General features: G+C 38.1%; 3 protein-coding genes and 1 non-coding gene across 7 annotated transcripts; 1 reads left to right on the top strand and 3 right to left on the bottom strand.

Moving 5' to 3' along the window:
* Positions 1-6165: 6165 nt before the first annotated feature.
* CLINT1 (clathrin interactor 1) lies at positions 6166-65138 on the top strand. Of its 2 annotated transcripts, none has more exons than XM_030328427.2 (12): positions 6166-6377; positions 37116-37220; positions 37760-37856; positions 39291-39399; positions 40349-40513; positions 43311-43488; positions 46888-47134; positions 49064-49133; positions 56217-56291; positions 60323-60615; positions 62249-62399; positions 63394-64785. In XM_030328427.2, the coding sequence occupies exons 1-12, from the start codon at positions 6337-6339 to the stop codon at positions 63738-63740; spliced, it is 1878 nt and encodes a 625-aa protein (XP_030184287.1). In that variant the 5' UTR covers positions 6166-6336; the 3' UTR covers positions 63741-64785. The 2 variants fall into 2 exon arrangements, with proteins under 2 accessions (XP_030184287.1, XP_030184285.1); XM_030328425.2 differs by having other exon boundaries at positions 6169-6377; positions 62195-62399; positions 63394-65138.
* LOC115526637 lies at positions 43905-44008 on the bottom strand. The gene has a single exon (XR_003972690.1). It is a non-coding gene; the product is annotated as a U6 spliceosomal RNA (small nuclear RNA).
* A 27024-nt stretch (positions 65139-92162) lies between the features above and the next one.
* On the bottom strand, positions 92163-106505 carry LSM11 (LSM11, U7 small nuclear RNA associated). The gene is made up of 4 exons (XM_030328434.2): positions 106061-106505; positions 100409-100548; positions 97882-97965; positions 92163-97418 (listed from the first exon to the last, which is right to left on the bottom strand). The coding sequence occupies exons 1-4, from the start codon at positions 106503-106505 to the stop codon at positions 97008-97010; spliced, it is 1080 nt and encodes a 359-aa protein (XP_030184294.1). The 3' UTR covers positions 92163-97007.
* A 2040-nt stretch (positions 106506-108545) lies between these two features.
* THG1L (tRNA-histidine guanylyltransferase 1 like) lies at positions 108546-115655 on the bottom strand. 3 transcript variants are annotated; one of them, XM_030328440.1, is made up of 6 exons: positions 115431-115655; positions 114528-114704; positions 113387-113556; positions 112282-112370; positions 111041-111148; positions 108546-110026 (listed from the first exon to the last, which is right to left on the bottom strand). In XM_030328440.1, the coding sequence occupies exons 1-6, from the start codon at positions 115619-115621 to the stop codon at positions 109865-109867; spliced, it is 897 nt and encodes a 298-aa protein (XP_030184300.1). In that variant the 5' UTR covers positions 115622-115655; the 3' UTR covers positions 108546-109864. The 3 variants fall into 3 exon arrangements, with proteins under 3 accessions (XP_030184300.1, XP_030184301.1, XP_030184302.1); XM_030328441.1 differs by lacking the exon at positions 115431-115655 and having other exon boundaries at positions 113387-113552; positions 114528-114605; XM_030328442.1 differs by lacking the exon at positions 115431-115655 and having other exon boundaries at positions 113387-113461; positions 114528-114594.
* Positions 115656-141504: the final 25849 nt, after the last annotated feature.

Genomic DNA, 141504 nt, shown 5'->3' on the forward strand with positions numbered 1-141504 from the left:
TGACCTTATCCAGAAAAACCCTGCCTCAGAAACCCGCCAGCACATCCTTTCTGACATCTGCACCATTCACCCCTGAATGTGACTTGACAATGCAGGATCAGTTCCCACAGTCACAAGCTGCCTCATTGCTTCAATGACTGTACCTTGGCTTCTTGTGAATAGAGTTTTCAGAGACCTAGACACTAGGAGCAACACATCCACTCTGAGTTTGCCTATGGTCCAGAGACAGGAAACAGAGCATCCCAGGAGGCAGGGAGATGATTCCAAAGCACTTGTACCTACATCTCACCTCCTGCCAGTGCTTGCATGTTCTTGCAGAAGGACTGTGAATGTACTAGCCCTTTGGAGCACCTACCAGGCTTTCTGAGTAGGCCCACCTGAGCCCTGCTGACAGCCCTGAAAGGAGACGGAATTTCAGCCAAAAAGAGCCCAACTGTCAGCAGAACAGAGTTAGCAAGAGGGTGCCCTGCCACCAGCTTACCTGCTGCACAATGCAGCGATCCTCTTAACTCCTTCCTTCTTCATTGCTTCTTTTTCCTATTATCGCCCATGGTATTCTTTTCTTTTGCTGTTCCCAACTCAATTTTGTGTAATTTAGACCCTAAAAAAAGAGAGGGGAGAAAAGGTGTCAGAGTTACAAAGGACGTCATCTAACTCAGGGCATCCCAAACCCTGGAAAAATCATTTAAGAGTTTTTTTTTTTAAATACAGATTCATACACCCTACTTTAGATCTACAGTTGTAAACAACTCTTGCTTTCTCTGCCAAGGCATGGCTTTCTTCAGGGTGTCTTCAGAGCACTCTCTTTTTCCCCACTCCATGTGGTTCTCCTAGGGTCACTGATTCCGTAATAAACACCTCTCTAGAGATGATTGGTCCCACAATTGGTACATAATCCAAACTGGGCTAGTCAGAGTCCTTCCCTGTGTTCTTAGACTCACTGGATAAAAGACAAAAGTGTCTCTTCCTCTTTGGTTGCCTAACTGAAAAAAATAGAACCCATTCTCCACAAAGTAGTAGCCCGAGTTCCTGCCAACTAAGAGAAACCTATCTGCAATAGAGGAAAATGAGAATCAGAGAGAGTTCTGACAGTATATGCTAAGTTCCTGAGGCAAATTTTATCTCTGAATTCCCCAGTCTCCTGTGTTGAAAAACTCCCTTGTTCTGCTTAAGATAGCTTCGAGTTTCTGTCACAAGTGACAGAAAGTATAGAAAATAATATACTAGTGAATCAGGAACTCATGGGGCAGGATTAAAAAACCTGAAATTTTTAAAGATGTCCAGGAATTTCTGATGTATGGCTAGGTTTAGGATACTCTGATAGAACAGCCTATCAGTTTATAAGGAAAAAAGCTGAGATCCACATAAGATAAGTGGCTTGATAATAACAGTAAGGTAGAATCTAGTGAGCACTTTACTACATGTAGGACCCAGCGTGAAGTGAGTCACATATATGATTTCATTTGTTCTTCAGCAGTCTGCTTTAAGTTTACTATGTCTAGCACATCTATTTGCTGCATACTCTGTTGGTTTTATCTACAGTTATATATCCACCACCTAGCACAGTACCTAGAACATAGTAGGAACTTACTAAATACCTGTTGACTATTGAATACATTTTACAGATTAATACAATTACTACTAGTAGTAGTAGTAATAATAGTAGTAGCAGCAGCAGTGCTAACATTTACTGAGTGTGTTACATATGTTACAGATTCTTTTTAAACATTACCTTATTTGATTGTCTAAAAAAGCCTTTATAAGGTAGGTTTCTACTACTCCCCATTATGATGGGAAAACTGAGTCACAGAGGTGTGAAATAATTTCCCCAAGGTCACACAGCTAAATAAGTAGCAAAATTAAGATTCAAATCCAGGCAATCCGGCTCCAGAGTCCAGTTCATAATCACTGTCTTATACTGGTTTAATTAATGTATCCAAAATGACCAAGCCACTGAATAGCAAGCAGATGCAGTGTTTGAGCCTAGGTTTGTCTGAGTCCAGAATCTACTCTCTTTAACTGCTCTTTATATTTCTTCTCTGTGGTTAATTATCTGGCAGTTCATGGTGGTCCACGTAAATGGCAGCCCTTGTTTTGTGCAATATATAATATGCATGGCTCTGGTGGCAACTCTCACAATATGATTAGAAACCAACTATCTCAACTTCTAGAGAGGAATAGTCAGGTGTGATCAAAAACAGGACTCAGTGGGCCAAATACTGAAACCAAGGTACAACTGTTTGCCTGTTGTGTCAATTTGGTTACTACAGGAAGCAGAAGCCAAAATGGAATTAGAAGTGTAAGAGATTTACTGGGGGAAACATCTATGAAGAAGAAAGGGGAGAGGAAACAACAGTAGGTGGAGACAGCCTCAGACCACAAGGAAGTTCTGACACCTGTTAAGGGCGAAAGAGGAGGAAGGAAGATTGGGTAGGAAGACTGCCTGATTGCAACGAAACTGGAAACTTGGAGGTAATCTGGGCGAGGCTGATGGGAAGTCCAGGGCAATGCTTGCCCGGTAGAGAAGTCTTGCACTGGGGAGAAATGGCCTGGCTCCAACATACTCAATCCCCGCCTGAGAGTAGCCCAGTGAGAGCAGGGCTTTGGTGTCAGTGCTGTGGTTGATTCCTGAGGAGCGGCTGCTGCAAGCTGTCAGCCATCCACACTCCTTGCAACTGGTTCTCTTGGAGAGAGACTTAGGCTGTGCCTTCCCATGGCTGCCACACCTATGTACCATGAATTAAATCTTCAGAAGGAAACACCAGGGAGCCACCCACAGAAGATAAGCAGTCAGGGCCTACAACAGCACCTCACATATCTGAGTACATTTGCTTTCAAACCTTGTGTTGGTTTGGCCTTACTAAAAGTGTCAGCTCATTTAGTGAAAAATGTATGTTTTCCTGAAGAGGGGTGAGTAGGACGTTTTCTCATTTATTTTTCGACAATGGACACATTTAAATTGCCACAAAGAAGTTACTATGGAAACTGCTCACAAACTTGCAAGATAAAAGGTAAAAATGGAACACTTTGTTGACATGCAAATGATTAGTCTTTGGAGACCACTTTTGAACACAGTCTTCTTGTCTGGTTCTTCTGAGTCCATTAGAATCAAAGGTAGACAGGCAAGTTTTTTGGTGTTACATTCTAGATGCCCCTGGTGTGATAACTCTGGAGTAAGTCTAGACACTTCCAAACTTGGTGTTGAAACAAGCAAAGTAGACAATGACATTGTACTCTCTAGGTAATTCTGGGAAGGCTGACTACGAATTGCTATGAATGTGCAAACAGGCCCAGGGCAGGGAAGGTGGTTGTTTTTATGCCAGGCCCATTCTTCTGATGTACCCTGGACCTGCTTGTTTGAAACTTAACTTGCTGAGCTCTTATTTATGCAAGGTAGTTTCTCTTTCTTATCTTCTCTGGCCACATTCCATCCTTTGAATCTTGGACCAGACAGCCTTTTCAACAGAAAACAAACTTCTCATCTGAAAGCACCATTTGTCTACCTATCTCTGCTCCTCTTTCCCTGCCTCTTCCCACCCACCAATCCAATTCACTTTATGTCTGCCTAAGCATTCCTATCTTGACAAAGCTTTGAGACAGCTTTGTCCCGATTTCTGCTTTTTCTATCTGGCAATTCTTTCAACTTGCTTCTCTCAGACCTTAATCCCAAAAGCTGTATTGAAACCCTTTTCAGGGGCGCCTGGGTGGCGCAGTCGGTTAAGCGTCCGACTTCAGCCAGGTCACGATCTCGCGGTCCGTGAGTTCGAGCCCCGCGTCAGGCTCTGGGCTGATGGCTCGGAGCCTGGAGCCTGTTTCAGATTCTGTGTCTCCCTCTCTCTCTGCCCCTCCCCCGTTCATGCTCTGTCTCTCTCTGTCCCAAAAATAAATAAAAAACGTTGAAAAAATTTATAAAAAAAAAAAAAAAAAAAGAAACCCTTTTCAAAGCTGCTTCCAATAATTAAGTGGATGCAATGTGAAGAGGTGACTTGACCTGAGGAACTAGGGGTCAGAGGTTCAGGGTTCTTGATTTAGGACCATTGTTAACAAGCTTCGCAACTAGCAGCAATCAATTTCACTTCTCCCTTGTGAATCAGTCTTCATCTGTTCCCTCCACCAGGTATTTTTTCTGGCAGATCTTTCTTTCTTTCTTTCTTTTTTATTATTTTTTTTTTTAACGTTTATTTATTTTTGAGACAGAGAGAGACAGAGCATGAACGGGGGAGGGGCAGAGAGAGGGAGACACAGAGTCGGAAACAGGGTCCAGGCTCTGAGCCATCAGCCCAGAGCCCGACACGGGGCTCGAACTCACGGACCGCGAGATCGTGACCTGGCTGAAGTCGGACGCTCAACCGACTGAGCCACCCAGGCGCCCCTCTTTCTTTCTTTTTTTAATGTCCAGCTCCTTTTCATCATTCAAGTTTTAGCTTAATTATAGAGTCCCTCAAAGAGGCCCTAAATACTCTGTATTGTTACTTTCCTCTAACACCATTCTCTTCAACATTATCTTCTGTTTTCTTCAACAATTTTCTATCTGCAATTATCTTAAATGTTTCCTTGATTATTATATTTGCTCCAAAGACCTGTAAGATCCAAGAGAGCTGAGGCCTTGTTGGTCTTGTTCCCAGCTGTATTCCCTACTCCTGGCACACAGAAGATTTCTGCTCAATACATTCGTGTAGAATGAAAAGCACTGTAAAATTCAAGCAGTTGGGCCAAATGAATTTTAATGTTTCTTTTGCACTTCTAACATGACCATTGTTAAAAATGAATAAGCAAGAAAATGAAGTCACAGCAACCATTGCAATAAAACACTGAGTGCAGTGTGTATTTGTACTTATGCTTAAGAATATAAACCTGCCAAGTTCTTGCATGTGTTACAGTGTTGTCTTTCTAGTTTCCCATAGAGTGTGAACTAAGTTTCTGAGCTTGAAGATAAAGTATCTAAGGAGGATATTAGGTAGCTGTCTAAATATAAAACCACTGTGTCACAGAATTAGAGTGCAATAGGTTTTAATTTTTTTTCTTTCTAATTTTTAATTTAAATTCTACTTAGTGACCATACACTGCAATACTGGTTTCAGGAGCAGAATACAGTGATTCATCACTCATACAACACCAAGTGCTCATCACAACAAGTGCCCTCCTTAATGCCCATCACCCATCCAGTCCATCCCTCACTCACCTCTCACCATCAACTCTCAGTTTGTTCTCTATCTTTAAGAGTCTCTCGTGGTTTGATTTGTATTTCCCTGATGATGAGTGATGCTGAGCATTTTTTCATGTGTCTGTTAGCCATCCGGATGTCTTCTTTGGAGAAGTGTCTTTTCATGTCTTTGGCCTTTTATTTCTTTGTGTTGTCTGATTGCTGAGGCTAGGACTTCCAATACCATGTTGAATAACAGTGGCGAGAGTGGACATCCCTGTGGCGTTCCTGACCTTGGGGGAAAAGCTCTCAGTTTTCCCCCTTTGAGGATATTAGCGGGGGGTCTTTCCTATCTCAAGTAATTTTTTTTACTCTTTTATTTTTGAGAGAGAGAGACAGAGAGAGAGAGAGAGAGCGAGCAGGGGAGGGGCAGAAAGAGGGAGACACAGAATCCAAAGCAGGGTCCAGGCTCTGAGCTGTCAGCACAGAGCCTGATGTGGGGCTCGAACCCACCAACAGTGAGGCCCTGACCTGAGCCAAAGTCAGATGCTCAACTGACTGAGCCACCCAGGTGCCCCTCAGGTACTATTTTAACAAGACTTATTTCACAAGAAAATCCTTTCAATGAGGTATTCGAAGACTCAAAATCATAGCACGCTCTGGTATTTGTTACATATTCAGGACTGTTTCTAGGGAGAAACAATACTTACTATTTGGAAAATGTGTCTGAGGGCTGCTTGATCCTATACCAGTGCTTCTGACACTTAAGCACGGAGGACTCCGTAAAGCACAGATTCCTGGTCCCCACCCCAGAGTTTCTGGTTTTGAAGGTCAGAGGCATGGGGAAGGGTGCGTAGGACCGGAGAGTCTAACAGAAATACTACCAAGTTTATCACACTAACTCTCTCAGCTTAACCTGTCCGCTAGGCCGGGGGAGAACTACAGGTCCCGGCGTGCCCCGCGCGCAGAGGGCGGAAAGTCGGGCACTTCCGCTCCACGCAGCGCCTCTGCCCCCGCGTCTCGACGTGTCACCGGCGGCGCCGCGGCTGTGGCAAGAGAAGGACCTAACTGGGGGAGTTCGAGGCGGCGGGCGGCGGCGGTGACCCCGGCCAGGATCTGCCCCGGCGCGGAAGTGTTCCGGGGTCTGTGGGGAGCAGGGGAGGGAGCCGGTGGCTCGGCCCGCGCGGGGCACGATGTTGAACATGTGGAAGGTGCGGGAGCTGGTGGACAAAGCGTGAGTATCGGGGGTCAGTTGTGGCCAAGGCCCACGCAGAGGAGGGGAGGAAGGGGGAAGGGGAGCTGGCCCTGCGCCCGGGGCTGCCCGCGTCACGCCCCCCGGCTTGCCCAGTCCCATCATGGCGGCGACCGGCTCTCTCTCCGACCCGGAGCAGGTCCCGACCCGCGAGGGTGAGAAGGGACCCTTCCTCGTTTCAAAACATCCTGTTAGCCCCCTCCTCTCCTGTGCAGGCCTTCCTCACCTTGCCCCCACCCACATCCCTCTAGGCACAGACCCTTTGGTCAGGGGAGGGGGCGGGGTTGTCCAGAGCTGGGTCACTGCCCTGGTTGGAGGACTGTCTTGGCCCCAGGCTGTGGGTTTTGCCTCCGGGGCAGCGGGGAAGGCTTGGAGGTGGGGGACGCAATGCCCTGACCCTCTGTGTTCTCAGGGTGTGGTGCGGAGACTCAGGCCTGGTCGGGTTGCTTACTAGGTTTCTTTTAATTCCTAATGAACCTGAAGTGTTGGAGTGGGTGGTAGGTGTAACAAGTGGCCATTGTGGTCAGGCTGAAGTTACTCAAAAGGAGATTCATCCTTTGCTTTTCTAACACTAGTGAAAGTAGATCACCACATTACTTACTGTGATTCTTCTTTTCCTCTGTTTCCTTTTCCACTACATTTCATTTTTGGAGGGTCACTTGTTCCATTGGGCTTAGTTAACAAGTCATTAAGAAATTTACCCTGAAGAAGGAAACAACCCGGGTTTATATCCCGTTGATCTGCTTTTAGCTTCCCTGACAGGTAAAATGACTAATGCATAGATGATTTCCTATAAGAGTTAGGTTATAACTTTAGTGTCTCACTACACCAGAAAAACCTTCACACTTAACAGACGTAACATTAAGGACTTCTAGGCCAGCAGGAAATAAAGTTTAAGAATTTAACCAGTCCTCTTCCTTTGGCTTCTAGTGATTGTGCAATACGTGTGGTGACAGAAACATTGGTGATACCGACCCAACCTAAAATCAGGAAGTGTTGATGGCAAACTTTTGAGTTTTTCTTGACACCAAAAAAAAAAAAAAAAAAAAACCCACACCAAAAACCAAAAAACACAATTTATAGTGGCTTGGATAATCATCAGATGGAACTTAGAATTTGACCATATTTTCCAATTTGCTGTGCTACCAAGAAGGCAGTAGAGCACCAAAGGGACATGGGTTTTAGAGGCTTCAGAGCTGGGTTCAAGCTCTGTAACCTTGGCAAGTTAAGTAACTTTAGGTGCCCCAGTTTTCTTAGGTGCAGTATGAAAATAATGATAGATACCTACCTTACAACGTTGTAAAGCTTAAGGACTAACGACTTTACATATAAAGCTCTTGCCACAGTATATTTAGATCAGTATACTTTGGATGATTGTAGCAGATGTTCTGCATTGAGAGGGAGATAAACATTAAAAGAGAAACTCCACGTTTGAGAAATGGTTTGCTTTAATAATTTTCCTTTATCAGCTGTTCATTTGATCATTAAGTCCTCAGACATTTATTTTGGGTTTTGCTATTTATATGCCCTTTGCTTCCTAAAGATAAAATCATGGTTCTTTTCCAGATACAGGTTCATTAGTTTTTTATATTTTTAATTTTTTTCCAGTGGACACTGTGCATGCCTTATTGGATCACTGGTTGTTTATCCAAGTGTAAAGACTTGGATACTAGCTTAAATAGTTTTGAAAGTCCAAAAGTCTCTACAAAACTCTTTATTTCTAAGCCAGAGAGCAGCAAAAGAGATCTAAGAGAAACCTTGTTATCTTAGAGAACTAAGTTTGTGGTACTCACAAATTTGCAGAAGCTATATACGTTTTTCAGGAGACAGAAATCAAGGCAACGTTCCTGCTGATGTTGTACGTTTGCTATTGTTTGTCTTTATCACTCATGTTACCAATCTTCAAGTGTTCAGGTGAAATTTGGCACATAAGTAGTTATCAAGTCATCTAATGGAAGAACTGTTGTTGAAAAAGAACTTCTGTCTTCCTTTTTACTACCCATTTTAAAATGGAGACTTGAACCAAGTTCAGGTACGTGTAAGAATTCTGCCACCAAGGACTTATTAAAGTTTTTGTGGGTGTCTGGCACATGATATTAAGATTAGAATGTGAGGTTATTTTACTGAATACTTAGAATTTAATTTTCATCTTTCATTGGCAGGAGAGAAAAAAATTCTTCCCTCAAAATGTAAGCATCTTACAGAACCAGTACCTGTGGCACAGTGTCCAGTTAGATTCTTCACCTTAAAATGCCATAATGGAGGAGAAACCAATCTGTAGAATGGCTGCTTTGATTATTAGAGGAATAAGGTATTGAGGGAACTTGGAAATGAAGAAACGAAGTGATTAAGGACTGCTCGGAGAGTTTGGATTAATAGAATGAGGTCTTACGTATTAGGAAGGGCACAAGTTAGGGGTTTTAGAGACCTGGGTTCAGATTCTGATACTTCCTTTTAAGCTAGCCATATGTATAATTTTGCAGAGAATCACATAAATATCCAAATGATAGATTCCTTATCAGTAAAATGAGAGGATGAGGGTAGACAAAGTCTGTTTTCAACTTTACTGGCTATTTGGAGACATGAATTTCCATTGCGTGGGCAGGGGGGAGATATGGAACTGGTATTTCATAATGGCACATAGATTTTGGAAAGTCATTCTCCAGCGACAGTTTTGGCTGAAAAAGGATTTTTTTTTTAAAGTGGTAATCAATAATTGTTATATTTAAATGCTTTATGCAGTAAATAAATGCAACCAATGACTCAGGAAAACTAGGACTTTTATTTAGCATATATCCCTACCCAGCGAGGTTTACTTGAGAAAGAAAAATGTTTTCTTTCAAAATGTGTTCCCTAGAGCTGCAGTTAGATCAAGTATGGTGGCAGTTCTGAAGTATAACGATGTATTTCAGATACTGGCTTTTGAGAGCTTGAAGACATGGAGGGTGAGGAGATACTTTCCACAATTGTTGACCTCCTGGTAGTATTAAATGGCTTGGTGTGCAGAATACTGTGGAACTGAGGAAAAGCAGATAAAGTCATAGGCCAGCCAGAGCTTAGAGTACCAGTTTCCTCCCACTTGTACTCAAGTTGCATGAAAGGCAGCTGTGGCAGGAAGGGATAAGTGGCACCACTCCCACCAACTAGGACTAGCTTGACCATTATCATCGTGTGACCTGCCTTCTTGTAATAAAGTTGGATTCTTTGATATTTTGTTATCCCACACATGGTATAAATTAAAAGTTGCTACGGTTCTGTTCTGTTTTTTCTCCAAACTTTGGGAATGTAGTCAACGTGACAGATAGTGGTAGATCAAAATGGCTACTTATTATTCAAGCCCAGTTAATCCTTCTCTTCCATTGCACAGAGTAGTACTAGTGGTAAATCTATTTCATCGGTGGCCCTTACTCTTTCTATGATAGTGATTCAAATAGTGCTGGCCAGCTACTGTTGGTGGGCAACTGCTATTGGTAGTCCTTTCTTATTTTCTTAAGCATAGCTTGCGTTTTCCCTTATAAGTTGATTTTTGTTGGTGTTAACATGCGGTTTTATCCCCTAAATGTTTGTAGAGCTATAGAAACTACTGTTGCCTAGTCTAGACTCCAGAAGGAGAACCTTTTACTTTTTAAGAAAATATTTCATTCAGTTATTTCAACAGATAATACATTTTTTTTTTTTTGGAGTAGTACTGTATTTTCTGAACTTGAAAAGTACAATACAGGTACCCTGCCTTCAAGAAACTTGCCATTACAATTACACTATATTTTGAACTTACTGTCAGTTTTGCTTTTCAGTCACCAGATGGTTTCCCCCTTATTTTCCCTGTCTTCCCAGTAAATCTCTGTTCCGTTTGCTTCTTAGAATTTGAAAGCAGACATGATTGTCAGCTTTTTAGTCTTCCCCTATCAACTTTTTTGGGAACCAATAATAGATGATTGTTATTAGTGAAATAATTAATTATCCGCCCTCTCTTATGGTAAGTGGATATAAGAAGATATTAAGAATTTAATTCCAAAGACAGAAGAGTTTAATTTATCTTCTGCCAATATTTCTGTAGTTTAAATTAGCCAATTTAGTACTACTGTCAAAATGCTTTTAAAAATCACTTAGTTGTCTCTTATGTTTTTCTGTGCCCTGTAGTGTTAGTTTACAAGTAGTTTTTCGTTTGTTTACTGATATATCCACTGAAAGTACTTGTGTGTGTGTGTGGTTTTTTTTTTTTTTAATTTAATTTTAAGTACCACTTATTTAGTTAATACTTCTGGTTTTTACAGTATGGCTCCACAGTTGAACCTTTTTGTGTGCTCTTAAATTATTTTATTTCATTTTTTTTTAAACAAATTAGTTTTTAATGTTTATTTATTTAGAGAGAGAGAAAGTGCCATCAGGGGAGGGGCCGAGAGAGGGAGAGAGAGAATCCCAAGGAGGCTCCGTGTTGTCAGCACAGACCCCGACATGGGGCTTGATCCCAGGAACCATGAGATCATGACCTGAGCTGAAATCAAGAGTTAGATGCTCAGCTGAGCCACCCAGGCGCCCCTCTTACTTATTTCTAGTGTTTACTTAATAATTCTTTTAAGAAAAAGTAAAGAGTAAAGGCAGCTTTTTTTTTTCTTAATTTTTTTTTAACGTTTATTTATTTTTGAGAGAGAGAGAAAGAACGTGCGCAAACAGGGGAGGGTCAGAGAGAGACAAAGACATAGAATCTGAAGCAGGCTCCAGGCTCTAAGCTGTCAGCACAGAGCCTGACGCGGGGCTCGAACCCACAGACTGTGAGATCATGACCTGAGCTGAAGTCAGGTGTTTAACCGACTAAGCTACCCAAGTGACCCAAGAGTATAGGCAGTTTAAATAACATTTTAATCTTGAAGAAATTTTATTGTTTTATCTTTCATATTAAGATATATCTAGCTGTGAAAAAGTACTTTTTTAGTATTTGTAATAGCTCTTATGTACAAAAAGTTAACTCCTTTTAACCTCAACTGACATTACTTAACATTCTTGGACAATGTATTTAAACTGTTTATTCTTTTATGCCTTTTTTTATTGTTTGTTTTTTGAGAGAGAGAGATAGAGAGCGTGTGCAAGCAGGGGAGGGGCAGAGAGAGGGGGAGACACAGAATCCAAAGTAAACTCCGGGCTCTGAGCTGTCAGCACAGAGCCTGATGTGGGGCTCAAACCCTCGAGTTGTGAGATCATGACCTGAACCGAAGTCGGATGCTTAACTGACTGAGCCACCCAGGTGCCCCTCTTTTATGCTTTTTTAAGGTGTCACTTCATGAGCTTTCCTTGTTTGGTCTAATTACATATGTTTATCTATATGTTTTTATAGTAATTTGCTAGCAAAACACATTCTTCTACTATACCTCCAGGTGATATTTAATGGATCTAGGAAGCAGTTTGGTTCAGAGATCAGAACTGAATCTTTGGTTCAGAGATCAGAACTGAATCGAAATCTGAGGTCTACTGTGAAGAAACAGTGGTCTTGGGCATTGGAACAATATCTCTTAAATTTTTCTGTCTGGAAAATGGAGATGATACTTATTTTACAGGGTTCTTGTGAGGATTAAGTTCATGTGAAACACTTAGCATATTACCTGACATAAACTTTGAAATACCTATTGTTGTTATGTAATGCAGAAAATCATTTATAACATAGAAAAAAACAGGAATATAGTGTTTAAAAGAATAAAGAAAATATTGTTGTTAGATTAGATTATTTACAAGTATGTAAGGACTGTGTCTTAATCCATGCGTCATTATTTTCAGTGAGCACTCTTTCATAAAACTCTTCACCTGAATGGACATCTTAACCTACATATAGGAAAACTCATATAAATATCTCTAATGTGTATGCCATGTGTTGTTTTCACCAAGTCATAAATGCTTTTACTTTAATATTGAAAACATGTTACAGAAGTAGAAGTAATTCTTTAAAAAGATATGTTGAGGAAAAAAGTCTTTGGGGAGACATATTGCAATTTCTATCTGCTAATCTTTGTTCAGTTTGTTTTGTAGTTTCTAAAGATATTAAAGATAGTACTAATGTAAAACATTCTCCTAAAATGTAAAAAGATTTATCTTTTGAACTTGACAGTTAATTCTTTTTTTAAGTTTATTTTTTTGAGAGAGAGCATGCATGCAGGGGTCAGGGGTAGGGATTGAGGGGGAAGAGACCGAGAGAGAGGGAGAGAATCCCAAGCAGGCTTCATGCTGTGGGGTTGATCTCCTGAACCACGAGATCATAACCTGAGCCGAGACCAAGAGTTGGACACTTAACTGACTGAACCACCCAGACATCCCCTAATTCTTAAAGAAACTGAACAGTATCAAGAAAAAGAACCCTCTAAGTAATCAAATTTGCCATCTCTGACAATAGATGAATGCACATTGCAGAAAGGGCTTTCCGATTATTCAGCCCATTCTCCCAAGTTGGCAAGAAATTCTTTTGGCTTACCAGAGTTCTTTAGCCTGAAAATTAAACACAGGTAAAAGAACATAATGTATTCCCGTGTTGGAACTAATTTATAGCTAATTATGATTTGTGGATAAATTTAGCTAATGAATTATTAGTTGGAGTAATTTTGTTAATGCGTAACAATAGGCATGTTTTGTATTTAAGTGAGTTTGCCAATTGTTTTAGAATGTCTTTTGACATGCAAATTTGTTTAGTTTCAAAATTCTTAGGAAAGTATTTAAGTTCTACATAATTCAAATATCAATAATTTTTTTCAATTTCCACATAAATTCGCCATTCACCATTATGTGGTAAATGTGTATGCATGCTTTTGGAATGTTTCACTCAAAAATTCTCATTCAGATAGCCTTAAATTTTTAAAATAGCAAAAATATATGCATTGAAAATTCAGTTTCCTGGGTTTTTTTAACTTTTGTTTTCATGTATTTTTAGAAGATCGTTAAAGAACAATGCAAATAAATATACTGAGGATTTTTTTCTATTGATTTTTCTCGTATTTGTTCTTCAGCTTAGGGTTGTTGATTAAAACTGTTTTTATTTGCAGCTAAACCACAATGGTTAAGTAACATCCTTAGTTTGATGTGTTTGCCTTATATTTAGAAGTTTGGTACTGAATGGGCTTTTGAAGTGTGGCTCATTTCTCATGAAGCCAAATAAAAATTTTAACCCTGCAGTCTGCTCTCCACACAGCAATGATTGATTCTTGAAAAATGCTAAATCAGATCTGTCTCAGCTTTTCAAGTTACTTCTCATCTCCCTGCCTCTCAGCCTGTACTTGATCTGGCTCTCTGCTGCCCCCTCTGACCCCATCTTCCATTACTCTGTGATTCTCTGTTCACTTTCTGTTTAAAATAGCATGCATCCACCTAAGTCACTCATTTCCACCTCTGCTTCTTTTATTTACATATATTCTGCTGCTGCCTCTAGGATGTGAACTCCTTGAAGGCAGGGACTTCGTCTTGTTTACTGCTGTATTACTAACTCTTAGAACAGTGTATGTTATATAGTAGGTGCTCAATAAATATCTTTGACTATGTTAAGTTTGATAAGCTGATTTATATTACTGAAGAAATCTTCTAAGTCCATGTATTTCTAATAAAAGCTAATAGTTATTTAGTATCTCCCATGTGCCAATAAGAATTATGACAACATTGTTATCATCTTCAATTTATTGATGAGCAAATAGGCCACAGAGAAGTCCAGGAACTTGCTGAAAGTAACACATCTAGAAAATAGAGTCTAGATTTAAATATAGATGTTTACTTTCAGAACATATATTTAACAGTTTTTGCTAACTTTTACAAGACATAATTATCAAAAAAATATTTTACTATAATAAAGGTGAGTTGCCAGTGTATACTTTATACTAATTAAAAATTACTTGGAGAAATATTCATAATATTTAAAATTTCTGCACCAAATTCATTGAGTGTTTATTCTTTTTTTCCCCCCATATGTACCTGTCATAAAAGAAAAATTTTCTGGACTCTTGATGTACTTTGAATAATGTCTATATGTTAGATGCCCCTCAAGAGAAGGAAAGCAAACAGATGTTTATGTAGGTGCAAAAGAAAATCTTTAGCTATTGTAATGAAGGTATTCACTACTTAATCCTAAAATTTGTGACATTTATGGGGCGCCTGGGTGGCTCAGTTGGTTGAACATCCAACTTTGACATAGGTTGTGACCTCGCAGTTCGTGAGTTTCATCCCTGCATCGGCTCACGGACGAGCCTGTACGTTGGATCCGTCGTTCCCCCCATCTCTCTTCTGATCCTCCCCGGCTTGTGCTTTCTCTGGTCTCAAAAAAAAAAAAAGGTAGAGAGCGAGAGTAGAGAAGGGAGGTAGTAGGGCGCGAATTGTGATGAGAGGAGGGAGGAAGAGAGAGAGAGAGAATGGAGACGAGGGAGATATCTAATCTAATAATATATATATATGATAGTATATAAGAATAATATAATATATAAGATATACTATGAAGGTAGTATATAAGTAAATAACTATAAATATATATAAATATATATTTATAATTGATATATTTTTGTATATATATATATATAATATATATATTATAATTACCAGTATAGTGACTAATTTTTTTTTAATTGGTGACATTTTATAAACATTATGTGCTTCAGAATTAGTAGTCCTCTGTAACCAGCTTCCACAACTTATTAAAGTTTCAGATAGTTTTTTGATTGTGGTCTTTGCTGTGCCCTTAGTGCTGTGTCATATTAATCTGTAATTTATGCCCAACTTTTCTCAGTTTTTCTTCAGACTGAGCATTTAGAAATAATTTTTCTTAGTCCATTATATACTTATCCAAGTACTGTATTTTTGGCATAGATTGTTAAGTATTAAAATGTTATGCAGTAACTGAAAATATATTACTGATATCCTTACTAATCTTGGCCATACCTCATAAAGGTCCTTCAATGAGTGCTCATTTACCATCTACCATGAGCCCTGTAGGGTACTATGAGAGACAGACCTTAGGGTTCCAGTGGCATTTATGATTCTGTCAAGCAGATGCACTTGAAAAACACATGAAAAGCACATGAACAAGAAATAGAGAGTAATACAAGATGGATGGTATGATATCTGAATTTAGGGTACAGGATGTAAATATTTTTGAAATTCAGAGAATAAAAAGAACAGGACTGAGCAAAAATTCATGAAAGAGATACATCCTGAGACACTTTTTTTTAAGTGTTTATTTTTGAGAGAGAGAGAGAGAGTGTGTGAGCAGGGGAGGAGCAGAGAGAGGGAGACACAGAATCTGAAGTAGGCTCCAGGCTCTGAGTTGTCGGCACAGAACCCAAGGCAGGGCTCCAACCTACTAGGAAGATCATGACCTGAGCCGAAGTCAGACGCTTAACCAACTGAGCCACCCAGGCGCCCCCTGCCCCCGTTTTTTTTTTTTTTAAAACATATTTACCTGAAAGGAAGATGAGGCTGAATAAGGTATCAAACATGAAGTGCAAAATCTGAAACAGGTGAAATAATGATGTAGATTCACTGATAAGAACCTGCACCCAGATGGTTGTGAACATAGGGTGACATCAGTGAATACTCTGAGAAGATGTCCCATTGCAAAAGGAAGTCCCCTTTCTATTCCAATCAAATAGTCCAAATTAAATAATTTGAAGTATAGTTACTTGGGTTTTTTTTAGAGCTTGAGGGGGAATAAATTATAAAGGTCTCAAAATTTTGATAGGTTCTAGAAGTAATTTCCTTTATATCAGAAAAGTTGAATCTAGTTTTCAGGATTTGGAAGTACATTTGGATAAATCCATGTTTAATCAATCAAGGATGAAAATGAAAAACTATTAACTTAAATGAAATATCAAAGTATTTGACATCATATGGAGGTAGTTTTATTGTTGAGGTAGGTGCAGGATTTCTCATTTTAGCATTGTTGATAGGATTTTTTAGTTACATACTTTTGGTTAGTGTTTGATATTTGGCAGTGTTTCCGAACTTAGATAGAAAAAAAAATCTGTTAGTCATGTAATCACACTGTAAATATCAGGCATTTGTGTCTACAAAGATGTAATTTTCACATGTTGTCCCAGTGCAGAATATCTATCTCATCAATTTATCATTCTGTCAGAAGAGTTTTATGCTTTTTCTTTTTTTAAGGTTAACTAATTTCAGTACTTCCTTTTAGATTTTTTTCCTGAAGGAGTTAGGCAATATGTTTAATAAAATTATCTTAATAGGGTATTTTAAGCAGAAGTAGGGTGCCACATATTTGAAAAAAATAAATGGTCTTGAGTGTGTCCAAGTTGAGCAGATTGCTTTGGATTTCAACTTTATTTATTTATTTAAAAAATTCTTTTAATGTTTATTTATTTTTGAGAGAGAATGAGCAGGGGAGGAGCAGAGAGAGAGAGGGAGACCTAGAATCCGAAGCAGGCTCCAGGCTCCGAGTTGTCAGCACAGAGCCCGCCTCAGGGCCCAAACCCACGAACCGTGAGATCATGATGCGAAGTGAAGGTGGACACTTAACCGACTGAGTCACGCAGGTGCCCCTCAATTTTATTTTTAAATCAGTGGTGGAAGGGGTATTGAAGGGGAGACCTGATGAATTAAGAGATTTTGTCCACTTCTGCTGTATAAAACAGGATAAGGTCAACTTTCCAGGACTGTTAAGAGAATTAAATGAGTTAATGTATTGTGGAAATGTTACCAGTGAGTTCTCAATACATTCTTGTTTATTGCTTTCATTTTGTTTATTTAGTTTTGTCATTGTGAGACAGCTTTAAAAAGTGATAACCCAAAATTAAAAGATAGAGATGAACAAAGACTGTTCTATTAGAATTAAGTAGAGTAACAATTCCTTAGATTAGTTCCAGTTAATAGAAATTTAGAAGTTGGCAGAAATTTTTTAACAAACTTTTAAACCCCTTTAACAGTAAAATTTTACTATTAAAAGTATTTTAGTGGCTATTCTATCCATACCTGTAAAAAGTTAGAACACAAATAAAATTCTTAACACTATACTTATTTTTAAACACCTTAGATATTTGATCTGTTTGTGAAACCATATGATAGCTCCTGACAAGAAAAAGATCACGTTGTCCTTTCTTTATAAAAAAAATTTTTGATTTACTAACTAACTTGTGTAAGAGGCCTTAAACAACTGTCATCAATAGGGAAAGATTTGTTTCACCATTAACACACAAAACAATGCAAGTCTAAAGCTTCTTTAAATAGAGTAGGAGTGGTTTTGGTTGTTGAATAGGAATAATATTCCATACTTTAAAAAAAAAAAAAAAAAGAGGACCTTGAGAGATTAGGCTTTTAAATTTTATTACCTTGGAAGCTTAGATTTTTAAAATTCATTAGAAATTGCACTTGAGGAACTTGTACCTGAATTGATAATGTGTACCACAGGATATACAATTGAATTTGTAATCACTGGTATTTCCACAACTTTCCAATAAACATTTTATGCTAAATATTTGACTAAAAGTTTTTCTAGCAAGTGGGAATGGGCGTCCTAGTTATTTAGAGTCATGAATGTTCTATCACTATTGTATCTAAATATAACATTTTGCTAGCTTTTATTAACTTGCCATTAAATATGGTAATAGGTTACTGTGATACGTGGAAACTTTGGAATTAGAACAGTCCTGAGAGTTTCATTGAGGGTGTTTTTGTCCTATTTATTAGTTGAGTAAAATGTTTCACTGTGAGGATTTTTTACTCATATCAATACTTAAGACTGCTTGACATGCTAACATGGTTTGACACAGGAGATGTGGTGTTTGGTTTACCTAAAGGATAAAATTTGTGTAAGTTACATTACTAATTGTTCCTTCACTATAACTTAAATATAAAATGACATTAATTATAAAGATCTGGTAAGCCTCAATTTCATTATGTGTTTTAACTCTCATAAACTTTAACAATTAAACTTAATGCATTTTGTATCTAAAAGCATAATGGACACTGTATCTAAACTCTTTGATGCTTTAATGGAAGAGTGATTGGGCTTGAGAAAGCTAGTTCTTGCCTAGTTCAAGACTGAAATATATGATCTCCAAATTGTAGAATCAAGAAAATGATAGCTCAAAATGAAAAGGAAATAAGCCCAACCAATGATTTTCATGAAGTTTGACTTCGTTCCAAGTTGTGTATGTTACCTAGAGAGATAAATTAAAAAAAAAAAAAATGATTGAGGTAAGAGTCACACAACATTAACCATTTTAAAATGCTGAATTCTGTGACATTTAGTATATTCACAATATTGTGCAATTAGGCAGATTTTTAAATAAACTTTTATTCTGAAATTTAAATTTTAACAATAGTAAGGAAAACACCTGTATATCCTTTACCCACATTCACCAATTTTTAAGATTTTGCCATATTTGCTCGACATCCGCTCTTCCTCTTCCACTCTGCATGCGCATGCACACACACTCACTCACACACACACTTTCCTGATCCCTTTAAAAGTAGGTTACATGCCCCCTTTGCCTCCAGAGTTCAGTGTGCATTTCCTAAGAACAAAGATGATTCTCTCACATGGCCATAGTATGGATATTAGATTCAGAAAACTTAACATTGAAACAGTAATTTTATCTCTTTGTAGTCCATATTCTAATTGTGTCAGTTGTCTCATTCCAGTGCACAGTTCTGTCCAGAATCATGTATTTAATTGTCATGACTCTTTAAGTCTCCTTTAATGAAGAGTTCTTTAATCTTTCTTTGCCTTTCATGATGTTGGTATTTTTGAACATAATAGGCCGGTTATTTTATAGAATATTCCTCAATTTAAGGTTAGCTGGTGTTTCCTCAGGTATGTATTCTGAGCTGGGATATTACATTAAGTAATAACATGTCCTTTTCAGGAGGAAAACAAGGTGTGTATGCGCTTTTAATTTTGAGCACTCAGTTAAAGGCGTTGTCTGGTTTCTCCATTATGTAGTTGTTTTTCTCGTTGCAACTAATAAATAGTCTGTGGGGAGATACTTTAATATCTCTCCTCATCAGACTCCGTCCCCCCTCCCCTCCCCAATTTAGCATCTACTGATGCTTCTTCCTTGATGTGATAGTTAAAAATGATGACTCCTCCCTCTTCAACCACCTTCCCCCACGATCCATCCTTCAATATATAATTACCAGTTTACTGTAAGGAAGAGCTCTCATTTTCCCCCCTCTGTATATCCCTCCTTTGTGGATTTTCATTTTATTCAGTGCCTTGTAATCCCTACTGTCCTTATTTATTTCAGTACTCAAATTGTCACAGATTTGGTCAACAGGAGCCTTGTAAAGTTGGCTTATGTCCTTTTGGCACTTTTTTTAAGCATTTTCTCACTTTCTGGCACAAGATGTGTGAACCTTTTTCTGTACTTTTACTCCCTCATCCATGGAATGAGCCATTTCTCCAAGGACCCTTGGTTTTGATTACTTTTAGTGGTGAGGCAGATTTTTAGAATGAAGATTATATCGTAGATTATATATAGAGATTTTTGTTGTAATTAAGATGTTGCTAGAATTTCTTAGTATGTAGAAACACCTATAGTACAAAGAGTTGGCACATGGGACAAAGGTTTTTTGAAGTGTGGTGGTGATTTTCTTTTGGATAATTAAGGTTTTATTTTCAAATTGAAACTTTAACGGAATTGCTGTTCTCTCCATGCTTTTCCCACTTACAGCAATGTAATTTGCTTTCCATAAATCAATGAAGTATGAAAAGACAAAAATCACAGCATGTGCTTTACAAGTGTATATATTGTAGATAATCTGATTATGTCAATAAAATGCTCCCGTAGAATGTATTCTTCCAGTGGTATTCCCTGTTACAGCCATCTACCTGTAATTCATATACTTCTCTCCTGTGATAACTTGTTTGGATTTTGAATTGTTTATGCTAGATGCTGATTACTGAGTAATTTAAGTCTCAATTATGGCAGCACTATTCTAATTAGAATGCTAGATGTTGGCACTTAATTTAGCAAACAAGTGTAAAATGTCTGTGTGACATTTGTAGAAATAAGTATTGAGGATTAATTTTCTGTAGATAATCTTAGGATGTATATCTTAAGTATAGACTTATGCTTACTTTATCTGCAAACCAAATACATAACTCATTTGGAATATGAAATCCTTTTGACTTAAATTGGAAAAAAATGGCTATAGTTGAGAGTGGCATTTTTCCAACAATTACAAAAAACATTGTGTGTGTGAAGAAGCAGCAAAATTACACAAGTTTAAATAATTAAAACAAATACAAGTAATTGGCACATTGAGAGTAGAAGAGTTTGAGAAAATTAATGGAGATGCAACATTGGTGTTTGATTTCAACATAGGTAGTATCCCTTTGGCCATGTTGGAATTTATGAGGAGTAATTTGAAAATAACATACGCACACTCCTTTTAGACTGATAACATTTTTTCAGATAGAGGTGTTTTTTGTTTTGTTTTTTTTTTTTATAATATATGATGGTAATCCTCTTCTAGTGAATGAATTAAAATGTATTCTTAATGTTTATATAATCTCTGATAAAAAGACTGAAATTATAGGCATGCTTCTCATGTGAGATGGCCAAATGACAGAGGATGAGGTGTTGTACTAAGGATTGCAGGAAGCCACAGGATGACCTAGTTTATTTTTTTCACGAATATTTATTGATTATTTAGAACTCTTTAAGATACTCGAAGTGTAGTTATAAACAAGTTTTGGTGGGGAGAGACAAATAAAAACAAATAAATAAAATAATTACATTTTTTAAGTGTTATGAAGGAAAGGGACTGAAGTAGAATGATGAATGGGAGGGACTGTTTTAAGTAGGATTGGAGAAGGAGACCTTTCTGAGGACATGGCATTTATGTTAAGACTTAAAAGATTTTAAAGTATAGCACAGAGAGTAAAGGAAAGTATCCCAGAGAGAAGATGCTGTGGAGCAAGCAAAGTGGAGAAAGAGCTGGTGAGAAAGAGAACAGTGTGGCAAGAACATGGAAGAAGGTAGTCTCAGGGAATGTTTGGCCACTGCATGGAATTTGGACTTATTTTAAGTATAATAAAAAGCTGGTGAGGAATTTTGATAAGCAAGAACGTGAAATGATTCCACTTATGTAGCTACTCTTGGTGCCGAGTTGGATAATGAATCAGAGGGGAACAAGTAGAAAGAGGCAGTGGTTAAAATTGTGATTTTATCATAAGAGGTTAGGATCAGAATCTCTGAACTTCATTTGTGGATTCAGACTACCTAGGTTGAAATCCTAAGCATACCACTTAATAGTTGTATTAAAGCAAGATACTTAACCTCTTTGTGCCTCGGTTTCCTTATCTGTGAATGGGAATGGTGATGTTAACTGCCTCATAAAGTTGATAGATCAGATGAATTGTTTATAAAGGGCTTAGGACCTTGCCTGGGCCATAGAGTTAGGTAAGGCCTAACTCTTTTGCACAGCTCTTCTTTAGTAACAGATTGTGCAAAGCAAAGACATGGTTCCAGTATGTACCAGTTTCAGTTAACAGGGCACCATGCAAAATGAGGGCTGTTTATATGAGAAGTACAGTATCTGTAGTCACCCTTGATGACTCCTAAATCGATAGTTGACAGTGAGCATAAGTAAGAGATTTAAAGTTTTTGAAGTATTTTTTTAGCCTTTGATTTCAATGTTTTAGCTCTACACATGTTTCTGTGGACATAGAATTCTGCCAACATGTCTTAACATTTTAAGTCTTTGCTAGGGGTTACTAAGTTAACTTTAGGGGATATAGCAAATTAACAAGTCTTTATGGCCATGCCTTCAGAAGACCTGAGATTGAAACTTTATTCCAGGATAGCCTCATTTCTTTTCTTTTCTTTTTTTTTTTTTAAGTAGGCTCCACACCCAACATGTGGCTTGAACTCACGACTCTTGAGATCCAGTCGCAAGCTCTACTGACTGAGACAGCCAGGTGCCCCACCATGATGGCCTTTTTAAAAATTTTTTGAGAAAGTGATATTTCTCACGTCATTCTCTTTGTATATTTGTTGGTCAGAGATTGTTTATTTTAGCCCCCTCTATTCGTATCTTAATCTCCGTTTGTTTGTTTCTTTGTTTGTTTGTTTTTGTCTTTGTCTTCCATCACCCTCTCTCTTACCAAGAGATTATAGATTTCATTTGTGTATTCACTGGTCAGTTATTAAATACCCATTTTATATGAGACATTCATGGTTAGGTACTAAGAGGGGAATAAAAATGCATAGTATATGCTATAGTCAGTTCTTGTTATTTGACGTGCATAGGTTCTACCAGAGTCACCACAAAAACTGAATTAGCAAATGCCGAACCATTGTTCCCAGGTTAGATTCCTCTGGGCCTCTAGTCACATTTCATCATCCAGTCAGTGCATAACCATGTTTTGTGTCTGTTTCTGTATGAAGATGTCTCAATACACATACTGTTTTCAGTGACACTGAGCTCAGGGCCCAACAACACGTTACAAAGCTTATCTGACAGGTATTTTTTCTGTAAGGCACATTACAGCATACTTACACATAGAAACTCTAGACAGCACTTCAGCACCAGGCTTAGAGATCATTAAACAGCGAAATCACCAACAAAAAGCACAAAGATGTGAAAAATAATGGCATTGCATAAACCAGGGAACAGACACTTGTTTATGGCATGAGAACTAAAGGCAGAACATCGCCTTTTGGCCTCACCTGAGAATGTGCCCAACAGATGAGTCAAATCTTTCACTGCTCTGCACATATTCACAAATGACCATGAAAGTGCTGAATATTGATTTTAGTCTTACAAAATTTTAGTAATGCTAAAATTTTAGTAGTACTCATTTTAGTGAGCACATTCACAAATACAGAATCCTCAAATAAGGAATATCAACTATACTTGTTTTTTAAAAACTTACAGTGTTTTAAGGGGGAATTAAGATATGTTCATACATAGCTATTACATAGGGTACAATATAATTCATAAAAGTTATAAATGTAATGTTTATTTTACCATAGGAAGGGGAGGTTATGGGTTGGCAGGAATCAGGAGGACTTTACTTTTGCATCTTTGTTAAAAACTAGGTTTGAGTTTTACTGAAAGGAGATAATTCTGGGAGTGAACAGTTACTGAGGTAAGAAAGGGCATGTTTAAATTTCAGTTGTTATCCCATAAAGGAAATAAAACAGAAGCAGTGGGAAGAAAGGCTAGGCAGGTAGATTGAAGCCAGATCAGGTAGGTCCTGAACACCAGAACTTTTTGAGTCAAAGGGAAGAAGCTATTTAACCTATTTGCTCAATTACTTAATAAATATTATGGAACATCTGCTATCACCAAGTCTGTTACAGGCACTGGGGATCTTTAAAGTGAGAGACAGGGGTGCCTGGCTGGCTCAGTCAGTTAAGTGTCTGACTCTTGATTTCGGCTCAGATTATGATCTCACAGTTTGTGAGATCGAGCTCCGCGTCAGGCTCTGTGTTGACAACACAAGACTGCTTGGGATACTGTCTGTTTGTTTGTTTGTTTGTTTCTTTCTTTCTTTCTTTCTTTCTTTCTTTCTTTCTTTCTTTCTTTCCCTCCCTCCTTCCCTCCCTGCCTCCCTCTCTCCCTCCCTCTCTCTCTCTCTCTCTCTCCCCTTCTCTCTCTCCCTCTCTCTCTCTCTCTGCCCCTCTGCTGCTCATGCTGTCTCTCTCTCAAAATAAATAAACTAAAAATTAAAAATAAAGATAGAGACAACTTGTGTCCTCTGGATGTTTTCAGTCCAAAGGGGGAGACAAGAAAACAAATGTGCCTGTTATAGTACACTAGTTTTAGTTTTAGTTCAAGATAAAGAGCAGGGTGCTATGAAGAGCATATAGGCAGATCCCCAGAGTTAAAGGAAGGTTTCTTGGAGGAAGTGGCATTTAAACTAAACCCTGATGATAAGGTGAAGTGAGGCTGGTGACAGGGCTGGGTGGGTAGAGGACTTACAGACAGGAAACAATTCATGCAAAGGCCTTGAGGTGAGAATGATGGTGATGGGACTGAAAGAATAAATTGATATCCCACATGAAAGACTTTTTGTCATGTTAAGGAATTTGGACTTCATCTTGAAGGCTTCCAACGGAAGCCTTTGTTGGATTTAAAAAATGGGGGCTCAGTTACATAGGATTTGTATTTCAGCAAGAGTTCACTTTGGCTCTGGTCTGGTGGGAGATAGAGGAAAAGCAGAGACACTAGTTATAAGATTGTTGGCAATAATCTGGGTGGGAAATGGTCGTGACCCTGCGCTGAGGTAGTGGCAACGTGGGTAGGGAGAAGTAGATGGACATATTAGAGACACTTAGGAACCGCTGTAGGTAGAAAAGTCCAGGAAAATGGACTTTTAATGCTAAATAGGAGGGGAGGGAAGTAATGAATTATGATGTTGAAGCCGCAACTCTGGATGGTACTGTCCACTGATAACACAAAGAGGAAAATACTTGGGGAAGGTGGTGATGAATTTGTGGTGGACCACGTGGCCAACGGTAAATATATTAGGAAGCTGAATCTAGTCACGGTTTGAAGGATAAGTGGAGAACACACCCCAAATGGAGACATTGTTAAATGTTGGAGCCTAGACTAGAGATGTAGTCTCTGAGGGAAAAGGCTCCCAAAGATGACTCCAAACACCCAGCACCTGCATGCAGCCTGCCTGGCCTTACCATGTACCCTGCAGATCATGTTTCACCCTGAGAAATCGTGAAGCCGCCTGAATGTTGCTCCTTCTCAAATACATGAAAACTAATAATTTTATTGTTAAAAAGCATCTCTAATCTGGAAGAAGAAGAATTTTATCACCCCTTGGGACTTAATAAAGCTAATCTCATTTTGAGTATCTCATATACGTGTTTCATTGATCCTTGTGAAAAATGTTACCCCTGCATCGGGAGGGCCAGAAAAACAGCAGTAAGTGTGAGAGTTAGGGACTGTGAGAAGAGCCAATGCCTCTCTTTTCTTGAGCTCTTTGTGCTGTTTCTGTTCATTCAGTGATGTGTTATAAAATGTAAAATAAGTAAAACATGCAAGAAAAAAGGAAAGACGTTATTAAATGAGGATTGAGAACTTAAAGCTAAAAATAGAGAACTTTGAAGAGGTTGGAATAAAGTTTAAAAGTTTTTAAAAACTCAGTGGAAAAAAAGGGCCCAAAAGTAATACTGATGAGACTTAAAATAAACAAGATAGGAAACTGAAATCAACAGTAAAGATCAATCAAGGTTTTTTTTTTAATAGGTTAAAAATAAGTGAGATGTAAAGCAAGATAAAAGGCCTAAAACCAGCCATCAGATAAGAATTTAAAAACATAAAAGGTTAAAAGGAAAAGCTATCCATTAAAAAAGAATAAGAAATAACAGATACTAAAAACAAGAGTGGTAAGATGAAAGGTATAGACATTTTTGTGAGTCTAATATTAAGGGAAGTTTTAAAAAATAGTGTAAAAACCCCAAAGTGGGTTTTTTGGAACACTTAGAAAATGCTCCAGGGAGAAGGAATGTTATCACCAAAATTTTAGCTATGTTTAATATGATCCCCTCTTTGAGATTCTCAAAGCATGTTAGAATATAGTCTCTGAGAAGTGCTGTAGTAATAAAATTGCCTTAGTTTTACGTAACATCTCCAAAATCTTACCATGTTTCACAAAATACTAGAGTACTGTTTTAGAAGAAAGTAAAAATGGAAATCTTAAAAATTACAGAGATAGAGGATAAAGAAAAAATCAGCTGGAAGTAGAAAATAGAATTGGGTTGGGGCTAGCATTCCTACGGAATAGTCTCCAACACTGTTTTGCAGCTAGCCAAGAGAAGAAGGCAACTTGACACCCTTACCCCTGGTCCTTTATCCAAAGCGGGTCTTCAGAAAGCTTTTATCTGTGCAGATAGGGCACTGATATAACATAAAGAGGCTGCTGAGCCAAGAGAGTGGAAACTGATCCTCAGCAGAATTAAATCAGCTCAGCCATGGGCCACTGCCCTAACAAGTGAAGAGAAGTTTTATACACAAGTGCTGTTTTTCTTTTCTTTAAAAGTGATCGATTTTTTTTCATCGTATAAATAAAATTGTAAACTAATGTGTCCCCGTCCACATACATTTTTTCACGTTTTTTTTTTCCTTCTAGATTTTGTCCACATGTACATGTGTTTTTATATAGTTGATAGTAGTTACTGTTCATCAGATTTGTGTTGTGGGGGCTGTTTTTCTATGGCAGTGAAAGGAAAAGAATTTTCTAGTGTGTAGCGTCTGCCTGTTTGATTGCTATATTGTCCCATGTACCATTGCTGCCACGTTTTAGAAACAACTTATCTTACTTTCCTGAACCACATAACAAATACCTTCTTTTGCCAGCCATAGAACATCCCTTCCCCAAATCTTAATTGGCACCAGAAAATTTCTCTGGAAAAAAAAATAACTCTTTAGCATCATGGTACTAGCCAGTGGTTGGGACAGCTTTTTTTAAGCTTGTCATCTGCTACCCAGCTCATGGTAGCAGCAGCACCTATGGTAGAGGGAGAGTAGAAGGGTTTCTACATAAACGATCAAGATCCATGAACATCCAGACATTTCTTCGTTTAATGATTTGTGCTCTTGCAAAGGAAGCAGGATATAGAAACCAGGTATTGTGGCCCTTCTAAAATGCTTTCTTCAGACAGCCACCTCATGGAATGAATTATATGACCTTGTTTTGGACATTTTGAAAGCTCAGAATTCTGCAGTTTCTGATAATGCTAGATAATTTCCCTTCTTATAATAGCTTAAAAGTCTTTGTTTTTGCTTTAATTTTGCTTTGGGATGTGCAACTCCATCAGTAGATGTGAATGAGTTTAGTGAATCTAAAAAAAGGGACTTTTTATTTATTTGATCAGATGATGTCAGGTTACCACTAAAAAAGAAATTGCTACTTTATGTAAAATAAAACTGTAGCTCAAGATTAGTAAGAATAAACTTCAAAATAACTCTGTTAAGCATAAAATAGTTGTTCTCTGCCAGGGCTTGCATTAATAGTATTACTACTGTAATATTATATTATTAGTATTATTAGTGTTACTAATTTCTTAGTAATACTCATTTCCAGGTCTTTGGCCGCTTCTTAATAATAACTGTTTTTGCCTTGCCTATATACTTAACATTTTCAAGATCTTCATTTCAGTATCTATATGCTTTGGGTCAGATAGGCTGCTAGTTACCATGACTGTAAAGTTCTGCAACAATGAATGAGATGTAAGTAATAAGAATTAGTTTACTCTAAGGGACCATATAAAGAATATCTTCAAACTAAAAATAAATATTGGCAGAAAAATGACCATGTGTGCTAAATGGTACCCTTAACCATTTCATTTAATCTCTGTTATACATAGGAACTGTCTTTCAGATGAGGAAACTTGAGACACAGAGTGGTTGATTTGTCCAGGAGTCCGCGACAAAATTCAGGCCATATTAATCTCTAATTATTGGTCAATTAATGTACATATTACTTTGCTTTCCTACAAAATAGCCATAAAAGATGAAGCAGATTATGAAAATACATAAATTTGCAGTATTTTCCTTTAGGGTGGGCTTGTGTTTGGAACAGTTCCTAGAGCCCAGGCCCATTTTAAATGTTTGGAAATGGGTTGCTATCAAACAGGTTATTTTATTTCGTATTGCTAACCACTGAAGTTGTAAGGAAGGGGAAATAATTTTATAGTTTCTTCCTCCCACAGGTCATAATTTAGTTGTGGACATCAGGATGTTTTTCTTGGCTTATCTCATTCATGTAATTTTTTTTGCACATCTGTTACATAAATTGCTAAAACTCTTTCCTTGAAAAATTGCCAGTTTAAGTCACACTTAATAGTGATCAAGAGGTCGGTAACTTTTGGAAAAAAGAATTCAATGACAGACTTCGAGGGGCAGAAATCCAACTACCATCCTGGTTTAAGTATTTTTGTTTTGGATCAATTCTTAATTTTTTGAGTCGTTGGAATAATTATGTGTGGCTTCTAATCTTTCCCTGAAGACTTTATGTTGGACTATAAACATTTAACATATAAACTTTTATATAGAAAAGTATTTTAGTCATTGCTTCCATAAGTTTGTATCTTTTAGTGATCAATTTATGTATACATTCTAATCTGGCACATAGTTTGGCATGAGAAACTAAACTTGGAGTATTGACTTCTTTCAGGCTTACTGATTTTATGTAACCTTTCCTAACCCTGAATTCTACATAAACCGCAAAATAATGATATTCTGTGGGTTTTTTTTTGTTTTTTGGAACAAAGTTCATAAGACATTACTTCTGCTAGTTGCATTTTAGAACAGCTTTATTATACTTAAGTGATAAACATATCAGTTGTTAGAAATCTCAGATATTTTAGATGTAAGTTGTTAGCTTGGGCTCATGTAAACTGATATTGAGTCAGTACTGGAAATTTTCCTGGAATGTTAGGTAAACTCTTCCTTAAGCAAGGGACCAACTATTTATTTAACGCACAATTTGAAATTATATGGATTTGGAATGCTAGGTTTTAAGCTTGAAATCTTTAGATAATGATATCATTTGGAGTACTAATAATCTGTAATGGGTATATTTAGAGATTAGAAAATATGTGATAAATCAGTTAATGTCAGTTACTGATAAAAGTTCTTAAATATTTTTTTGTATTACATTTCCTACTGTGTAACCATCCTCCTTTCTAAAATGTAGTAGATTTTTGGGGCGCCTGGGTGGCTCAGTCGGTTAAGCATCCGACTTCGGCTCAGGTCACGATCTCACAGTTCGTGAGTTCGAGCCCTGCGTCGGGCTCTGTGCTGACAGCTCAGAGCCTGGAGCCTGTTTCAGATTCTGTGTCTCCCTCTCTCTGACCCTCCCCCCGTTCATGCTCTGTCTCTCTCTGTCTCAAAAATAAATAAATGTTAAAAAAAAAATTAAATAAATAAATAAATAAATAAAACGTAGTAGATTTTTGTTCAGTTTTGACTTTGTAAAACAGATCTAGATTTGTTAACAGGAAATAATGTACAATTTTATTATGATCCAAATCTGATTTGCAGCTGTGGGGACAAGTCACTTAGCCAAGCCTTTCATTGGCATCCACTGGGCAGCTCGGCCTTGTTATGTTACAGCTCTGGGGCTGTTGTAACTTAATTTCTTTGTGAGCAACAAATCAAGAAAGCCAACCTCCAGTACTGGTAGTGAATGTGGCAGAGCCTGAGAAAATTATTATTAACAGAAAATAGTAGCTTTACAAAGGGTATTTAGAGAAGAACACATTGGGTTTGGTGTAGTACCTTGGATTAATGACACAATCAAATCATACAGAATCACTAAAAAAAAAAAAAAAAAATTATGAAAAGTGTTCTGCCATGCATAAGTTTCCTACCTAAGAAAGAAAACTTGATGACTCTAACTATTTTTACCATGTGTTGGGGAAGTATAATAAGTACAGGATACTTTAAAGTCTTGATTGAATCTGGGAGATTGTCAGGAGTCTGTACAACCATTTTTGTCTTCGTAATTTTTAAGATAAAGGTTTTCTGTTAATTGTTCATGAATGTTAGAGGTTTATTCTTAGTCATTTCTACGTGCAGAATATGTTCAGTGTTTAATTTGTTCCCCATTGTCCTCTGCAAAAAAACTGAAAATATACTTTTTATATCTTTTTATCTTTCTACTATATCTGTAAATAGTACAAACACAGCCTAAAGTTTTGAGTTAAGATTACAAGAATATCGAGCCATATTAATCAACAGTGTTCAGTAATAGGAAAACATCAGGGGTGGTTAAATTTTGGACTCCCAATTCTCCATCCCTATGGACTAAACTATTACTGGAATTGAAGGCCAACATCAATCAGAATGGATCAAAGAATTTGTTAGTAGTATGGTGGAAGAATAGCTTTTGCCTTAGAAAAGACTAGATCCACTTTAATTTTCTTACATCTTAAAACAATTAGAATTTCAGTTAGAGTTACATCAGCTAGAGGTGCTTTTCTCTTGTCATATGTGGGGAATGAACAACTGAAGTGGTGTTTTTGAACGTTAATACATTTTCTGTGGTTTTCATGTCGTAAGCAGGCAGCTTGTGTTTGGACTTCAGCAGTTTTTCTGTCTGTACTGTTTTTAAAATGTTTTAGGTATCCGGTTATAGTATCTAACTTGATCTTTGAGTATCCAGAATATTCTAAAAGTAGAAGCTTTAAAAAGAACTATGGGAGTCCCCTCCTCCCTCAGTAAAACCTGGCAGTAAACTGTTCTTTAATATTTATTTGGTGTTAATTTTTTTTTACTGTGATAGCTAAAGCATGAAGTATAGTATTTCAGTGCAAATTCTTGATGGTTATTTTAAAAAGCAGAAAGTCTCATGTTTCAGCATTTAGTATTTTAATGTTCCCTCTTGAAAAGTAAAGAGGAAAACAGAAGGTACATAATCCAGCATAGTCCTCTGTGTAAATAGGTGAAGTCATAAATAATATGCACATGAGCATCCCACATATTTATGATATAAATAGATTGAAATAGGGTATATGTTTTTTAAATAACCAGGTTATTCTTCTGAAGTCTTGTTACTACAGAAGAATGGATAAGAGAGCCTGAGATTTTAGAGGTCTTCAATTTCAGTTTTTCCCTATTCAAAATGTTTTTTTTTTTTTACCTTGCTTTTAAGAGTATTTGTGTTTAAGAGGGGGAGGAATACATTGGTTTCCTCCTTTCCACTTGGATAGTTCATTATTTAATATTTAGTAAAACCAAAGAAAATATAATTTCCATAACTGGGAATATATTTCTTTAAAGATTAATTCAGCATTTCTTTTAGTAGCACAGTTTGTGATGTCATCTTAATTTATTAACTAAGAAGCTTTTTCTTTTAGGTCGGATGATATTACTAATTCTCTGATTTTAGGGCATTATGGTATAATATGGGCTTTAGAATTAGAAAACCCAGCAGTTTAAACATCAGCTGCTTACTAGTCTTGTGATGATACAAGTGAGCTTATTTAATTTCTCTACCAAGGAGTTGCTATTAAATATTATTATATTTCTATTAAATATTGCTATAATACTGCTATTATATTGCTATTAAATATATTATATTAAATATACTTTTCCTCTCTACTCACTCATTTTCTTCCTGTTTGGTAGAAGGGGCCACTGCTGCTAATGACAGCATGGCAGCACTAGAGAGAAAGTGGCCAGCAGTAGGTTTGTTGTATTTGTTTTTTTCTCTACTTTCCAATATTTATTATATTAGTTTTCTTCTGGTGTGGAGGGAACACTGTAATTTATTCCTTATATTAGCACTGTAGGTATTTTATAACTAAGATACTTTATAATCAAATATGATAATATTTGCTTTAGCAATATTAATTCTACTGAACCAGTCCTTTTGTTAAGACATTTTTCGGGACACCTGGGTGGCTCAGTCATTTAAGCGTCTGACTTCGGCTCAGGTCATGATCTCACAGTTCATCAATTCGAGCCCCATATTGGGCTCTGTGCTAACAGCTCAGAGCCTGGAGCCTACAGCCTGCTTCTGAGTCTGTGTCGCCCTCCCTGTCTCTCTGCCCTTCTCCTGCTCACGCTATGTCTCTCTCCCTCTCTCAAAAATAAATAAATCTTAAAAAAAATTTTAAGAAGACATTTTTCATTGCTTTGTATTTTACTTTCAGGTCAAGAAAATACTTTTTTTTTCCATGGGTAGCAAATATCCAGCCAAGTAGATGAATCAGTTTTTCCAACTCCCCACACCATTTCTGTACAGCCTCAGATTTTCTGCTGACAATGAAAGTTATGTATTTGTTGAATTTAGAAGTGGTAGACTTCTTGGTTGTTGATCATAAATATGATTCTGTTCACAGGATTGTAATTACCATGTACTTGGTTTTAAAATGAGTATTGAACCTATAAAATGTTTAGCTTGCAGATAAGGGTAATGTGGTAAAGGCGGTCCCCTGATGAAAACTGAATATCAGATGGTCTATATCACACTTTTAGAGCAAGTATTCTTAAAACTATTTTCCCAATGTTTTGGCCAGAAGCTTAAAAAAAAAAAAAAAAAGGAACAAGCATTAAAAGAAGGAATTTGTTACCTGAGAAAACTTTCTTTTTCAGTGTTTATTTTATGGGTGTTTTATTATTTTTAAAAAGTTATTTAAAGATTGATACTTTATTAATGGGAGCATAATAGTTTTACCTGTGTCATAAAAGTATCTTCTGAAATCTTTGTGGCATTGAGATTAAGAGGTGAGTTTTTAGTGTAAGTTTTAATGTTCAAGAATTATTCTTTCCTAAAAGAGTTTCTTAAAAACATGTTAATTTTTTTTTCTTTTTTTACGTTTTATTTATTTTTGAGACAGAGAGAGACAGGGCATGAACTGGGGAGGGTCAGAGAGAGAGAGGGAGACACAGAATCTGAAGCAGGCTCCAGACTCTGAGCTGTCAGCACAGAGCCCGATGCGGGGCTCGAACTCACGAACTGCAAGATCATGACCTGAGCCGAAGTCGGACGCTTAACCGACTGAGCCACCCAGGCACCCCAAAAACATGTTAATTTTAATATTAGGTACTTAAATTGATCCCTGTAGTTTTACACATATAGCACTTGGTATACATATTTTAGTATGTATACATATACATTAGTTACTAGTTTGCTGCACTTATTAGCCTGATAAAAACAAGATGTTGGAAGTACAAATAATACATATGTGGGCTACCATGATGCTTATTTGCTGATGAAAGTTAAAAGGTTGCTAATGATGATACTGTACTTGATTTCTATTTTTAATGGCATTTAAAAGTTTTTCCTTGGTTAAAGTTCATGGGAGGAAATTTGGAAAATACAGGAAAGTATAAAGAAAGAAATACTGTTATTTAAAACCATTACTTTGAATGTTGTGTCTCTGTCTCTTGCTGCCTGTTTTCCTGTTAGTGAGACTCTAAGTGTGGATGTATGTGTGCATGCATAGAATAAAATACAAATTTAAAGGTCTAAGAGAAAATACTGCTAAATATTTTCCTGATCTCAGAGTGAATGAAGGCTTTATATAGTAAGTTTAAAACAAAAAGAAGAAAACATGAAAAATATGACTTTTTTTTTTAAAGGAGGTAAAATTAAAAGGACAAGCTGGGAAAAAATACTTTCTACTGCATCAGTCTGTTTCAGTTTCCTTATTCCTTTGCTGGTAGTTAGAACTGAATTGTACCTAAGCTTTACCTTTTCTCTTGGTATATAGTTTTGTTTTAACAAAGCATATTCCTGAACTTTTGACAGGAAAATATATCAATAAGAACTATTCAAATGTTTTCTTGTCAGTTATTTTACTGATTATTCTTAATGCAGATTAGAAGAAGCATTGGCCATCTATAAGTAAAAGTCCCACGTTAGCTCACTTTCAACCAATCTTGCCTCTAAAACCTGTTCCCAAACTGTTACTAAGTAAAATAATTTGGTATTCTATCAGTAGTGAGCAGTGCAATAAACAGAAAATGAGGAATAAAGAACAGAGCCAAATGGACACTAATAATTTACAAATTGAATAGTCAGCCCTTGAATAATTGAACATTGGCCATGTGAATACAGTCACAGAAGTATGTGTACAGAAGTTGAGGGCAGTAACTTTTAGTCTTTGGCATTAAAGATCCAATGAGTGAGTGGTGCTGGGTTGTCGAGGGTTAAGTACTCTCACTGGATCTCCCTTAGTCCTGTCCTGCCTGTTAGGGTGTTGTGAGGGGCAAATGTGAAAGCATGAAAAGGACTGTAGATGCAGTGAAGTCTTACTGATAACAAACAATAATGAGTGTGGTTCAATACTGCTTTAAGGTAAAATCTTCAGAACATGAGCAGATTCTTAATATTCTTCACTTTTTGGTTATTTCATGGTAATTTCCTAGAATTTTACTTGCAGAACACATCCTAGACCTTTGTCTGAATTTGGTGCTTTAAAAAACTGTTGAGAGAGCCCCCTCTAGTGTCTGAATTATACATTCTTAAAACATTTTTGTCAATCATAGGAAGTTTTAAGAATTAAACTAGCTATTTTTTCCTTTCACATCTGGATGTAATTTCTTTTTAACTTTTTTTTTTTTGGTGGGGGTTGGGAAGAGGTTATTTTCCTTTTTAAAAAAGGTCACTGGAATTATGGGTAGGGTGTGGATTGAGGGCAACTGAAAACATGGGAAAGGAAGGATCAAAATGCCATTTCTACCTTTTTAGAAATAGTTATTTTTAAATGACCTGGAGTAAGGCCAAACTATACAGTAGTGTGTTGTTTTGTTTTAGTTTACATTTGTTTCTGAATTAGGTGCAGCTTAAAAATACTTTATTTTGGAATTCTTTATAGCCAGCGGATCTCATCTTCAGAGTTCTTTGCAGTTTCTGAAAGCAACAGTTTCACTGGAAAAATGGCTTTAAAATAGAGCCATTCTCTTCATGGAAGTGTTCTAACTTTATTATTTTTTGTTATTGTTGCCATATTTTGTGGATGTACTTTGTGTACTTTGTAACTATATTGTAAGTGTGTTTTAATGGTAAGTTGTCATTTTATATAGTTCCCATTGTTTTTCAACCAAGGAAATAAGGAGATTCTTAAATTATTGGCTGTCTGCCACCTCTTCCTGTAAACACACAGCACTCAAACACACAGGCCTTCAGCTAAGAATCTTGTGAAGGGTTAGAGAAACAGGACCTTTCTCATTTGACCCATGGGCTTTTGTAGCTTGAACAAGGAAAGTAGTGTTCTGAAAGCTACAGCATTTATGAAGGCTCTAGTAAAAATATTTCATGTGCATGGACTAGAGATTAACTCCTTTCATCTTGTTCTCTTGAAATTAAACAATGCAAACAGATTTTAAGTGCATTCTTGCTAATGAAATGCTTGGGTGAATTATAATCCTAATTGCTATTGTTCATTCCCACAGCTGCATGTTGACACTTACAACTGCCTAAGCCACGCATTCTTCAGCCAGTAGGATAAACAAAAGCATTTTGAAATCCATCATTTTGTGGCATCTTATATTGCAAATCTGTCATTGACTGCCTTGATTTTATTTTGTTTCCATTGTTGAAAAAAAAATTGGAAAAAATGTTACTACTTTGTATCTATACATAAAATTATTGTCAAGAGGATCATTACTGGGTTTTTAGGAAAATTCATTCATTAATCGTCTCAGTTGGTAAAGGAGGCATTGGAAACTATGTCCCAGGGAAACAATTTATACTTATGTTATCAAGCTAGTTGATACTTTAGGAGGCAGCTTTCGCCAAGATTTGAAAGAAAGTGATAGGATTTCACTGTCCTTTCTTAGTAGAACAGTATTCTGAATGTAAATCTAGAAGCCAAATTTATTCTGTGATTTGGCAAGTTATATATGTGTAATGGTCCCTTTCAAATTTTACCCCAAACCATTTATTAGTCTTTTTTTTTTTTAAGTAAAGAAAGAGAAAGGTTTGCAATGAATTTGAAATTTGTATTTCTTTGTATTTGAGAAACAGATTTGAATACAAATTATATCCATACCTTCCTTCCTTTAAAAAATAGAACTTTCTGATAACTGAAAAACCATACAGCAAGAGTGAGATGTATGGAAGTCATAGTTACCAAATTCTGATTTTTCTGTATTTCTAAGGCTTGATTTTAAGTGAAAGATTTGAATGATCGTATTCATAGGCATCTGTTACAATAATTGCTCAGTGATAATTGGAGTTTTAGATGTCAAATGGATACTACTATAGTTTGTCACTTTTTCACAGTATTTCTTTCTCAGAATGTCATTGAATTCTTAAATCCATATGAGTATGTAAATTCTATTTTAATAACCAAACATTTTGCTATCTTTTATCTTAAGGGACTCTTTTCAAAGTCCTTTCTTATAAAAATATTAAGTAATATTTTTATTACTCCTAATAGGTGTTTATTATCTTTCTTAATAATAATGACAGCTGGCCTGTATTGAGCAATTTCTGTGTGTCAGGCACTATGCTACTAATAGATTTCATTTGAGATGCCACCCTTTTAGGTAGTATTCTTTCTTACTCCCATTTTGCATTTGAGGAAACTAAAATTAAGATAATTAGAATAATTTTGCTAAAAGTCACAAAGTAACTGAAGTCAGATCTTTCTGATTCCTAGAACCCATGTTCTTCATCACTGTTGAAGTCTTAAGTGAAAGTTAAATGTTATACAGACTCCTGATGGAATATTATGTAGCCATCAAGAGTGAGGGTTATGGTGACTAGTGACACGGAAAACCTATATGATGTAATAAGTGAAAAGACACCAAGGGATTACAGTTTAAATGTTCATAGTGATTCTAAACATTTTTAATGTTACCTTTGGCTTGTCATTGCTTCTTGAAAATGCAATATAAATAATGTGTAGCTCTTCTGTAATTTTGCTGATTAATTTACAGAAATTCTGTAAGGAAACAAGAGTGCATGTAAACTAGATCTGGTTAGGAAACAGACAACTTAGTTTTATAATAGACTCTAGTGTGTTCAATTTCCTTTTTAATTTGACCCAAAGCCATTTTTTTGCTGGACTTAGGCCAGCTCTAATGTAATCAGTCTCTCATCTGTTTTCTGGAAGGCTAATGGAATAGTAAAATTTTCTTAAATATAACTTAAATGTGCTATATAGTACTCTCGAAGTAGCTTATGCACAAAAGATGTTTTCTTTCCCACCCTGTAGAGGTATCTCATTAGGACACCCAGTAGTGTCATTATTAAGTTTTCATGTGTTTCTCAGTTTTGATGCTAATCTTTGTGTGTGTGCGTGCGTTTTTTTTCCTCTGCAGCACCAATGTGGTTATGAATTATTCAGAGATCGAGTCTAAGGTTCGAGAAGCAACGAATGACGATCCTTGGGGACCTTCTGGGCAACTCATGGGAGAGATTGCCAAGTAAGTGATAATTTGACTCAGCAGTGCAGAAAGAATCCAACTATCTTTACATAGAAATATGAAATTTGCTTTCAGTTTTAAACAGTTTAGCTGCCAGACAGAAATTCTGCATAATCATTCAGATATTAGTGGAGGAAGTTCTACACACAGTCCATTTCCCCTTAAAAATTAGCTCAAAAAAGTAAAACTATTTTTCAGTGAAGTTTAGAGACTTACATAGCTTATCATAGAATTTTGACAAATGTGTATAAAATAACTTGAAATAAAGTTAGGAAAATTTTTTTTGATGAGCATCTCGACCAGTATGCTGGTAAATAAAGGGCTTGTAAAAGATGATATTAATTAGTGGGGCTTACACACGTGCTAGATATTACACAGACCATGAGAAAAATATTTTTATGGAAGCATATCTAAATGTTTTGAATTAAGCTTATATTTTTTAAGCTTTTTGGCAAAGCACAGTAACTTAGAACAAGCATGCCATCTACTGTCAAAATTAATGTATTACAGAGTCTTGAGGAAAATTATTCTTTTTTCAGGGCTACATTTATGTATGAACAATTTCCCGAACTTATGAACATGCTTTGGTCACGAATGTTAAAAGACAACAAAAAAAATTGGAGAAGAGTTTATAAGGTATGGGCATCAGTTTTTATTATTTGACATGTTGGAAACAAATGCTTGAAATTTTAACGTATACATACATAAGTGGTTATGAAGAACATTAAATCCCAGAATAGAACATTCTTACACAGATGGAAGAAGTAGATTTGCTACTTGCGTTCTGTTTTCTCGTCACCATAAACAGCTATTCTGAATCTAAAATGTTTAAAATTAGTATAAATAATACTTCTAAATATTTTAATATTATTAAAATTTTTCTTGCTTAAAATATATTTGTGCATATCAAAGTAATGAATCTGCAGTTGGATGCATATTTAGTGTATGAGCGATTAAAACGAAAACCAGTCTAATATGTTTTCTCATCTCTACATAAAAATTTGCTTAATTTATAATAGTATTAACACCGCCGCACCAAAAATGTTACTTTAAAACATAGTTAGAGATTCTAAAACATACTAAAATTCTAACATTTTAAATTCCCAAATATGTACTTTTTTACCAGATTCTTTTTATTTAGTTCTGATTTCATCATATAACGTAGAATTCTAAAACAAGGTAGTCCTGTTTTCCAAACCCACCGTATTTTTTTGCTATCGGAGTAAGTTTTTCTGTGCTTTCAAAATGGCATATAATATTTATATTTGGAACTTTGAAAGCATCATTTTAGCTTTCAGGATTGAAGAGCAGTCCTGTATTTATTTCTGTGGTTTTGATGTTGTTTCTGAAAACATTCACTGTCAGTCCCTCAGCTTGTATAATATTTGTGATGAAATAGTCAGTATTTCTTTATGTGAGGTTTGTTCCAAGCAAAGGTAAGTTCAAAATGCATTAATTCAGTGGTTTTTAGTATATTCACAAAGATGTACGTCAGTCACCACTACTTAATACCAGAATGTTTTCATCACCTCAAAAAGAAATCCCTTAAATGTTTTTTTTTTTCTCTCTTATTTGTTGGCTGCAAGGTTTTGAAACAAAAGTCACATCCTTCCAAATTTAATTTCATATGCAGAAAACACTATGGGATCATATAATTACCAAATAATTGCTCTGTTTAAACCGATGTTTCTAACAATTTGCAGTTCCATACTGCCCAAATGAAAAGTGAAAACCGAGCCAGCTTTCTAAAAGCTTAACGTTCTTTTGTATCATACATTCAGGTATTTTTTAACATCAGAACTATTTTTTTTTAATCTTTTGACACATGGTGTCCAATGGACAGTTTATAATTATTTACTATGCTTGGTTATAAGAGGAATTTCAAATTGATAATATAAGTTATACTATGTATTTAAAGTCCAGTATAAGGTAAAGAGACTCTCTCTGCCTCTCCCCTACCCCCACAAAGATTATTTATTTGCTAATGTTGGAATTATTTTTTTTAACCACTTACCAAAGCTCTACCAGAATTTATTTTGTTAAATCATTTGGTGCCTTGTATTTTTACAGTCATTGCTGCTTCTAGCTTACCTCATAAGGAATGGATCAGAGCGTGTGGTTACGAGTGCCAGAGAACACATTTATGATTTGCGATCCCTGGAAAATTACCACTTTGTAGGTGAGCAATAGAAAAACCTTATAAGCAAATTAAAACAGTAGTTGGAGTTGTCAGTCACCTGAACCAGCTTAGAAGCTTCTCCGCTCTAATTAGAATGTGACTATTGCTGGTTGTGTGACGAGTGCAGAATCCAAGACGTGGGGCCCTAGAGTATTAATTAGTGAAGACAAGAACTTGCAGAAAAGACTGGCTAATAACAACAGAACCAACACAACATGAGTGTTCGGGTTTATATTAAAATATGCACTGGAGACTGGTCCCCTGTGGTGTCCATAAAGGAATAGCTTTAATCATATGGGAAGAAAAGGTTAGAGCTCCAAAACACACACATCTGTTTGAAGCTGGGTTTTTTTTTTCCTCCCACCAAATAATATTTACTGTGCAAAGGCAGCAGGGCCAGAGTGTGTTTTGAATGTGAACGAGGATACAGAATAAACCACATTTCATTTTGTAGTGTACCCCAGTTGAAAGCACTTTAAAAATTCAGTTTTTCAGCTACACTAAATCCTGGTAATTAGTGTTTCCAAACTTGTATTGGGGACACCAAAGCATTTGGGTGCATTGTAGTCATTAAATTGGTAAAGTGGATTTTTTGTTGTTGTTGTTAAAATACTATAGGAAAAGAAAACATTTATGGATATAAGTCTTTTTCGTATAGTCATCATTAGTAATGCTTTTTAGTAGATTTTTCATTGATCTTGCATGGCACCAATATCTGTGGTCCTTGTTAATTCATCTTTATTTGCTCTTACAAGCCAGAATTGAATCTCAAGACTTAGAATTTGCTGATGAGAAAATGACAAAATTTAGTAGCATTATTTGTCTTTTTTTTTAATTTTAAATATTAAAGTTGGTTTTTTATATTGAAATTTTCATGTCTGTTTTTTGTGTTAAAGGGCTTGATTGACTGAATTCTTAAGGTTTTGTTTCTCCCTTACCATCCTCACAGATGAGCATGGCAAGGATCAAGGTATAAATATTCGCCAGAAGGTGAAAGAATTGGTTGAATTTGCCCAGGATGACGACAGGCTTCGTGAGGAGCGAAAGAAAGCAAAGAAGAACAAAGACAAATATGTTGGGGTTTCCTCAGACAGTGTTGGAGGATTCAGATACAGTGAGTATCAAAGACAGACTGACACCTAAGCATCAGTCTAGCTTCCTGGGTGTATTTTAAGAATCACTGAAATACGAAAGAACAAAGTACCATTTTTTTTTCTAGAAATAGAATGCTAAAGTATATGAAGTACTCATTTTGGCTCCTATTATATGGGTATTAGGAATCATCTTTTCTGTTTATATGATTTGAACCATTAATTGTTAATTAAGTGACTACGAACTTTGAGTTGACAGAGAATAAAACGTATATGCCCTTCCGTCTTGGAATTAATATTTAAAAGAAAAAAAAAAGATTTCTCTACCTCACCATTTAGAACATAAAAATATAAAGTTTGATAGAGAGCTTCATCTTCCCAATCCGAAACTAAATTAGCTCTATTTTGGGCCAAAAATCGGTAAGCTTCCTATAAGTTAGTCCTGCCTCAGTCTCTTCCCATAATTAATTTGACGTAGAAAAAAGGTGACCGGTAATAATGTCAGTTTTTCACCTAGGCCTATCACTTTTTTTTTCTAACACATTTAAGAACATTGTCGCTCATGTGTATTTTTAATGTAATAATATAGTTTCCCTAAAACAGATCATTAGGTACTTGAAACAGGAACAGAAAATAACTCTCTGTTACAGACATGTCCCTTTGGACTCATTCTGTCTTCTCTAAGCTCTGACCGTCCCCTGGTCATTTTGTGTATACACAGACAGGCTAGTGTTATGTATACTTAGCTACATATGGGGGCTCCCCAGTTCCCCCAACCCATATCTGAGGTTGTTTATATTTGGATTATACTGGGATCTCAGAACTCCTGCATTGGAACCGTGTAAAGATTTTCTATTTCTTACTTTGTGATTATTACAAAATAATATCTTCACCCTTTTGCTTCTTTGCTTCCTTGCTCTCAAAGAAAAAATACTGTATGTACTTAATTAACTATTAAAGGATGCTTTCAACAGGAAAATTTCTTTCTTTTATGTCTAAGCATCACATAAAAGTCAGTTCTTGAATTAAGCAAAAATGTTTCTCTTAATGTTAAATATGTTTTGGAGTTTTTATTTGTTTAGGGGAGTAAGAAGTTTTTGGATTATTTGCCTACGTAGTTATTTTATTCTTTAGCTTTTTTAAAGTAGCTAGAGCAATTTAATGTGTTTTTGAAAAGAAATTGCTATTTGCAGCTCATTTTCTCATTCCGATTGCTTGTAACCCTCTTTTTACCAGCACAATATGTAATTAGATAAATTTAGAAAATTGAATAAGTTCTCAGACTCAGTCACTGTGAACTAATTGCAGCATCTGCATTAGAGAGTTGAACATCCTGTGTATTTGCATCACATTCTTGTAAAATTAGTTTTAATGTTATATATATTATTCAAAGACTTAACTGACCAACGTTAACTATTTTATGTCTTTTCATTCTGACCTTAGATGGTGCCTTGCCAGTAAACCAGTATTTTTGGTATTCATTCAGCAGGATGTCCATCACACTAATCAGTTTAGTTTCGTCTACTGTACTTTTTACTATAAATTTGTCTTTTCAGAGTCTTATCATGCTTTTATTGAAATGTACATTCACATTATTGGAAAACCACTCATTTTTATAAAGCCATCTGGTTAAAATTTTGTCATGTTCTCTTTAAGTTGGTGGTCACTTTCAAGTCTAGTAGACATATTTTGAAATCTTCTTACAGAAAATTTTGGCTTTGTAGTTTTTGCAGGCATTTCTGCAAAATGGTTTTGTTCAATCTCCAAAGGGCTTTTTGCCACCAGAATTTGTTCACCAAAGGTCAACACAAAGGCTCAGGCACCTTTTGATTATTTTGTTACTTTTCATTGCACTTTCTCCTTTCTCTCCAGCCTGTCTTAATTTTCATTGTTTTCTTCTTTTTGACCTCATGTGATTTCTCTGTACCTTCTACTCTTGTCTTTTTAGTTGTGTTTGGGCACAGAAATGGAGAGGTTCTATTTGGTGCTTACAGTTTTTCTCCATGTGTTAGGTCCCTATGGTCAAGGACTAAAACAGATCTTGACATTTTGGGGTCTTTGTTTACTGCCATGATCTATTCTTTTTATTCTCAAATTCACACAGAGTCTTCCCAGGTTTTGCCAGTCCCAGCATATGTTTGGACTTGGTGTTTGAATAGATCATCGCTGTTCTGAACTGCGTGAGCATATTTCATGATTCTTGTCTGTGTACTTTCAGATAGTTAGAATATCCTTTTCTCTTTACAGTAATTAAAAGATGCTTTCATATGCTATGAAATCCATTGAGTTATTTTTCTAGTATGACATTAAAGATCGACAGTTATTTTCAGCATATTTACAGCATATGGGACATGTAGCATTCAGAGTGGTGTCTCTTAGAGTTGGTATTTTTCAAGAGACTATTGCTGTTCAATACTTTTTCTGATAATTGAAGAACCATTAAGAGACAGGAATGAAATATAATGTCTTATGTGACTTTTGTAAAAACAAAAAGATTTCCATTTCTCTTTGGCTTATATAGCCTGTGTTGGTTTTTGTGTTTTCCTCTACTCTTTTAGGAACTTCCTGATGTGCTGTGCTGTGCATTAAGGTTGTGTAAGTTTTCATAAACAAAAGCTTTTGAATCTGCATTCCTGCCACTTAATGACTGGCACTACATGCTGTGCCTTGCTGTAATTGTGTTGATTCAGCACTGTGGGAGCTTTCTGTTTTCCTTTGAAAACTATTTTATTATGAGGAAAAGCTTCAGAAAAAAGGACTATAGACACCTTTTGAATTTAATGCCCTTAGAGTTGCCTTTCCTTTTAATGCTTTATATAGGTGAAAGATATGATCCTGAACCCAAATCAAAATGGGATGAAGAGTGGGATAAAAACAAGAGTGCTTTTCCATTCAGTGATAAATTAGGTGAACTGAGTGATAAAATTGGAAGCACAATTGATGACACCATCAGCAAGTTCCGGAGGAAAGATAGAGAAGACTCTCCAGAAAGATGCAGGTAGTAACACTTTGTCTCCTGGGTCTCTTGGAAAGGGTGCTAAATTTATGTAGCTGGGTTTTTGTTTATCTGAAGTTTAGTTGTTGTTGTTGTTGTTGTTTTTTCTCTTAAAAGATTTTAGTTTTTAGAGCAGTTTTAGGTTCACAGAAAAATTGTACACAAAGTAACAGGGTTGCCATGTTAACCTCCCATGTTGCACACGCACATGCGCACACACAATTTCTCTTGTTATTAACATCTTGTATTAGTGTGGTACATTTATCATAACAGTTGAAAACCAATATTGATATACTGTTAATAACTAAAATCTATTGTTTGCATTAGGCTTCATTGTGGTGTGTAGTTCAGAAATGCATTATATCCGCCGTTATTGAACCGTACAGGCCTAGTTTCACTGCCCTAAAAATGCCCTGTGTAGAAACACGGAATGATTCGTGAATTTGCATGCCATTCCTGCATCGGGACCATGATAATCTTCTCTGCATTGTTTCAGTTTTACATTTGCTGCTGATGTGAGCACTGTGCAACTATTTTTCAGATGCTAGGTCAAACATTGTTTGTAATTAGTATCAATACATACACTGTATTGTTGTCTGTGTCCATTTATTTCTAAAGTTGATCACATTTTCTGTATGTTTTTCTTCAGGCTATTTATTGAAATTTTTTTTCCCCAGTGAGAGCTTTCACAGCTTATTTTGCATTTGGGCATTAGATGACCCAGCCATCTAAGTTATTGCTGAGGGATAGTGAAGCATATTAAGTTTAAACAAAAGTTCAAGTGTTTGACATATAACTCTGTGACATTTTATTAGGACTCCATGCCAGTGTATACAGGAAAAAAATCTAAATGATTTTTTAAGCTAAAATGTTTTCGAGTCAGATCTGTATTAGGGTATTTGTATTTAGTTTTATGTAGAACAATATTTGGAACTTTTCAACATTCACTTTTTGTTTTTTGTTTTTGAGGGAAATGAGGGCTCCATTTCACTATATAAAAGTGAAAAAGGTAATATATATAGCATTTCATTTGTAAAGCAATTTTTACTAGTTCTTTGTCATTTGTGCCTTACAGTATTTCTGTTAGATAGGCTAGATCAAGAACTTTACCTTTATTTTTTAGAAGTAAAACCTGAAGCCTAATCAGACTATGGAACTTGCCTTAAGTAAGTTTGTGATGGAACTGTTTGTTCAAGTGATTACCTGTAACTAAATACCATCTTTTTTTTTTTCCTTAAAAAAAAAAAAAAAAAAAAAGTCTTACCAGTTCAGATTTAGGGGTCATTAAAAAGAAGTAAGTATAAAAGCATAATTTTGAAACAGTTTTGAAATACGTAGTGTCTTTAGTATGTTTATATATTAAATCTCTGAAATGCCTGTCTTTTTCAAGACTGTTTCTGGAATATGATCTTTGAAGAGCCAGAATTTACTTTTAGTACTTTAAGTATATCCATTTTACAACTACATTTCTGGCTCTGTTATACTGAAGAGTATGCATATAATAATAAATACTAAACTTGGAAAGCTGTGTCTATTTAAGTATTCTGTGGATATTCTACTTTTTTTCTCTCATTAATGTTCTTGTGGCCTCTGTATTTACATTTTTAGCTTGGTTTAGAAAACATAGTGGCCATATATTCAGTTGCTATTTCCTAAAGAGATGTGGAGATCAGGTAGGTAGGCTGGTTAGAGATCTGACTGTGCATTCTTATGTTGTTACTTTCTCTCCTTTGCCCTTCTGTCCTCAGTTTTTCTTTCTTTGCTTTGTCTTTCTTTTTTTTTTTTTTTCTTTCTTCTCCCTTGATTTTCTTTTTTTTTTTTTTTTTTTTCTTTATGTTGCCTCTAAGACAAGATCTTCTAGAGTCCCTAAATCTTTCATATAGAGTATTTGGGTTTAAAAGAGTAAAAATAGAGTGTGTATTATTTATCATAGTAACTGAGGAGCACACCAGGGACTTTACATCTTTGAGTATTTGTGAGGGAAGAGTAGATTTTGAGACAAAGTTGCATGTGACCTCTCTGGCATGTTACCAGAATGTCAGACTTACTAGTTCATTATTAAATTCAGGAATTCATGAACATTGATCAGATATTAAGTTTCCATTTCATTGGGTACTAGTCAGTTTTATATTTTTAACATATACCTTCCACTGAAATCAAATTGGACATCAAAAAGGTAAGAAATTTTAATGGCAATCTGTAGGTCATTTGTTGCTGCGAGAAATTGGTAAGGGACAGGGGCTTTTGAACACTTAATCAGAACTTGTAGATTCCTGAAAATGCTTATAGATAAAAATACAGTTAACGTTTGTACTCTGTGGGAAGCTGTTCTTGATCCTTGATTTATACAGGTTCCAAATTGGTTTATATTTAAGTAGTAATTGCTTTAGATTTGTGTGGGTTAAATTAGTATAGTTTTAAGGAGAATTTTAAGTGTTTCATTTCAGAATATTCATAAATTAAACCATCTACTCCAAAATTAAGTAATGTAGATAATGGAACATATTTTAGGTAATTCCTCTGTCCTGCTTGCACTAGGAAAAAAAACCCAATTGCTTTATTACTGAAGAACAGATTAATGCTGATGTTTGTAATTCATGGCATATGAAAATACCCAGTTTTTTTTCTTACTGTGTATGTTTTTCTTTTGCCCTATTAAGATAAAAAAAATCATTTTGAATATGCCTAAAAAGGAATTATTTCAAAGCATTTTAAATATACTTTTTTCCTCTAAAGCAGTTTTCATAGTTATGTAAAAGTTTGTTTCCTCATGCTATAGTAAAATAGAGCACTGTTGTACTGTGCAATACCTCCTTTTTTTTTTTTTTTTTACATTTACAGATGAGAATTTAATCATTTGAATATAGTTAGGATAGTGGTTGAAAAGGTATCCATTGGAATTGTAATAATTTATTATGTATTTGTATTAGTATATAAGAGTCAGTGACAGAATTGTTATTTAAGTGGGACTGTAGTTTGCACACAATCCATTTCAAGAAAGTGGTTGTCAAATGCGGATGTTTAAGCTCGCAGTCTCATCAGTTGATTCTGATATGGTAATAATCCTGCCATTTTATTTTTTAATTAAGCTTTAAATCTATAATGCGTAAACATTTGAATAATTTCAGGCTTTTTTTATTTGTACACATTTATGTAAATATGTTTTTTTAGCAGTGTTTTAGACTTACCTAGGGAATTGAGTGGGTTCCCATTTCCCCTCCCCAACACATATATAACATTATTCAGATAGCTTAGATAATATTCTATTGATCTCTGTCAAATAGTCAAAGTATGGAATTTTGGAGTTACTGCATTTGAAATTCTTTAGCTCAAATCACTGAGGGCTCCATTTTAAAATAATCCCTCATCTTATTATTTTGCTTCATTTTTAATATCTTTTAGCGACAGTGATGAGGAAAAGAAAGCAAGAAGAGGCAGATCTCCCAAAGGTGAATTCAAAGATGAAGAGGAGACTGTGACGACAAAGCATATCCATATCACACAGGCCACAGAGACCACCACAACCAGACACAAGCGCACAGCAAATCCTTCTAAAACCATTGATCTTGGAGCAGCAGCACATTACACAGGGGACAAAGCAAGTCCAGATCAGAATACTTCAACTCATACACCTCAGTCTTCACTGAAGGTGGGAATGGCATGAGCTTACACATTGAACACAGTTTTATTCTTATGAATTACTTTTAGAATTACTGAGTTAGTAGGGTTAGGCGTTTGTAGGCAGTCATATTAATTATAGATCATTTGGCCTGTATTACTCAGAGTCATTAATAAAAAGAAATCTCTTTGGGGAAAAAAACCTGTCCAATTGCTGAATGATTGTGCACTTTCTGTGAAAGTAGAAATGACACTTTTGGTTCATTTGGGAAGGGTGGTGAATCAGAATGTAGCGCATTTGTTCCTTTCTAAGAACATCACTGGTTGCCAAACACAGTAAGATTCACTAACGAAAATGGGAGTATTATAGAAGATGTAAGGAATGACAAAAGAGGACCAAGTAGATATACAGAGGAGACAGTCCCATTTAATACAGAGTCATTGCCTATAAAGAGAGGCTTATTTGCCTGGTGGTCACTACTGATCAGTGGCAGCACTGCCTTCTTCTGCCTTCTTCATTTATTTTTTATTCACCCACAGAAAATGAAATCTACTCAGTAGATACCTGGCCACAAGCTAGTGTTTTGTCTGTCTCCCCCCCACTAGTGTTTACCTGGCTTTGCATCAGAAGCAGCTAAAAACTAGGGAAGACATTTTTCTAATGTATCCTGCAAATTGTAGTTAACTCAACTTTTGCCAAATACCTTCTTTGTCTAATTTCACCCATCTTTTTAGTTTTGATGAAAATCTCAGAATTAGAACTCAACTTTAGTTGTAGTTAAAAAGAGGAAATGGCTCTTTTAGTGTTTTGTGGTCCTTTCCCCTGCTGTGGAGACAGTTCGCTTACTCATGGCCGTATTCAGGATGTGGTAGATCGTTATAATTAAAACCTGATACATAATGGCTGTTATAAGGAAAATTCATGTAAGCCTACATGGGGAAAATCATCCAAACTGTATAACTCTTTAATGATAAATTAAGACTTTTGTATCTTAAAGGATTTTAAATATCAGTTTGTAGTATAGACTAAATACATGTCTCTCTGCCATAAATATTTTATATTTATAGTGTAAGCTTTATGATTTTTTTTAATACAAAAAAAACATCAAGGAGGCCAGAGTTTTTGGAAAGTTATTCAATTGCTTGGATCTCTTTTAATCTCAAAACCTTTTTGAACCAGCATATAGTACTTCAGGGCTCAAATTAACATACCTAGAAACTTACAGTGTTTCCCTATTGCCTGGCTTCTGTTCTAATTTGTCATATACGTATTGAACACACAGGACATACACATCAAGGTGCTTAGGACTATAGGGAAGAGGAAAAATAGTATTATAAACTCCAGCCCCACATTTTAGTTTGGGAACTAAATGTGAAGCAATTAGATGTGAAGGTATATTAAACAACATAGAATGACTTGTGTGGTATACAAACAGTAATCAAAGAATCATCGAATCTAAAATCATAGAATTTTAAAGCTGGATAGGATCTTGGTCTCTAATCTAGTGGATCTCAGACCTTCTTATGCCTTAGAATTCTCAAGCGAGCTTTGTCAGACTTGTATAGGCCAAGATCCCACCCTGGGCAGTTATGACTCAGTATGTTCTGATGGGCTGGGGCATAAGTATTTTCTAATGCTTCTTAAATGATTCTGATATATAGCATTAAGATTTCAGTGGGATCTGGAAGGTATATTTTCCATAGTGAAATGCAGTTAAGAAAAGAAGTGAGTTTGGGAAAACAGTGTAGAGGTTAGGGATTTTACGTTGCTGTGGATAGAATTACTTAAAAATAACTATCTCTCCATAAGGATTCAAGGTCACATCTCTTTCTTCAGAAATATAAATGTACCTTTATTAAGATATTACAGGTATTACAGAATTAGAGATGAATAGAGCAGATTTAGGATAAATAGTATAAATTATTTTCTGAACTTAGTAAGTTCTATGTGTGTTTTCAGACTTCAGTGCCTAGCAGTAAGTCATCTGGTGACCTTGTTGATCTGTTTGATGGCACCAGCCAGTCAACAGGTAAGCTTCCACATTGGCTTCTTTCTTCTTAGTAGTCTCGATTTCAGAATAATTTTTCAAAATGCCATATAAATGATAGAATGAAAAATAAAATTCTTTGCATTGGATTTATTTTTAATGTGAGATTAGTGAGCTTTGAGCATTGTTTGGGGAAAATTGTTTATTGCCTACAATAGAGAAGTGTGCTTAAATATTTGACCAATAATTCAGTAATATCTGTCTCCTTAATTTCTTAGTGCTGAGTATTTGGGGTCCTTTGCTTTCTCTATAAGCAAAATGTACTGTGCTCTGCCCATTTTACTCTTTCCTTAAATCTTAATTCTGGCTCTCAACATCAGCTATGGTAGTTCATTTCAACTTTCGTTCAGTTATGCAATAAGTATTTATTGAACCAGACACTGGTCTCAGCGCTTGAGGTATAATGTTTAGTGAAACAAAGTTCTTGCCCTCGTGGGAAGGTCAGGTGGAGGAAGTAATCATTAATCAAAGAGTCACACATAGGTATCTAGTGATAAACATGCTGAGAGCTTTGGAGGAAAGGGGCATTCTATGAAAGTAGGTAACTGACATATTTTAAGGGGGCTGTAGCAAAAGAATACTTTCTTTACCAAGATTTTCTTATAGTTGGGATTAGTGATTTCTTCAATTAGATTTTCAGTAAATGCCAGATTTTGAGTTATTACCTACATATTGTTTTCAAGAAAGTTGATATTTTAGGTTGCATTTAATGATTATGTAGTTCTAACAAAGTCCTATGCTGCAAGTCAAAACAGCTTAAGAAATACAACTTTTGTTCAAAGACCATCTTTCCCAATCTGTTTAAAGTTTATTTCACATTAAAACGTAAATGGCAAGATTGGTGTATAAGCAATGCAAAGTAAATCTATTGTTCCTTGATATGTGTAGTGATTTTTCAAAAATGAATTGTTTTGAAATTTACATTAGTGTTTGAGAGGAGGTCTGTGATGGAAATTACTTTTCATTGATAGTTAAAGACATGTAATTAATAGAAAATCTTCTGTTATTATCTTCTCCTTGTTCATTATTGTAAAATTCTTGGACTCAGAGTGAACTTCATGGGGCATCTGGTTCAACCAAGTTTCTGAGCTTCTTCAGTTCCTATTCCCTTTTTTCTATAACTCTAACTCTTTCTAAAATTATACTGTAAACTCTATTGAACTGTCATGCCAAAGGTTGCAAACAACTACATCAGTGGTTTAACAATTTATGTGCTATCTTTCTGTATGTTTAAAATTTTAACTGTAGTATTAACTGTTAGTTAGCATGTGGTCATATAATTCAGACATAGTGTCACAGAATATCAACTATTTTGGACTCCCTGGCATGAAATATTAAGGACCCCTTTTCATGCATTTGTGGAAAGTTTTAATGGAGCAATCAGAGAAAAATTAACTAGGAAGGTCAGATAAGTGATGTAACTTTTTTCCTCCGTGATACCAAGATTGCTTTGAACAGAGAGAATTATTAAATACCAACATGCTTCCTTTGCTTGGCAAGAAACTGTTGAGTGGTTTTTCTTCTCCAGTGCAAACAGTAGGTTGACTAATTAAATAGAAGTAGCGATTAGTATTAATACAATAATTGAGACAAAACTTGAATGAAATCTGGAAGGCTTCTTGCCTTAAATGTTTGTTTTATCATAGCATTCTCTAAAAACAAGCTGAATGTGGGTTGACGTCAGAATTATTTTTTTAAAGTTATTTGAAATAGTATGTTTAACCAGTTTGTGTAGACCCCCCCCCAAATCAGCACATAAATTTTGTTGCTCCAAATCTCTATTTAAATACTTTAGTAATATATTTTATTTTTGTTTTGTTTTTAAGTTTATTTATTTTGAGAGAGAGAGCTTGCATATGCGCGTGTGCAGGTGGGGGAGGGGCAGGTAGAGAGGGAGAAAGAGAATCCTAAGTAGCCTCTGCACCATCAGCACAGGGCCTGATGCAGGGCTCAATCTCATGAACCATGAGATCATGACCTGAGCCCTATATCAAAAATTGGACACGGAGCCACCTACTTAACCACCCAAGTGCCCCTTTAGTAATATATTTTAAATTGAATTCAGCAGTGGAAAAAATATTGGATATTAAATCTTTAGTACCTACACACGAAAAAGTCTAAGAATCAACCATATTAGCATTGCTATTCGGCATGCCATTTGGGTGTCGTTTACCAGATGTGCCTATACTTACGATATTACTATCATGCAAGTAATATGGGCATGAACTGTAAACCTAAGCAGATATGGTGGCATCTGTACCTCTCACCAGATAAATACCTCCTTTGAGAATATGCTCAGGTTTTCTTTTTTTTATGTGTTACTACATCCTTTTTGTTAACATCTTCAAAAGCATGTGTGGTAAAATGATTGTAGAATGTCTACCAAGTTTTAAAATACACATGTGAAACCCATTCGCCAAGATTTATTTGAGACTGTCTTGATACATATTGCACTATGGTGATGTTCTTATAAAATCTGCACTGAAAGGATATTTTGGTGACTTTTACATATAGTACATTTCTAAGTAAACATTTTTAAAAATGAATAATTCAAAGTATTTAGAAAATAAACCAACTAGAATGCCAAAAACATCTCATTTCATTTTTTAGTATATCTCATTTCTTTAAAAGTCTGCATCGTCTCCTTTGTTCCTTTCTAATTAAGGAATTTAAGTCTTGATTAACGTACTATTCTGTAAGTTAATAAATAAGGTTGAAGAGAAAATACACCATACTCAGTGCAAATAGAAAGACATTACCTGACTTGCAGTATGTTTTGAATTCTTTTTGTTTTAGTTTTAAAGTTTTTTAAAGATTGAAGTATGTCAAATTTAAAATTTTTATTACATTTGTATTTGAACCTGTTGCCTTGTACCTAGTAATCACAAAAATTAGTTGAGGATATTCACTTGAATATGAACCATGTTGTTACATATTCAGTACACCAATTTATGTATTAGAATTTCCATGGGAGTTATCTGTAGTTTAAGCCAAGCTTACTAAAAATAAAAAGGTTTAACATTCTCTTCACTAATTGAAAGTAATGCATGCTCATTTTAGAAATTTGATAGAAAACAAGTGATTCGCCATGACTTGGATACATAAACTGTTAATAATTTGGGTGAATACTCTTTTTTTAAATATACTTTCTATGTATTCAGTCAATATATTTGTTTAAACATTTATTATGTGGCAAAATGTTTTCAGGCTTTTGGATAAGGGTTTTTTTTGTTGTTGTTTTTCTTTTTCCCCTGTGAACTGCTTTTCACCTGAAATCTCATGACTGTTTCCCTATGATCATTGGTATTCCTTTACAGATTTTTAACTGCCTTATATCTTAATCCTGTATGGATATACTGTAATTTATTTAACCAATCAGTTTCTTATTTGGGGAGTGTTAGGTTTTGGGGGGTTTTTGTCCAAATTTTTCTCTATTATAGTAGTGGAATCATATCTTTCAGAACCATCCAGTTTGGTAAGGAGAAAATAACATTTCATTTAATTTTGCATTTGTTTGGTGAGTTTGAAAACTTCCCATGTTTTTATAGACCAGTTGTAACCTGTGTATTCATATTCCTTTGTCCATGTCTTTGAGTGGGAGTATTTATCCTTATTGTTTTATATTTAAACTTCTTACGTATATGTATTAATCTTTGTCATAGATTTATAATTTTTTGCATTTTGTCATTTTAATTTTGTACTTAACTAGAATTCTTCTTGCAGAAGTTTTTTTTTTTATATTGTAATCTGGATTAAGTTCTTTGTTGAAGAAAATTTCCATTTGTAGCTTAAGCACTGTCTAGTTCAGCTATATTTTTCCTGTTCACAGTATTGCTTTGGAAAATACATGTTCCCAGCTGGTGATTGTAAATAACCTCCTTGCTGTCCTGAAAAGGCAGATGGAAATGGTTCATTTATAATGACAGCTCTCATGTGGGAATCTTGAAGAATAGCTCTTGTTGTGAAATTTAGCAGTCTTCCACATGCAGCAGTTTTTGGTGCACTCTTTTATTTAAATTCCCTTAGATAGAAATTATCTGGGAAAATGGTTCAGTATAGAAAATTTGTGTTGAATTTAAGATATTGATATGAATAACATCATACATCTAGGTAGGGACAGTCCTCCCTAGAGAGAGAAACTTTTCCTAAAAGAAATAAAGAGATTTTGAATTGTTGAGATAGTTTTCAGAGTTGAAGGTCACATTGTGTAAAACCTATGTAGAACCATAATTTGTGGCACTTCAAAAGATTAGAGAAAATTTTAAGCCCTTTTCAAGAAAAGGTGACTTCCTTTTGTAAAATATTTATGTGTGTTTCCATTCTTTACTTGCAGTGTTTGTAAATTGGTTATGTTGAAATCAGACTCCCTATAGTATGAAGAGGTAGAATATTTGCTATAGATAAGTTATAAGTACAGTATAATTTCAGTTTAGATGTTAGAATGTAGGACAGTGGAATAACCAAAGTAGGTAATTATCTGAAATATCAAATTAGGATATGACAAAAATAAAACATCTTACCCAGTCTGAAGTTAGGATCCTGTAGTATTCAGATGCCTTTTTCTGCATCATGCATTTTCTTTGTAGCCCAGACTGGAAAAGATTTGAAAATCCCTAGCTGTTTTACCATAATAAATTACATATTGATGTTTATTCACTGTCAGATGAAGCAAATTAAAATAATCTCCAATTTTCAAATCCCTTAATGTTACCATAAATGATTAACTGTCATTCTGTTACCTAACAGTATACTTTGATCAATATTTTTAACATGAAGGAACAATACAGAAGACAAATTTATGAATATAAAGCAGCAGCCGTTTGCAACATTCATTTCCCTGCTAGCTTTTATTAATATATGTCCTTGTTTATATAGTTTAAAAATATAGCTCATGGATTTTTTATGCCCCTCCCCTCATTTTATCATGATGTATGTATCTTCGAAGAAGAGAAAAACAAATCACTGTATTATTATCCTTTGGATAAAGCAAAAGTAGCTAGATGAGCTGTAGTGTTGGTAAGAGCAGAGAAACTTGGCCTTGGTAGGAGTTAGTTCATGGTGAGTAAGGATATATGTGAATATGTGCATCTGTAATGAGGTAAAAAAATGAGAAATGTTTATGCCTGCTGATAGTTGCCTACAGTAAATGTGCATTAAAAAGAAATACCAGGTACACATGTATAAGAAACTGATTTGTTCCTTGTATTACTGCTGGCCATTTATTAAGAAGGGGAGATGGTTCTAGTTTAATTAACCCAGTTGAGTGTAGCAGATGGGGCAGAATGTCTTGCAGCGATAAGACAATTCAGAAATGGCACCAGATGTTGGAAGCTGTCCCCGGTGGTATTTGAGTGCAGCCCAGATGTTCCAGTCCCACCTGGCTAGTTTCTAAGCACTGCAGGCTAAGCAGCTGTGATGTAACCTATATAATGTTCGCATAACACTAAAAGCACCATAATTGAACTGCCGCTCTAAACTTCTAAGGTTGTGACTCTTAAGAGGTGAAATCTTTAAGGACAAAGAAAAATAAGGACAGGTATTTAAGGTTTTAGATCCTTTGGCTATTGCTATTCCATTGATAACTGAATTGACAGAAATGGAATATTAAAATTGAGTGTAATATTACTGTTCAATTTGTAGGTGAAAGTAAATATTTGTAACCACATAGTGTTTACAAATTAAAAAATTTTTTTTTAATTTTTTTAACATTTATTCATTTTTGAGAGACAGAGAGAGACAGAGTGTGAGTTGGGAAGGGGCAGAGAGAGAGAGGGAGACACAGAATCCGAAGCATGCTCCGGGCTCTGAGCCGTCAGCACAGAGCCAGACGCGAGGCTCGAACTCAGGGACTGCGAGATCATGACCTGAGCCGAAGTCAGACGCTCAACTGACTTGAGCCACCCAGGCACCCCGCAAATAAAAATTTTTATCAGAATGTGATGTTATGCACACAGAGATTGATTTGCAGCCTTTGGATCTCATTTCAAACCTACAGAAAATTTGCCACATTTTCTTTATCTCTCTCTAGATCTTTTGTTTTTAATTTGCTGTATACCATTTGTTTATTGTGTACCATTTGAGAGAAAATTGGAAATACCAGGACATTCTGCCCCCAGGATACTTCAGCATATAACTTCTTACAACAAGGACATTCTTCTTTATAATAATTACAATACAGTTACCATACTTGGGAAGTTTAACATTTAAACAGTATTGTCTAGTATACAGACCATATTCAAATTTTTCTGATGTCTCAATTATGTCACTTCAGGATAGCACTTTTTTAAAAATCCATAATCCAATCCGGGATCATGCATTTCATGTACTTGTCATGTTTCCTTAGGCTCCTTTAATCTCTAGTAGTCCCAGCCTTTTTTGTCTTTTATGATGTTGACATTTTCTGAAGAATCTGGAGAGTTGTTTTGCAAAATGTCACTCACTTTGTAACTTGTCTGATTCATTCCTTATGATTAGATTCAGGTTAAATATTTTTGGTGGGAATTCTTAACACAGGTGATGATCTCCTTTTGAGTTCCTTGCATTAGAGAGCCCATGAATACTATTTTATCTGATTACTAGTGACATTAAATTTAATCAGTTGTTTAGGATGACATCCATTCAGTTTGTCCAGTGTAAAAGTAGTTTCATTCCTTTGTATTTACCGAGTAGTCTGTGGGATGATGTTTAGCGATTATGTATCTTATTCCCTAGCAACATTTTACCCAGGTTTTAGCATCCACTAAAGATTCTTACAAAGAGCATAATTGACTGGATAAACCACAGGTCCACACTATGTTCAGGCAATGTAAGTGAGGGATAACTTTAATCACAAATGTGGTGTCAATTACTTACAAGATAAAGAACTGAGGAATGTAAAGAGTTTGTGGTAGTTTAAAAGGAACATGGTGACATGAAAACCTAGATCTACAAACTAGCTTTTCTAATGGCTCTGGAGCCTCTAATATTGGGTCGTTTTTAAGTGTGGTGCTAAAATGGCTTCCTGAAATTGCTGTCAGTGGTTCTGTGGTTTTATCAGTTTAACTTTTCTTCATGCTTAATTTCTAGGAGGATCAGCTGATTTATTTGGAGGATTTGCTGATTTTGGCTCAGCTGCTGCATCAGGCAGTTTCCCCTCCCAAGGTATGATACAGTTTGGTCAGAAATCTAGGGTTTATCAAAACCAAATAGGTTTGATAAACCAGAAAAGGTTATCAAAACCAAATAACTCCCTTCCCCACCAGATCAGCTTCATTTTGGTATTTTACTCCTTGTATTTATCATTCCTAAATCCTAAAGGATTTATTCACAAAAGTATTTTACTGGGTCAGTGTCTTAATGTGCCAAATGGATTAATGTGGTTGTAAACAACTCAGGCAGGCACACCTAAATAAAATTGCCCTTATTCATAAGTGACTCTTGTTTAGTTTTGGGGGGCGGGGCAGTTTGGGTGGGGAGTGTGAATAAGTGTAAATAATCTCAGTGGGATGAATATTATGGTTTATGTTTAGCTTATATGTTATGATCCCAAGGATGGGATTAGGCAGACTATCTTAGTAAAATTTATTTCTTTGTGATTTAAATATATTAAGAGGATTTCTGTAAAAAAATAAACTTCATTTTGACACATCCTTAAATAGTGAGCAATTGAACCTCAGGCAAAACTTCTCTTCATGTCAGATTAGAAATTTTTAAAATGCCCTAGACTTATCGTAGTGGTCATTTTGCAGTATATTCAGATATCAAATCTTTATGTTGTATACCTGTAACTAACAACGTAGGTTTGAACATCAGGGATTGAAATGAAGCGCTTGTCTTTTTTTTCCCTTTCTTCGTTACTATTTTTTACCTTACTGTCCCTGCCATATACTATGGTAGCTGTTTAACTTTGGAAAAGCTTCTGAGCCTCCCAACTTTAGAATCAGGAACATCACTTGACATGGTTCTTTATAAGGACAGAGTAATGTCTATAAAAGTGTATAGAAAGGGACTAAGTTCATTAAGTGTCCTTTCTTCTTTAAGTTATAAAGGAGTTGGCTGTAAGGTTTTTTTGTATAAAATCTTATCAGTCTGAAGTTTGAGAGAGAGTATGGATATTTAGTTATAACTTTTTTTTTTTTAATTTTTTTTTTCAACGTTTATTTATTTTTGGGACAGAGAGAGACAGAGCATGAACGGGGGAGGGGCAGAGAGAGAGGGAGACACAGAATCGGAAACAGGCTCCAGGCTCTGAGCCATCAGCCCAGAGCCTGACGCGGGGCTCGAACTCATGGACCGCGAGATCGTGACCTGGCTGATGTCGGACGCTTAACCGACTGCGCCACCCAGGCGCCCGTAGTTATAACTTTTAAACATGAAGTGAGGCAGGGAGAAAAATGTGTAATTTAGCTGAATGAGCCTTACTCATTTCAGGTACAGTAACCATTCGATTAATGGAATTAAAATTTATATTTACTAATGCCTGATTGAGGTTTGTGAGGATTTAGGAAGAAAGATGCATAGGTTTTAATCATCTGGGGTTTTGATAGCCTACTTGTGTAAATTCTGAGTATTTCCCAGAAACCAGAATTGTGGAGTAATTAACTTCATTTCAAAAGCGTGGTTATGCCCTCTAAGGGTTAATAACTTACTTTAGGCAAGTCAAGTGGAAGATAAACATTGCCCTAATTTTACAGACTGTGTAATTCTCAAAAGTTTTTATGTATATAAACTTGCCTACTATGCAAATCATTCGAATATGTTAATGTTGCTAAGTGATACATCTCTTCATCTGTATGCATGTGATTAATATAACCTGATCACCATTACGCAAGGGGCTGAAACTGTTGCAACAATGATTAATCATTTCTGAACAATATATGCCCTACTAGAAATCTCTTCTTCCTATGATTAATCATCTCAGATAAAGTTTTCGGATGGGGCAACACATTTTGCCCCAGTTTCCATTCTTACTCTGTTTTATAGATCAAGCAAATAGAAAATCAGCATAAAGTACCTTTATCCAGCAGTCTTTCTTAAATTAGTTTAAATTGTTTAATATATAGAACTAATTGTAAAACTCTTAATTCAGTCTCTTTTTTGTAAAGAAGATCAAAGACATGTTTTATAGTAAAACCCTGAGGTAATGAAGATTAGCCCAGTTCTTGTATTAAATTGTTGGTAGAGTGTGGATTTTCTAAGTGACTTATTTTCTTTTGAAGGGGCTTACATTTTAATATGGTAATAGAAGAAAATAATTTTAAAGATTTAATGTTATTGTTCTCTTTAGATATTTAGCATAGTGAGAGACAGTATTGCAATGGCTAGTTACCTTTAGGCTAGACAAAATGTATTTCCAAGTTGTAAGTGAACATGGAGTACAGAGTGACGGTGTTTTTCACTTGGCAGTATATACTGTTCTCTTTCAGATGACAGTTTATGTGTAGCTCTGTCTTCACCTTTGCTTTTTCAACTTCCATTAATTCTTATTTACTTGTCGCTTTCTTAAGGAAAGGTTTATTTACTTAGAATCATGCATAGTCTACTTAAAAAAGAACATTTTTAAGTATCAATTGCCTTTATATTTATTGTGTTCCAAATAGTAGATGTATTGCAGAATTTATGGAAGCGTGACTTACACTTTTTTCTGGCATACCTAAACGAAAGAGATTGTGGTACCTTTGGTCCTCCCCTGTGTTTTCACAATTAATCCATAGTAACAATAACAAATTATAAATGACACTTACTGTATATTATTTAATCTTTACAACTTGGATTTTTTTACAAAGTGAGACACAGAGAGGGTTTTGTAACTTGCCCAGGGTCACTTAGCTAGTAAGGTACAAAATCCATGCTGTTAAGCATTGTAGTCCATCCGTCAATTAACCCCTTAACAACTTTTACATTATTGAATGCATTAAATCTTAAACTTGTTGTAATTATCTTTGTCGTATTGAGGGTTTTTCCCTTTTTTTTTTTTTTAATTTTTTTAATGTTTATTTATTTTTGAGAGACAGAGACAGAACATGAGCAGGGGAGAGAGGGGGAGACACAGAATCCGAAACAGGCTCCAGGCTCCAAGGTGTCAGCACAGGGCTTGAACTTAGGAATCATGAGATCATGACCTGAGCCGAAGTCAGACTCCCAACCGACTAAGCCACCCAGACGCCCCTTCCCTTTGTTTTAAATATTAGCATTGAGTTCCCCTCTTAAGACTATACCCTGCTTTTTATTTAAATAAATAAATTGAGGGGTGCCTGGATGGCTTAGCTGGTTAAGCGTCTGACTTTTGGTTTCAGCTCAGGTCATGATCTCACAGTTGGTGAGTTTGAGCCCCGCATCAGGCTCCACTCTGATAGCATGGAACCTGCTTGGGATTCTTTCTCTCCCTCTCTCTCTGCCCCTCCCCTGCTTGCTCTATCTCAAAATAAATAAACTTAAAAAATTTTTAAATAAATGGATAGACTAGATTAGATAGGTAGGTAGATGAAAGAGAGAGAGAGAGAGAGAGAGAATGGTCCCACTGGAAGCAAGCACTGTGCTAGGGTTATACCGTGGCTATCTATAGCCCTTGTGTTGTCAATGGAAGCATGGCCGAAAGAGTGAGAACTTCTTGCAGAAATTTACTAACCCTACTCTTAATTTTACTGAGTCCTTTTCTCTGTGCTTTTTTTTTTCATTTTTTTATAAATTTAATGTCATGAATTTGGGTTTTTATTTACTTGAGACCATGTAAGTCATAGTTTGATTTCTCTTTGAACCTTTCCAAGTAATGAATGGGTGAAATGAGTTGAATTTCTAATTTTGTTGAGTGTCTCTTCACATGAGGATTCTCGATCTCCCCAAAGAAACTTTTACCAGGTAAGTTTTCTTTTTCCTTTTCATATTTGTTGAGCTGGCAACATATTTAATATGCAAACTCAGGTTGAAGAAACTTTTGATTGTAATTTCTGCGTATCACCCCAGATCTGCTGTGAGGTGAATTTTACTTTATATGTGGATTTTTTTTCCTTTGCCACCTTGTTAACATTTGTGGAATATTCGTGAGAAAAAATAATGTCCAGATGGAGATGGTATATGCAGATGTTAATCTGGATGGACACAGATCGGCTCTAATTTGTTTCAGTTCGTAGACTGTTCTATTTGTTCTGTGCATTTCAGAAAGTTTCTTACCCCTGTTGTCCTTTCTTTCTCAGTTACAGCAACAAGTGGGAATGGAGACTTTGGTGACTGGAGTGCCTTCAATCAAGCCCCATCAGGTCCTGTTGCCTCCAGCGGTGAGCTCTTTGGCAATGCCTCACAGCCAGCTGTGGAACTTGTCAGTGGCTCACAATCAGCTTTAGGCCCGCCTCCAGCTGCCTCAAATTCTTCAGACCTGTTTGATCTTATGGGCTCGTCCCAGGCAACCATGACATCTTCCCAGAGTATGAATTTCTCCATGATGAGCACTAATACTGTAGGCCTGGGGTTGCCCATGTCAAGATCACAGGTAAGTTGTCTGTGTCCCTTGCAGATTCCTCATCTTTGAGATTCCGTAACTGATGTAATGATAAACTAACATGAAATAGAAAAATAAGCCATACATAGGTTGTTTTGGCACATTGCATTTACCTTACATTTTTTTCCCCTACTATAGTCATTCAGGTTCTAGAGGGCAAGGCCTCTCACCCATCTTGTAGGCCATGCAAAGCGAAGCGTGATGCCTTACACAGAGGAGTCACTTCATAAAAATTTATTGAATTAATAAATAATTTAGTATTTAATAGTTTAATAAAAACTGTTTTTAAGAAGGAATAGAGCTATTGCTTCACCCGTGGCCTATATTCACTCAGTAAAATCTCTGATCCTTAAAGAGGTGTCACTCAATGGTTATAGGCAATTGTTACTAATATAGAAAATCAGTCTCTAAAATGACGAATACTCTTCCCTATTTTGGGCCTGTTCTACATTATGTAATCTTTACATAGGCTCTTCTTTCAACTCTCATTTTCATACAGGAAAACCACTAAATGGGAATTTTTTAATTCACTTTTTTTTTTTACAGTTAAATCTAAATTACCTAGTATTAATTTGGAATTCAGACAAACACAGGGTTAGAAATATATGTGCCTGAGTTATACCAGGAGCTTGCTGTTTTTGATTCGAGCAATTCTGAATATTTTTTATGATACTAATTACTCATTTTAATATGTAGATTCTCCTCTTTGGGTGTTGGGATGGAGGAAGAGAAGAAAGAAACAGAAAGGTGACAGTTGTGCATAACAAGTTGGACCTAATATTAAGAAAAGGACATGAAGGGCACACCAGTACCATTAAATTGAATGGTGCACCACTAAATAAGCCCAAGCCAGTTGATTCTTTGAGAGTCTTTCATGTGGTCTGAGTGTAAAGCCAGTCTACTTGCAGTCTTAATTGCAACTGTGTTGTAATTCTTTGCATTGGTACATTTTAAATTATTTTTCCTATTCCTTTTCATTTCCCTTCGTCTGCCCTTTTCATAGTTATCCTTAGTAACTACCAGGCATCCCTGCTTCTTTCTCCTGAATTTCTCCTTTCTCCTGAACTGGTCCACATATATCAAGTTCCGCTAGTGTTGCTCACTTTAGGCGATAGAAGTGTACATGGAGCAGGAACGTGTCAGTCAAGATTTGTGCAATATAATTTGCCACTTTGATGGTTTTGCTTTTTATAACATGAGAAATCATGTCCTATATTCTATCTTGTAAGAATAAATTTCCACTTGTATATTTCCTTAAAGCTGTACTAACCTGAAGTTGACAATGGCCCTGGGATGGTGGCTTCTAGACTTTGGGTGATGGGAGGGTAATTGTTCGTGTAAATATGTTGGGGTTTTTTTTACCCCAAACATGATTGGGGATTCAGAGGAACATTCTGGGGAAGCTAGTGATTCAGCTTGAAGAATTTAGCCTAGAACATTTGTGGTTCTTTTGGTTTCAAGAGTTTATTACTAAGTCTCATGTATATCTGGAGTTACTGTGATTAAATTGCCATTTGATAACCTTTATTGAGCAAATGTTTAATTTTTAGAGCATTTTTTTATTTTCCAGCCTTTGCAAAATGTTAGCACAGTGCTGCAGAAGCCTAATCCTCTCTATAATCAGAATACAGATATGGTCCAGAAGTCAGTCAGCAAAACCCTGCCCTCTACTTGGTCTGACCCCAGTGTGAACATCAGCCTAGACAACTTACTACCTGGTATGCAGCCTTCCAAACCCCAGCAGCCATCACTCAATACAATGATTCAACAGCAGAGTAAGTTACCATGAGACACCTTGCTTCTTTGTGCACTTGTAATCTTTACCCTTGTGCCAAGACTAGTGTAAGCCATCAAATAAAAATACATGACATTGATTGTACTAAAGGCAACTGTGTATCGCTTAGGATTCCCCCCCCCCCATGCTTGATTGATGTACACCCTGGCATATTCAGATTACTTTGTATCCTGCTCTTGGCATGATAACATGATTGTGTATGTATTATGGTGAGTTTTGGGAGTCTGATCACTAAAATAAAAATATTTGTTGTAGAAATGTTTTGAATATAACTAAATATGACCAGAAACAAAAATCATCTCACCTCCGTAATCCAGGGGTAATCGCTATTAATTCGTATTTTCTATCTTTTCTAACCATAGTTTTAATACTCGAAATCACTCTATGTATATTGTTTTGTTTCTTGCAGCTGTCATTCAGCATTAAATTATCATTTTCCTGTATTTAATATTTTTAAGAAAAAATGATTTTTAGATATTTATAGTTATGTGTCATACCAGTGTTGAATTTCTTTATTGTTGGTTATTTCTGTTGTTCCCGGCTTTTTGCTATTGTAAATAACTCCATGATTTTATATAAATCTTTGTACTTGTGTTTTTCTTCCTTAGTGTAATGTTCTAAAAATAGAGTGAGTCAAAGGGTATAAACTTTTTTAAGGCTTTTGATACACAACAGCTCCTGACAACTTGTTAGGTCAGGTTGGATTCAACACTAAATTCTGTCAGAATGATATCAAAGTGCCTCGTGTTTTCCCCCAGCCCACTCTTAACTGTTTCTGCATCTTTGGGAAACCAGAGTTAACAGCCACAGAGTATTTTTCTAGAGCAAATAGTGCAAGTTAATTGACTTACCTTGTAAAATCACCATAAAAGAATTTTATTAGGAGTTACAAGTGTTGATGGTCAAGAAGATTGTTTTATTCTTCTGCTTGATGAATCTAATGTGAAGTTCTTTTGTCTCTTTTCTTCTGGTAGATATGCAACAACCTATGAATGTGATGACTCAAAGTTTTGGAGCTGTGAACCTCAGTTCTCCATCAAACATACTTCCTGTCCGGCCCCAAACTAACCCTTTGATGGGGGGACCCATGCCTATGAGCATGCCTGGTGTGATGACTGGCACAATGGGAATGGCCCCTCTTGGAAATACTCCAATGATGAACCAGAGTATGATGGGCATGAACATGAACATAGGGATGTCAACTGCTGGGATGGGCCTGACAGGCACAATGGGAATGGGCATGCCCAACTTAGCCATGACTTCTGGAACTGTGCAACCCAAGCAAGATGCCTTTGCAAATTTCGCCAACTTTAGCAAATGAGAGATTGTAAAGGAGCAGATTGAATGAAGGATTTTTAGCGGTGAAGATAGGTGATGTTGGGATGGAAAATGCTAATCAACTCCCCTTTCTTTTATCAATTAATTAAGATTTAAACCTACATAAAGAACCAAAAAAAGGCTGTTTTATAAAAGTGAAGTATCTAGTATTTCAGATGGACAGGCAAGGGCACTTCAGATGAGGCAGTCAAAATCATTTTTCCCAGTAAGAATAGACCACACATGGGGTAGTGAGACCTGGAAAGCCTTTATAAATCGAAGAGCCCATTTTAACATCATGATTCGTGGGAAGTCTGGAATAGGGCTGAATAAATGTGTTTGAATCTCTAATTTTATACTTTTCTTTTCCTGAGGAACTTGATTTTTCTGTCCCTGAATCGCCTTGTCATAATTGGGTCTGTTCCTTTTACTACCACTCTTGAGTCCATAAATGAAATCATTAAAGTTGGATGATCAGTTTTTTATAAAAATATATATTTTTGTCCAAAAAAGGCATACATATGTGATTATGGCTAAATCAAAGGTAACTGGAATGTATATACTTTTGCTAATGTTCCAGCAACACTGCTATTACTATTATACTATCCAAATTTTTATTGTAATGAAACCTCTTTAAGCGATTGGTGATAGCTGTGGGACTTTTCCCATGTCTTCTGCTATAATTATCCTTTGCAGAACTAGGAAAAATATTTTTTTCAGGACTGCTCTATGGTTTCCTTTAAAAGAAAAAAAAAACCCTCCAGAGTTTTTGTTTGTTTTTAGCAGTCATTATTTACAATTTGCAGTGGTTAACTTGGCGAGGCTTCCTTCCGTGTTTATCCCTGTAGCCACCATTTATCAGTCAGGAACAGTCAAAAGAGAAAAATATTTATTTTTATTTTTTTTGGTGTCTTTTCAAAAAATTGAAAAGGTAAAAATTCTTAAAACCTTAAGTTAAATATAAATGTTAGAATTCAACGATGTTGGCTTTTAGATTTTATACAATATTTGTTTTGTTTTGGATTTGAGTGTATATAATATGGCATTAGCAATATGGTTCCAATAGAGAGGAGTTAAATATATATTATTAAAGGAGACCTGTAGCAGTCAAAGATTTTATTGATTTAATGGCAAATAAAGGAAATTAATTAAAGTGTTTTTGTTTTCCTGCTGTAATTCTGCGTTAAGCTCACATGAAAATCATGATTCTAGAGTTTGGAATGCAAAATTAATTGTTTTCACCCTCAAGCTGGGAATATTTTTAAAAATAAATACTATAATATAGGTATCAAATTATTACCTCCCCACTTTGTGTTGAAATTTTTTTTATTGATAAAACTTTGTTTCCATTGTATTCATAATGTTCTGTTCTACATAACATTAAAATGTTCATTAAAATCAATGTTGAACTGCTTTTTCTTTCATTCTGTTAGACATTTGAGACCGTTTGGGGAAAAAATAATTATAATTTGGGCAAAGTAATTTTTATAAATAATTTAAAATTATTTAATGACTTCTCTCTTCTTTCCTCTCAGACTCTACTGTTAGGAATTAAAAATGAAGCAGCAAAGATATCCTGACCCGCTCCATTCTTGCTAATGTTCCATCTACAACATTTCTAATTAGGCAGAAATTCATGTACTTCAGCTAAGTGGTAATGAAAAGTGATTCATTTGCTGAATAAGAGATGAGAGAGAGTGTAATTAGCTGACTGTGGTTTTTAATCTTTCAACAATTCAATGTGTTTAAATTGGTTTCAAAGAATAGGAGCTTTCAAGTGTAGTTAGTTCAGAGCAGTCAAGCCAGGCTCTGGTGGCAGCACGGAGGAGATCTTCACTCATACTTAAAACCCGTAATCTTCAATGAATGTTCTCATTAAACAGAGAGGTGTAGCATCGCCTTTTCAGATACATACGATTCTTGGAGCAAATAAATACTGTTTCCAAACTTTTGTGTTTAAAGATGCTTTTCTAATAAAATAAGATTTATCTCTAAAGCATTTCCTGTACTATGCCTCCTTCCTATATCTCCGAAGACCAAAGGGAGCCTGTCACACGTATTACTGCACCTCAACGTACAGTTTGCTGTCTTACCAGTGTGTTTTGTTTCAGAGCCCATGAAAGAATTGCCTCGCTAGGGGTCCATCCAGTTTAACAATTTGTTACTGAAGGGGTCACTAAATGATACTTCAAAGAACAGTCTGAATACCCCCAAGTAATTTGGACTTGACAAGAAACTACTCTTCTTTAGTCTGTTGGACTCCCTCTGCCTGTCCTATACCCCTTTACCTTTTTGAGCTTCCGCTTAATGTATTTTCTTTGCTGGAGAGGAGGAGGTAGGAACTGTTCACAAAATTTACAAGTGAATCTCCACTGCCAACCCGGATTTCATCTTTTTCCTGTTTGAAAATTTTTTTCTACCTCTAATACAGTCTTCAGGAACCACACATGGACACAGCGTGCTTGTATGGTACTTGGGATGTTTCCTCTGGTGTCTATAACAAATTGCCTGAATGATAACCATAATGCTGCTGGTTGTGGGGTCGTCAATAAGTTGGGGTCTAGAGTTCTATTTGGAGGGAAGGGGTAATGCTTTTTCTCTCAAATATTTTTGAAGCACGTTAGTAAAATGAAGCTAACTGTCCTAATCACAGAGCACACCTTAACGGTAGATTTCTGAAATGAACTGGCTTTGTTGTTTGAACTCTCCCGGGAGACAGCATAGCGTTGTGGAAAGCATGGACTTGGAAGCAGATCTAATCCCATTTCAACCATGCACTACCTGTGTGACACCTTGATCAACCTGCCTGACTTCTCTGGGCCCTGATACATTTTTTCTGAAATGAACTTAAATCTGGAAGCATTAGATAAATAACGAGTGAGATCTACCGGCACTGACACAAGTACACTAAATATTTCTCTGCCACCCATTTTTATTTCATGTAAATGTGCCTACATGACAAGACCTTCTATGTGCCAGTCACTGCTAGACGCTTGGCATGCATGCCATTTACACAACAAACCCAAAAGTTCATCTTCTGGTGTATTCCTAAAAGCAGTCTGTAGTTAAGAAAGCCTTAGAGACTTCTGCTAAGTTGTTTTCTGAGGATTTTTCTGCCAGAGTTTAGTTCCACTTTGTTCTTAGACAAGGAGATTGTAAGTGAGCTATTTTGTGAATGTATTGACTGACTTCTTACCACATTAGTGCAGATGGGAGGGAGAGAACTGTGAAAGTGAGTGCTTGGTATCGGATTTGCCGCACAAATAACCCTCATTAGAATGTTCTCAGCTTTTAGAAGCAGTAGAAGATCTCAATTTTTCTATTGACTTCTTGCAGTTTTGTTGACTAAGATCTTGCTATTCTTATATCCAGAGAAACAATCAGATATAAAGACAAAAAAAAAAAAATCTATCCATGAAGGTTTTTTTTAACTCTTACTCATTATGCCCTTAATTCTCGCATGCCCTCTTAATAACGGCAGCCTTGCTAATGTGTTGTTCCTTGCAAACGTCATGAGTATCTCCTGGCGCCCCTTCACACTGCCCTTGCTCACCCCAATGGGTAAGGGAATCAGCGTGCAGCCAATTCAGATGGTTAGCTTCCCAGGGATTTGGGAGGGATTTGAAAGTCCTGATGGGCAAACATGGGTTTTGTTATTCTTTAAAGTAAATGTCATTACTTTATTTTTTTTTTTTATTTTTTTTTTTCAACGTTTATTTATTTTTGGGACAGAGAGAGACAGAGCATGAACGGGGGAGGGGCAGAGAGAGAGGGAGACACAGAATCGGAAACAGGCTCCAGGCTCTGAGCCATCAGCCCAGAGCCCGACGCGGGGCTCGAACTCACGGACCGCGAGATCGTGACCTGGCTGAAGTCGGACGCTTAACCGACTGAGCCACCCAGGCGCCCCTGTCATTACTTTAAATAACTGCTTCCTGGGCTGTCAAGCCCTGCATTTCTTTTCCATTTAAGTTTTCTTAACTATACGTGTTGCAGCTGTGTTCTTTAAGTAAGTGCCCCAGGCACACTCTGCCATTTCATGGTGAGAAAAGAGTGCTTAGAGTTGTGTATGGAACAGTTTGGTCTCAGCACCCCCTTTACACCCTAAAGATGATTGAGAACCCCAAAGAGCTTGTGTTTATGTGGGTCATATCTGTTGATACATGCTGTACTTGAAATAAAAACTGAGCAACTTAAAAAATATTAATAGATTTTATAGTAAACCCCATTACCTGTCAAAATATAATTTTATAAAAAAATTCCAAAATCAAAATTTGTGAGAAGAGTGGCAGTGTTTTTACATTTTTGAAAATCTCTTTATTACCTAGCTTATTGCTGGATTCTCTTATGCGCTTCTGCATTCAGTCCACTGTGCAGTGTTGTTTTGGTGGAAGTACATGAAAAAGGTCTGGCCTCAGGGATACCAGGTTGGAAAGGGTGGGAACCCGCAGATGCTCCAGACAGGTCTCAGGGCTCCCCACTGGTCCACAGGCCACACGGCTATAATATTTTATTTTTTTTTACTCATTAAAAAAATGTTTTTAATGTTTATTTTTGAGAGTGAGAGTGCAAGCGGAGGAGGGGCAGAGAGAGATGGAGACAGAATCCAAAACAGGTTTCCAGGCTGTGAGCTGCCAGCCCAGAGCTCAACGCAGGGTCCAATGCACCCACGAGCTGTGAGATCATGACCTGAGCTGAAGTCAGACTGAGCCACCCAAGAGCCCCTCCCCACTATAGTATTGAGAACAAATAAGATTACTTCATGGTAACTCTGTTTGATTTATTCTGTTTATAAGGTGATCTGCTTGAGGTACAAAGCATTTAGTTTTGCCTTTCACTCAGTCACCAGCAAAATGACTGCCACATGAAATTACTCTCTGGATACCCAATACTAGAAGTTTGTGGCATCATGTTTGCTCAGTTTTCGAGATTATTTTCTGATACCTAGTGCATATTTCCTAGATTCTATAATATGAAGAAGTAAGTTTCTTATCCATTTTGATTTTTTAAAAGAACTTACACTGAGCGACTGGGTGCTGAGTGATGAGTTGTGAACCTTTCAAATGTCTCTTTCTGTCCCTTGAGAAGAGAGAGCAAAATGGCTCAAACCTGAAGACCTATGACTTGTTTGCAAGGCAGCCTGGCAGCTTCGTATACTGTGTTCTCTACCAAATATCTCAAGGAAGCATGTGGCTATAGAGGTAGTGCATGCACATTCACGGTATTCCTTATGAACCTAGATGAATTTTGATCCCTGAAATTGGAGGAATCTGGCAAGGTTTCCATCCATTCACGGAACGGCAGGAGCAAGTTCTGGGCTGGGCACCTTCACCCGATGTACATCAACTCCCCTCATTCTCACAACCTATGGAACAATGACCTCCCTCTGGTAGATAATGGAACAGGTTCATCCGAAACTGGTCAAAAGTAGCTTTAAAAAGATTGTTATGCAGGGTCCCCAAAATGGAGACTGTCAGTTTTCAGTAACTGATCAGCAAGGTCAGACTTCAGTTAGTAAGTCTGTCAGAGTTTTTGCCATGGAAAGAGGAAGGAAATCCTAAGCAGGACTCCCTCTCACTCCAGAAGAGCTTCATTTTGGAAATTAGTGTGTAATGGGCACAGAATCAGCTTCTGTTAGTGAAGTGTTGAAGAGGTGATGTTTTGTGTCTGGTGACTTATACCCCTTTTATTAAACCCTATTTTCTAAAAGGCAGCCCAAACATTAGGTAGTAGACTGGGCCCCAGCATTCCTATTTTTCATGATATTTTCACTTCTCGATTATCAACAATTAAATCAAGAGGAACAATACCAAAACAGTCATCATAAAAATGCAGAAAGTCCAAACCCTCGTAGCTAGGAATCTATGAAAGTGTGTGCATGTTTAAGTGTTCTGAAAGAGATAGTTAAGTGGCTGTTATGCCAAAAATAGAAGGGGAGAGGAGCCTGGGTGGCTCAGTCAGTTAAGTGTCCAACTCTGGATTTCAGCTCAGGTCATGATCTCACCGTTCATGATCGAGCCCCACATCAGGCTCCAGGCTGGCAGTGTGGAGCCTGCTTGGATTCTCTTTCTCTCACCCTCTCTCTGTCCCTCCCCAGCGACCTCTCTCTCTCTCTCAAAGTAAATAAATAAACTTAAAAAAAAATATGGGAGGCCTAATTTAGGTAGGGTAACTCAGGAAGCCCTCTCTGAGAAGGGAGCTTTTATATAGAGATCAGAAGAACGATGAAGCCCACATGGAAAACCTCCAAGTGGAAAAAGAACCATCAGAAGCTTAGTGGGTGTGGCTGGAGCTCAATGAAACAGGAAAGCTGAGGAGATCGGCAAGGACATGGTAATCGCTGAGGTTTAGAAGGCTGAGGTACGTAATTACTCCACTCTCCTCGAAAGTTCCTCAGGGGATTATGACCACCAAGGATGGTGTATTCTGAAGGTCCCATGTGCTTTCACTGCCATTGTTTTCACAGAGCTCACTTGGAAAAACTTGCCGTGGGCTGTAAAACACTTGAGTGGAAAATTGTGTGGCAATGTTTACTGTGGAACTTGAAATATATCAATTGACACATATGTGAAAGATACAAAGGGACCATTTATAAATACAAACCGAATACTTCAAGAAGTAACAACATACATTTGCCTGTTATAGTTTACAGAGTGGATTCACACTCATTTCCTCCCTGTTCACAATTACCCTAAGCTGAGAAGGTAAGACAGTTATTAGCCCCTTGTTGTAGATGAGGAAACCAGCTCCCAGAAGGCCAAGTATAGTTAGTGAAACCATGTCTCCTAGCACAGATCCTCAGAATCCAAATCCAGTTTTATTCCACTATCCCTCATTTCTCCTCTATAATATTTCAGACCTCTTAAAGATTGTACATGCCATTCAGATAAATTATCAGGTTTTTCTTGCATATCCCTGATCTCTGACCATGTTGTCCCAGGTGTCTTGTCATGCTCTACACAGAGTAGCCAGTAGATACTTGTTAAATGATACTTTTTTTTAAGTAAGCACTGCATGTTTATGAAATCTTGTTGCATTTTCTAAAGGTCGCCAGCAGGAGATGAGCCACAGAGCAAATAAAAACTGATCTCTTCTGAAGACTGAACCTTTTGTTTGTTTTATAGAAATGGTGATGTAACTTAGCGTAAGACATTAGCCACATCAGAAGCAGAAAATTCCAGCAGGTTTGGAGTATAATGCGAAGGCTCCTCAAGGGCTCAGAAGATATGTTAAGAGCAAGCTGCCGGAAAGGTGAATGGCCTTGGATTGCTTGTTTAAGGAATCCATTTCAAAAAGTGCACAGCAATGCCTTTTAAAGATTGTGTGCTCTTTGCAATTTTTTATTTGCTCCTGTGATTCTTGCGTTTGAGAAATAGAATTGAGATGCCCAGCTATCAAATGAAAGTACAAATGGAATTTCTAGATTTAAGGTGTTCTTAAGGGAATATTTGAATTGACATCTTTAGAATAAGGTTTTTATTTATTTACTTTTTTATATTTCTCAAGTTTATTTTTTTTAGGTTTCATTTTTTAAAGGGCAGTTAGAAATATGTGGCAACTTGAAAACTAGTTTGCCAATAGTTGAATTATTTTTGATATGGAAAAAATACTTTTTTTTTCAGTGTTTATTTGTTTTTGAGAGAGAGATAGCATGAGTGGGAGAGGGGCAGAGAGAGAGGGAGATGCAGAATCTGAAGCAGGCTCCAGGCTCCGAGCTGTCAGCACAGAGCCCAATGCAGGCCTCAAACTCATGAACCGGGAGATCATGACCTGAGCTGAAGCCAGACGCTTAACCGACTGAGCCAACCCCGATGCTACCCCCAAAATACTAACTTTAGTGAAAAGTATCAAATGAAGTCTGAGACATAAGTTACACTAAGCTGAGATGGTTGAGTGGTTGAAAAAACATTTTTCAAGTTATCTTTCATAGGAAAGTGATAAAATTAAATAAAAGAAAATCAAAGTGCCCTGAATTTCAATGAACATACTGGCTTTATCAGTGCTGTCTTTTGGACCTAATTCCCGTGATGAACCAAAGAAAGGATACTGTAGCGGAAAATTTTTCAGTTTTTAAGAACTCTTCACATACTTTTAATTCCTCCAACAGAGAAGCGTGTGTATGTATGTCTCCACACACACACTATCTCTCCATATAAATATATAATAAAGGTTGGCTCTTAAATACTCTCTTCACCAAATTCTTTAGATGTCCCAAGAGTTCTCAGATTTGAATGATAAAAGGGGTGCCATAAGGTACCGCTTTAGTAATTAACTGGTTCTTTAATAAGGCCTCAATTACTTTGTTTCATGATAAGGAAAAAAAAAAAAACGTTCCAAGACAGAGTTACATTCGACATCTGGGAACCTCCTAACAGCTGGCTACCTAATGAATATGCATCTGCTTAAGAGGCTGTAGACCATTAATAAACCAATAGATGTAAAGCAGAAACAATCTTTGTCAGCTTCAAATGAGATTGGATGCAATGTGCTGTGAACTGTCACTGTCACATTGAATCGAGTTTGGGAGGTTAACAATCAACTGTTAGCTGCTTGTGTCTTTGTAGCTCTACACTTGGGCTAACACTCTTCCCAAACTGGTGGCCACGTTTCTGATGTACAACTTTTTGCTCCTGATTGCCTGGTTTGAGGCTGACAATGTCTGTGTTTCAAAAATCCCTTCCGTTTTGTTCAACTAAACCACACATTTGCCAAGACACTTTAAAACAAAGGCGTCACATCCAAGTAAGAAAGGCAGTTAATATCAGGATCAAAGTGGTGCAAGACAGGCTTCCAGTGAATTGGAAATTGTTTACAACAAAACTTCTATGTATCTGTAGGTAACTTGGGAGTTGTTGGGTCCTCCTGAGGGAACCCCTCACCCCAGTGCAGGCGACAGTTCAGGCCTTGATACCTGGTCTCAATGAGACCCTAAAGTAAGCGGTACACCAGCCTAACAGTTGTGTGATTAGGACCACACTTGCCCAGTTTAGTGGCTGAGATTTCTTGAGGGACATATTCATAGAAGTCTTGATTGAGGTTATTATCCAGGTGAAGGAGAGATTATACCTAGAAGAGCATTTTCACAGCCAAACATACTCATCACTCTATTCTCATCAAAGTGCTCACGTATATGTTTTGGGGTAACATTAATAATGGGCAAGGAGAAAGGCTGGCAGTTTAATTCTTTTTTTAAATTGCTTTAATATTTATTTTTGAGAGACAGAGTTCAAGTGGGGGAGGCACAGAGAGAGAGAGAGAGGGAGACACAGAATCCGAAGCAGGTTCCCGGCCCTGAGCTGTCAGCACAGAGCCTGCCACAGAGCTCAAACTCACAAACCACGAGATCGTGCCCTGAGCTGAAGTCAGACACCTAACCGACTAAGCCACCCAGATGCCCCAAAATTTTTATTTTTTTTAACTTTATTTCTTTTGAAGAGAGAGAGAGAAGGAAAACCAGATGGAAAGGCCGAGAGAGAGGGGGACAGCAGATCCGAAGCAGGCTCTGTACTAATAGCCGGAGCCCGACACAGAGCTCGAGCTCATAAACCATGGATCATGACCTAAACTGAAGTCAGACTCTCAACTGACTGAGCCACCCAGGCACCCCTGGAAGCTTAATTCTTATAAATTCAACTACCTTTTCTATTTTATATCATCTCTTTAAATTGTGGTAAAATATACAGATTTTATTTTATGTGTATAATATAAATTTATGTGTATAAGTGTGGCAGAATAAAAAATTTACCATTTTAAACATTTTAAGTGTATTTTTCAGTGGTATAATGTAAATCACATATTTGTGCAGCCATTATCACTATCCATCTCTAGAACTTTCCATCTTCCCTACCTGAAACTCTATACCCATGGAACACTAACCGCCCCCCCATTCCCCACTCCCCTCAGCCCCTGGCAGCAACCATTTTACTATGAGTTTGATTACTCTAGATACCTCACAAAGTGCCATGATACAGTATTTTTCCTTTGTGTCTGGCTTATTCCAGTTAGTACGTCTCATGGTTCGTCTATGTCATAGAATATGTCAGAATTTCATTCCTTTTAAGGCTGAAAAATATTCCCTTGTATATACAACACCACGTTTGGTTTATCCGTCCATCTGTTGGACACTTACACTGTTTCCACCTTTTGGTCATTATAAATAATGCTGCTATAAACATGAGTGCACAAATATCTATTCAAATCCCTGCTTTCAAGTCTTTGGGGCATATATCTGGAAGTGGAATAGCTGGATCATGTGGTGATTCTATGTTTAATTTTTGAGGAAGTGCCATTTGGCTCATTTTGGATTTCTGCTTTTTTCCTTGACACAAGGCCTTTGATCAGATTCCATTTTCTCCCCCTTGGCCCTTTTGAAGAAAAAAAAACCAATACGACCTTGAAGTTTATTCTTTTTTATTATTTTGTTTTCTAATTTCAAGCCTGGAAAATATATGAAAATGCACACCATGGGAATAAGTTTTTTAAAAAAGGTGAGGGGGTGAATTAAGCCCCACCCATTCCCTATAACATCACAAATGTGATGTTCTATCAAAAGCTGAGAATTATGGTTGGTTTTATTTTTTTTTTTTTGGGTTTACTTATTTATTTATCTTGAGAGAGGCAGAGAGAGAGAGGGAGAGAGAGAACCCCAAGCAGGCTCTGGGCTGTCAGCACAGAGTCCAACACGGGGCTTGATCCCACAAACTGTGAGATCATGACCTGAGCCAAGATCAACAGTTGAACACTCAACCTAATGAGCCACCCAGGCGCCCCAAATTACAGTGGTTTTTTTTTAATCCCATAGCATCAAAAACATATGTAAAACCCTACTATCTCCCAGTTGTGGGAGTGACTCCTTTATTAAATAAAATGTCACCCTGAATTCCTACACAGAGACTATCGCCTTATTCATGGGAATGTAAGATCCAGTTCCCCCCAAATCTATATAAAAATTACCACCACAACTACCAACCCATCTAATATGTTCATATAACAAGTGGAAAGCCAAGTAAATACCATAAGCTTCAAACGATGGGTTTGGTCAGTGACAGAGGAAAGTGGTTTGGTAGAGAAGGACAGGTTGTATTGGTCATGTAAATATGACAATATCCTATACCACAGTATATCTAGTAGGAAGTCGTATTTGGATATGCAGTAATTATTCTCTAACTCTGAGCAGGCGGGGAGATATTTGAAAGAATTCCAGTGCCATACTCAGGCAGATACTATCAGGCAGATACAATACTGTAACATTTTCAGTCCAAGTACAATAACAAAACAAACTTTTCTTAAGAAAAAAATTCCTTTAAAAACTCATGATGCATCCTGTATATACATAGATATACGTATCTTAGTTACCAGCCAATAAATGGCTTAAACTCAAGTGATGTAAATAGTAGTATTTATTCATCTCTCATAACGTATTTGTAAGACAGTCTCCTTTTATTATTCAATTCTTCTTTTTTTCCTTCACCTCACCACAGTTCAAAGCTATTTGGGGCAGATGATAGTTTCAGTTCATTTCATTCGGGAGTGCAGTCTTAGGTGATGGTGTTTTTCTCTGTCAAGGGTGTAGATTTTGATTGTTCTAAAACAAGTGCGGGTGGGTCCCAGACCCCACATTGAGGATTTTTCCATGGGCTTCCCATAACAGTTGCTTTCTTAGGATTCAGCCATCAATGCTGTGGTTCATAAAATCCTTCAGTAATGGTAAGTCATTATTGAAATTCCCATTAGTTATAGCTTCAGAATTCCATGTTTTACACTTGAAAGGGATTTTTTAAATTTGTTGTTGAATGGTAAAAACTTTCAAAAAGATGGAATAAATAACTGTAGCAAAAAAGAACAATAAAATATCCGAGATCTGCTCTGAGACCATACAGGATTATCATTGCTCTAAATCAGCTAGTGTCTTTTCCATTCCTTGGCCACCACTTTTGTTTGAGCTCAGAACGACTTCTCACAAATGTCTTGTAACAGCCTCCTAATTGGTTTCCATGTTCCTTGCCTCTTCTTCACTTCAAATGTCTTGTTCATCTCTCCTTGGTTCATATACCACCGATGGCTCCCCATTCCTGGTTGAATCAAGTCCAGGTATTCAGGGCCATCTAACCACGGGCTACCCTTTCAGACTTTTATGCTTGGTCCTCTCTCATGTGGCGACAAAAGGAAACCATTTCCCAGTGCTGGCATACTCGGCTCCTGTTTCTTTCCCCCTAACACTGTGCCAGGCCAGTCCTGGCACCAGGACCCTGGAGGCCTTCACCTGGACCCAGAGCTGTTATCTGAAATGCCCATTCTTCTCTGTGAAGATTGAGTAACCCCAGGAGAAGTGATCTCTCTCTCTGTCTCTCTTTCCTAGGATAATTATATTCATAATAACCATAGAGTAGGTTCTTACAGCTGATAGTTGCCACCCTAGATGGAAAACAATAATAGTACCCTAATTATCATGGTTATATTAACTTTCATTATCAGCACTGTGCCAGGCACTATGCTAAAGAAGTTTATGTACATTCTCCCATCGAAGTCTCATGATGATCTGTGAGCTGGTATTCCAGTGAAGTTACAGCTTCCCTTGGGGTTTGATTGTAGAAGCAGGAATATAGCAGATATGGGGTAAGGTCAGAATTGCTCTTGAAAATCTTTTAAATTGCATATGGTGTTATGTACAGAATCATACACAACATAGATGTATACATACAGAGTTGTGTACAACATAAAATATACCTAATTGGAGTATAATTGCATGGCGCTGGATATGAAAACACCAGGATGCACTTGAAGTCCACATTTTGAGAGGCAGGTGGAAACTGAACCCACTCAAGGAAACCGCAGACTCAGGTCCCCCAGCATCACCTCTGGGACAAATGAAAATGAAGAAGGGGCCACAGAGGAGCCTACATTATTTCGACCGTTACTGAAATGGCATTATAAGCCACAGTGTAGGCCCCATTTTACAGATTAGGAGCAAACTGGGGCTCTGCAGGGTGGAAGGAACAGGCATCCAGTCCCTCTAACTCCATGCTGTTAACCAAACTGCTAAAGGCGTGGAGTGTGGCCCCTTCCATCTGCGCTCCAAGGGCGCGCTTACCACACGCTGCCTTGAATTGTGCTCGAATCTTGACAGAAAGCTTGTGGAGCTACAGGCCCTGCTGACATGACCCATCACAGTGCATGGGACACATCTGGTGAACTAGGACTGGCTGTCAGAAGTCATGCCTGTCTGGGTGTTACACAGATTGGTTAGTCTTTCATCATGCAGCACACTTTTTCCAAGGAAGGAAGGAAGGAAGAGAAAAGTACAGGACTCAGGACTCTTTCTGTCCACCATGCTTCAGTTACACTAGGCCAGTGTGTTAGCTTCTTTTTCCAGAACGAGAAATGGCAGTCCTATAACTTTGTTGAGAGAATCAGGAGAAAAACTGAAACTAAATATTTCCAGAAAATATAAAAGTAACTTCTCAAATATTTACTGCCACCAACACCAAATTAGGCCATTTTTCTTAACACAAAACAAACTGTGACATGGGAAAAGAACCATGGGTATTTGACAAAACTAAGAATAATATTGACTTCTCAGTGATTCTGATCCATGGATGGGGGGTGGGGTGGGGAAACAGAGGCCCTGCTTCACTCAGCAGGTCCATCAATGGGAGAGCTAGACTCCAAGCCCAGGAGCCCTGGCAGAGAGGGCTGCACTTCGTAAATTTTATGGCCTCTCAATGGAAAAGGAAAGTATGTGATGGAGCTGATGATATAATCTGTTGCTTGATTACAGGTGATTAAGACAGCCAGAGAAAACCATGAAAGGAAGATCCAGCAAGTATTGTATTAATTTTTAAATAACTTAAGGCAATAGTTCCCAATGTGTGGTGCTTTGGGTTTTTTGCTTGTTTGGGTTGATTTGGTGATTTTGGGGAGCATATGGAAGAATTTGGGGGGGGGACATTTTTAAAGGCTATTTTTCAGTTTTATTGAAGTATATTTGACAAATAAAATTGTAAGATATTTAAAGTGTACATTGTGGTCATTTGATATATTCATATATATTGTGAAAGACTCCCCCCCCACCATCTAGCTCATTAACACATCCATCCCCACACATACTTATCTTCTCTTTCTTTTCTTTTTTTCTTTTTCTTTTTCTTCTTTTCTTTTCTTTCTTTCTTTCTTTTTTTTTGTGAGACCATTTATGTTCTCTCTTAGCAACTTTCAATTATACAAGTGTTATCCATCAACTACAGTCACCATGTTTTACATGAGATCCTCAGACCTTACTCATCTTATAACTGAAAGTTTGTATTCTTTTACCAATCTCTCCCTATTTCCCTCACCCCCACTTCCTGACAACCACTTTTCTCCTCGTTGTTTCTCAGTTTAACTTTTTAAAAAATTCCACATATAGGTGATAACATGCTGCATTTGTCTTCCACTGTCTAGCTTATTTCACTAGATGTTCTCAAGGTACATCTGTTGTCACAAGTAGAAATATTTCCTTCACTGTCGTGGTTGAATAATATTCCATAGGATATACATACACCCCATATTCGTTATCCATTCATCCATTGACAGACACATAAGTTGTTTCCCAATCTTGGCTATTGTAAAGAATGGTGCAATGAACCTGGGAGTGAAGATATCTTTTCAATATCTTGTCTTCATTTCTTATGGATGCATACCCAGAAGTGGAATTGCTGGATCATATGATAATTCTATTTTTAATTTGTTGAGGGATCTCCATACTGTTTTCCATAGTGACTGTACCAATTTATATTCCCACCAACATTTACCTCTTGTCTTTTTTGTTTTTGTTTTTGTTTTTTTAATTAAAATAAATTAGTTTTTATTTTCCCCTTGCAAAGGGAAGTCCCTTCTGAGTTTGGACAGTGATGACTGAACATGATCAACCTCTGGTTTTCCATTTAACATCTTGGTTATCTAATGGAACTCAGAAGATGAAGGCTTTTTCCTTTTCCCTTCTGCGACAATTTCAGAGGAAAATCGACGTCACTTGGACTTCCCCTTGCCCATTTCCTCCTCCTGCTTGGAGTTGCTGGTGCAGTCACTGTCACCTCAAGGTCTTGAGGCTCAGGCTCAGGCTCATCTCTTGTCTGTTTGATGACAGCCATTCTAACAGGTGTGAGGTGATATGTCATTGTGGTTTTTAAATAATTACACAGATAAATTTTTTATTTCTTTCAATTTATGGCAAGTGAAGTTGACATTCCATTTATGGTAGTGCTATAAAGAATCTTTTGAATATAATAATTTAAGTGAAAATGAGAAAATTTAAAGAAAATATTTCTAAAGTAACAATACTACAGTACTATGATGAGGGAAAGAGTAATATGGGAAGGGCAGAACTTGGGGAAACACTTGTATATGACATCATTGAACCTCTCTTTGAATGCTTTGACCCGCGATCTCCAGAGAAGACCCACAGAAGGTCAAAGGCCAGAATGTTTTGTTTAATGCACTTTCTTTATTTTCCTTTTTTTATTTATTTATTTTGAGAGAGAGACATAAAGCATGAACAGGGGGGGTGAGGATGGGGACAGAAAGGGAGAGAGATAATCCCAAGCGGGCTCCTCCCTGTCAGCACAGAGCCCAGTGTGGGGCTTGATCTCACGGACTGCGAGATCATGACCTGAGCCAAAGTCAGTCACTTAACCAACTGAGCCACTCAGGTGCCCCTGTTTAATGCATTTTCCATTTATATTCATATGTAAGACTCTAACTCTTAATATGCTCTTAAGATGCTCCTAGTAGTAGGTCTGTTCCCCATCAACTGGGACATGTTTCTGCAAGAAACCACGGCTATCTTAAGTTACCTCAATTGCTCAGCGTGGTGGTCATCAAGAGAAGGTTTACACAGGCCCTGGGAGAACGCCAGAGGATTTGCCATGGCATGACAAGGATAAGATATCTATTTTCTATCTATTTGTATTGATTTTATCTAAAATATAGGAAAATAAATTTTACTAATGATCAATGCACACTGACAGAACAGATATCTATTTTATAAGTATATACTTTAAGGGATTGGACACTAAACACTGTTTTATAAATTGGATGTTTAGTCAGAAAAATTCGATCACTACCATATATGAGGAAAGAATTGAGAGCCCCATGCCAGGCACTATTAGTTCGGTTGCAGTCTGTTGTGCTAGGCACATTTGCTCTCTCTTACTCTATCCCTGAGGAAGACAGGAGACTCTGAAGAACCCACTCTGGAGGAAAAGAAGTGTGTCCAAGAGGTCACCCTCACATGTGAAAGGATCATTTTTACAGCCCTTTGGAAATCTCAAAACCCAACCATCTTCTTCCAGTTCAAATTTAAAAAAAAGGAAAGAAGACCCAGGCCACAAATGGACTATGTTCCCAGATTTTCTTACTCTTCATTTATAACTCAGAATTTATTTTTCTGTAAAAACAGTTTACAGTAATTCATTTTCTTAGCAAAGATTTATTTAATACTCAGTGTGTCAGAAACAGTTGCAAAGACAATGTACAGATTACAATGCTGTTACAATGCTAGTGAATAAATAGAACAAAATTTGGGTAAGAATAGTTTATGTTGAACTGTTGGGAAAGCCACAAGAGTGAGAAATGGAGACTTTTGTGAACACTTTGAAAAGGTCCTCTAGTCTAGTCTGCTTCCAGGACATGAAAGATGCACAGAACTAGCTTTTTCTTGTCGAGGTTCACTGCGAAGCTCACAGCTCTTCTCCTCTTCAATACTAAAGTATCACTAGCATGCTCTTTTCACATACACTCAGGAGCAGGGTCTATTTTGGGCCAGTGAAGGGGGGAAGAGCTTCATCCACCAAAGTAGTTATTCATTATATAGGGGTCTGCTTATAATTAACCTTTTCTTATCTCATTCTAAAAGGATGTTTTTAACATATCTCTCAGAGATCATTCAGTTAGTGCTGGGAATTGGATATACATTGGTCCGCATGGGTGTGATAAAAAGTCCCAAGGGCCCTGGAAGGGAGAGGGGCACACTTTGATGGAATACTATTTAGTTCACAATTGACAGAGATTATGGGGAACTTTTCTGATGTTTTTCCTTAGCGACCCAGGCAGAATGATATTTTTTCTCACAGTTTTGAGCAGTAGTCTACATCAGATTTGTTGTTTGGGCTAGGTTGCTCTTCCCAAAGAACCTAACATCCCTGGGACAATGTGGAAATGTATGAATATTTTAAAGTTCCATCAACACATCATGAAGGTGCTAAAACAGAGTGGTAGTACATAAACTAGAGCCGTAATCACTTGCAGAGCATGACAGTGGCAGGAAGAAGACAGGGACAAGAAACAGCTCTCTCTGCAGTTTTTCACCACCTACCAGCACACGTAACCAACGGCAGAATCCACACAAGTTCATATTGGAGGCAGACTACAGAAAAGTGCCTGCCCTTGCAAAGCATGATAATGATAATGCTGGCAACATAGTAATGCCATCTTGTGTTTTTCTTCCATCTCCCCTACCTGCCACTCTCACCCCTACCCCGCCGCCCCCCTCACTTATTGCCTTCCCAACTCACCCCCATTACCTTAGAAAGGACACTAAACAGAAAACAACTGGTGATGCTGGAGGAAGAACAAACTCTTAGGTTGTTCAAGACCCTCCTGTCCATTGGCAAATGCTGCTTTCCTCTGAAACGCCTTGCTGTCACCCTCCCAGTCTCCCGTTTAAGTTTTCTCATGGCACTCTACATTGTCTGAAGTTGTTACTATTTTGTTTCCTTGGGAATCATGGGTCTTGTCTCGCTTCCCCAGTAGAATGGAAACACCATGAGAGCAGGAAACTTGTCTGTCCTTGTTCATCCCAGTATCTCTGGTGCCTAGAACAGTGCCTGCTTCTAGAAGGTGCTCAGTAAATAAGTATTGATGAAAGAGATACCCTGAAACATCCGGGAGGATGATACAGGCATTCAATACATGTCTACTCACTAGATAGTAAGCACTTAGTAAATGGTGGTTATTATGTTTATTATTAAATTGTTGGATGGTAGCCAAAAAAAAAAAAAAAAAAATTACCAGGCCTCTAGGATCTGACAGTGTTCTTTCCCAGCCCAGCAAAATGATTTGGTTCCTCTTGCTTCACCCTGATCCCAGAAATAAAATTCTATTCTGAGCCTGAGAGCTGCACCCCCAGCCACAGTCCCAACATATCTGTGTATTAGCCACGCAGGCTTAGTGCTATGATGCGATCTCCTTTGAGAATATCGGGTGAAAAATCCCCACGGGTTTGGCCTCAGCTTTCTTTGTTCACATTGTTTGCTTTGAAGACCTTAACACGGTGCTGAGAAATCAATAAGCAGGGATGCTGCCGGTCCTGTGTCTCCTTCTGATTCTCCTCTGGGAAGCTTGGCTCACACCAATGCACTGATAAGTCATGAAGTGTCCAGCTTCATCTGTGAATTAAGGCCCTTGTAACTAAATAAGGAACACCAAGTTTAGCATGCTGTGGATTTTCCATCCGGAGTGTCATTAGATGAAATGAAAGTACACATTACAGGTTTGTGTAATGAACAAGCCTCAAGTTAGGTTTGCCGTGATAGGGTTATCAGTCATTGCACAAATTAATTATTTAGGCAAGCACTTTTTACAATGGGGTTTCATTTAAGTTTTTCCCCTTGATATATGTGTATAAAAATGACTAATCCATCGGACACTGCTATTGTACTTGTGCATCTATCACTATCAGGCCTTTTTTGGTAATTGGTTTATTAATTATAGCATCTTAATGATCTGTTTAAAATAAATAAACCATTTGCACCATTTCAAAGGTATTTTGTGAGGCTCAGCTGATATTAAAATAGCACCAGCCTTATGTGCTTTTTCAGCAAGTGACCTAATTAGTTAATAAAGTAATTGAATATTAAAAAGGATGTTGCAAGTGATTAAAATTTAAGAGCCTTCAGAATGTTATTAAAGCTATAAATCATACATCACTGTTTTAATTTGCATAGCTACAGAATTACTAATGGTCCCACGTGCATACGGGGCTTGGCAATTAGTCCTTTAACAAAATGTTGGTGATGTTAAGGTACCAAATTCTTTCAACCTCTTTTGATAGCTACATAGAAACCTGCTTTTGCCAGATTAAATATCTAACTATTGAAATTTCTGCTTGCTCGCTTTGACAAGTATAGACATTCACTCAACAAATATTTATGAATACCCACTGTGTCCAAGAACTGTATTAAGTATTGAGTATAATGGTGAGCAAAACAGACACGGTCCTAATGGAATTTAGGGACTAGAGACACTAGTCATGCACTTCCCTAAATTCATATATAATTACAAAAGGTGATAACGGGCTATGAAGGAAAAGTATGATGCTCCAAGAGGATTTTGCTCATGAAATCTGAACTCCTCTACTAGATTAGGGACCAAGCATTTATTTCCATGTGAAGAGACAGGGACTTCACCCAGCAGGCTGAGAACTCTTGTCCAAGCAGGAAATGCCTGATGAATCAGTAGTGTGTAGGTAGGACTGACTGACATTGTTGTTTACCCAACAATGTTTGTTTGGGTTGTTTACCCAAGAGCCTTTGTTCTTTCCTGGCTATCAGAATCCCAGTTCTCTTTGGCTATAGAACTAGTACTATGCTTAGGGAATGTAGGCCCAGGTCCAGGGATAAGTGATGAAAAGTCTAAACCAATTATTGTAATTCCATTGCTCTTTGCCTGTGTATTGGTTTATGGTGGATGTGTCCTGAGGAACTCTAAGAGGATTTCTGGAAGAATCTTCCTCTCTGATAAAAAGAGACACACAAGAACTCTTTCCTTCCATTCTTTTGTATATCATCATTAGTGAAGGTAATTCTTAGCACTATAGTAGCCATATTGAGACCATGAGGGGGAAGGCAAAACCAACAAAACACTACACACACACACACACACACACACACTCCCTAAACCTGAAAGATCTGATATTGTTGAGTTTCTGAACCAACTCTGGAAATTTTGGGTGTCTTACTATATGAAAGAATAAGTTTCAGTTGGATATTCTGTTACTTGCCACCTAAAGCATCTTAATCGAACCAGATAGGTCAAAAATGAAGACACTGGAAATTGAAAGGTAAATTAAAATGCTAGTGTAATTGTCCAGACGAGCAGTGAAAAACACTAAGTTATAATGGGATGGAACAGGAGGAATGGAAAGTAAAGAACAGAGCTGAAGCATTGTGGACAAGATTCAGAAGAATGTGTCAACTTATTAGTTATCCAAGTTGCCAGGTGATAGGAATTGCCATCCATTGAGTATTTCCCATGTTCCGGACATTTCTCTAAGCACTTTGCATGCAGTATCTCATGTAATAATTTCAACAGCTCTGTAAAATACTACTAATTGTCATCATGGTCGAATTCTTTCAGTTGTGCCTTGACTTCCCAACTCAAAGCCCGATAGCCTCTGCCACCATTAGTAGGTGAAAACAGATGAGTTACTTCTGACTCCTTGAGAGAGCTGCTGGCTATATTGGTGCTTTCAACATTTTTCCCTTGTAATACACATAGAAAATGATGATATTTTAAGATACACACTGGAGTAAACTGGAAGGGACTTGGGGCATCTATATATGGGTCTTGGCAAAAACCTCCATTAGTCTTTCTTTAATATTATATAATTATAAGAAAATAAAATTCAAAATTTAGGAAAGATGTTACATACTGAATTTGTGTAAAATTTACAAAAAATAATTTCTTTAATTTTTAATGAGAAATTAGCATTTGCTTTTTATAAATATAGCTTTTTAAATATCAGATTTTATGCTTCAAATAGCAACTCCTGATGAAGACTTTTAATACAGTCAAGACTTTTTAATCATGGTCTCTTCAAATTCTTGATAGTCATCACTAACGATAAACTTTGTTCACACAAATTAGTAATACCAAGAAAGTAAAACATTTTTTGAAGCCATTTCAAATTTTATAACATTTGGGCCTTATTTAACGGATCTAACAGTTCTTTTTTCTTTCATTGACAATTGCACTACTGAAATTCCTTGAGATTGTGTGACTGGATTTCAAGTCTTTGGGAGCTTTCTCAAACAAAATTATTTCAAAATCATAAAAATGCTTTAATTCATAGGCCACTCATGCATAGTTATACTAGTTACTAAGCACAGCCAGCTTGGACACCTCTGAAAGGGCATGTCAGTCACAGAGGGAAGAATCCAATATCTGTGAAGACAGATTCAGCGTTGTGCCTGCCAAGAACCTCCTTGCCCCTCTCCCCACGCCTGTTGAACTTGTGACTGGCTCCAGTTTGGCCTGGTGCTGTGCTTCCTGCAGGGCCAGCTTCATGGGTGTGCAACCTGTGCTGTCATACAGGACCCCACACTTAGAAGGAGCCTTTTCTTGGTTTAATGCTCTGTTGTTGGCATCTTGAAATGAGTTTTGAGCAAGTAGCCCTGCATTTTCATTTTGCACTAGGCCCTGCAAATTATGTAGCTGGTGTTGGCATCTGGGGTACCGGGAACACAAACTCCTCCAATAGTAGCTACCTTGTGGCAATGGCATTTGTCACCACTGGCTTTTGAGTTATGAAGCAACTTTTTAGCTTCTGTATTCAGCTTCTTAACACAGAGCATAACAATCTGGATATCCTCAGGCTCATGGGGTTCAAAGTTCACGTGACAATGGGTCATACCTTTATACTTTGTTCCATTCAGCCACCCTCGAGGGTCCCTGATGAAGCTGTTGATGCTTCTGGCTGGAGGCGACTGGCCCAGAGGTTGCAGCTGCCCCAAGAACTGAGGCATCAGTTATATTACTCAAGATGTCATGGCTTACCATTGGGGCAGTCCTGTGCAGGATGTGTTCCTGGGTACGTTACTTTCTGGTAAGAAGATCTCTGTGACCTAAAATAGATCTACTAGGTCCTTGCCAATACTTTTCAATATGAATGGTTAGGATTTTTAAATTTATTTTTATTTATTTTTGAGAGAGAGAGAGAGAGAGAACAAGCAGAAGAGGGGCAGAGAGAGAGGGAGACAGAGGACCTGAAGTGGGTTCTGTGCTGACAGCAGAGAGCCCAATGCGGAGCTCGAACTCACTAACTGTGAGATCATGACCTGAACTGAAGTCAGATGCTTAACTGACTGAGCCACCCAGGTGCCCCTGAAGAGTTAGTATTAAATTTTGAATACCCATTCAGTGCAAAAGAACCTAGATTTGGTATGATTGAGGTATGATCACTGAGGGATACATTTGGGAAGGACTGAAGTAGAAGTGAGAGCTGGAAGGGAACATGCTGAATCCTTCCAGGCTCTTCCTCTGTCATGTGAGGGTTTTAATTAAAGCAGTTTCTCCCAACCATTTTGGAATTGGAATCTAAATTACTTTTGGTTTGATGTCATAATGTTGGTCTCTCTATTAAAATGACACATATAGGGGCACCGGGGTGGCTCAGTCAGTAGACCGTCCGACTTTGGCTCGGGTCATGGTCTTGCAGTTCTTGGGTTCAGGCCCTGCGTCAGGCTCTGTGCTAACAAACAGCTCAGAGCCTGGGGTCTGCTTCAGATTCTGTGTGTGTGTGTGTGTGTGTGTGTCTCTCTCTCTCCCTCCCCTGCTCGTGCTCTGCCTCTTTCTGTCTGTCAAGGATAAATAAATGTTAAAAAAAATAAGTAAATAAATAAATGAAATGACATACATTTATACATAAGGGTATATAAATGTGTGTGTACAGATATATTTTTAAACAAAGTAAGCAAAAACAATTCCAAGCCAGTGAGGACACATGACTCCCAGCACAGGAGAGGGGAGTTTCTGCCAAAACACTTTTCATGGAGCAACAGATGTGCTCAGATGAACTCTGGGGACCGGGGAGAAGGAGGGGCAAGAGGACTCGCTGAGGAATAATTGGACCTGGCAAGGGCAGGGAGGAGTCTGTACACAGGCCTAAGATTTCTCACACAGAATACCAAATGAACTAATTGCTTTCGGGCAAAGATCACAAGTATGCATCAATCTTAGAACAAGGTCATACAAACAGAATTCTAACAGATACTCTTAAGTAAATACTATTTTTGCACTGTTTTCCATAAATACACACACAACATTCCCCATTACACAGTCTTAACTATTACAGCAAGAATCATGCGATGAGAACTCTGTAAATGCTAACGACATGGAGCCATTTCCTTGCCCTGTACCGTGTGTGGGTATGTGTACATGTGCATGTGTGTGCAGTCATTAAGTAGTTCTTGCAGTTAAAGTACTCATCTGCTCTATGTGCAATGGAAGAAAACTATAACTGCATTCCTGCTTCTTAATATTTTGATTTTCTGATTTAAGTAAGTCTTCTGGCACTTATAAGATGGCCTGGCCCTCTTGCTATCAATCAATGGCTTTCCAAGGATTCTGAGGAAGCTATAAAAGTGTGAAACCCAAGCAGCACCGAATAACAGGAGTGGCTTTAGCAAGAGACCACAAGGTAAGGGAGACAGGAGCAAAAATATACCCTGAGCGACTTGGTGTTTCCACACTGCTAAAATGTTACACTCTGGCTCATGGTATACTTGAATCCATATCCCTTTATAAGTCCATTTTTCTGTCAGAGCCCATCTCTGGACATTGGGGGCAGAGAGGGAAGACCTTCTGGACTTCACATTCACAAGACCTCACATACACACTTGTGGCTCCATTTCCAAATGAGGCTTCACAGCCACTCACAGATATGCAAAGAGGATTGATCAAGTTGTCTATCATTCAACTAGGACTTTAAAAATATATCACAAAATTTACAACTTTGCTTTGACATTTCTTCATTTTTTTAAATGTATTGGGAGCCTCAAACAATGGAAGTGGCCAGGCCCGCTCTCAAACTTGAAGAGCCCTGTGTGTGTGTGTGTGTGTGTGTGTGTGTGTATGTGTGTATCTTTTTATGTGTATTTGTCCTCCAGTGCACATTTTCATAACTGGATTAGACGTAACATGCTCAATTAATTAGGGAATACATTTTTATTACCAACACCACTATTGGTTATAATTTGATCTCTGTAAGGGACTGGCCAACCAGGCAGATTAGTGTGAACTGGCTCATGACTGGAGGGGAACAAAGATGTTGTGCAGTCAACACATCTGCTTTGCATGTTTGGGCTTTGTTTATCATAAAACAGGAGATAATGATAAGGATGTGTAAGAAGCACAGTGTTAATGATAGTGCCAGTAGAGAGTGCGAACAAAAGCCATGACTTTGAGCAAAAGCTAGATGTAAATTAAACCCTGGATTTGTTCAGAGTTGAGGTTTTATAGCTATATATTTATGGCATTTAGAAAGACCCTTGGTGTTGAAATTCCTGCAAGAATAATTTCATCACTTCAAGTGTGAAACTCCCCAGTCACTGATTCCAACTCTTTCCACTGAAGCAATTGCTTTATATAATATTGTTTTTGCTGATGTGACCATTTTATTACAGAACAGTGGGTATATTATAAAACACACAAAGCTTATAGAGTGCAACATTTACTAACACACTTGATCACTTGTGGCTCAGGAGGTGTTTGCAGATAGTATGAAGACTAACATTTAAAAAAAATATTTTTAATGTTTATTTTTGAGAGAGAGAGTGTGTGAGCAGGGAGGAGCAGAGAGAGAGAGAGAGAGAGAGAGAGAGAGAGAGAGAGACACAGAATCCTAAGTAGGCTCCAGGCTCCGAGCTGTCAGCATAAAGCCCAAGGTGGGGCTCGAAATCACGAACCGCGAGATCATGACCTGAGTCTAAGTTGGACACTGACTGAGCCACCCAGGCGCCCCTGAAGACAAACATTTTAATTTCAATAGTTGTATATTTCTTTCAATGTGTACTTTCAATTTAGGGCAAATATTCCAACTTGCCATTGATGGTAGTGATAAGTGTAAGCTAAAAAGTGAGTCAATTTATAGAAAAATATTGAATCAATAAGCAGTAGTCTGCCTAGGATAAGGCAAAAATCATGAAAGTGCTCTCCAAACGACTCACATTTTGGAAACAATGGGCTATCTAATAAAAAGAAAGAGGATGTAAGCTTTGGGTTGAGTTTCTGATAGTGATGATGGCCACACTGAGCCATCCTGGTGACCAGTGCCACACACACAGGTAAGGCTAATGCCTGATGCCCCAGGAGCGTGCTTTTCCACGTGACACTAATTGGCCCACACAGGAGTGAAACCATGACCCTTCCCTCATTAGCCACATGCTCAGACCAGCTGAGCTAGCTCGCTCTGGGTCACTGGGGTCCCATGTAGGAAATTACCATTCCAGTGCCCTGTGGTCCTCTCGTAACCCCAACTAATGAATGTCCCGTGGAGCCTAATGTCATTCCTGGGGGAGCACACAGCTCTCCCAGCAGTGGAGAAGTTGATGATATTCTGAAGTTTTAACCCAGGGAAAGCCAAATAAGAGAGCACAGAGAACTCAGGGAGAATAATATTTCACACACCTGTATGCTAGAAAAAAGAATGACAACACCATTCTGCTCTGTGCATTTGTTTTCTAGGCCTGGTCTCAGGACATAGAAAGCAAGCACAGGGAAATGAAGAATGCTGCTGGGCATCACATAGCAAGCTCATCACAGTGTAAATGACATTAAGTGCTTACTGTCCAGGCCAAGCATTTTCTGTCACCAATGCTATGAGGTGGGTGCTATCATTCCTATTTAGAGATCAGGAAATTGAGGCTCAGAAGTAACTAGTATAAGAGCCTAGGACAGCAAGCTCCTCCGAGGATTGGCTATATTCTGGAAATTAACACATTATCAAGTTGAAAGGAAATTCTAAAAGATGGACAGACAGCCTGCCAAACCTTTCTGCTTGTGCTCCTTTTCAGGTCTCTGGAGAAAGACTATAAGCCTTCACGTAATCTTTATTTTTCTGTAGCTTTAGCACATCCATAGTTTAGCCTTGACAAGAGTTTCTTTAATAAGATGAATTTACGGTCAAGACCAGAGAAAACATTCTTCCCAAGTGTTGGAGACAATTGGAAGGATAGGGACAGCAGATGTTCTAATGCATACTGAAGAGCTGGGAAAGACCACTAAGTCACTCCATCTGTTTTTTAACAAGACTATTGGATCAATAACCCTTCCAGGGCCAAACGTGCTGGTCGATGAAATACTTCCTGGGGCTCACTTGACAGCCACTATTCCCAGAGCCACAGTGGACCTACTGCCCTGGGGGGCTCACCACCTTTATCTTCTTTGGAAGCCATGAAACCCTGTGTGCACGTCCACTTCCAGCTAAAGAACTGTATGAATCAGAAGGCACTAGAGATGCCTGAAGCAGATAACCAAACCACATTTTAACTCAGCTCTCTGGTTTGTGGTCAGTTTCCTGGTCAATGCCTGAGAAATTTAGTATTTTTGAGGTATAACTGGCTAATAATAAACTTGAGAGTCAGTCAGATCTAGATAATTTCCCAAATTTGCCATTGATTAGCAGAGAGATATTGGCAAGTTACTTTTAGTTCCCTCACATACAGAAGAGGGATAAAATCTTTCGCTCATGGTGGTTGTATTCGAATAAAGTATTGCATGTATGTTTAGTACAGGGCTGAAATGCTTAAAAAATGACAGTATTTCTTTATTGCCTGACCTGTCCTCTGCCCCTTCACATAGCATGACTGAGTGAAATGTGGTGCAAGCTGCCATAGTGCAAAAAGGCATGAGATAAAGCTTTTTATTATAATCTTATCTGTAGTTATTCATTTGGAGGACTTATCTATTTATTATTTCACATTCTGTATTCCTCTTCACTATAGGCTGCTGAGAAACTATTTCTTGAGGTAGAGGGGAGAAGGTCTTTGGAAGGCCTTGACTGACTACCACTGCCCACCCACCCCATCTGCCCCCAGAGTCCAGCCTATAACAACAGACTTTTCTGTGTTTATTATAAATTTTCCTTTGACTCAGGAGCAAATTTGCTTGGTCTTGGGATGGAGACTCAATTCTGGTCATGGAATCACGAGACAGCTGCAACCTTTCTTACAAGCGGGCTCTCAGGCATCAACACTGGGTAGAACAGAATTGTTTCCAAAAGTGAGACAAGTGCTGAGAAATAGGGGCCTCAAGACAGTTTCCCTGGGGTAATCCTTAGCCAGCAGCTGGGAAGAGTCTGGGTGGGGTTGACCACACTCTGAAAAGAGACAAGGAAACCCATGACGTGAGAACAGTGATAGAGTCCCTGAAACAGTGGACGCTGGGCAATGTCTCCGTTTGCTACTCCTCTCCAAGCACATTCACTGGCTGGTTGCCATCAGTCAGGTTGTCTAGGCTTCAAATTAGGCACATTCGATATTGGGAAGAAACGTTTATATTGCCACTTGGGTTGATCATAGCTTGTTTCTCCTTGATTATCTCTGTTCAGACTGGAGCATTTAACAATGAATTGTAGCAGTGACTGGAGATCCGGAGACTCAAGTCCTTCTAGGGCCTCTGGTTAAGCAGTTCTCTTTAACCCACTGCCACCTAGTGGCAACTGAACAGACTGAAAAGTGCTTCACTTCTGCTCAGAGAAGAATGTGGTTGGGCAATAAACTTTTTTGTCCTTGCCACTAGAATCCGGGAAGCTTAGGGAAAGATAATAGATATATCTCAATTCACTGGCCTCCATCCCCCTGCTAATATGTAACAGTCACTGTACATTTTAAATGTACAGACCAGCTGACTCCTCTGCCTTTATTTTGATTAATGATGATATTATTGCTTAATCAGAAGTTTCTGAGATACAAAACAAATAAGCAAGGGGTTGAACTGGAGCATAGTTCACCTTTTCCACCACTGAAGTGTTTAGAAATTTCTTGCATGTTGGCTAAACCCAGCTCAATACATTCTTTGAAAGTGGGGAATCGGGTCTTAACAGTTAACTTGAGGTTTCCCTCTGTAAGCATCCGTGTGATTTTTTGTCTGTCTCTCTTACAGGCGACTCAGTTCTGAAGCAAACAGAGCTCAAGTAATCAATGTCACAAATCTTTGGGCAGTTCAACTTCCTGTACATGCACAGAGGGAAGCTGGTGGCAAATTCAAATATTTCTGGAACCATGTAAGGATCAATTAATCAAATGTGGTAAAACCCAAGGGAGCAGAGTGAGGGGTGATCTCAGCAGATCATGAAGAGAGGGGGTAATGCCAGTGAGCTATTAGGTAGAATAAATTCACAGGGAAATTACCAGTGCTTGGGGCTTAGAAGAGACAATTCACAATGTGGGCCAAGTTCCTTTTCTAAGCATAAACTTCTAATAAACATGGAAGACCAAAGCCACCTCAGGATAGTTGATGTAGATATGTGTGCTTTGGTGAAGAAAAGGCACAAGGTTACAACAATGAGATGGCTTGGGATGCTTTCACTTTCTAGGTCAGTATCGTCACCTGGTAATAGACTCCCCTGCCTTCTCCCCTCCGCTGCCCCTCAAAATCAGCAGAGACAAAGCAGTCAGTACATTAACACAATCATATTTATTACAGTTTCCAGACTCCCATGTGACACATACCTACAGCAGAACACTGCAAACTGACGTTACTAGCAGCAATCCTCCATAAACATGAAGAATTTAGGTGAACTTCACAATTAAGAGTAATTTCAAGACAAGATGAGAAGTTATGGTTTTTCTTTTAGCAGCTTATATATGAATAGTGAAACTATAAATACAGAGGGTCACCAGGTTTAGCCTTGCCTAAAAAACACATTAATAAGTCACGGTGCAGAGGGATATCCCCAGGGTTGCCAAACAGAAGGCTAATGTCTTTAGATGTCAGTATGAAATAAGCAGATCACTTTTCAAGACATTGCTTGCTATCTGTGTTAGTGTCAGGACAACAGAAAAAGAACTGGACAGCTGCCCTAGAACCTAGCTCACACATAATTCAGCCAGATAATCATTTAAATAATATCCCCTAAAATTGTTTAGACATTTTTCCCCCACAGCTCTAAAAACATAACATCAGACATAACATCAGACATTTGCTCCAAAGGAGTAAAAATCAAAAGCAATTGCAATGTATTGGGAATAGCTTTTATAGCTTTCCTGAGGGACAGTTGCCATCTTTTCAGAGAGTGTTTTTAAAGCAACACTAACTCTGGTAGCTTATCAAACTACTTTTTATTCTAAATAAATAAAAGACCAACTGAAGGTCTCAGGTGTACTTATTTCTTTTCCCCTACATCTCTGAACCATGCAAAGCCATTCCTTGACAGATAGCTTTCATTTTTATTAGAGGGGCACAAGAGAACTTACAAACATTTGAAAAATACTCAAAACACTGAAAGTAAAAAAGGCGCAACCCTTCCTCAGAGCCCAGGAAACTGTGACAGGCATCCCAAAGGCTTATATAAAATCCATCAACTCAATTTGCCAGAAAGTAGTGACAGACCACCCACCTTTGCAACATAAGCCCAGATAAGATTTTCTTCCTTTATAATCACTAAGAAAAGCCTTCTGGGAGTTACTGCCCAGGAAAACATAGGCTGATGAACAGAAGCTACTGGAAAGGGATTGACTGTATTCTATATCTGGCACAGGAAAAGAAAAATTAAAACAGTTGCTAAACCATTATATTTATGCCATGATACTCTTACGTGAACCTTGGACTTCCCACAGCGACTATTTCATTCATAAAAAATACATAAAAGATGGGAAAGTTTTGGGGCAGCACCAGTGACAGACAGCTGTCTTTGAATAATTTTAATTATTCCTAAAGGCAAAAATTAGAGAAAATTTACAGAATCAATTCTATTTCATGATTTTGCCCATGTCAGCAGCTATGAGGATAGTGCAAAAAGAAATCCAAAAAACTCCTCTGCATCAAGTTAGGTTTCTGTTTTTCTCTCAAGGGGTAAAGTGGTATAACTAGATTTCTGTGAGGCTTCTGAGGAGTAAAGAGAGCCCATAGTTCATGTCTTCACAACCTCTTAAGGTACTCCTGGACTTTTTACCACAAGGATAAATCAAGTCCCTTCTGATCCAGTAACAGCTCAAACCAAGGATTCTGATGCACCTAGACTTTAATGCTAATGGTTACTAGGCTTTCTAACTTGATATGCACCATGCACAGACAGCAAGGTACCAAATGGTCTAAAGCCATCTGTCTTAGACACTGCTAACACTGGCTAACCATCACACAAATGACCCACCATCATAAGATAGTCTCTGAAATGAAGCATAAACGCTTCCCAAGTACTAGCACCAACAACCTAAAATGCACGTTCTACTGGTTGTAGAACCACAGAATCACCTCTATGTATGAAGAACAGCACATGAAATCATTCTGGGTGTGAAACCCATGTTCCATTGCTTGATGCCTTGTTATCTAACAAATCTGGTGCTCTGGAGAAGAGGTGTGTCCCATGAACTGTCTTTGGAACGGATTCCCATGTCTAGAGATTACTTTGAAGAACCTAAGTTGGATGTTCAAAAATAAGTACTATTCCTACCAACTGTCCTAAGCCCAAATCCTTGGAGAATACTAGAAACCAGATTTTGCTGCATTTCTGCAACATAGGGACCCCTCAGGTAAGCTCGTGGGGGCCTCCAGAACTCTACCATTCTGGCTGTTACTTTCTCTTTTTCTTTCTTTCTCCTGAGGAAGACTTCAGTTATTTTCATAGCAACTTATTATAATGTCCTAGATGATGACATATTTTGAGCAGCACATACATTCTTAGGACCAATTTTTTTTTCCTTTTGAAATATTTCTACAATAATAAAGAAGAGGCAGTAATTAAAAAAAAATGACTTCCCTATAAAACACTGGCATGCTTTATACAATACAGCACATTTACTAAATGCGAATCACTGTCCAAAACTGAACCGATAAATGGGGGCCAATGGGCACATTAGACTGATCACATGGATTTAAAATTATTTTCAGAGCCAGAATTATTATATTGGACAGAAAAGCAGTAAACCAATCCTTATCTGGATATATGAAAATTATATACAAACATGAAAACTCAGCATGTGTTTAAAACAAATCACGTTAGATTTAGTCAGGCACTAGAATGAATGCAAAGTGATATATTCCTTTTGATACCAAACTTTTACTTTACTGGGAAAACCTGGTATCTATTGCAGCTTCTAGCTGAGGACAGAAGGGTAGACAGATGAGGACATCTAACAGGAGAGACTGGTAAAGATGCAGAGGCAGGGGTGCCTGATGATTAAACAAGATAACTATTAATTGGGGAACTGAGATTTTATTAGACATACTATTTAGAAGATAATTTAGATTAGCAGATTCCAAAGACAATTGCTTGACTTTGTAACATGGAACCTCTCTAAATGCTTACTGCATCTGATCTGGCTCTAAAGAGTATATTTAAAATGCATCTTAAAATAAAAACAAGTAAACGAAACGAAGCATCTTCCACAGATTCCCCTTTGGGGATGTGTCATTTTTAGATGTGCATCTCCCTTTGGTACTATCACATAAACCTCTTGAAAAGTTCAGGGGAATTTTTTCTGATGATCAGAAAAGGATTGGGGCTGGCATTTGTGGGGGAAGCAGCAAAGAAATGTTACTCTTCTTTTACTGAGGATATTCTTCTGAGAACTTCCATTGTCCTTTAGGAGAAAGGAATGGAATATGGAAAATAGTTCCTGAAGATATCACTGCCTTCTGATGACAAGTTCAAAATTACAACAGCCACAGAGATGACTTTCTTATGTAGCACCTACCTTGCTCATAAGACATAGAACTCTTATCGAGCTATGAAATATAGTTAGTAAAAATTACTCATGGCACTTAAACATGTTTAGAGACTTTAAAATGCCTTCCTAAAATTCTCTGTCTCAGTGCCCCGGTGAGGTAGGTGTCTGATGGGAAAAACTGAGGCACAGAGGGGTTAAGTCTGCTCTCCTTTCATTGGCCCAGTGGCCCAGCTAGCAGAAGGACCAGGTGCCCTAACTCCCTAAACATTATTCACCCTGCTTCTCAGAAGGCTTATCTAAGTTACACAAAAAATGCAGCAGGGAATTTTTTTTCAAGCATTTTAACTAGTTAGCTACTTCTTATTCTCACTTTGAATGTAAGTTATATAAAATAAAACCAAATATAAACTAACAAAACAAAAAATCAATATTGCCTAACAGTCTGCGTCAAGATGTAGCCTATTCTGTACTGGTGATTGAAAAAGCATATAATATGATTCAAGTAGAAGTATTAGAGAGTACTACAGTGTTCCCATTACTCAAGCCAGGCAGTAAGTAAAGTGTTCCTTATAGATGCCACCCACTGTACTTTGTAAGAACCTCGTTGGCGTGACTTGAGGAAATAAAACTATCACTCCTACTTCGTGGAAAAACCATTCTGAAAGTTAGTCTACACGGGCCAGCCCTCCCCAAAAAGGAAGCTCCCAACCATGTGATGCATATGTATTACTGAGTCCATGCAGAACTCTTTGAAGCCAGATATGTAGGTCACAATCTCCTGCCATAAAGCTCACAGGACAGTTCACACTACATACAGAAGGGCAATACAGTGGGTACATGCACTACACCATGCCACACAAGTGAGAGAAAAGGCCAAGAAGCCACCTCATGAGCATCATATAGTCCCATGTGGCATGCCATTCTCAGAAGCTACCTCTGGTAAGTGGGGAAGACTGATGAATTCCCATATCCCTTTACATACTAAGGAGAGGGATAACAACAGAGTATTCATTGTTGGCTGCTCTAAGCATACCAACTATCCAAAGTTTACATAAGTTAGTGGCTATCTTTCTTAGTTTTGCAGATATTCAAAGGTAATAAATTACATTTCTTGATAAAGAGAGAGAATGGTGTAGAGCAAAATTCAAAGGTCAGTTACAAGTTGTGGATGCACGGCTACAGGGCAATTTATGTTACTATTCTTAGAATCAAATTCATGAGTACTCAGGGCACTAGCTTTTAGAAATGAGAGCATTTTTTGAGGTGTTTTTTTATTCCCATCCTTATAGTGTCTGTGGGATGAATTTAATTCATACCATGACTCCTAATTCAAATGGAAGATCTGATATTTGGTTTCAGTGTCTAAAGTCAACCATGACACCAAACTGGATGCATATTTCCTCTGTACAGCTTTTGCCTTGATATTAACGCAAACCCCCACCTTCCTAAGGCCTGTGTCCGCTTGAGGGAGCTCATCTTCCAGAGGGCCCAAGCCTGGCTCTATGCTCTGCACATGCAGGACCAGAGGGAATCATTCCAACTCAGAGTTTCACTGGGATACTAGGATACAGCATAGCAGCGGTTCATGCATTTTATTTCTAAGAACCAAAGCTCAAGAGATGCCGAGCTGGTCACTGTGCAAGATGAACCAGCAGGACATTCTCGCCTCGAATGAAAATCTGATTTATGTGTCGAGTGAATACCTGCTGGTAATCCACTTTGGGCTTTCGCTTTTTCTTACGGGGCTGACCCCTGGAAAGGGTGGTAGCCCTGGAAAAGGTACCTCCTGCACTTGACCCTTCTGTCCGTGTAGTCCTCCCTGACATCTCTGACCTGGACTCCTCCCTTGCAGATGCCTGCAGGGAAGAAGGGACGGAGCGGGAACGCCTGCGTGAGCCCCGGTCAGTGTCTCCTCTTCCCCACACCGAAGCTACCTTCCAAGTGGATGTCTGGGAGTATCTGGACAGAGTGGAATCTTCAACTGCAGACTTGGAATCTGCGTCCTTTTTGGAGGAATCCTGAAGTTTTAGGCGATCAAATAGCTAGAAGGAAAGTAATGATAAATATCAGCCTTCTCTTTAGCCGTCAACATCCTTCTTTGAATATACAGAAAAAACACCATATTCATGAATTAGGTTTTATGGACTTCTCACTTTGTAATTTTTAAAAAGCAGTGAGTTTTTCTGTGTTTAGCCATAATTCGGGTAAATCAATAAATACGTCAAGAGAAAAGGCACCTGCTTTTTTTCTGGTATAAAATGGAAAGACTTTTAAGGCTTATAAGAGGTAACTTGCTGCTCAAATAACGTGCAGGCCAGAAGCACAGACTCATTTGTGATTAGCTGAATGCGTGAGAAGAGACTAATGAAGACCCTGGTCCGGGCATACAGAGTGGACAGCAACTGAGCTCTCTCCCCAAGAAAACCTGGTCACCGGGCTCAGTGATCTCAATGTCTAAGATTGAAAGCATGCTGGGTACTCAGGAAGCCAGGGTAAACTGCCTACCCTAGTAAGAGTCAATGAAGAATCCCGTTCATACGCTTTGCCTAGAACAGGTTTTCGGTAGGTCTCATCCACATCGGTAAGTGCCTAGAGAAACAGCCCAAAGGGAAAAAAAGATAAGGCAGAATTAAAAATATTATTTTTACAGCTTCTAGAAAAAACATTTTAAAAAGGAGAATAAACATTGGGGTGCCTGGGTGGCTCAGTCAGTTGAGCGTCCGACTTTGGCTCAGGTCATGATCTCGCCGTTTGTGAGTTTGAAGCCTGCATTGGGCTCTGTGCTGACAGCTCAGAGCCTGGAGCCTGCTTCAGATTCTGTGGCCCCTCCCATGCTCATGCTCTGTCTCTCTTTGTCTCTCAATAATAAATAAACGTTAAGAAGAAAAAATTAAAAAAAAAATCCTCCTACGGGTGGAACATAAGTTTTAAAAAAATAAATAAAAAGGAGAATAAACATCTAACTTAGCAGAACTAAACTTAACAAGTGACTGAACTCTTGGGCAGGAGAAAACGGTAATACCTGGAGCCCTCCGAGTAAGATTTCCAAGCTGCTACCACCATATAAGATAGGTTTCTTCTATGGTAAGGGGCCTTTACAAATGCATGGTAGAGGTTTTTAAATTTCAGTGTGCATATGTATCTAAGAGGCTTATTAAAATATAAATCCAAGGCCACGTCCTAGATATTCTGATTTAGTAGGTCTGGGATGAAGCCAAGGAATTTTCTGTTTTAACCAGAAATTCCATGATTCTGATGTAGGATGCCCTTAGATCATACTTTGAGAAACACTATTCTACTGCTTCTTTTCCCTCATCAGATTTAGGTCTTACGACCTAATGATATATACCAATGAACAGGTATTAACCATTGGTATATACCAATGAACAGGTATATACCATTGGTATATAATACCAATGAACAGGTATTAACCAGGGTTCCATACAGAACTGTTGGGGAATTCCTGTCTTTGAGAGATGGACCTCAGAGGACAGCTATGTAGGGCCAAATGAGCTCAGGTATGAGAATTCAGTTTGAAAAGTGTGACTCACCCTACAAATATAAGCTGACGGTATTATTATCATGCCTGTCATCAAAGATGTTCTCTTAAAAACTTTTCCTTCAAAGGTGAAATTATAATAGTAAAGTAGTTTTTCCTACATTTTAGAGATAAGAAAAGTGGCCTCAGAGAAACCATCTTGCTCAGAGTCACAGAGCTACCAAGTGGTAAAGCTAGGATTCAAATCCAGGTCTTCTGATTCCACAGTGGTTGAAAAGATGGTGTTAGGAGCCAGAAAGACCTGGGACAATGTTCTAGTACTTCCACTTACTAACAGTGTGATCTGGGCCAATCATTCAATATCTCTAGCCTCAATTTCTTCATTTGTAAAATGGAACAGTAACAGACCTTGTTCACTGAGATACTATATTATAAATCCTTAGTATACTGTACAGCAAATAGGAAGTACTTAATAAATAGTCAGCAACTATTATACTCATCCAGGAGAATGCATGGAGGAAGATAAAACACAGGAAAAAGAAAAGTTAGAGGTAGAAGACCATATGAAAAGCCTGGTGGTTCCTATTTTAATTGCTTGTCTCATAGTATAACTGTGCCATAATCTATCTCTTCCCTCCTACGAATGTCTGGTAAACAGCCTCTAGGAGTGTGGGGGCGCATGTACTCCATAAGGAAACACCATGCAAAGTGCCTTGCTTATTAGTATGTCTGCTTCCCCTCTATCTTTATCTATCTTCCCAATATAAAGTGAAAGTTCCTTTCTGAAATTTCTGTACCTAGCACTGTGGTAAAGTACCAGCCAAAGTGGAAAATCAATAAATATTTTGAAATGAATGAAAGAATGGTTAGTAGGAAATTGACATAGAATTACTAAACAGATAAAATAAATCCTTATTCCTTAAGCACAAATGACATTTGGGACCAGAGAATGGTTTGCTGCTGGGGGGCTATTTTTTGTATTGTAGGATGTGCTGCACCACCTCTGGATGCTACCCATTAGATACCAGTGATACTCCATGCCATGGTTGTGACAATTAAAAAAACGTACCCAGACAGTGCCAAATGTCCCTAGGAGGGAAAGAAGGGCAAAACTACCCTGCTCGAGGGGCGCCTCGGTGGCTCAGTCGGTTAAGCATCTGACTTCGGCTCAGGTCACGATCTCATGGTTTGTGGGTTTGAGCCCTGTGTCGGGCTCTGCTGTCAGCACAGAGCCCACTTCAGGTCTCTGTACCCCTCTCTCTGCCCCTCCCCCACTCACACTATCTCTCTCTCAAAAATAAATAAGCATTAAAAAAAATTTTTTTTAATTGCCTTGGCTGAAAGCCAATGCCTTAAAGAAAAGGAAGCAGTAAAAAGAACTTTTTTTATTGTTGATCAAGAGAATGCAAAAATTCTAGTTCTTCTAGGAAGTCATTTTATAGGTTTTCCTAAATAAAATTACTCAGATCATTTAGACATATAAAAGATTTAATCCTTAGGAGCTCTCCAGCCCTTTGAGAAAGGCTTAATTACCATATTCCAGAACTTGTCAAATGCGACGAGGAAGCCTGTACAGACGCCACGAAGACCCTTGAAAGTACGAATGTGAACGTTCACCTTCACCCCCTCCCGGATACAACGATGGAGCTCACCCAGAGGGCTGCCTTCGTGCACTGAAACAAGACAAGAGCAGATAGCATAATGTAAACATCTGCCTTCATTCTCAGAATTAGCAACCAAGACCAGCCAACCATCTCCAGCAACACCAGGCAACATGGTGCAGTGGCAACCTCACTATGGAAATGAGAAGGCCCAATGGGCAGCATGGTTAGTATGGGCAACACACTGAAGTAAGACAAGATTCCACCAGGATGAGGATAAAACATACATATGGCTGTCACCCGAATGTTTCACTAATTGTATATCCCATGTTCTATGATGTCATTGATTCTAAGATGCACCATTATTTAAAAACATTGGGGGGGGGACCCACATTAAATGTACACATCAGCAGCAAAATTCTTCTCAGTTCTGTGCCTGGTTAAGACAACTTTTTAAAAGATAATTCTCATGAACCACATATCCAGCTTGACTCTTCAAAAAACCAAAAATCTTGTTCATATGTTTAAAGGAAACAAACCATGTAACACATCTGCCCTTAAACACGTGCAGTCCTCTAATGAGAGAATGGACTTTTGGCCCCCATCTGAGATACTCCATGGACAAGCTCTCTGGAGCCACTAGTGTTCCAATGGACACCATCTTTACACTAGACGGAAGAGACCTGGTTTCAGTCCAAGCCTGTTGACAGAAAGGCACCTGCTGGGCATTAGGCTCGTAGGACATTGCAGATAAGTATCACGTAAAAAGAGAATGACGATTCATGGGAAGAATGCTGGACTATAAATTGCAGCCTTTTTGATGATGGATTCTCTTTCTCAGGGCTTGTGAAGAGGGATGAATTTTATTTTTATTACTTCATGTTAACTTAGCCTTCACAATATGATGGCTATACGATATATATAAAACCTCCCAAAAGAAAACCACATGTCCAATCACACACTTACACTCACACTCACACATAGTCTTTGTCTTTCCCTCCCAAGTTTGCAAGGCATAATTCTTTGGAGATTGATTCTTGCCATCAATAGTAAACACAAAATCTCTGTTTTGTTTCTAGTAGTATGAAAGAGAACAAGAGTCCTGCCCTTCAGTTTGGATAACTAAGCTGGTTACTCCCGACCTCTTTATCCCTCACTCATGGGTCAGCTTATACATCATGGCAGTGATAAATTAATAAAAGAAAATACTCTTAAGAAAGTGACCTAGCCAATGAGAAGTAGGAGCTTATGTCAGATTGAAGATTCAGCAAGAAGGCACAGTTGAAGGCAATGTGGCAGAGACAGAGGCTCTGGAAAGGAATGTGAGAGTTTTGGTCTGGCCTCATCATCTACCTTACCTGTAGCAATATTTTAAAATTCCTTGAATGTTTGAGTAACTTCTTCTCTACAAGTCTGACTTTCCTCATTTGTAAAATGAGGTTAGACTAGTTAACTTCTAGATTCATTTGAGAATAAGTCTCTATAATTCAATATTTTAGAAACCTGGATTAGTTTCTTTGCCTATACACATTCACTGCTTCCCCCGTCCCCATATGTGTTTCCACAAACAGTGGAAAGACCACTCTTTTCCTAACTTGTAAAAAAATAGAGAGGTATGACTTTTACCCCTGAACCCCCACATAAGAGAAAAAAGACAAGCACATATCTTAACAACAGTTTCTTATTTTTTTTTTATTTTTTAAAAAAAAAATTTTTTTTTCAACATTTATTTATTTTTGGGACAGAGAGAGACAGAGCATGAATGGGCGAGGGGCAGAGAGAGAGGGAGACACAGAATCGGAAACAGGCTCCAGGCTCTGAGCCATCAGCCCAGAGCCTGACGCGGGGCTCGAACTCACGGACCGCGAGATCGTGACCTGGCTGAAGTCGGATGCTTAACCGACTGCGCCACCCAGGCGCCCCATCTTAACAACAGTTTCTTATTCTAGCTAAACAAATGACAAACTCAGGTCTTTCAACTCTCATATCTGTACTCTTCCCTTGATTTTTTTTCTTCCAAAGATTTATTAATAAGGTATAATTCCAGGGAGCACTTCACTCCTGTGTGATCAAAAATACATTACTAGCACCACCTATCAGAGCAAACTACCAAGGCAAAAATTCTGAATCGGAACGCACACTCTGAATCTCTTTCCAGCAGTCTCTCTAACAAACTCCAAATATGAACCAAGCTTCTAAAATTTAATACAACAAAAAGATATATATGCCTTATCTTTGAAGTTATTCTTCCAGATCTCCTTCTCCACTGCTACTATTCTTAGGCCTCAACCTTCTAAGTCCCAGTCATTTTTTTTAAGTTTTTTTTTTTTTTTTTTTAATGTTTACTTATTTTTGAGAGAGAGACAGTGAGAGCTAGGGAGAGGCAGAGAGAGAGAGAGAGGGAGACATAAAATCCGAAGCAGGCTCCAGGCTCTGAGCTGTCAGCCCAGAGCCCGACAAGGGGCTCGAACCCACAAGCTGTGAGATCATGACTTGAGGTGAAGTCGGACGCTTAACCGACTGAGTCACCCAGGCGCCCCTAAATCCCAGTCATTTTAAACTCTATTCTTCTCCCTACTTGTGGCCACACTAGGCTCAGACAATGGATTCTCAATAAGTATGACCTGTCCTTTCCTTTCTTTTCCCACAACAATACAGCCCAGAGTCTTATGGGATGGTTGGTTCACTACAACAGCCTCCGAGGTCCCCTCACTCCCATCCTCCCTAGCCATCATCATCACCAATTACTGAGCACTTCCCATGAGCCAGGCCCTGGGGTAAGGTTAACTTTATGTATGTTATTTAATCCTCACAACTTTAACACGCAGGCACTATTATTTTGCCCTACTTTCTAGATGAGAAAAACGAGGCTCAGAAATGTTCATTTGAATTAGTTTTTCAAGGTTACTTACATAGTAAACAGCTGAGTCAACACCCAATTCAGGTAGGTTATACATACATCCTGCCCTGGAGCTTTTAATTATGGAGCCTAAAACAATAATAACCACCACAACAACCTACAACAATCACAGGGACATTTAACAATCACTGAGAATTTCCCCATGTACTACTGTGGTAAACGCTTTGAATGGATTAGCTAACCGAGGCCCCAAAGAGTTTAAGTGACTTGCCTCCATAAAACAGCGAGAAAGTGGAGGAGCTAGTGTTCATGTTCAAAACTAAAAAAGCCAGCAGTCGAACCCCTGCATCTGTGGTCTATACACCGTCCCCCACCAAATACATTTTACTACTAGAAATTAAACTATGAGAAACATTGCCCTAAAAGTGTTTACTTAAGAATATACACCATGGTCCCCACTATCTATCATAACAAAGTCAGAGAGAAACCCTTTGGTCTTCAAAATGTTTTAATACATCCTTCTCTGGACCCAGATTCCGTTCTCATTGTTCTAGACACACACCGTCTGCCTCACTTATGTGGTACTCTCCACCCACCAAAAGAAGTAAGCAGAGAAACATAAGAATGTACTCCCCTGTTCCCTCACTTGAGATTAGCATGATGGCCCTGGCACATAGGCCCTGGAGTTGGACAAACCGAGTTGCAAGCTAACTAGCTATGTAATCTTGGGCAAGCAGTGATGCTCAACAAGCCTCACTTAAAAAGTAGTTATCTAAGGGTAAAGTAAGATACGAAGCATCTACAGGGCTTCGCAAACTGCACAGCACTCACCCACTAAATAACTGTAGCCATAATTAGCAACAATAAAATTATCTCCTGACTTAAAAAGGGACTGTTTGGGATGATGGATTTGTTCTGTATCCTTATTGTGATGGTGACTTCATGACTACACATTTGTCAAAACTCACTTTAAAATGGTGAATTTTGCCGCATACAAATTATACTTCAATAGCCTAACTTTTAAATAATTACTGTCATCCCTAACCATGCCCTTCTTTAAATTAACTTCAAGACCTGAAGACAACCTTTTATAGGAACTCTGTCTGAATAAACTTAATCTTACCCACGCTTCTGTACTTTTCTTGCTTTCTGAAGCTCATCAGTTCTTTGTCACGTCTACCCATCTCTATCATGTACACCCAACCGTTTCCAGTGGAGTGATAAAAATTTTCAGTGCCTACGGCACATTCTGAGATCTTGATTACAGGCACATATTTAATTGTGGAAAGCCAACAAAGCTGGTTTTCATGCTCTGTCATACTAATATAACAGAGTACTCCGTAGGTAAAGCCAAAACCACTTGCCATACAGAAGTATGTCTTTTCTTTGACAATATCAGTAGCAAAGCCACAACTGGCAAAACGGAAATAAATGTTACAATCTGAGAGTTGGAGAGCATTTCAAAGATCTGATAGTGGCAAAACAAGGTCCCCAGCTACTCTTATTTTAGCTACATGCACACTCTGTCTTTGTGTTATGGTTGGGGAAGCAGGCTGGGATGCACCCTGGCTTGGCCAAGAATGCTCTAGCACTGTCACAGTAAACGATCTGACCAAGACCCAGCTAACAGCACACAGCTTTTCAGGATGTTTCTCTCTTTACAAACACATTTCTAGGAATGAAACAACTCGCTTAACACAACCTTCCACTCCAAAGCCAGTGATTTAAAAATGTTACAATTTAGCTATCAGGATACAGATGCTTTGAATGGCTAACTAGGTCATTGTCTTCCCTGGCAGATGTGAGAACTGCTTGCCAGATGACAGAAGACATAACCCTGGCTTGTTTTCATTCCACTGGTGGAAGACCTAACTCACACATTAGCAGCCTTGCTGTTTACAGATCTCCAAGGATCTATTAGGCTCCAAGAGATTCCCTTGTGCCATTCACACCTTCAGAACTTAAAATAACTTGCGCATATGGTAACAGGAGCCTGACAGACCCAGTCCTGCACCCATCCTGGCAGGGTGGCGGTGAAACAGTGTCTGTATTTTAGTGGCACTGGTGCCTGCTGCATTCCAGCACTTGTGACTTGGGAACGCGAACATACGTGTTTCAAGACCGCACAGCCCTTCTCCTACGACCCGAGGAGGAATGTCACTTAGTGTGCAGGGGTTATGAAATTATGTCCCCTGTTCTAACTGCAGGGACAGATCTCCTCACACTCCATCCCGTCATCGCCAGTCCCGCTAACCACTCTCCTTTCCTTAAAATTGGCTGTGCCCCTCCCCTCTGGCTGTGGCGTGCAGCTCCTCCCGGTGATGTCCGCTTTCCAGGCCCCACCACCTTTCCAGACGCCCATCACCCTCGTGGTCGTAGCCCCTCGTTGCGGGCTCCGCATCACCTCTGCAGCCACTTGCATGGACCCCGTTAGAGCCCCTCCTTGTTACCTCTACAGCCTTCCCACTCTGCCCCCACCGCTCTCCCTCACCCGTCGGTACTCCAGAAGACCTTCCTTCCCCACGCCCCCCCTTCCCCACATTATTCAAGGAGAACCTCCTCACGGCCGCGGACGATCTCTGCAACCTTCATCAAGACCCTCTCCCTCAGGCGCGCAGACCCGCACCAAGCCCCTAGCACCCTGCAAACGCCCCCTCGGCCGCCACCTTCCGGGCAGCGGGCCTGGCCCTCGGCCCCCGCCCCGCCCGCGCCCGCCGGACTCACAGGGCATTCGCGTGAGCACGTTGCGCGGCGCCTTCCTGCTCCGACCCGGACCCCGTCGGCGTGCCCCGGCGGCCCCGTCCCCTTCCTCCTTGGCCACCATGAGGCGACGGAGGCGCTGGATGCGCTCCGGGTCTGGGGCCGGGGCGTCCAGGCGGCGACGGGTTCTAGCCGAGGGCCCGGCAGAGGCGGCGGGCACCCCTGAGCTCGCGGCCGCGCCCCGCGCCCGCCCGCGCCCGCCGCCCCGGACCCCGGTCCTCAGGAAGCTCTCGTACTCGGCCAGGTTGTTGAAGCAGGGCGCGTTTGGGTAGGGTATGGGCGGCAGGCGGGGCGCGTACAGGGCCAGCAGCGGGTCGAAGCTGTCAGAGCTGACATCCAGCCGCGGGCTGGGCGGGCGCGCGGGGCTCCCGGCGCGAGCCGACCTCGCCCCCCGCTCCCGCTCCTCCATGTTTGAAAGGCCCGCAAGCCGAGGCCGATGGGAAGAAGGAGCGGGGCCGCCAGAGGGCGGCACTGCGCAGCCGCGGCTTGGGGTTGCACTGCGCCGGCGCGGCCACCGGGAGGCAGCATCTGTCCGCTCTCGGCGCCGAGCAGCCGGCCTCCGCCTGGGCGCTCGGGTAACAGGTTCATCTGCTTGAATGCAGTGTTTCCCCATTTATATCATTATCACTTAGGATGTTTGTCAATACTCCAGATTCCCCGGGGGTGGATCCTGGAACCAGCATTTTAACAAGCTTCGCTAGGCGTTTGTCTGCTCTCTGGAACTGTAGTATACTCGTAGCTTGAGCTGGTGGGAAGAGGCTGGAAGAGGGCAATCAGAGTCCCGTTTTGCATGCTAAATTTTACTGGGGGCTAGCCTACCTGGACTCAAATTATTTAGCTTCTTTGGGTCTTTACATTCTCACCTGAAATGTAATAGAAATAGTACCTAACCCACAGAATTGTCCTAAGAATGAAGAGATACTGCATAGAGAGCTTATAAATGCTTTATCCTAGCTGGTACTGGTTAAGTGGACAACGAAGCTGTGAAGGATGGATGGATCCCGGTCCTCCATTTCCTAAACCCTATGCAAAAAGTAATTTACACTAACACCTGAGAGACCTTAGTATTAAAGAAAATTCATTACATCATAGATTTTCTAAGCATCCCTTAGGCAAGTGGAGGAAACCAGGATCCAGCTCTTGGAGGAAAGGAAGATGGAAGATTTCCAAGACCCAGTTGTACTTATTTTATTACTTTTAATTTACATCCAAGTTGGTTAACATATAGTGTAATAATGATTTCAGGAATAGAATTTAGTGAGTCATGACTTATGTATAACACCCAGTGCTCATCCCAACAAGTGTCCTCCTTCATGCCCCTTGCCCATTTAGCCCATCCCCCACCCAAAACCCCTCCAGCAACCTTCAGTTTTTATAGCTTCTGTTCAGCAAAAACATTTTTGCTTTTTGCTATTAGATGATAGTCTAGGGGCGCCTGGGTGGCTCAGTGGGTTAAGTGTCAAATCTTGATTTCCACTCAGGTCATGATCTCACAGTGAGACCAAGTCCTGCTGTTAGCACAGACCCTGCTTGGGATTTTCTCTCTACACCTCCCCCACTCATGCTTGCTCTTTCAAAATATTTAAAAAATAAAATAAAGTGATAGTCTACACAGAAGGCCAGGTATTACTCTCTCATCCAGCACAGCCAAGGTGTTTCCAGTTACCTACAAGCCACGCAAATCACTTTCCTAATTGCCACTTCCCTACCAAACTATCAACTAGTGTTAATTCTATACTAGTTCTTTTTGTGTATGTCTTAACGTTTCTTTAAGCTATGCAAAGCCCAAGAGAATGCATTCTTTACCTTAGAGAACACAATGAAAATTAACATACGACTGTGAAATATATGCTGGAACAAATACGTGTGGCAACAAAGAAACACCATCGCTACAGGTTAAGTTATGGCAAGAGTATGAAACATACATACCTTTGCTCAAAACTTCTGAGAACAAAAAACAAAGCTGTAAACTGCTGCTAATTCAACAAATGCTTGTCCCTCTATCTTAGGACAAAATTGAGCCTTTGTATCACATAGCACCCACAGAAAGCACATTTCTTTGGGTGGTTTTGTCCTGAAAGTTTGTACTTTAATGTCCACTTATCACGTACCATTGTTACATTCGCCAGTCCAGAGCTACATTACCTTATTGCCTGACTTGACCTATCACAGGATACCGAGGGCCTTACAGCCCAAAGTGCCACAGATCACCCACCATAGGCATCAGAGGCCTTTGGGGTTAAAAATCAGATAAGCAAACCTCAAATCTTCATCGGGGCATGCTGGAAGAGGAATGTAAAACAAGCATTCCAAGTAAATTTTTGTATGTAGAAGTCTGTGAACCACCGCGGTGATGAAGGTATGTTTATCCTGGCTTATGTAAAGACATATATACAAAAGTTGGATTCATACACTGTATCTGTATGAGAAAAATACGTGGAAACGTAGGCCAAGGGAGTTGAAACCTTTATTTTCTCAGAGATTTTTATCAATTACCAAACATGCACCATATTTCTTCCTGTGCAGTGAGTACATGAAGGGAAAAAAATGATTCCAACAGATGGAGTATCAATTAGCGGAGGATGAGACCAGCCGTTGCCTTCAAAAATACATTTTCTTCGTGGCTGTGAAGTCTGCGATGCAAGACCAGGCACTAAAATGTAGACTGCCTCTTAATTCCTACTAGAGCCAAATAATTTTCCTCTGAAATATGAAACCAGGACAGCAGGCAATGGGAGTTCTCTCACCACCTACCCCCACTTGAGGGGGACCCCTCGCTAGTGGTGGTTCTCGAAATTACTGCTGCTGTCCTCCGCTCTTCCTCCCCCATCTGCAGCTGGAACTGACCCATCTGCAGCTGGAACTATTAGGTGTCCTCTGACACCTGCCACTTGTGACCCCAAGGGAAGTGCTAATTCAAATGCCAGTGTTCTGATTACATAGAGGCTACCTGAGAATCCTTTTCAGGAATCCAATAGGAAGGGGACTTTTAAAACTGAAGTATCTAGAAAAAATGGAGTAAATGCTTCTCCCTTCTTGTTCATTCATTCTCACACATTTTCTTTCTTTCATATATACACATAATTCCTTTTCTTTTTAGAAAGAGGTTAAGTGGCCTTGGAAATACCCCTGGCAAGACGACGATCATGCTGACAACTCCACAAAATCAATCTATGGAATATTCATATAAAGACATCCAAACTACTACTTTGTTCAGCCAAAGGTGCCAACTTGGTAACTGGCACAAAGCGCTCATTCTCCCTGGAATTCCTGAATTCAGAGGCATCTGCAGCCATCAACCCATTACTTATCTCCAGGTCAAAGTACACGGGTAAGAAAGGTGGCTTTAAAGGTCAATGGGTTCTGTAGTTAAGAACAGGTGGCTGAGAGTAAAGTTTGGGTTCATCATCTACCATAGGTGGAAAGAGCTGGACACGTTTTTATAAGATTTATGCCACAATGTAAAAATGATTCATTCTGCAAAGCATAAAGTAGTTCTTGCTTTATAAAAATAGGACCACAATTTTTTTTTTTTTTAAATGCACTTCTACAGAAGGAACCATGTTCCAATACTGCAAAAAAAAATGTTCTACTTAAAGCAGAACAAGATAACCACCCCCATACACCCCTTCTTTTCCTGGTCCCTTTCCAGTCAGTCATGTTATTCCTGGCACACTGTTCTTGGTAGTAAGGATCCTAGGGCCACCTGCTGCCAGGAAACTTAGGGGTCTTGCATGGTTAAGCATGCCAGGACTGAAAAGCAAAGGATCAGCTGTCTTCATCTAGGATCTCTGGATGTTCCTTCCAGAAAGCATCCCCAATAATATCGCAATATAAAGGCACTGGCTTAATCCTGGTCCGAGTCACCGCCATCTTTTTTCCTTCTATTTCTGCTGGCAGCTTGACTTCTTTTGTTGTGACTTCACCCACCTACAGACAAAAGTTAACATATTAACACTGTTAACTGGGTTTGGGAGAGTAGAGGGGGATATGCAGGAAGTTGACTTATTTTATATACTTCCAACAAACATTTTTCAGGTAGATATACAAATACATATCTCAACATACATGAATTTGTTTAAAAACTTTTAAAAAGTTGCTATATTCTGAAAGAAGGTCTTAGGAACAAAGGAGTAATTCCATGTTCCTTATTAACAATAAATATAGAATTAAAGGTTTTTTTGTTTGTTTTTTTGCTTCTCTCATCTGCATGAAGAAGTATCCAAGTCTGTGCTAAAGAGCAAATTTTAAAATACTAATAAGCTGAAGCTGCCAGTGGGGAGGACTAATTCTTAAGGTGCCCCTTAACACCCGAAAACATTCATTAAAAAAAACAACTAAATGAAGGAAATAAATTTAGAGAAATCATTATGCTCAGAAGCTGGCACAGAGAGAAAATATTGGTAAAATTAAGAATCTAGGTAAAGGTACAGAATATTAAAGTATGAATATCTAGGGAATCTCAAGAACATTCTCCAAGTGGTAGAATGCTCATATACAGTGTTTCCCTATGCCTCATATTATAGTTGTCATGGGACGGGGGGACCACTTAATGATATTATCCAGTGTGGAAGAAAGTATTTTTTAAATGTTATATGAATGCAAAAATCCTTCTGTCTGCAGTGTACTCTGTTATGGGGTTTTATTTGATTTGGAGAGCTTATGACACAGGAAAATAAATGAACTAATTCTAAAATCTGTGATTCTGCTTATAAAGAGAAATTCCAGACAACAAAGATCACTAACAAACTGACAAAATTAGTAGCACTGACTGACAAAAAAAAGCATCCAAAATAATATATAGTATCTCATTTAAAAAAGATCTAATTCATGTTAATCAATGGAGTCACATCTTTATACATGTGGTAAGGGACACAAAGTTTGGGATGGGCACAGGCTCTCTTCTTTCTGACCTCCATTTTAATTTGGACACAACAGCATTACCTTCTGCCATATCAACACAGTCCCTTTCCTATACATCAGTGGCTCATTATTGTAGTTGATGTTGAATTCAGAAAACAAAATCTCATTCTTGTCTGCTGCAAGAGTTCCCTGAGAAAATAAAAAAAGATATAAAAAGATTTTTATGTCTGCTCTCTGCCCTCACCCTACCTATCCATTCCACCCTCTATCTAAATTTCCACAAACAAAAAAGTGGAAGGGTTTTACCAAATATCTTATAGATACTAATGAATTTCAATTGTAAGAGCAGTTTAAATCTTATTTAGATGTCTAAATTCATAAAACTGTCTTCCGTAGCAAACAATTGGCTTCAAAAGTCACAACTGGGATGGGGTGACAGGAAAGAGTACTATTCTGTACTACGTAATGTATGTTATCTTATTTGACCCTCATTACCATCTCCATTTTAGAGAGAACTCTGAAGTTTAGAAAGATTATATAAATTGCCTAAGGCCAAAACCTGCTTTTATTCTTGTAAGAATCAAAATCTAAACTCAGCTCTTCCAAACTCGGGATAGATCTACCAATATGCCAATTATTATTGCTATCTCTAAATCTTCACTATTACTGTTAATGACAAACATGTATTGTGTAATTATAATGTGCCAGGCATTATATTAAGAGCCATAACAACACATCACCTCATTTCAGTTAGTCATCCCATAAGTAGCACTGGTCATCTAATGATGAACGCCAGTGTTTATTATGTTTTATGTGCTTCATGCCATTTAATTCTCACAATAAACCTATGCAGTGGGAACTGTTACTTTTTACATTTTACCTATAAAGAACTAAGGCAGAGAGGATAAAATTAAATAGAAGTCCCCGAGTACAATTATTTGACTTCCAAAGCCTATACTGTTAACAATACACGCACCCAGAAGGGAATGACAATGATAAAGACGCCAAGTGGGACTAATGAAAAAGAGCATGTGCCCTGTCTAAAGAAGGCAACCAATATGCAGCCCCAGCCACGCACTACCACGTGGGAATGTAGAGCCAGTGTCGCCAATTCCATTTTCTAGCTGAGGACACTAAGACTCAGGGAGAAGCAGTAACTCATCTGGGGTCACAGAATAAGCAGGTAGCAGAGCTGCTACTAGTAAGATCTTTATATCCTTTCAAACCAAAGCAGTGAGAGCTTTAAAAGAATACAAAATGGCATGGGAGAGTGTACAGAAAACCAACCCCAGGTGAGTATTAATGCACTTAAGACCTTATACCTGTAATCTCTCTTGGGCTTGTACTGGTGTTAGTCCAGACTGTTGTACAAGTGCCCAGAAAACTGTATTATAAAGATTATTGACGTGACCTGTGAGGAGAAAAGAGTAGCACTTTTTATACAGATATGATCTTTATGCAATACTCGTGTTTCAAAGAACATTAGAACTCCACCTCTCTGGGGCGCCTGTGTGATTCAGTCAGTTAAGCGTCTGACTTCGGCTCAGGTCTCACAGCTTGTGAGTTCGAGCCCCACATTGGGCTCTGTGCTGACAGCTCGGAGACTGGAGCCTGCTTCAGATTCTGTGTCTCCTTTTCTCTCTCTGCCCCTCCCCAACTCTCTCTCTGTCTCAAAAAATAAACATTAAAAAAAAAAATTAAAAAAAAAAAAAAAAAGAACTCCACCTCTCTCCTCGAAAGGAGAGAGATCTGGGAGACATTTAGTGATTTACCCAGAACCATACACTGGGAAGATGGGGGGGAAGTGGTCAAGTATAAACAAACTTATTACCTAAAAGTTTTATTCTCTCATTTCACTTATGCTGTGTATAAACTGGTTAACTTACACATTAAACTTGGGAATACTTTCAAAGTTATTTTAGATTAATCCTAGCTCTTTTCTAGTTTTTCTGGGAAAATCAAGATACACCAAATAAGTAAGTCACACAAACATGTCATCATAGTTGTGTAAGGCAGGAGTCACAATTCAAACACCCTCTAAGGCCACCATGAACATAAATGCATAAAGCAGAGTAGGTGACCCATGGGGAACAAGAGAGAATGGTACAGTTTATGGCACATTGGCTTGTGTGTGTGTGTGTGTGTATATATATATGTAAAGGCAGCAGTCACTACATAGATAATATCTAATACTAAGTGGGAATGTAGACCTAGTATTACCAGGTCTCCTGATTTTTCCCAAAAAAACTGGAAATCGGAAACATTTACATGAATCTCCCAAATTTTTCAATTGTTTTCAACTAATTAAAAAAATACAAAATACTGCATTCTAAACAAAATACACATGTGCCAAACCTGTATCAAATCACCACCTCTAATATATGGAACTGGTGGTTTAACTACATCTGTTTATTTGGTTTCACTTACAATCTGCTTGCCGCCAACTGAGGTAGTCCTTTAAGGTCTGGTTGTTAGGATACACTATGACTCTTCCATCAAAGCCTGGGGGATACAGAAGGGGCTGGTCCTCAAAGTAATCTCGCCAATAAAACACATAGCTGGAGGCAAACTGGGAAGCCACATGGGTCATGAACTTACTTGCAGAAGTAAGGCACATTGGGTGGAGCAAGAAAAAAGAAAATACATGATATTAATTCAAAACCATGATAGAGCCTGTGTGTGCAACAGAGTGATTATACAAAGTGTCCAACAAGCCAAGAGATAAAATGTGCTGGACCAAGAAAAACTAAGCAGCCCGCCTCTCTCTCCAGTCCAATAATAACTTACTAATACTGAATTTTTGTACGTAGGATGTCATGTGAATTTATGGTTCAAGAGGGTTTTTGTGTGTGTGTTTTTTTTAGCCTTGGAAGGAAGAGAACCATTGTTTTTAAAAAGGCAATTCATATATGCTTTGTTTTCTGTGAGAGTTTTGATATATTGCCAAATGAAATATCAAATTTGTCTATTTTGAGATCCTTGTTAATTAAAAATTTAAGCAATATTGTAAAGCACATATAGGCTGTTCTTGGCTAAAGCCAACCTAGGAATTATTAATATTATTATATTCTAACGGTGTCTGTTTCTAGTCTTAATGTTCAGTGCCAGATCTATGTAGAAGCTAAGGTGATGAGGAATGAAGCAGAAAGAATCAGATAAAGAGGCTTATGTAATGCTCACATAAAAGATAAAAGTACAGGGGCGCCTGGGTGGCTCAGTCAGTTAAGCGTCCGACCTCAGCTCCGGTCACGATCTCGCGGTGCGTGAGTTCGAGCCCCATGTCGGGCTCTGGGCTGATGGCTCAGAGCCTGGAGCCTGCTTCGGATTCTGTGTCTCCCTCTCTCTCTGACCCTCCCCCGTTCATGCTCTGTCTCTCTCTGTCTCAAAAATAAATAAACGTTAAAAAAAAAAATTAAAAAAAAAAAAGATAAAAGTACAACAGTCTAAACAGGAAATATACATTCTGCAGTTGGAATATTCCATCTGCAGTCTGCAAGGCACCAATTAAAAAAAGCAAAAACCAAATGCTGACAGGAAACATTCTCAAGGAGCTAGGACATGGAATTACCTGGCTCTTCTTTTAAACCAATTGCTTTTCCGCTTGAACACAAAGCTGTACTCATCACTCTGTCCATATGCAATCACAATATCCTCCAGTTCTGTCATTACAGTCTGGGCACATTTGGTCATCAGATGGAGAGCACGGCTGTCATTAGGTTTTGCAAAGTTGTGCTTCTCAGCAAACCTTTATGGAAGGAAAAGGGCATGAACGGAAGAGAGCTTACAACCTGACTTATTTAAGAAGTCTACTTTGTTCTCGCTCTGACCAACTGAGAAAAAGGGTCATAATTGCTAAGTCTCCATTCCCTGTTCTGCGAAACGGAGATAAAGTATACTTACTTCACAGGACTGTTGTGAAGATTAGAGGGAGGTAACAAATATACTATGCCTGGCTCCTTGGAAATGCTCAACAAGTGATAAGAACCATTATTAAAATAATACTTTTAAGAATTAAATTCCCATCCTTCTGTTACATTTCTTTTTTATTTTTCCTCCCGCGTATGGCTAGTTACTGATAATCAAAGAACATACTATAAAGTATTGCCCACAGCAAGACCTAAAAAGGTCTCTAGACAGTCTGCCTTCAAATATAACTAACTAAACAGCCGGGCAACTGGCTGAAGAGCTGAAATGCTGCACCGGGGACTGACTTTTTCCACCAGGGCCTTGCTAACAGGTCTCAGCTCAAGGGCGCCGCAGGCCAGCTGCTCATCACAAGAGCACTCGGCCTCAGTTTAACTACTCAGACCACGCCTTCAAGCACCTGGTAGCTAGCGCGTAGGGTGAGGCTCAATCCCGCGCGCTCATTGGTTGTCGCGTTACCCGGTAACCAAGAGCTGCCGCCACAATTGGCGTTCCATTCCCCGGAAGCCCTGGGGCACCTTGCTGCCTCAAACCAAACTCCGCTCACCGATGGAAATTCCTGCCGTCCAGCCGCACCACCACCCAACAGTGGGCCAGGCAGGTGTCGTCAGCCTCGAAGTTCCGCACGTACTCGAACTTGCTCTTTGCCATGGCCGCCCCCAATTTCAAGCACCGTCTCAGAGTAACGGAAGTGACGGCCCAGCAGTCGCGAACTTTCACATTGCATGCGGCCCACATTCGCCCCGCGGAAGGTGAAGGACCAAGAAAGCCTCGCCCCGGAAGTTCCTGTGTCTCTTAGTGGCCGCTCTAGCTGTAGTGGAGGTCCTCATCTCTCTCGCCTCTCCTTGTAGTTCTTAATCCACTTCCGGGCGTGTAAGAAGCGTTCCATTGTACCTTTCGTACTACACACGGTTGTCAGATTTTTCTCCTCCGTCATGCAGCAAGTCATTCTCACGAAGTGAGATTTTGTAAAAATTTTCTTTCTGACCAAGTTTGAAGGTTTAGTTGTGATTTTCTTTCTAAATAGCATTTATTAACTTGCAGAAAATATGGGATATACCGGAAAATATAAGAAAATACTTCCTATTTCCCCTCTCCCTTCAAAGCATTGTGAATGGTTTCTTCCAGTCACTTTTCTCTTTGTATTTGTATTTGTACACAGAGAACACACAAAATTGTAATCATACACCTATGCGATTTTTGTATTTTCCACTTAAACCTTGAGCATTTTCCAATGTCATCAAATATTCCAAAGGGTGATTTTAAAAAGAAAAATAGGCTTTTATTCTGACACATGGGCCTACTAAATTAATTTACTCAACTTTTGCACGAAGACCCCACCTTTAATTTCTTTTTGCTGGTAGATAATAGTAACATTAAACCCTAGTATTTTTTTATGATGCTTTATGATTTATAAAGCTCTTTTGAATTCAGTACTTATTTTTCAAATAATTGAAAAGAATTACTCAAGAAAAATTTTCAAATAATATAAAAGAATATATGATGAAGTCTCTCACTGACTCCTAACTCTATACTTCAGACAATGGCTGTTGCTAGTTACTTGTATATCCATCCAGGAGTAGATAGAAACATATATCTACATCTGTATCTAAATCTCTCAAACTGTTTGAAGGCAACATGAAGAAAGGAAGGATGTGAATGTCATGAATTTATGCCCTGGCTCTGCCACATATTGACTATGTGACCTAACATAAGTTACTTTTTTCCTCAGATTTCCCCTTTGTTAAGTGAAGACACCAATTCTTCCCTTGCTACCCTCTAAAGTTATTGTGTGAGCATTAGAGAACATGATGGGTAGCATTTGTGGTATGGATGTACAGACACACTGGTATAATAATATTCCAAGGTGATGTTAATTTGCAACCAAGATCAGGAAGCACTTAGAGGAACAGGTTAAAACACACCAGGAGGAAATAGACAAATTCACAATGTAGAATCTTATATAAGATTACTGACCTGACTTCTTAAAAATATAAATGTCATGAAGAATAAAAAAAAGAAAAAATGAAAGGAAGGAAGGATGGGAAAAGGTAGGACACTGTTTCAGAATGAAACGGATTTAAGAAACATAAAAACAAAATACAATGTTAAAATCTGGAATATATACTGGCCCCAAAAATACTAAAGGTAGTTCTAAATCCACTGGGAAAACATGCAGTTAAAAACAGCTCTAGATCTCAGTGGTTTGCAAACAAACATTTATTTCTTGCTAAAGTCACTCATAGGTTTCTGGCTTGGCTACTGCTATGCTCCAGGCAGATGTTCTGATTTATGTGTCTTCTTATTCCAAAACTCAGTCAATGATTCAAAAGGCTTTTGCACCATAGGGGAACATCTTGCTGCTCACATTATGTTTGCTAAAGCAGCATAACAACAGAGTCAAGTGCAAAGATTGCAGGGCAGGGATGTATTATCTTCCCACAGGGAACGGAAAAGTGAATAATTTTGAACAATAATGCAATCTATTGCAACTGTTCATTAGTTGATATTAGGGAATTATTGTTAATTTTAGTGGCACAATAATGGTAGTATGCTTAGGCAGGAGAATAACTTTATTTTTAGTTTTTAAATTTATTTTTAAAATTTACATCCAAGTTAATTAGCATATAGTGCAACAATGATTTCAGGAGTATTTTCCTTAATGCCCCTTACCCATTTAGCCCATCCCCCCTCCCACAACCCCTCCAGCAACCCTCAGTTTGTTCTCCATATTTATGAGTCTCTTCTGTTTTGTCCCTCTCCGTTTTTATATTATTTATGCTTCCTTTCCCTTATGTTCATCTTTTTTATATCTTAAAGTCCTCATATGAGTGAACTCATATGGTATTTGTCTTTCTCTGACAGACTAATTTCACTTAGCATAATACCCTCTAGTTCTATCCACATAGTTGCAAATAGCAAGATTTCATTCTTTTTGATGGCTGAGTAATACTCCATTGTATATGTATGTATGTGTGTGTGTGTATATATATGTATATATATATATATATATACATATATATACACACGTGTGTGTGTGCGTGTATATATATGTGTGTGTGTGTATATATATATATATATATATATATATATATATACCACATCTTCTTTATCCATTCATCCATCGATGGACATTTGGGCTCTTTCCATACGTTGACTATTGTTGATAGCACTGTTATAAACATTGGGGTGCATGTGTCCCTCTGAAACAGCATACCTGTATCCCTTGGATAAATACCTAGTAGTGCAGTTGCTGGGTCGTAGGGTAGTTCTATTTTTAATTTTTTGAGGAACCAGCAGGAGAATAACTTTAATCTTAGAGGATACCTGAAGAAAAAGTGGCAAAATATTAACATTTACTGAATCTAGGTGTAGTCATATGGGTATTTATTATATTATTTTTTCTATTTTTCTACATGTTATGCGTTGTGTCACCCAAAAAGATATGTTGAAGTACTAACCCAAGATACAGTGATGTAACTTTATTTGGAAATAGGGTCTTTGCAGATATAATCAATTAGGATGAGGTCACTAGGATGGGGCCTTAATCCAATATGACTAGTGCCCATATGAAAAGAGAAAACAGAGGCACACAGAGGAAGACCACCAAGTAGAGAAGAAGCCAGAGATTTGAGTGATGCATCTATAAGCCAAGGAAGGCAAAGGATTGCCAGCCATCATTAGAAGCTAGGAGAGAGGCGTGGAAATGGGTGCCATCATTATTCCCATTTTAAAGATGTGGAAATTGAGTAGAGAGAGGTCCAGTAATTTGCCTATGGTCACAGATTCAACAGGTGGTGATGCAAGAATTCCAAACTAGGGGTGCCTGACTGGCTCAGTTGGAGGGCATGCAACTCTTGATCATGAGGTTATGAGTTCAAATCCCACATTGGGCAAAAAGTGCACACACACACACACACACACACACACACACACAAAGAATCCAAACCAAGCATTTTAACTACAAAGCCCATGCTCTTAGCTACTCCTCAGTATTATCTCCCCTTCTCGCTCTCTCTGTCTTCATTCACCAGCTTTACAGTAGTTTCTGCCTGTGTCAACCCGGCAGAAATCAACCAATTCAGTACTTCACTGAGTCTTCAAATCAAAAAGTACATGAATCATCCAATCCCCTAATTCTCAAACATAATTTACTCATATACAGCCTTTGCGAATTTTGTCATTTCCATATACTACCTTAGTTAGAAATATTTTTCTTTATGCCAATTCTCTTCATTTCAAATCTTTTTATTGGAAATGAACATACATGTGCAAAAGTACACAAAGCATGATGTAACCAGTACTCAGTCAAGAAAGAGAACATTGTCAGTTGCCAGGAATCCATATCAATTATTATTACCTCTCCTTTCCAGAGCTAATGGCCTTCTTAACATCTATAACTTTTTTATGTTCATTTTTTAAAGTTATCTCTCTGCCCAACATGGGGCTCAAATTCACAATCCCAAGATGAAGAGTTGCATGCTCTACTGACAGGCAGCCAGGCACGACAATTATGTTTGTTTTTGGACATTACATAAATGAAATCTTGCAGTACATATTCTTTGGCATCTGGTCTCTTTGGATCAACATTATGTTTGGAAGATTCAACCAAGTTGCAGAGTGAAACTGTAGTTCATTTATCTTCATTCTTCCATAGTATCCGATTGTATAACTATACCAGTTTATCCACGGTATTATTGAATAGATATTTAGATTGCTTCCATTTTGGGAGTGATTATGAAAAACACTACTGTGAACATTCTTGTACATGTCTTTTTGTGTACACATGCCTGAACTGGGTATATACCTAAGACTAGAATTTCTGTGTCATGGAGAATGCATCTGTTCACTTTTGGTAGATAATGTCATACTTTTTCCAAAGTGTTTTTACCAATTTCCATTTCTCCAAATAGTATGTGACTTGCTCCATATCCTCACCAACACTTGATATTGTTAGTTTTCAAAAAGATTATGCTGCATCATTCTAACTTATACGTAGTAGATCTTTCAAGGAGTATATTTCCATGATGATTAACAATGTTTAACATTTTTTCTTACACTTATTGGCCACCTGGATATCCTTTATTGTGAAGTATGTGTTCAAGTCTTTTGCACAGTTTTTCACTCACTATTTAATACTTCAATTAAGTATTTGAAAATTATTTGAAAGAGAAATTATCTGAAAGAGAAATTCTGTCATTACCATAAATGGAAAATTAGCATCACATGTCAACAATAGAGGGTGACAATATATTAAGAAAAATGCAATTCCAGGATAATGCTCATGCTTTGTGGTAGGATTTTTTGTTTTCTTTTTCATTTTGCCAACAACGAAAAGGAAGTGCTGAACATTACCAGACATTCTCAAAGTCATTCATGAAGCTAGTTGCAAAACTTGATTTGATTCAGAGTTCCCTTTCCCTTCCAATGACTGATAAAAACCTGGAGAAGAAGGGACAGGTCAAAAGCCATAACAACTCTCCTGAGGTCTCCCCCAGGTTTATCAGTTAATACCAGGGACCATTCATTAAATATCTACTCTGTGCCAGGTCCTATGGTCATATATTAGTCACATTGCTTTGGCTATCTGATTTATTCTGCACAGTTGTTCATTGAGGGTGGGTTTTCCAGTGTTGGTGTGTGGCTTCTACTCTTGATAGCTGGAGCTCCAGCCATTATATCTATGTTCCAGGAAGGAAGAAGGACAAACAGGAAGATAGCAAAGCTCACACCTCCAAACCAAATCACGTCTCTTTATCAGGTTTTTACTAAAGCTGCACAACTTCTGCGTATATATTTTGAGCCTTCCTCATCTGCAGTGGAGCCTGGGAAATGTAGTTCTTTTAGCTGGGCACTTGGCCATCTCCAATAATATAGGATCTTTCTTTCTTTTCAAAAAAGAAGGGAGAATGCTATTGCACGGGCAACTGGAAGTTTCTGCCACAAAAGCCACTAGGGGTTATAAAGGGGTAGCCTAACAGGCCCTGCACCCTGAATTCTAACTCCCAGCCTGCTCCCCCTACCTCCCTCAGCCACTTTATAAAAAAAAAAAAAAAAAAAAAAATCAGGGCACCTCAGTGACTCGGTTCAGTGTCTGAATCTTGATTTTGGCTCAGGTCATGATCTCAGAGTTGTGGGATCCAGCCTTACATCTGGAGTCTCAGGTCTGGGAGAGGAGCGGGTGTGGGGGGGGAGTGGGGGGAAGAGGGAGGAGGGGGAGGAGGGGAAGGAGGAAGAAGAGGAAGAGGAAAATGAGGGAGGAGGAGGAGGAAAAAAAGGAGGAGGAGGATGACAAGAAGAAGAGAAAGAGGAAAAGGAGGAGGAGAGGAAAGAGAGGGCAAGGGGGAGGGGGCAAGCAGGAGGAGGGAGAGATGGGTGAGGAGGGGAGAAGGAGAGGAAGAGGAAGAGGAAGAAGGAGGTGGAGAAGAGGAAGAAGGAGAAGGCAGAGAAAGAAAAAAAAGAGACAGATGATTGGTTGGAAATTCCAGGGGAGATGTTACATTCTTCCCTCCCCATACTTCCCTCCACCACCTGCCTTGAGTTCCCCCATTTCCCATCCCCAGAATAGGTGGGGGAACTCGAAGCAGGTGGTGGAGGGAAGTATGGGGAGGGAAGTTGGGGGAGGCTTCAAAGGCAGGCAAGAAAGGAGTACTAGTTCCTTACTTACCAGCTGGGGACCTGAAGAATTTTCCTGGTGCTATCACTTGTAGCAGGATATCAGGACAGTTACTTGGAGGTCCTGATAAGTATCCCTCTCTTGCTCCCCTTGAGTTTTGGGTATATGTGAATGTAGAGACCAGTGACTACACCATATTTGGAGGTTTCTGGAGCAGACTAGGCCAGTGTGTGAGAAGGATCAGCAATGAGGTATGCCTGAAAAAATGACAGAGATGCCTCACTGCAGTCCCCCTCAGCCTTTGTGCGTGTGTGTGTGTGGGGTCATCATCATCACTGGTTCCATAAGAAGCAGCTCAGAGGTTGGGGTAAGGGGGGGACGGGAACTGGGAATTGCCTTGAGCCCAAAGGGCAAGTAAAAGTCATCCCTCCTATAGAGGGTCTGAAGACAGAGAGAGCTGGAAGGGCCAAGAGGAGCTATGTATTCCTCTCTTAAGGATCCTTGGAAGATCATCCTGGTGCTAAAAATAGCCCCAGGATAACCATGCACCATGCCAATGTAGGAAGAGAGAAGACTTCCCACCACAAGGTGGAAGGTCAACTATGTAAAAAGGCCTCTGCTTTGCCTACACCCCAACCCAGCCCTCAAAGGGAATTAAATTTTGAAAAGAGAAGGGTGATGCAGAGGATCTCAGAACAAGATTGTGGCTCCCACCTCCATTCCAGGTTGTTGGAGTGGGACCAGAATGAAAGAGCAGGGTCTTCCACTCTAAGCCCCTTCAGTAAGAAGCATGGCCTGTATTGGGGGTGGGGTGGTGGGGGCACTTGTCACAAAAAAACAAATACTGTATGATTCTGGAAACTCAGTGAGGTATGTAGTCAAATTCATACAGAAAATAGAATGATTGTTGCTAGGGAATAAAGGGAGTGGGGTAAAGGGAGTTATTGTTTAATGGATATAGGACTTCAATTTTGTAAGATGAAAAGAGTTTGGAGATTGGTTGCACAACAGTGTGAATGTATTTAACACTACTGAGATGTACACTTAAAATATTAAGGTGGTAAATTTTATGTTATGCACATTTTGCCACAATTAAAAAAAAAACTAAAATCCTGCACACAACAGATATTTGTAACCTAACTGGACAATGATTTCTATTTTTAAAAATTTCTATTACTTAGAAGATCACTTATCACTGAAGCTGACGAAATAAAAATAATTGCCTTTGGTGTGGAAGTCATATTCCAATTTTTCTTCCCTAATGCTGACTCATTTCATTTGTACTAAGAGCTACATTATGTAAATGAAATTCAGGGTGGAAGGGGGTAAGAAGAAGGAATAATTTGTCTCTAAAGTCTCCTTTTCTGTTCTAAACCACTCTAATCAAATTTCTGGCTGGGAGTAATGTATACACTTCCAGGAATAGACTGCCTAGCTCTATCATGGTTTTGAGGCAGATAAAAATACCACTACATACCAGGATTTACATGGGTGTAAAGTTTAGAACTATTATTCTAGAATAAATTCATGATTACCAGGGCCTTGAAATTGCTATAATATATTTGCTCTGTATTTTGATATGTGGCTTACATAGGTCAGAGTGAATGGATTTTATTTTAAATGGTCATCAATTATGTCTTTAAATGGACATGTTTGGTCAACTACCTCGTCTTTCTCTACTTAGTAGAAGTTCCAGAAGTCATGAGGATCTGGTCACTGGAGGGCTTAGAAAAAGACATTAGGAAAACAGAAAGGGGGAGTTAGATGTATGTTTCCTAGTCCACTTGACCTTGTTACCACTTAATCCCACAAATTTACTCATTCATTAAACTAGCATTTCTTAATTTCCTACCATGTACCATGTTCACTGGGATGCAACAGCAAACAATACAGCTATGGTGCCTACACAATGGAGTTCACGGCAAGTTGAGGAAGACAGACCTTAAACAAAGAGTTTCACAAGTAACTGTTGGACTACATTGTGTTCAGTGTTGTGAAACACGTTGCAGGCCCTGCCCTGACTGGGCAGCTGAGCATGGTCCATGAAGTTTTATCTGAGGAAGCAATGTTTAAATTATGACCTGAATAATGAGATAAAAAGACAGCTTGCTTCATATGTTCCTGGAATTGTGGAATTGTTGAATTTAATGTTGAATAAACATTTTGCCAAAAGATTTTGCTTGTATAACATTTTGGAAAAGAATCCAGAGTAATATGAGTTTCCATACCATGGATCAGCCATTTAAAAAACACATATTGGGGGGCGCCTGGGTGGCGCAGTCGGTTAAGCGTCCGACTTCAGCCAGGTCGCGATCTCGCGGTCCGGGAGTTCGAGCCCCGCGTCGGGCTCTGGGCTGATGGCTCAGAGCCTGGAGCCTGTTTCCGATTCTGTGTCTCCCTCTCTCTCTGCTCCTCCCCCGTTCATGCTCTGTCTCTCTCTGTCCCAAAAATAAAAATAAAAACGAAAAAAAAAAAAAAAAAACAAAACAAAACACATATTGGGCACCTAAAATGTGTAAGGGCACTGGGCAAGGTACTGACTGGGAGGATATAATAAATAACAACAACAACAACAACAACAATAACAACAGTAATTTAAAAAAAATGCTTTCTAAGTGTAAGAAACTTAAGAGTCTCCAAACCATAGTCTCATACATTATCCTATTTTTTCCCTTTCAATGAGTCTGTGGGAGGCAGAACAATAATTCTCTCCATAAGGAAGGAAACCAACTTTGTGGGAACTGTTTAAATGATTTGCCCAATGTCTCATGGCTTCCAGAACCAGGATTAGAACCCAGTCCTTCTTTTTAAAAAAATTTTTTTTTAATGTTTACTTATTTTTGAGAGAGAGAGAATACAAGCAGGGGAGGGGCAGAGAAAGAGGGAGACACAGAATCTGAAGCAGGCTCCAGGCTCTGAGCTGTCAGCACAGAGCCTGATGTGGGGCTCGAACCCACAAACTGTGAGATCATGACCTGAGCCGAAGTCAGACACTTAACTGACTGAGCCACCCAGGTGCCCCCTTAACTGACTGAGCCACCCAGGCGCCCCCTAGAACTCAGTCCTTCCAATGCCAAGTCTAAGTATTTTCCACTCTACCACCTTGCTTTGCTATGTTTTAAAGGAACAAACTAGATAGCTGTTGTTTTTGCCTGCCCAGCATCCCTCTTTCTGTCTTATGGCAATGGCATCCCAACTGTCTTTCCCCCACCAGACCATTTGGTTTATGTGGAGAATACCCCATCTGACATTTGTTCCAGGGTAAGCACATGGTCAAGACCACGCTAGTTCTCAGTGTGAGTTAGAAAAAGGCCCCCTCTCCTGCAGACATAGTTGTGCACCGGGCAGAGGTTTGGTAAGTGTTCTCCACACTGGATTTAAACCTCTGCTTGTCCTCTCTGTAGTGACCAACCTGCACAAATATGATGACCTCACCAATAACTGAGACCTTACCAGTAAGGTTCAAAGATGTGCACCTAACCTAAGCCAGGTTATTGAGACAGTCTGACATTCTGCTAGAATGACTACGAAAATCAGATTCTCTTCCTATTAGAAATGCTATACTGGTGATCACATTGCCTTCAAGACAAAAGAGGCTGCCCATTGATTAGGCCTATACAAAAGGAAAAAAATCTGAAAAATACAGAAAACAACTTCTGATGACATTGAGTTGAGCATTGCGCTTAGAGCCAGTGCACAGAGTGCTGCTCCTAGACCCTTACAAGTTCCTGGAGAGCAGGGACCTTGCTTAATATTTTTCAAAGCTGTATCCTCTGTGCCTGGAATAGTGCCTGGCACATAAGAAGCAATCAATAAATAACTGCTGAAAGATTAAGCCAGTAAGTTCCTTTTTTTGTATATGAACTTGGGTTTTTAGAAGCCTCAATTCATTGGGGGTGTAAATAAATAACTTCTTTTTTCCCAATAACAGCTCTCTCACCTTCTCCTTTATTCATGGCTAGCAATTCCCTTAAAGAATCTTGGCCAGAACCCATACTTCCCAGTAGGTGAAATGTATTAATGTTGGTATTAAAACATTGGTCAAGAGCACTGTGCTCCTCCAAATGCAGGCCAACTCTCTCCCTCTCAGTCCTATTCTTCTATCAACTCAGTGTGAAGAGGTGATTATTGCAGGCCTGGTTCTGGCTTCTTTAGCAAGCCCTTCAGGGAGGTAGCTAGCTTAATAGGGGCTTATGAAACTTAGAGGTGGGCTACTTCACACTTAATGTTCTCAGCTTTGGGCCTTTGGTATAATTTAAAAACAACAGGAAAAATCACACCCAACATCTTATTTAGCAGTTTGAGTTGGATCAAAAGCAATTCACATAGGTGAGATGAACTTGAAAGAGAATAGGATGACATTTGGATAAATTTAGGAGTATGAGTAATACATGCAAGGTAGACTGAGGTACGTGAGGAGACTGACAAAGAGATGGAACGTACGGAGTGGAAAACAAACTATAAGAGACAACATCAGACTTGAGGATATCAGGCACGAGGTAAGGACTTTAGCCTTGCTCTATCTAACAGTGTTTTAGGAAAATTAATCTGGCTATGGCATGAAGGGTACATGAAAGGAAAAAAAAAAAAAAACCCAGGGGAAGCTAGGCCAACAGAGAATCTATTTTAACACTTCAGATATGCAGTGCTGACTAAAAGGAAGACAGGGATGAAGAAACAGAAAAGAATTTGGCATCCATAAAATGTTCTGAAGTCCTAAATCACAAAGATCTTTAATCCTTTTTAGAAAAGCCAAGGCATTAAGATATCTTGAAATAATTACAGATATTATTATTGATACAGAGACAGAATCATGTTCAATGAAGTATAAATTCCACCATATAACTAGGAGTTATTTATAGGGCTGCATCTTGAATGTTCCATGATGATTTGGCCCTGAATGGGCCATAAGTTGGTAGTGAGTTGATACAGGCAGATATATTTCAATTTATTTTTTTCCAGTGACTGGGCTGCTTTACTGAAGAAAAGAATTTGAAATCTTCATGCCTATCTAAAAGTGGAATCTGGAATGTGAACTGACTTTCTATATAGCTTACACTGTTACTCATTCTTAAGTGATGGAAATTAAAGGTAAAAGAAAATCCAGTAAGTAATTTGCTTAGGAAGGATTATTTCCTAATCTGAGTTCAATGAGATCTTCTTTTTTATTTTAACAAAGGAAAAAAAAACCTGCATAAAAAATACTACTACCCATGCTTAATTTTTATTACTGGTTCTGGCTAATTGGGGATCAAAAGTGGTTCCTAGAACACTCATACACAGAATTTCACCTCTAAATATTTCTGACATAGCTTGCCTCTGTTTCTGTGGAGAAACATAACATTGGGAAGAGAATTCAAAGGATTTCAGAGACTGAACCACACTGCATCACTGACACTGCATGCATTTATACCATTTAAGGAAATCTTTTCTCTCTGTGATATTTTGTTTATGAAGATCACTACTTAAGAACATGTTCTTAGGCAAAATCTCACAAATTATTTCCCCCTTTGACTCATCTTAGATGCAGTCTGGAAGTTACCTTCCTCTTTAAATTACTACATTTAAAAGTACAATTCTGTAATTATAGATTTTTAGGATGAGTAACTGCAATATAAATTAGGATCAGAGTAACTCTCTATATAAATATAACCAAAGTATCTTCACTCCTGAACTATATTTAGGCTTTGTTTTATACATGTTTGAAGATGAACATCATCTTTTCCATTTCCACACTGAATTTGGGCCAGATTTATCTTCATTTTCCCAGTCAACAGGCTTAGAATCCAAAATTTGGAATCATCGTTGGCTCTTCTCTGTTTTCCTCCAATAATAATGGTTAAAATGTTTACTAGATGCCAGATTATTTATTGAGCCCTTTACATAGAGCATTTAATAATATACTCAAAACAGTTCTCTTAGGTATATATTGTTGTTTATCCCCCATTTTATAGCCTTATAGAGATTAAATTATTTGCCCAAATCACATAGCTAGTAAATGGCATAGCCAGGATGGAAAGCCAGAAATGTAATGCCAGATTTTATGTTCTTAACCAATTTTTCTACAATGCCTCCTAATAACATCATAACATTGGTTTATAGATTTATCCATTCAATTACTTATTAATTTATTTATTCATTGCACAATACTTCTTAAGCAGTCATTCTACAGACACTGTAGAAGTTGCTAGAAATTAAGAAAAGGTCCCTACACTAACAATTTCAGGAGAAAAACATGTTAACAAAAAATTAAAGTATATTACAAATGTTTAACAAATGCTATTTTCATTCCTTCTATCAATTTGGATGCTTCTTGTTGCAAATAACTAGGAGCCTGAATAATAGAAGCTTAAACAATACAAAAATTTACTTATATCCTATAGGGAAATTGAGTTTGGCAGTTCCAGGGCCCATGCAGTGGCTCAATGATGCCATCGGGATTGGAACACTTTTAATACTTCTGCTTTACTGTCCACACCATATCAGAGAGATCTCTCCTCATGTTCACAAAATGGCTGCCATAGTACCAGACATCACGTTCTCACACTATAACATCTAAAGTGGAAAGGAAGGTGATGAACACAAAAAAACTTTCTTTGTACATCTGCTCTCTTTTCTACTAGGGAAAATGGTTTTCCTCAGAGCATCCAATAGACTGCTCCTTATGTCTCAGTGGAGAACCTGGGTCACATGCTCACCTCTATACCAAGCTCAAGTAAGGGAACAGTACTTGGGACAGTGTCTTCTAAACAAAAGCAGGGTTTTGTTAGTAAGGAAAAAGGGAGAATGGTGGAAAAGTAGGCAATCGATAGTGTTTACCATATCCTTTTTCTAATATGAATGCCAAAACAGAGGTATATAGAAAGTGCTGTGGGGGCGCCTGGGTGGCGCAGTCGGTTAAGCGTCCGACTTCAGCCAGGTCACGATCTCGCGGTCCGTGAGTTCGAGCCCCGCGTCAGGCTCTGGGCTGATGGCTCAGAGCCTGGAGCCTGTTTCCGATTCTGTGTCTCCCTCTCTCTCTGCCCCTCCCCCGTTCATGCTCTGTCTCTCTCTGTCCCAAAAATAAATAAACGTTGGAAAAAAAAAAATTTTTTTAAAAAAAGAAAGTGCTGTGAAAGAATAGATTAAAAAAATATTTTATTCTGCCTATGAGATCTAGAGATAGCTTTTTAAGGAATTGTACATTTCAGCTGAGTCTTGAAGGGTAGATGGAAGTGTACCAGACAAAGAACCAGGATCTCAGAATATCAGAGATAACAGACCTTAAAGAATATTAGAAAAAATTACACTGAACATGTACATCTCCTTCACAGTATTTTCCAATTCTGCCTCATTTCTTTCTATGACCTCTGCCTCTAGTCAAGTCAAAACCAACAGTGCTTGGGCCTCTTTGCTTTGGCCAATAGGGATTTTATGTGGTAGGAGGTCCAAGATAATAAAAATGCAAGAACCACATTTTTGCCAGCTGACCAAATGCTCTTTTGACCAAATAAGATAATAAAGGACACAGTAGGTACACTGTGAGGGACCTCAAATATTTGTTCCTTTCCCAGCTACCTTTATTTCTCTTTCCATCTTTCTCTTTTATTAATTATCTTCCATTCTTATTTCAGAGAATGACAAAATTGAAAAGCTAGAATTTTGATTCTTCTGATAGTAATAAAATAGAAACTATAGGATACCATGTGATAGAGACCAAGGAGCCTCGCTTTTCGCTCTTTATTCAGGACAAAAATTATGTTACTAATCCTTTCTTATGTAACAAATTATCCTAAAACTTAGTGGCTTAAAACAATAATAAGTATGCATTGTCTCACATGGTTTCTGTAAGTCTGGAATTCAGGAGTAGCCTAGCTGGGTGGTTTTGGCTCAGGGTCTTTCACAAGGTTGCAATTAACATGCTGGGTGTGTAGTCATCTGGAGGCTTGAATGGGACCAAATTATCTGCTTCCAACATAATTTACTTATGTGGCTGTTGGTGGGAAGTGGCAGTCCTCCCCACGTGGCCTCTTCATAGGGCTACTTGGTACATGGAGGCGGGCTTCAGTAGCAGACAAAACATAGATTGTTAGATGGAGTTAGGATAACTAAATATGAAGTGAACTCCAGTCCTTATTTTACATCACATATAAAGGAAAATCACACACAATAAAGACCTAAATATGAAAGGTAAGACTATAGAACTTAATGGAAGAAAATATAAAAGAATTCTTTGGAGAAACTTGAGGTGGGAAAATATTTTCATTTCCTTTTCCTTTTCTTTTTCCTTTCCTCTTCCCCTTTCCCTTTCCTTTCCTTTATTTCTAGAGAAAGGGAGATAGTGTGTGAGTGGGACAGAGGGGCAAAGGGAGGGAGAGAATCCCAAGCAGACTCCATGCTCAGCATGGAATCCAATGCAGGGCTCAATCCCACGACCCTGGGAACATGACCTGGGCCAAAATCAAGAGTCAGACACTCAACCAAATGAGCAACCCAGTTTCCCCAAGAAAATATTTCTTAAACAAGACTCTAAAAGCACAAATTATAGGGTAAAAAAATGATGGATGCAACTGCATTAAATTAAGGATTCCTGTTCAACAGAGGATATCAGAGATAAATGAACAGATGGGTCACACACAAGAAGATATTTGCAATGTTTGAAGATCAATAATAAATAAGGGACTCCTGTGGATCAACATGGAAAAAGCAGGGAACAATAATAAAATGATAAATGATTTGAATATGCATAGTTATTAATTGAGAAGGCCAAAAGACTAGTAAGCTTATGATGAGATGCTCAGCCTTTCTAATGATCAGAGAAGTGCAAATCGAAACAATAAGATACTTCTATACTCCAATAAGATTGGCAAAATTTGTTGAATAAAACCAAGAGTTGGTAAAAAAGTAGAAAACAGGAAATCCTCGTGTGTGCCACTGTCATGAGTTTGAAGTCAAACAGACACCTGAGAGAGCAATCTGTTCATTAGTGAAGTGGTGTGTGTGCATTCCTAGAACCCAGAAATCCCACTCTTGGATGTGTCTGCACAGAAGATGTTGTACAGGTTTATGGGGGCATGTCCATGACAACACTGCTTGTGGTGGGAACTTGCCGGAGGCACCCTAGGAGTCCATCAGTAGAGCAATGCAGAGGTAACAAGTGCTTGACTGAATCCAGAATTCAAGAGCTCAGAACCAGATGTACCTATATAGCATGGACAGATATTTCTACAGATTTTTCTGCTTCACAAGGGTAGAAAGTAGATCAGTAGTTTCCAGGAACTGGGGAAAGGAAAAATGGGGAGTAACTACTAATGGGTTTGAGGTTTCCTTTTGGGATAATGAAAATATGCCAGAATCAAATAGTGGCGATTGCTGCATACTAAAAAACACGTACTAAACATATTAAAAACGTACTAAAAACTACTAAATTGTACACTTAAAAAATAAGCTAAAAAATCAGTAAACACATCCACTGGAAAAAATACAGATAACCCAGAAGAAATTTTAAAAATTATGCTAAATGAAAAAAAGAAACAAATTGAGTCTGTATCTAAGATGATATGTGTAAATTAAAAAACAAATACATGTATCCACCAAACACTGTATATCACTCAATGATACATATATAACCAAAGATACACTAACTACATTAAAGTGGGTGCCTGGGGGATGGGGGTGAGGGAAAACAGAATTGGAACGGGAATAGAAAATGGTGAATAAAGAAGTGTCATAAAATAATAAAATAAAACAGGAATAGGGACTTCAGTAGACAGACTAATGCCCCTCTAAAGACATCCATGTACTATCATCCTAGGAACATATAATTACGTTACCTTATATGGCAAAAGGAACTTTGCAGATATGACTAAGTTAACGATTTAAAAACAGGGATATTATCGTAGATTATCTGGGTGAGCCCAATGTAATCATAAGGATACTTAAAAGATGGCAAAGGAAGATAAATGAGCCAGAGAAGATGATGTAATGATGGAAGGCAGGGGGCATGGAAGGTCAGAGTGATGCATTTGCTGGCTTTGAAGACGGAAGAGGTCCATGAGCCAAGAAATGTGGGCAGCCTCTCAACAGTGGGAAAATCAAGAAACAGATTCTTCCCTAGAGCCTCCAGAAGGAAAGCAGCCTTACTGACTTAGTTTTTGTCCCATGTGACCTACTTCAAATTTCTGACCTCCAGAACTATAAAGTAATAAATTTGTGTTGCTTTAAGTCATTAAATTTATGGCTCCAACAGCAATAGGAAATTTACACAGGGACTTGCCCGTAGCAAAGTTAATACTCTGCTGGAACTACAGAGAATAATGAACTCAACTATCTGTACTGAAAGTCCAAAAAGAAAAAAAAATGTCCGTCTCCCCCCATAAACAATTAGTACTTGGTTCATTCTGTATTTGTTCTAAGAATTAGCATGCGGTGGCAATTCTAAACCTTAAAAAATTCTAAAATTTTTTAAATGTAAGTTTAATCAAATTCATTTCACAATTTTGTAAGGATAAAAAGGTACCCCTTTCTCACCAGTTACTATGGATATTTGGTTCCTGTTTGTATTAACTGCTTGGGCTGCCATAACAAAAAACACAGGCTGGGTAGCTTAAAAAACAGACATTTATTTCCTCACAGTTCTGGAGGTTAGAAGTCCTAGATCAAGTTCTGGCAGGGTTCATTCTTGGTGAGCGCTCTCTTTCTGGCTTATAGATAACTACCTTCTTGCTATGTTCTCATATGGCCTTTCCTAGGTGTGTTCTCAAAGAGGGTGGGCAAGAGAAGAGAGCTCTCTGGCTTCTCTTCTCATAAAGACACTAATCCTATTGGATCATAGTCCCAACCTTATGACCTCATTTAAATTTATTTAGTTCTGTAGAGACCCTATCTCCAATACAGCCACACTAGGAGTTAGGGCTTCAGCATTTGAATTTTGGGAGTCACAAACATTCAGTCTATAATACCGGTTTAGTGGATCCATTTTAAGTAATCTTCTTAGGACATTTTTGTGACCCTAGACAGTGTTGTTATTAATTTAAATTTTCTGTTAAAAAGATAAGCTGCATAGGGGCGCCTGGGTGGCTCAGTCGGTTAAGCGTCTGACTTCGGCTCAGGTCATGATCTCGTGGTCTGTGAGTTCGAGCCCCACGTCGGGCTCTGTGCTGAGAGCTCAGAGCCTGGAGCCTGCTTCAGATTCTGTGTCTTCTCCTCTCTCTGCCCCTCCCATGCTCATGCTCTGTCTCTCTCTGTCTCTTAATAATAAATAATTTAAAATTTTTTAAAAAATTAAAAAAAAAGATAAGCTGTATAAGAGAAGAGAAATCATTTGTTTTATCTTCTGTTATGTTCCCAGTACCTAGTACAGAGCTTAGCACATTTTAGGGGTTCATTAAATATTTGCTGAATGAACAAGTTAATCAATCAGTGAATGGAAACTCTCCTCTAGGCTTTTAGTCAGTGACTGGTAGCAACCACAGAAAAGAACAGAGCTCAAAACGTTCTGCTGCATATTCTCTCTTATGAAAAAAGAAAAGAAATGGAAATGTATTAGTTTCCAAGGCTGTTTTAACAAAGTACTGCAAACTGGGTGGCTTAAAACAGTGGAAATTTTTTCTCTCATGGTTCTGGAGACTAGCACTTTGAAATCAAGATGGAGGCAGATTGATTCTTTCTGGAGGCTCTGTGGGAAAATCAGTTCAATACAGGACATTTCTCCAACGTAGACATAGAGAAGGCCAACAGGGGCACCTGGATGGTTCAGTTGGTTGAGCGTCTAACTTTGGCTCAGGTCATGATCTCGTAGTTTGTGAGTTTGAGCCCTGCACTGGGCTCTGTGCTGACAGCTTGGAGCCTGGAGCCTGCTTTGGATTCTGTGTCTCCCTCTCTCTCTGCCCCTGGCCCGCTCACACTCTGTCTCTGTCCTCTCTTTCAAAAATAAATAGACATAAAAAACATTAAAAAAATTTTTTTAAAAAGAAGACATAGAGAAGGTCAACAGACACATGAAAAGATGTTCAACATCACTCCTCATCAGGTGAATACAATTCAAAATTACAATGGAATATCATCTCACACTTGTCAGAATGACTAAAATAAAAAAACACAAGAAACAAGTGTTGGCAAGGATGTGAGAAAAAGGAAGTCTTTTACATTACTGGTGGGAATGCAAACTGGTGCAAACACTGTGGAAAACAGTATGGAGGTTCCTCAACAAGTTAAAAACAGAACTACCCTACCAACCAGTAATTGCACTACTGGGTATTTACCTAACAACAACAACAACAACAAAACAACAACAAACATGAATTCAAAGGGATATATCCACCCTTATGTTTCCTACAGATTTATTTACAATAGCCATATTATGGAAGCAGCCCTTAACCATCAACAGATGAAACAAAAAGGTGTGGTGTGTGTGTGTGTGTGTGTGTGTGTACACACACATAATGGAATATTATTCTTCCATAGAAAAGAATGAAATCTTGCCATTTTTAATGACATGAATGGAGCTACAGAGCATAATGCTAGGTAAAAAAGATAAATACCCTATGATTTCACTCATATGTGGAGTTTAAGAAACAAAACAAATGAGCAAAGAGAAAAAAAAGAAAGAAATAGAGACAAAACAAGAAACAGACTCTTAATTATAGAGAACAAACTGGTGGTTACCAGAGGGGAGGTGGGTGAGGGGATGGGTTAAACAGATGGTGGGGATTAAAGAGTACACTTCTCGTGATGAGCACTGTGTGATGTATGGAATTATTGAGTCACTACATTGTACACCTGAAAGTAATATAGCACTGTATATTAACTACACTGGAATTTAAAAATAACCGTGATTTTAAAATAATACATAAAAAATAAAATAATAAAATCAAATAATCTCTATTTTAAGTAAGCATGATTTCAGGGGAACCTTGGTGGCTCAGTCAGTTGAGTGTGTGACTCTTGATTTCAGCTCAGGTCATGATCTCAGAGACATGGCATCAAGCCCTGCCTCAGGCTCCCTGCTGAGCATGGAGCCTGCTTGGGATTCTCTCTCTCTCTCTTTCTGTCTCCCCCTGTCCCTCCCCAGATCACACATGCACTCTTTCTCTCTCTAAAATAAAGACAATTAAATTTAAAAATTTAAATAAAAAGCATGATTTCAGATAAATTTCTCTAAGTGTTTAAGTGCTCAGATAAATACATATTCAAAAATATGTGAGATTATATTTTATGAAATGTAATACAATTCATTAAATGTAAGTTCATTGAAACTATAAGGAGGACAAACTAGCTCAACTACTGAATTTCAAATACATGTTTCCTTGTCCCAAGATGTAGCATTCCATAATATATTCCTTTAAGGTAAAGAAAAAGTTATTTAACTAAAGGATGAGACCATAAAAAAATAAAACAGATTGAAAGCGATAGTATGGGAAAAGGTATATGAAACAAACACTAACCATAAGAAAGCTGGAGAGGCTATATTAAAATAGACTTTAAGAAAATCACTAGAGGGGCATCTGGGTGGCTCAGTCAGTTAAGCATCTGACTTTTGGTTTCAGCTCATGTCATGATTTCATGGTTTGTGGGTCCGAGCCCCATGTCGGCTCCACACTGTCAGTGAAAAGCCTGCTTAAGGATTCTCTCTCTGCCCCTCCCCCACTCACATTCTCTTTCTCTCTCAAAATAAATAAATTTAAAGAATTTTTAAAAAATAAGAAAATCGCTAGAGACAGAGAAGAATATTTCATAATGATAACAGGGTCAATTAATCAAAAAGATACAGCAATTCCAAATAGCACCTAGCAAGAGAACCCTGAAATATGTAAAGCAAAAATTGATAACTTTGAAAGGAGAAGCAGACTATTCAGGAATTATAGTTGGATATTTCAATATTTCTCTCTCACTGACAATACTAATTCATAATACAACTAGACAGTAAATAAGAAAGGATATAGAATACTTGAGCAATACTATTAAACAACTAGAACACTCCACCCAGCAACAGTAGAATATACATTCTTTTCAAGTACACATGAAAGATTCTCTAGAATATATCACACGCTAGGTGAAGGAACAAATCACAATACATTTATAAGGACTGAAATCATATAAAATATGTTCTTTGGCCATAATGGAATTAAATTAGAAGCCAATAACAGGAGGAAATCTGGGAGATCTTTATATAGTTTGAAATTAAACAATATGCTTCTAAATAACTCATGGATCAAAGAAGAAATCACAAGAGAAATTGGAAAATATCTCTACTGCATGAACAAAAAATCGGGACATAGCAAAACTAATGGAACACAGGTAAAGCAGTACACAGAGGGAAATTTATAGCCTTAACTGCTTATATTAGGAAGGAAATGAGCTTTAAAATAACCTAAAAAAAATTAACTAAGCTTTCAACTTAAGAAATTATAAAGGAAGAGCAAATCAAACCCAATGTAAGTAGAATGAAGGAAATAATAAAGACAATAGCAGAAATCAATTTTTCAAAAACCAGCAAAACAACAGACAAAATCAATGAAACTGACAGTTTTTTGAAAAGATCTATGGAATTGATAAAATTTTAGTAAAATGACTACAAAAAAAGAGAAGAGATACAAATTACCAAAATTAGGAATGAAAGAGAAACATTCTGAACCCTATAGAAATAAAAATATTACAACGTAATATTATAAATTATAAACAACTTTATTTCAATAATTTGACACCTTAGTTGAAATGAGCAAATTTGAAGACAGAAATGACAAATTGACTCAAGATGAAATATAGAATCTGAATGGACCAATATCAAGCAAAGACATTACATTACTTAATTGAGTTACTAAACTACAGACCAATACCCTTCATGAATATAAATGTTAAAACTCTTAAAAGATCCAGTAAGGTATAAAAAGTATTATACATTATGACCAAGTAAGGTTTACCCAGATTAGCTTAACATTTGAATAGCACTTAATGTAATGCATATATTAGCAAAATAAAGCAGGAGCCAGCAAACTACAGCCTGCAGACCAAATCTGGTGTCTTTTTTTCTGTAAATAAAGTGTTGTTGAAACATAATTATTCCCATTCATTTACATGTTGCCTATAATTGCTTTCATGCTACAAGAGCAGAGTTGATTGGTTGCCACCGAGATCATACAGCTCACAACACCAAAACTACTTACTTTATGGTCCTTTCTGGAAAATGTTGCTGACTCTGGAATAAAGGAGTAAACAATATGATCATCTCAATAGATATAGAAAATGCATTTGATAAAATCCAACAAACATTCATGATAAAGCTCTCAACAAACTAGGAATAAAACATAACTTCTTTAATTTGATAAAAAGCAGCTACATAAAACCTACAACTAACATCATGCTTCAAGATGAAAGACAATGCTTCCCCCCAATATTGGGTACAAAGCAAGGATGTCCACTCTTGCCACTTCTATTTAACACTGGACTGTAGCTTCTAGCCTGTGCAACAGGCAAGAAAATATGAATATAATATCAATATACAACCAACTAGAAATGAAATTAAGAAAATAATTATATTAACAACAGTTTAAAAAGTGTTCAGGGATTTTAACAAAAGAAGTGCAGAACTGTAGACTGAAAGTTACAAGACATTGTAAAGAAAAATTAAAAAAAAAAAAGAAAAAAAAAAAGAAAAATTTAAGACCAAAATAAATGGAGACATGTCCCAAGTCTGCAAATTGGAAAACTCAATATTGTTAAGATATCTATTTTTCTCTGCAAGTGAATTGCAGAGATTCAATGCAACAGGCTGTGTGTGTGTGTGTGTGGTGAAAATTGATAAGCTAATGTTAAAATCCATATGGAAATCCAAAAGACCAAAAATAGTTAATATGGTTTTTGAAAAGAACTAAGTTTGAGGACTTATTTGACTTAATTTCAAGATTAACCATAAAACTGTAATGATTAATACAGTGTGGCATAATACTTCTAGAGAAAAACATGACAGAAAAACCTTTTTAACTTTGGTTTAGGCAAAGATTTCTTAGATATGATTAAAGGCATATTGATAGTTAGACTCCATCAAAGTTAAAAAACTTTTACTATTCAAAAGACATCATTAAGAATGAAAAAATGGGGTGCCTGGGTGGCTCAGTTGGTTAAGCATCTGACTCTTGATTTCAGCTCAGGTCATGATCTCACGGTTTGTAGTTAAAGCCCTGCATCAGGCTCTGCACTGACAGTGCAGAGCCTGGTTAGGATTCTCTCTCTCCCTCTCCCTCTGCCCCCCCGCCGCTTGTGCTCTCTCTCTCTCTCTTTCTCAAAAGTAAATAAACATTAAAAAAAAAAAAGAATGAAAAATAAGAAGGAGACTCTGTATCCAGAATATATTAAGAATCCCTAAAAAAAAAAAAAAAAAAAAAAAAATCCCTAGGGGCTCCTGGGTGACTCAATCAGTGTCGGACACTGGATTAGGTCATGATCTTGCAGTTTGTGAGTTTAAGCCCCACAGTGGGCTCTGTGCCGACAGCTCAGAGCCTGGAGCCTGCTTCAGATTTTGTGTCTCCCTCTCTCTCTGCCTCTCCCCCTGCCACACTCTCTCTACCTCTTTCTCAAAAATAAATAAACATTAAAAAAATTTTTTTTAATCCCTAAACATTAAGAAAACAGCCAAATATAAAAAAATGGACAAAAACACTTTAATAGACACTAGGCAATGGAGATGTATAGAATAGCAACTAAACACATGAAAAGATGTTCAGTGTCATTATTTATTGTGAAAATGTAATTTTAAATCACAATTATTTACTATAACATACCCACTAGAGTGGCTAAAATTTAAATGACTTATGATACCACATGTTGGAGAAGAGGCAGAGAAAGTGAGACTCTCATGTTGTGAGTGCAAATTTAAAGTGGTACATTCATTTTGCAAAGCAGTTTGGCAGTTTTGTAAAAGTTTATACTTACCGTATAACCTAGCAAGTCTGTTCCTAGATGCCACAAATATTTGTATATGAATGGACATCATATTCACAGCATCAAAAACCTAGAAATAATCAAAATACCAATCAGCTATTGAATGGATAAGCAAGATGAGTGACAGACATCTTACAACAAAATATCTAAAGACAATTTGGTATTTCCGTATAATAGAATACCACTCTGCAAAAACAAACAAAAAAAATGAACCACTAATACATTCAGCTTGGATGAACTTCAAAAACATTATGCTATGTTAAAGAAGACAAACAGATAAGCTTACATATGATATGATTCTATTTATATGAAATTTCTAGGAAAGGGAAAATTACAGAGACAGAAAGCACCTGGGGTTGGAGGTGGGGCAGAGTTTTTACTACAACTGGCAACAAGAAGAGTTTTTTGGGTTTCATTTCAGAACTTTCTTGAGTTGATAGAAGTGTTCTCAAACTAGATTGTATTTATGCTTACACAACTTTATCAATTCATTGAAACTGATCAAATTGTACACTTAATTGTAAGCTTATGATACAGAAATCAAACCTTAATGAAGCTATTTTTTGTTTAAAAAAATATTGCTTTCTGATTAAAATATACTCCCCATATACGATTTGCATTGCTGTTACAGAAGATTGTCATATCACTTTTTAAATTTCTAATTCAGATTGGAAAATGAACTAGTCCTGAACAAAATCAATTAACTTGATTTATTTCTATGCCTCTTTCAACATTCTTTGTACACATGTTTGGCTCCTATATTTAAACCCCAGTTCAGCGGTTCTCAAAATGCAGTTCAGGAACCAACTGTTTCTGAAAGTCTGCTAGGTTAATACTATTTTCATAATTCTTTAAAAAAAATTTTATTGTTTATTTTTGAGAGAGAGAGAGAGAGAGAGAGAGAGAGAGAGACATAGAGAGAGGGAGACAGAGGATCCAAAGCAGGCTCTGTGCTGACAGCAGAGTCTGCTGCGGGGCTCAAACTCATCAACTGTGAGATCGTGACCTCACAGTTGGACTGTGAGACGCTTAACTGACTGAGCCACCCAGGCATCCAATCATAATTATTCTAAGACAATATTTGCCTTTTTCACTTCATTCTCTCATGAATGCAGAATGAAGCATTCTATATGACATGTGGATCATAACACATTGCCTGAAACACATGAGAATCCAACCTTTTTTTTTTTTTTAAATTAAGCCAGACATTAGATTTACAGTGCCACTCTTTTAATTTCTGGGAAAACAGGGGTTTAGCATAAAAATGTGATGTGTTAACATGTAATCAGTTTATTATTGATATTTTGAATGAATTGAGAATATTTTTATTTTTTATTTATTTTTTTAATGTTTATTTTTGAGAGCGAGAGAGACAGAGCATGCGCAAGGGAGGGAGAGCAGAGAGAGAGACACAGAGAATCAGAAAATTGTGTGCACTATCAGCACAGAGCCTGATGCAGGGCTCGAACTCACAAACCGTGAGATCATGACCCTAGCCAAAGTTGGACACTTAACCGACTGAGCCACCCAGGTGCCCTGAGAACTAATTTTTTTTAATGTCCTTAGTTTTTATTTATAATATGGCAAATATTGATAGATAAAACCACAAATATTGATAAATAAAAGCACTTTGGAATCTTCAATCATTTTTGTGGGTGTAAAGTGTTCCAAGATAATAAAGTTTGAGAACCACTGCCCTTGTCTACCTTCCAGATAAGAACTCCTCTTTGCCACATTTGACAATAGGGGATTAGAGAATTGGGGCAGGTCTTCTTGTAGAGACAACTTGTTTTGGTTACAAAAATCATCTGCTTCAAGATAAATCTATAGATCTTAGGACATCATTTAGAAATGTAGCAATTTCCTTTTTCCTCCATGATGAAAATAAACACAGTCCTAATAAAAGGAGAGGCATAGTCATAGAAAGGACTTGGAGAGTGCCTGGCACAAGAGTAAACCCTAAATATAGATAGTAATTACTGTTATTATTAGACGATAGGCAGTCTTTATTTATCTAACAAGAATTTCTTGAATGCCTGCTATAAGCCAGGCTCTATGGACAGCATCGAGAATTCAATGATGAGCAAAACACTGTCCTCAAGGAGGTTGCAGTCAAGGAGTAGAGTCAGTAAATAATATAAAGAAATACATAATTACAAATTGTGGTAAGAGTTTTAAGTGATAGACATGAGTACATAAAGGAAATTTGCCCTGATTTTCAGAATCTGGTAAGACTTCTCTGAGGAAGTGACAGTTGAGCTACAATTTGAAAAATGAGCAGGGAGGAGGTAAAGAGACATAAGAGAGAAACAGCTTTGGGGCATCTTCAAAGTCCCTTAAGATAAAATGATGAGAGGACAGTGTAGCTGGAACCCACAGAGCCCAAGGTATTTGGAGCTTTACATGCTTTGCAAGTACATTAGGCCTTTATCATGAGATCAATGGAGAGCCATGGGAATATTTAGGAGCGTAGGGTGTGACAGGACTAGATTTGCACTTTTAAAAAGATCTCTGGCATCTGTAATATAGTGTAACAAGGATGCAAAATAGAGACTATTTACACAGCAGCATCCAGGTGGAAGATTATGGAAGCTTGGAATAGAGTAATGGCAGTGGAAGTCCCCAAAAATGGGTAAATTTGGGACGTATTTTGCTAGTAGGGCCCAAAGAACCTGGCGATCAACTGAAAGTTATTGTACAAAAAGGAGGGTTGCAAAATCCTCCCCCTTTCCCCTTGGCAGAGATCTGAAGGGCCCTCCGTGATGCACGGGACTTACATGTATTCTGGCACGTCAGCCGGCAAGTACAAGGCCCAGCTCCCCATCCCGCGTAAGAGACTCACTCGACTTTATCCCCTGGAGGTCAGTGGCGTAGAACCGCACCGTTCCCTGGGCAACACCATTGTCGGGCTCTCCAGGCGGGGGAGGGGTAACTAAGGACAACGGCCAGGAGAGAACTCCGGAAGAGAGGCAAAGTCAGAGGGGGAAAATGGGCAGCACGTGCCACAGCCCCTGCCATCGCGGGTGATTCGAGGGCTCAGCACGAGGAGAGAGCGGTGGACGGGAGGGGCCGGAGAATGCGCCTGTGA

The sequence above is a fragment of the Lynx canadensis genome, chromosome A1, assembly GCF_007474595.2.
Source record: "Lynx canadensis isolate LIC74 chromosome A1, mLynCan4.pri.v2, whole genome shotgun sequence".
In the NCBI taxonomy this organism is placed as follows: Eukaryota; Metazoa; Chordata; class Mammalia; order Carnivora; family Felidae; genus Lynx; species Lynx canadensis.

What these genes read in the sequence shown, in the direction of transcription:
- CLINT1 (XM_030328425.2), top strand. Translation starts at nt 6,337, where the DNA reads ATGTTGAACATGTGGAAGGTGCGGGAGCTGGTGGACAAAGC. An exon ending in GGAAAATTACCACTTTGTAG is followed by an intron (nt 39,400 to 40,348) that starts GTGAGCAATAGA and finishes CCATCCTCACAG; the next exon opens with ATGAGCATGGCAAGGATCAA. An exon ending in TGGCACCAGCCAGTCAACAG is followed by an intron (nt 49,134 to 56,216) that starts GTAAGCTTCCAC and finishes CTTAATTTCTAG; the next exon opens with GAGGATCAGCTGATTTATTT.
- LSM11 (XM_030328434.2), bottom strand. Translation starts at nt 106,505, where the DNA reads ATGGAGGAGCGGGAGCGGGGGGCGAGGTCGGCTCGCGCCGGGAGCCCC. An exon ending in TTGACAAGTTCTGGAATATG is followed by an intron (nt 97,966 to 100,408) that starts GTAATTAAGCCT and finishes CTGTTTCTCTAG; the next exon opens with GCACTTACCGATGTGGATGA. An exon ending in CTTCATTGACTCTTACTAGG is followed by an intron (nt 97,419 to 97,881) that starts GTAGGCAGTTTA and finishes CTTTCCTTCTAG; the next exon opens with CTATTTGATCGCCTAAAACT.
- THG1L (XM_030328440.1), bottom strand. Translation starts at nt 115,621, where the DNA reads ATGTGGGCCGCATGCAATGTGAAAGTTCGCGACTGCTGGGCCGTCACT. An exon ending in GACGGCAGGAATTTCCATCG is followed by an intron (nt 114,705 to 115,430) that starts GTGAGCGGAGTT and finishes CCTTCCATAAAG; the next exon opens with GTTTGCTGAGAAGCACAACT. An exon ending in CAGTTGGCGGCAAGCAGATT is followed by an intron (nt 112,371 to 113,386) that starts GTAAGTGAAACC and finishes TTCTCCTCACAG; the next exon opens with GTCACGTCAATAATCTTTAT.